We start from the raw sequence: 117573 nt of genomic DNA on the forward strand, positions 1-117573 counted from the left end.
AAAACAACTCCAAAACAGAACTCTCCCCAGGTGCATCCAGAAAGTGGAGAGCTTGCTTCCTGACGGCCTGGGAAAGGCGGAAGTTACAGGTGGAAATGCACATAGTTAAGAGGTGCTGAGGGACTGTCTTCACCAGCTGAGCTTGCCCCGCCGGCCTGCCCCGTTTCTGCTGATGTGGCACCTTGGGTAGGGATTTCCAGTCAACGCACCCTTAGGACTTTCTTTCAGTACTTTGGTTTGGCTTTGGTTGTGATTTGAAAGTAGAAGCAGTTGAGTGATTCTCTTGGGAGCCCACGGCCTCTGTGTAGTCAGGTGTTTGCTTGTTGGTGACGGACTGAGGGGCCCAGGACCCCACTGCAGAAGAGAGGGAAGACCAGTCCATGTGGGAAGCAGCCAGGACTTCATCACAGGCCTTAAATCTGGACTCGGGGGGTTGGATTTTGACTCTTCCAGCCGAAGTATGCTTCCTTTGAGAGGGGATGGAGGGCTAGAACTATTTGCTGGTGACCAGTGGAGTTTTTTTGTTTTTTGTTTTTTTGTTTTTAAAGGCAGGTAAGCCCAGCACAGTGGCGTGCACCTGAGATCCCAGCCACTTTGGAGGCTGAGGCAGGAGGATCAGCAAGTTCGAGGTCTGGGCAACTTAGCAAGACCCTGTTTCAAAATAAAAAATTAAAAGAAAAAGCTGGAATTGTGGCTTGGTGATAGAGTACCCCGGGTTCAATTCCCAGTACTGCACAAAGGCAAAGAAGGTGTTGATCAGGTGTGTGCTGTGACATGCACGTGGCTCCATCCCTGTTAGGGTGACCTCCTTTGCTGCTTGCTGTGCCCCAGTAGGGTCCTTCCACTCTTGCCTGTCCTCTGCTGGGTAGAGGGCTTTTTCCCTCCAAGTCTTGGCTTGTTTTCTAGGTTGCTCCCCTGGGTTGTCTGCTGGGCGCAGACCAGGTTTCCAAAGCCACTTGCTTCCTTTCAAGCGACTCTGGCTCTGCCCTCAGCTTGGTGGCCAGCTGGGACTTGGTGTCCTCCCACGTGCTGGCGCCCAGCGGCTGTGCCCACAGTAGCCTGGGAGCTGCGTTCTGCTGTCAGTGGACTTTGGATTCTCTCGCTTGGCAGAACCCTTTGTAAACGGTGCTTCCTGTGTGACCACATTGTTCAGTTGATGAGCATTCTAGAACCGAGGGATATTAGAGCTGGGAGTGACCCCTCTCCACTCAGACACAGAGTCTCAATTTGCAGATGAGGAGGGACGCAGCTGGGAATAGAATGCAGAATTCCCAAGAAGGGATCTTGCCTCCCTAAAGCCTGCTGGTGCGAGGCGGTGTACACGGGGTCTGGCGCATGGAAGTCCAGGGTCAGGGCGGCTTCCCTGCAGAGGCCGGAACCCCGCCCCCCTGCAGTCGGTTCTGTGGAAAATGGAGCTCCTGTTTCTCTGGTCCTCATTCTCCTGTGCGGGAGAGCTGTGCCGTAGATGTGGCCTCATGAGGTCACAACACATGTCGTTGGTTTGGTTGGCGGTGGCTAAAGCTCTGTGGTGGTGTTTTGGGGTTGTGTGAGCGGGAGGGAGCCCTCATTCCCACTGTCCCCCTGCAGATAAGAGAATGGTCTCAGGGTTCCTGCTGCAGACACCTAATGGGGGTTGAAGTCCCCCAGATGCCAAAGGGGGGCTGGGAACAGATGAGGCCAGCCTCATCTTGGAGACCGGGACTCAGGAGAGAGTGCTGGAATAGATCTTGTAAGCCTTGGTGGACACATTGGTGGAGAGCAGCAGGTCACTCGTGGCACAGTTGTGGGGAGGCAGCCAGATTCAGAGGGTGCAGGGACTGAGGTGGGCAGGGTGGCAATCCCAGGTGACAGGGCAGGGGTAGCTTGGGGAGGGACTTTGAGCCTGGCCAGGTGGGTTTCACTCTGCCTAGTGTTCCCCAAGGAGGTGGATGATGATCTGATGCGGATGGGTATTTGTATTAATATGATTTTTGAAGTGTTTTGGGGAAATTAGACTAGTCCAGTGTGTTCAGAAAGAGGTCGGAGTTGGCCTTAAGCTCAGAACCGTGAGCAAGTTGCCTTTTTACATCAAGGGAGTGTTCTGTGCAGGTGCCTGGGGGAGGGAGGGCTGGAAGCTGCAGCTGGGTCAGGAGGAGGCCGCCTGGGAGGCTGTGAAGGTCAGCGAGTTAGGGCTGTGCAGGTGGGAAGAGCCTGGGGCTGGCTGCTCACTGGGCTGTGATGGGCCCAGCCTGGGCTGGGCTGGGCTGGGGGAGCCTGGGAGTGGGGAGGAAGAGGAAGTGATTCAGGGCTCCACAGGCCTGGGCTGCGCCTGGGGTCGGGTGCCATTGCCCAGCTCTGGCGATGGGGCGGGAGGGAGCCCTCCAGCCACCCGCTCCCCCAGCAGCTGCAGGACCTCCGGAAGGCCTGACACTGTGCCGCCAGCCTGCCGACCTCCTGAGGCTGCTTAGACCCAGGTAACCTGGAGTCCAGGGCCAGCAGTGTCTTCAGATTTCTGAACAGGCCCAGGCTGGCTTGGGCTCACCCGGTGCTTCCCTCTTGCTCAACTCCTACTGTATTTAAATGTCGGGATGGTGACTTTATCCTGCCAACTCCCCAGGGCCAAGGGCATGACTGTTCTGCCCCCGGGCTGCTGGGAGGCTTCCAGAGTTGGCGACAACTCACACAGGGCAGGCCTACTAGACTGCCATCAGCTCTTTCAGAGTACCCCGCCAGGTGGCAGGGGCCATCTCATTTGGCAGATGACAACATGGGACGTGCTCTGAGTCACAGCTGGTCAGCAGAACCAGCCTCACACCTGGGCAGTCTGCGCCCACCTGGCCTCACAGACCCTGCTGCTCCATCACAGCGGACACAGTGGCCACTTTATTCCCACTGCACCTGGGGAGGGTCAGGCTGGGGTTCCATGGACACAGAGACCACAGGAAGAAAGGGGAAGGTAGGAACCCCAGGTCCATTTCAGGCAGGAGGGTCTGAGGCAGCCCCCTGCCCAGGAAGGTTTACCAATGAATTCTGGACCTCACCCCAGAGCCAGAGAGTGGCAGAGCCACCTGGTGTGGGAGGCCCTGGGGAGAAGCATGGAGCAGAGAGGTCTCAGAGCTAAAGGTGGCCGCCTTCCCGGAATATGGGGTGCAGCTGCCAATCCCTCTTCACCACCCACTGACAATCAGGAGGGACAAGCATCAGAATGAGAGACAGGAAACGTCACTTTGGTGTGCTCCACTTTGTTTTGAAAGGTCGTTACAGTACAATTTCAAAATTCAACAAGGGCAGGTGACAAGATTGCTGGTCCCGAGAGCTGCTCAGAACCTGCCTGTGTGGGACAAAGGGCAGGCCTGTCGCTGCTGCTGGCCAGGTGGTCAGCCCTGGGGTGGGGTGGAGATGGCCAGATGCTGGAAAGTGGCACAGGAACCCGTTCTCAGAGTGCTCTGGGGGCTGGGGGCGTGGAGCTCCCGCAGTCCACCGGGAAGGGTGGGTAGGAGCAGACTCCATGGGGCTCAGCTCCGGTTCTATGTGGACTTCTGAGGGACCAGGTCCCATCAGGAGGGTCCTCTTGGGGAAGTCTGATGACATCCTGGGAGCTGCCCTGGTGCAGGGGAAGGGCTGCGCCAGTCTTAGCAGGGTCTGTCCTCCCGAGAGCAGCTAGGCTGTTCAGAGTGGACACAGGCCGCCTGAGCGCTGCCTGCCCAGTGCAGACGCCATGGGTCACTGGGTACCGGGCCAGCAATCTGTCTGGCAGGCCACCGAGAGATCTGCGGCTCACAAACAGGGAGCAGGCTGGAAAACTGAGCATCCCAGCACCCCCGGGGCTCAACCTGGGAGGGGCTTCAGGAGGGAGGTGAGCCCAGCTGTGTTCCAGGGTCATGCAGAGGCTGTCGCCCTTTCTGGTGGCTACGCCAGGGTCCAAACACTAACAGCAGTTGTATTTGAGACCCGTGAAGAGGGCGAGCCTAGGCACATTTGTTCTTTCTGAATCCTGGAATGAGTTTCCAGAGCCCCATGTTAGGGTGAAAACGTGCCAATGCGAGGTAGGTCTGAGGCTGGGGATGGAATCTTTTCTTGGAGTCTCATCCCCTCCCTGGATCCTTCTGGCACTGCAAGAGCATGACCTGCTGGGGGTGGAGGCTGATCCTGCTGCCCAGTGTGGTGGTGTCTGCACCGTGCACAGCTGGACAGTGCAGACAGCTGGCCTGGGAGTGGGTGTATGTGAGGAGGGGCCATGGCTTTGGCCCAGGGACCCCCTGCCCACCCTCGTTATGAGAAGAGCTCTTCACAGATCCTGCGTGTGTCCTCGGGCGCTGTCACAGTGTAGCCCACGGTTCTCGGGTCTGTGAAGATCTCGTGGTCATTGCCGCCCTGCAGAGACACAAGGCCCAGATGTGTTAGGCTCTGCTGCCCAGGTGCGGCTGCTGCGACCCTGGCGCTGAAGGCCGACAGAAGTGAGGGACCCACACCTCACCAGGGCACGGAGACTTCCTCCAGTTATTTCTCAGTTTGCAGGGGAGGAACGCCGCGAGCATCTTGGGAAGGATTTTAACCTCCTCTTGAACCCCAACTGGGCTTGGAACATGTAATTATCCTTGTGAAGGAAATCACGATGCTCTTGTGAAGATCTAAGGCTTATTTTGCTATAAAGCAAGCGCAGGAGTGACAGCAGCCTCATAGCCATCAACTGGTCTTACCTATGCCCAAGCTTCTCCATCACAAGGATGGGACAGGGTGCACAGCCTGGGGCAGCTAGCTGTGACAATGCGCACAGCTGTCTCAATGCTGACCAGAGCCACAGGAGGTCACTGGGCACTTAAAGTGTAGGTAGGGCCACAAGGAGCTGAGTTTCATTTTGATGACATTTAGATGGCCCCATGCAGCTGGTGGCTGGCTAAGGGTATGGTCTCTGCAGTGGGTGGCCTGGGTTGGACCTTGGTTCTGACTGAATGAGGGTGTGGCTACAGAAGGCTCTTCTGCCCAGAATGGGGTAATGGTGGGACCTGCCCAAGGCCAGGTTGGGGAGACGGCAGGTGAAGCACAGCTCCGGTCTTGTTCCTCACCCGGTGTGCCTTCCTGCAAGTCTCACCCTGGCCAGGATCAGGAAACAGCCTAAAAAGGTGGCGGTCTGAGGAAGCTGGGCACACTGTGATGGGGTGTGGCCAGTGGCTGGAGTAATGCCCCCACCAGCCCTGCTGGCCCTAGGCTTCTGAGTCAGGCTACCTGCTGCTCCACAACCCCCGAGGACCCCGGCATCCAGCCATGTGCCCTGCAGCTCTGCTGGCTGCAGGGCATCTTCCTCCCAAGCACCTTCGCAGCCACCCCAGGCCTGCCTTTCTCCACCAAGGGACCCTCTTCCTTCCAAGTCAGTTTCAGGGCAGGGGGCTCCTTCCCAGGTGCCTGGAGTCTGCAGCTCAGGAGAACCCAGCCCTGGGCTCCTGAAAGAGGATCAGGCTTCAGGGAATCTCAAATGCTCCATTTGCATGTGCACCAAAGGCTGGGGCTCCATTAGGGGAGGTTCCAAGAACAAAACGCCTGTTCCCTGAGGAAAGGGGGAGGAGGGGAGAAAGAGCAGCACATTTCTGTGGCAACCTCTTACAGGCCCAGGGGAGGGGAAGTCCGCCCCGTAACACTCAAATCCCTAGAGGCCCAGGGTTCCGCGTTCAGCTGCTGAGCCCCACAGTCGGGTGGTGAACCCTGGTGACCCTGACGCCAGGGCCAGCGGGGAGCGGGAGAGGAGAGCCTGGAGTCAGGGAGGACCGTCTCCTGGGACCCAGCAGGTCCCAATCTCTGAGACCTCAGTGACGGCGAGGCTCCTGCAGCCCTAAGGGTGCTCCACCACTGAACCTCGTCCCAGACTTTTGGACACAGCTTTGCCACGTGGCTGGGATTCCAGGCCCGGCCCAGCTTTTCCAGTGTCCCCCTAAGGGAAGCACAGCTGGCTGCAGAGCAGTCCTCTGGCAGGAGGGCACACCCTGACTGCCCCTGAGCCAGCGGCTTGTTACCCCCCTCAGGATCTCACTGAGTCCAGTACAGGTGATTCACAGGGGAACTGAGCCTCAGACGGAGGCTTGTGTGCAGTTACTGCAGGGGCAGGTGGCAGGGCCACACCCATCTTTTTGGTTTACAAATCTCTTGACCCATGCTCTCCATTTTTTTTTTTTGGGGGGGTGCTGGGGATGGAACCCAGGGCCTTGTACACAGGAGGCAGGCACTCTACCAACTGAGCTGATCCCCAGCCCGCAATCCAATATTAAAGATAGGTGGTCTTGTTCACGTTTCAGGAGAGACAAGTGCTGCACATTTAGTGGGAAGGGAAGGAAGCCGCTGGCTTGCAGAGGTGGTGAGGTGAAGGGCAAGATGGGAACTGAGGGGCCCAGACACGCCTCCTCCGCGTCCTCAGTGTCCTGCTCAGGTCTGGACTGAGAGGTGCCTGAAAGCTGCAGCTTCCTCTCTCAATCTGATATTTTCAAAGTCTACTTCCAACAGATGGAACATTCTGGGATGTGGCTGTAGCTCAGTGGTAGAGCACTTGCCTAGCTTGTGTGAGACCCTGGGTTCAAGTCCAGGCAAGACGACAAAAAATCCTCAGAAAACAAACAAGATCCCCATATTCACATCGTTCAAAATGAAGAGGGGTCTCCTGGTGCTTCCGCAGGCTGCACCTCAGACTGCCCAGAAAATGGCGGCCAGGGGACACACCTGCATCCATCTGTTTCCCCCACTTTAGACAGAGATGTAGCACTTTACTTACATGGTCCTGCACTTTGCTTCAGGCACTAAGGAAACTGCAGAGATGTGTCCCCAGGACCACTGTGTAAGGGCTGGTCGCCTCAGTTCCCAGGTGCACACATGCCAGGACACCCAGAGCTCAGCTGCCCAAGGCGGAGCGTGGGGCCAGTCACCATGAAGTGTCTTCACATTTCTAAGGCCCGAAAGCCACGGTGCTGCTCGCAAGCAGCTTTCAACAAACCAGGGCTCTGGGAGAAGCCAGAGTGGCTGGGAGTGTCCCTAGGCTCTGTCCCCGCAGGCGCAGGTGGCCCAGGCCTGTCAGCTGAGCTCAGAGGCAGGTCTGAGTGCAGCTGCTGGGGAGGAAGAGGGGTTTCTTGGAAAAGCAAGCGCACGCTTTCAGTGCCTGCAGGGAAATAGCTCTTTACTGACAAGGAGCTCGGGCTCCTTCCCTGGGAGACAGCAAAACTCATGCTCAGCAGGAACACAGCAGCCTTCTAGAGGGTCACAGTACGGAAGGGTGGACACCAGGAGCTGGAAGTCACAACTGCTTTCACAGAACACTCACTAATACGGAGGAGAAAACATACACATTAGGGGACAGAAGCTAACGAGGAAGGGCCACCCTGCAGGGAGAAGGGGCTGGGGGTGGGGCTCAGCCGAGGAGCGGGATGACAGGTGACCCCCTTCTTCACTCTGCTTCTCATTCTCTTTTTCAACCCCCAGTGCTCATTTTTGGCACTGGGGGTTGAACCCAGAAATCCCGCCACTTGTGACAGCACAGATGAACTGGGGGACAATATCCAAGTGGAATAAACCAGTAACCAGTTACAGAGGACACATGTATTCCACTCGGTCGATACATTTTAAGTGGTCAGACTAACAGAAGCAGAGTGGAAGAGTGGTCCCTGGGCTGGGAGGTGGCAAAGGGCAGCAGTTGTTCAGTGGGCACACAGGGTTTGTCAGCTTGTTGAGGGAGTTCTAGAGACCAGTGACAACATGGGCCTACAGTTAACAAGCTACAGCACAACTTAACTTTTTTTTTTTTTAAATTTTGGCAGTAGTGGAGGTTGAACCAGAGGCACTCTACCACTGAACCCTTATTTTGAGACAGGGTCTAAGTTGCTGAGCATCTTGCAAAATTGCCAAGGCTAGCCTTGAACTTGAGATCCTCCTGCCTCAGCCTCCTGAGTAGCTGGGATTACAGGTCTGAGCCAACATGACTGGCTTCTATACACTTAAAATTCTTTTGAGAGGGCAGATATCACATTAAGTGTTATAAAACTACCACCACAACCACTAAACCCACCCCCAGAATCTCCCCAAACCAAAGGCACAAAGATTTCCAAACTTATCAAGCTGCGTATGTTACATGTGTGCAGATTTTCTGGTCAATTATACCCCAATGAAGTCATTTAAAACAAACAAAAAAGCAGACAGGCATGTTCTGGTGCCACTGGCTCTGTCATTAGCTGTGTGATCACGGACAAGCCAGTCACCTCTCCAATTCCCAGTTTTATCACTTAAAAAGCAAGAAGGGGGTCTGGACCCCCCTGCACTCCCCTGCATGAATTGAGGACCTGGATGGGCAGGCCCGCCACAGGGTGGGTCACGGCGGAGCAGCAAGGTTGTGGAGTGGAACAGAGATGAGAGGAATGAGTAATTCTGTACTTGCAGCATTTATGATGCACCTGCTGGGTGCACAATGTCTTAACAGACTAACGGGGACCGGGAAGTTGAGGTCATAAGACACCTGGGGCACCGTGTGGGAGGGAAGCAGAGGGGTAGGAATGAGAGGAATTTAAAGAGACACAGCCCCTGAGATATGGAGCCCCGGGACAGGAGTGGACAGATGATGCTGAGGCTCTTGGGCCCTTGATAGTGGCAAGGGGATTCTCCAGTCTGGGGCAAGCCTGGCCCCGATGCCAAAGTGGCTCTGGGGAAACTGCGGGCACTGGCCTTCACCACTGGGCTACACTTCCAGTTTCCAATTCAGATCTGGTACCAGGCTTGGGATTTCTGACACCCACCTCACTGACAGCCGGAGTGTGATACCCAGGACCCACTCCTACCTCCCAACTGTCCCTGATGCTCCGAGTCTCAGACTTAGGCAATTCCTTGTCCTTCCAAGGCTCATGATGCCTCAATGTATAACGCACACCTCAATGTACAATGTGGGGAGGATCCAGTAGAATAAGATAAAAATGATCAGGGCTTTGAAATCCAGAGCATTTCACATTAGCCCCAGAGGCCCTGTTCTGAAAGGGCAATATTCAATTCAAAAGCCAGTTGAAAAGGGCCGACTGACAGGCAGCTGGTCCTCTCCTCCACTGGGGCACTGGGTGTCTGAGCTCGGAGGCTGGAGGCTCGCTCACGTCCTCCAGGACAGAAGCCATCCCTCAAACTGACAGCCCTGTCACTGCCCTTCCCCTTCAGGCCCAAACTGAAAGTGAAGTTGCAGAAAACTCTTTCATACTTACTGGCATGGTTTTGTCTCCAAAGAAATAAATGGTTTTATAACCGTCGTTTTCCACGTGTCTCAGGCAATACCTTTTGTCCCACCCATCAGGAAAGACGTCAAAGCTGATCTGGCCTCCTGCCGGGGACACATACACACACACACACACAGATTAACAATGAGGCCGGGTGTGGTGGTGCATGCCCGTAATCCCAGCAACCCAGGAGGCTGAGGCAGGAGGGTCATTAGTTCTAGGCCAACTTCAGCAACTTAGCAAGGCCATAAACAACTTGGTGAGATCCTGTTTCAAAATACAAAATAGAAAGGGCTTGGGATGTGGCTCAGTGGTTAAGTACCCCTGGGTGTTCAAATCCCAGCGCGCGCGCACACACATTAAAGGGGAAAAGGGGCTAAGGAGGGCTGGGGTGTGGCTCAGAGGCAGAGCACTTGCCTGGCATGTGGAGGCTCTGGGCTCCAAACTTCATTCCCCCCAAAAGAAAGAGGCTAATGTCACTGAAGAACATTTATAATTCATTCTTTGTCAGCAACTAGATCGCCAAGGCTGTTTGATACCCTAATCTGCAACTTATACCACTTTAAGGACAGGTGCTAGAAATTAATCTAGGTGACGTTTTTTCCAACATTATCTCTCCTGGGTCTAAACATAAGATGCAGAACGCCAGCTCACAGAGAGGAATCTGTTAAGCACATGGGTGCAAATAAAGCCCACCTGGAGGGCCTGAGGAGAAGCCTGGCAGTGGCTCCTTCAGGTGCACTTCCCAGTGCCCCTGGTGGGAGACGCCGGGGAGCAGGCTGCATCCAGTGTGTCTTGCAGGAAGTATGAAAATCGCATAGAAGGTGACTGGTTCATAGGCAGCTTCCCCCAGGCCACAGAGACCCTTTCAAAGCTCTGTCAGAAACCTGTCCATCTCAGTGTCTAGGAACACTCAGGTCTTACACCAAATCCCTTGGCGAGTCTAAACTTCCTACAACCTGTTCATCCATTCATCATCCATCCATTGATTTACAATAAGTAATACTGGGGACTGAATCCACGGGTGCTTTACCATTGAGCTACATCCTCCATCCTTTTTACTCTGAGGAAGGATCTCACTAAATTGCCTAGGCTGGCTTTGAACCTGTGATCCTCCTGCTGCAGCCTCCCTAGTAGCTGGGATCACAGGTGCGTGCCACCATGTCCAGCTCAGGCCTTGGTTTCTTGCTCTGCAAAAACGACCCAGTTGACTGTCACAGTCCCTTGCTGGTGATACACTGAACCACGTTTCCAAGACATCTTGGTGTAATTCATCTCAGAGGATCACAGCCCCTCCCTCTCCTGTCCAAAGGCACGAGGGCAACTTCTCACTCTTCCAGCATCAAGAAGCTCCTTGTGACCATGAGAAGTGCAGGCAGGAAGAATCCCCAGTGAGGAACCAGACCTGACAGTCTGGAAGCCATTTCCTGGGTAAGTCCTGCTACAGCCAATTATGCAGGAAAGAGTGGCTGGTTTCCTTACAGCCTGGACTGCCCCTGGCTCCCACCCAGCTCAACGGCTCAGCAGCCCACACCCAACTCCTTGCAAATGGGTAGACACGTCTTGAACGTTTGAATATACAATACCTATGGAAAACGTGAGGCCTCGGCCTGCAAACTCCTTCTGCAGATCTGCTACGAAGTTTTGTCTTATATTTTCTTTCTGGCAAAAAACAACAAAAACCTGTCCATTGTACTGCTTGGTAGAGGAGCACTTTAAGTCCTGGCCACAAAGTGCATGTCCACCTTATTCCCATTCCCCACGGTCAGTTCAGGACTCACTTTATCCAGTTCGTAGAATTCAATGCGTTCTTCTTGGCTGCAGCTTCTTCCAATAGGGGACACATTCAACATCCCGTTTCGGAATTCAATGAAAGTACCCCTAGGGAGGAAAAGGGACCGAGGTCCCCCAAATGTCCATATTTATTTGGGCAACATGGGTAGGTAAATAGACTAAAAGGTTGAGTGGTTTTATGAAGTAGAGGGGATGTAATCCATACTTCATTTTGTTGGTACAATATCTTTATTTTATGTGGTGCTGAGGATTGAACCCAGTGCCTCACAGGTGCTAGGCGAGCCCTCTACCACTTGAGCCACAACCCCAGCCCCTCATTATTAATGTCTTAAAAAATTTGAGACAAGGTCTCACTAAATTGTCCAGCTGGTGTTGAACCTGTGATCCTCCTGCCTCAGTCCCTCAATAGCTGGCATTGTGGAGGTGTGCGCCTCCCCTGGCCAGCGGTCCTGTTTCCCAGAGCTGTGCTGGGCAACACAGTAGGCCAGGAACCACAGGGGGCCATTGGGCCTTGAAATGCTGCTGATCCAGAATGAGATCAGATTTGAAATTTAGTATTAAAAAGGAACATGATTACCTAAGTAATGTTTTATAAGGACTACTGTTAAAGCAGTTCTGAGACATTGGGTTGAAAAAAGTTTAAAGCTACCTTTGTGGCTCAAGTTATATTTCTACTGGACATCGTGGCTGCCTGGCAGAGAATTCAGAGTTAATGAAGAGCCGTGAAAATGCCTCAGCACCACAAGAGCCATCAGTTCCTCCCCACGGAGCTGGGAAACATTTCAGACACCTGTGTTGCTTGTGAGCTCTCAGAGATTGACTCCCCAAGCAGAGATACACAGAAGGGTTCTGAGAACTGCTCAGAGCCCCAGTAACCACCGAGGAAACTCAATTTACCCCGTGGCAGACATTCCTAAGGATTTGACTTGATCACAGAAAATAAGAACGGCCCAACAAACGCCACCTCAGTGACTTAAATGAAGATGTTTAAAAACATTTTTTTCCCCAGGAATGGGGATGTAGCTCAGTGGTTGCGTGCTTGCCTAGCATGTTTGAGGTCTTAGTCTTATCCCCAGAACCTGCCCCAACAGAACCACAACCAATAACCAACCAACCCCATGTGTGCCCACCATGTTTGCACTTTCAGTCTCAGAATAGTTTCTTAAAAGCTGAGATAATTTGGAAGATAGACATTCATCTTGACAAATTAAATTTCAATATTTTGTGACAAACATGCACTGACACGCCTTCCATCTCTCAAAGGTGGCACTTGTGAACCTATGGAACATTTTCCCCGTCTCTTTCCATTATTTAATCACACAGCTTTGATCTCCAGCCACCTGCCATGGTAGATACTGAGAGGCCAGGTGCAGAGTGTGGACGCGACTCAAGGCCAGTTGGCCTCTTACTATGCTGTCTGACTCTGGGCACCTCTCCAGGCCTGTTTGTTCACCTACAGAGAGAAGCTAAAGGCACCTGCTCTGGTCGCCTCCAAAGAGTCTAGTGAAAAGCAGACAGTTTATGTAAAGGTACTTTGTAAACTGGGAATGAACAAGTACTTATCAAGTAAAATAGAAATATCCAAGTCTCTAGCAGATGGATCTGGGCCCCCGCTATGCTCGACTCATGGAGAACACAGCAAATGATACAGGAAGTGTGAACACCTAAGAAATGTTTCTAAAAATCCCATGTTTGGAGGTCAGGAGTGTGGCTCAGCAGTGGAGTGCTTGCCTAGCACATATGAAGTCCAGGGTTCAATCCCACTGCTGGAAAAAAAAAAAAAAAAACCAAAAGACTCCATGTCCATGTTGTCCTGAAACTGACAGAGACCTAGCCCTGTCCCTGTTGATACGGGGTTGGGGGGTGGGGACTGATTCCCAGGGCTGACCCTAGGGCCATGGGGTAAGCTATCAGAAACAGAGCTCAGCTATTTCCTCTCAACTCAGACATTGTACTTATTCCCAATACACAGAGGAAGCTGACACATTTCAGAAAGTCTCTCAAAAACAGGGATTAGGCTGGGCATGGTGGCATAAACCTGTAATTCCAGTGACTCAAGGGGCTGAAGCAGGAGATCAAAAGTTTGAGGTCAGCCTAAAACTCCATCTTAAAATAAAAAATAAAAAGGGCTAGGAGTGTTGGGCTGTAGCTGTAGTTCAGTGGTAGAGTGTTAGCCTACCACATTCAAGGCCCTGGGTTCGATCATTAGCCACATATAAATAAAATAAAGGTAATGTGTCCAACTACAACTAAAAAATAAATATTGAAAAAAAAAAGGGCTGGGGGTGTAATTCAGTGGCAAAGCGCCCCTTGGTTCAATCTCTAGTATCCCCCCAAAAACAGGGATTAGGGTGGTTTATCAATACTCAATTCTCTTGTGAAGACTGGGCCGTCTAGGTCTTACGGCCTCTGCCTGAACCAGGCAGAGCACCCAGTACTGATACAAAATGTGGAAAAGCTGATCAACTGGGTCTCAGTTCTGGTTTCTTTCAGTGTTCCGGAACTATAGCTCTGTACTCCATTCTGCCTCACTAGATGATAAACTCTTTGAGGATGGGATCATGTCTCGTTTTTTTAAAAAAAAATCATGCTTAGCCCATAGTAATGAGGTGATGGACTTGGGACATGGTATCTTTTGACTTTTTACTATGGGGAACTTAAACTCAGAATAGGAGAAGGAGCCCTAGGTGTGTATCACCAGCAGCAGCAGCACCAGACCAGCCCGTTACACCCATAGCCTCTCTGGGGGAAGGGACCTGCATGGGCTGGAGGTGCGGCTGCTCTGCGGCTCCCAACAGGCTGGAGCAGCCTCTGGAGTGCAGCCCTGAGACCCAGCTGCCCCTTAAAGATGCATCTCTCCCATGACAGTGAAGGTCTACCCAGGAAGTCCTGAAAACCGGAAAGAACCAGCAACCTCACCATCAGGCCCCGTCAGCATCTGGACCCACTGCCTGCCCATCTTTGTATTGGGGGCACTGAGACTGGAGTAAGTGCTCCAGGGTGGGGTGGGGCAGGGCAGCCAGGGCCTGATTTGCCACAAAGTCAGAACCCAGATGTTTCAAAATCAGAAAACCAAACGTGAAATGATGGCAATGAGTGTGGTTTTATTTAACACTGTGGGCCAGCCACACTTGGCTCTGGGCAGGCTCCGCAGGCCTCCATTACACGTCCAGGTCTGGAGTCTCCCTTGCTCTTTGTACACGCCCTCTAACAGGTGCTCCCTCTCACGACAGCCTTGGAAGGTGTATGGTGTTCAGTGGCTGCATGAATGGCCTTCATGTGGACAGGCCATTTGCGTCACCATCCTACACTGTTGGCTTCACACACCGTTTCCAAGTGCTGGGCTTTGGATGTAAATGAGCACTCACCCCACAAGACATCGTTCCCTACTGCAATAGCGCCTCTTTGCTGAAGGCAAACCTACCTTTTCTTGGGAAGTTTAATTTTTGCAATGTAGCTCAGACAGTAGTTGATCAAGTCTTGGATCAGAGCCTCACCCAGGTGACCTTGAATATTCTAGGTGAACAAAGTAGTGGAGTTATTTGGTTTAGCAGGAAGCATATTCAAGACAGCTTTCCAGCAAGCCCCGTCTTCAGCCACTCCTGCTGGGAAGCTGCGAGGCTGAGGCAGCGGGGCAGGGCTGCGGCTGGCCCCCGCCGTTTACTTCTTTCCCTTTTCCTCTGGCTGAAGACATGGGGCAAGCCACAAAAGCACCAGCCAAACGCATTTTCTCCTCACTGCTTAGAGTTCTGTGTTCATTATCTTTCAAACACTTCCTGGAAGGTCCAGAGTTTACTGCTCTAGCTTTTATTCAATTAAGATATCTACAGTGATAGACCAAAACACACTCCTCTTCTGTCTGAACAGAATGATCCTAGACTCTTAAGAGCTATGTAGTACCTTTTTTTTTTTCCTTTTAAATTGATCTAGGGATGCTCTACCACTGAACAACAACCCCAGCCCTTTTTATTTTGAGACAGGGTCTCACTACGTTGCTGAGGCTAGCCTCGAACCTGTGGTCCTCGTGCCTCAGCCTCCCAGGTGTCTAGGATTATAGGTGTGTGCCACCACACCAGTTTATACAGTACTTTCTAAGATGCTTATTATGCTGAGGCAGCCTGCCTAGTTTTTGCTATCATAATAGAAATATTAGATATAAGTATTCTTTTTTTAACAGCTTCTTTTCTTCTTTTAATATTTTTTAATTGTTGATGGACCTTTGTTTTATTTGTTTGTATGTGGTGCTGAGAATTGAACCCATGTGTGCTAGGCAAGCGCGCTACCACTGAGCCACAACCTCAGCCCACAAGTTAAGATTTAGTTGTAGCTGGACACAATACCTTTATTTTATTTTTTCTGTTTTTATGTGCAAGGTGAGTGCCCTACCACTGAGCCCCAACCCCAGCCCTCAAGCATTCTTTTCTTTTTTTAGTTGTAGTTGGACACAACACCTTTATTTCACTTGTTTATTTTTGTATGTGGTGCTGAGGATCAAACCCAGGGTTTCGCACATGCGAGGCGAGTGCTCTACTGCTGAGCCACAACCCCAGCCCTCTTTTTTTTAAAGAAAAAATATTTTTTGTTGTCTATGGACACAATACCTTTATTTTATTTATTTATTTTTATGTGGTGCTGAGGATTGAACCTAGTGCCTCACAAATGTAGGCAAGTGCTCCGACACTGAGCTACAACCCAGGCCAGATATAAGTAGTCTTAAAAACCAATTACAAAAACTTAAATATTACTTTGGAATATTTAACAGTCATATGTTTCAACATTCAAAACTTAATGAAGAATGGAGTAAAGATTCATTTCCCCCATTAATCAGCTCCCAGTGTCCCGCCCCAGAGGCATTCAGTATCAAATGCCCTTTAGACATCATTTTAGAAGTGTTATGTAGTTGTTCACATACTCAGAACCTACCTGTTTACATAATAGTTTCCCATCTTTGTACGCTACCAAGCCATTTTCTGGAAACACATAATCATATCTTTCAACCACTACAACCAAACCGAAACAAAAGAAAATTCAGAATGAATGAATGAAAATCTGTTTCTACTTCTTGACTAACATGCACCACCAATAAAACTACTGACCTCCAGTAAGAACCACGGAAGAACCTCATCCTAACCAAGCTCCCCAAACGAGGAAAGCAAGAAAGAAAGGCTCTTTGGTTATATGTAACGACAGCAGGCCTGGAGCCGGCCACAGGTCCTGTTCTGTACTTGCCTTCATCCCCTTGGTCTGGCCCAGTGGGTGCCCAAACTTGCCATGAGCCAGCATCACTGGGGCAGCAGGTGATGTAGGTTTCTGAACTCTGACCTTGGGCTTTCTAATCATTAAGTGACAGGCTAAACATAAGATTTTTTTTAAAGAAAAAGCTGTTTAGGTAATTCTTATAACCAGTCAGATTTGAACACTACCACACAGCCTTAATGAAGGGATTCTCAAAGTTTAGGCACTTGTTCAAATGCAGACCCCAGGCCCAGCGCCCCTGGTCCACATCACCACGTGCTGAAAGAGACCCTCGCACCTGGAGTTTAACATGGTGACTGTGACAGAGGTGGGTTTAACTTTCTTCTAGTTCTATCGATTCTTGCTGCACATTCTGACTCTGCAGACCCCTCCTGCACCTCTTGTACCAGGAGCAGGAGAGAGGGCAATCCCAACCAGGCAACAGGGTTTCCAGGCTAAAAGTGACCTGTTGTGCTGTTTAAAGCATTTCTAAACAAAGCATCTACAAGGAGAATTAAAGGAATTGTGTACATTATTCTTCCAGTAATGATAACCCAATAAATATGGCCTGCACAGATTTGGAGGGTAAGATATGATATATGGAACAGGAGTTCCAAACAGGGGTGTCGCCACCAGGGGGTATTTGGCAATGTCTGGGGACATTTTGGTTGTCAAAATTCTGTGTGTGTGTGTGTGTGTGTGTGAACTCTGCTGACATCTAGTGGGAAAAGGCCAGGGAAACTGCTAAACATCTTCCAATGCACAGGAGGCCCCTATAATATAGAATTATGTGGCTCAAAATGTCAACAGTGCCAAGATTGAAAAGCCTTGCTCTATCAGAGCTGGTTCCAAGATGTGGGGACTCTGGGAAAACCGGGGTTAAAGAAACAGTTTATTCATCATTTCTCCACCCACTATTTCTCATAGGCCAGGCACCCCAGAGGCCCTGGGAGCACAGAGATAAACAATGACTGGTTCTGGTCTTCAAGGCAGATTCCCAAACTAACAGAGCACTACACTGGCAGGGCTTTGCTGCATCATACCACAAAACTACTGAGTCAGAATCTCCAGGAAAGGAGTCAGTATGGTTCTCCGGCTTCCAGGGTTCTGTGCTGGAGACTCTGGATGGGGGGCAGGGAGAGCCGTGACTCTCCTGAGTAGGGAACACGGATGAAGGCATGGGGAGGAGGCACCAGCCCATGGGGCACTTCCACACCTGGGCGAGGAGTCAGAGCTGGGGCCTGGGCTAAGGCTGGAGGGCAGTGAGCCAGAACAGGCAGAAAGGTTTCTAAGTGCAGAGATGTGGACACTCACCTTTTTATGACAATCTACCTACACATCTGAGTCAAGTATTTTTGTCAGTCAACTCTAGAACTTTATGGACAGGATTAAAAGCACAGGAAAAATAAAGGAAGAGAAAATGTTTCCTCAAAGAAGGAAACAGAAAGCTGACAGCAGATGGCTATAGTTTCCAATGCACCATGAGAAGCTCGTCTTTGACCAAGCATAATTGGCAATGCGTTAGTTACCATCATTTCCCAGTTGCTCCTGCACTTTTTCAAAGTCTGACCCGCCTACCACTCCAATTTTGATCTTCTGCCTCAATTTCTGTAGAAAGTCATCCATTTCTTTGGTAATTTTCTGCATTTCAAGAAGAAAAACACATGTCAGGAGCCACAAAATAATCAGCAGACTAAAATTGTAAGAAAAAGTAATTCTTATTTTTACACATGCTTACTCAGTTACTAGTCTGTAGATAAGTTCAAATGTTTTAGTTGTAATTTTTTTTTTTAAAGAGAGAGTGAGAGAGGAGAGAGAGTGAGAGCGAGAGAGAGAGAATTTTTAATATAACATCTACAGTTCAATGCTTTGTTCTTCCTCCTGCCCTGCCCCACACCCACACTGGGACTGAACACAGTGGCACCTTACCACTGAGCTTCATCCCCATTCCTTCTTTATTCTGAGACAGGGTCTTACCAAATTGCTCTCGCTGGCCAAGAACTTGGGAATCTCCTGACTTAACCTCCAGAGTTCCTGGGATTATAGGTATTGGCACAACCTTTTTTTCTTTAAAACATGTTTTTTAGATAAATACATTCATACTATTAATAAGACTTCACAGAGGGGCTTATAAAGAGTGAGATCTTCTCTACCTCTTACAGCAGAATCTTGACATATTGGGCAAAATCCAGAACTGCACGAGTGGCCTTTGAGTCAGTGAGAATGTGAAAACCTGTCCCCAGAGTCCCCAAATGGTTTGCTTAGACCTGGCATCAGCATGGGAGGAAGTGGGAAGACTGATGCAAAATATTAGAAGAACAATACTGACCAACAATGGCAGCAATACTTCCAGCTTCAAAGCCTAAGGAAGCGTAAGGGTACAACTTATTCCACTAGGCCCTGTGCACACTGATGAGCTAAGTGGTACCTCGATCAGCCACTGTGACATGTCTTGCAACGTGAATGGGCTATAAAAGATAGCTCTTTGCTTCCAGGTGGCAGCAAATACTTTCGGAGAGGAAACAGGACCCACATGCTGTAACCACAGCTGAGCATTTATACTACACTCCGATGCAGAAGAAATCTTCAGAGTGAAGCAAGTGCACAGCAGAATTATTTCAGTGTTCCTAAATAAACCTGTGCTCATTATTATACATTGCCCCACACAGAATGAAATAGAGGAAGATTCAAAAACTTAAAATTAAGATGGAAAAAGTTTAAAAACTCTGAAAAAGTTTAAAAACTTAAAAAAAAAAGTTTAGAAACTCTGAAAAAAATTTATAGAAGATTTCTGGGGGAGATGTTTAAGGAAATTTTACTACAGATATGAGGTGGAGCCAGCAAATGAGAGCCTGTGGGCCTGAATCAGGTCCACTGCCTGTTTATGTAATTACTGGAACACAGCCCCATCCGTTTGTGTGCAAGCTGCTTCTGTGCCACAAACACAGTTGAGTAGTTGGAACAGAGACCTCATGGCCTGCAAAGCCTCAAATATTTCCAATCTGTCCATCTACAGATTGAACCCAAGGGTACTTTACCACTGAACTACACCCTCAACGCTTTTTAATTTTTGAGACAGAGTCTCACTAAGTTGCCTATGCCGCCCTCAAATCTGTGGTCTTCCTGCCTGGGGCTGAGATTACAGGCATGCGCCCACACAGTCAGATACAAGCCTGATCCTAAATGAAACTTATCTGTGCCCAGAGCAGCAAAAATCTGGTAGTGGGGAGCAAGTTTCTAGGACCCATGTAACTCTCAGCAGCAGCCTAAAGTGACCCAGGGTTCTTGGGTCACCAAGGTCCATGGCAGGGGCAGGGGGAAGTGTTTAATGTTTTGATATCCTCTGTACGCAAGACACTTTAATAATTCTATCAGATCCTCACAAATACCATTTGGAACAGGTAATGTCCCTATTTAAGCTGTAGACGTTGAGACTCAGAGAAGTTAACTGACTGGCCCCAGGTCACACAGCTGTCAAGAGACGGAGCAGAGACTCCACTCAGTGTCTGACTTGGAAGCCTGTCTTTACTATCATGCACACAGCACAGCCCTTGGGCCACAGGACTGAGACGGTCACATGGCTGCAAGGGGTCCTGAGCTGGGGTTGAAACCCGGGTCAATCAGTGCCCAGGGCGCGCGGGCAAGTCCACAACGGTACTTCCCCGCCCAAAGCACGTTTCCTGCTCTTAAGGTTCGGCGCCACCTCTGAGCACCGAGGTTCTGGAGAGCTGGTCAGTGCCTGGTCTCATTCCTCCACGGCGCCCAGGTCAAAGCTCAGCCCCCGGGAGGAAGAAAGGTCCTAAGTCGCCCTTCGGCGCCCACCCTGGGTGGTCGTGAGCCAGGTGTGCGAGCGGCGGGGTCCCCGCACCGGCAGCCACTAGCCTGCCGGGCGCCGCCTACCTGCCGCGGGGCCGTCAGGGTCCCATCCACATCGAAGAGGCACAGCACTGGGCCAGACGCCGCCATGGCTGCAGTTTCCGAGCGCACCCGATAGGACGCGCAGGCACCTGAGTTGGCACCAGGTACTCGACCCGGAACTTCCGGGTCCGGCACCCGCGCCGCAGGGCACGCCGGGAAGAGAACCATCCGGGGCTCCCTTGTTGCCCGGGACGCGCGTCGGCCCCGTCCCGAGACTACGACTCCCGAGATGCAACGCGCGCCTCGTGAGTCTGAGCATGCGCTCTCAGAGTTTCCGGGGCCTGTGGCATTTACTTCCGGCAGCAAGGGATCTGCTCATGGTGAGGAGGAGGAGGGTGGTGAGGAGGGTGGTTGAGGACGCGGTGCGTGCCGCACTTGGGGCCGAGGTAGGCACGCCTGGGTTTCTGACTTGGGGCGTCCGCGTGAGGAGGCTCCGGCTCCCCCGGGTCACGTGGGCCCGCCGGGTAGGAGCCAACCTCGGAGCGCCGGCGGGGCGCAGGTGCTCGGTGGAGGCTCGTGTCGTGTAGTCATTGTCTGTTCCGCATCCTGAGTCTCCCTTTCAAAAGGTGAAGGGCCGGCTGGGTGCGGTGTCCCACGCCTGCCGTCCCAGCTGCCTGGGAGGCTGGGGCAGGAGGATCGTAGGTTCGAGGCCAGCCCCGGCAACTTAGTGAGCCCCTGCCTTAAAGTTAAAAAAGGGGCTCGGGATGTGGCTGAGTTTTAGAGCGCCTCCTGTTGGAAGGACGAAGAGGCAAGGCTCCAAGAGAGCTGCAGCCAGGTTGGGGGGAACAGCTTTTGCTGTAATCCGTCAATCCCCTGAACCCCGAGTTCAGGGAGTTTCAGAGCTCTGTACCCATCATGTCAGGGGAGGGGCTCAGAAGTCCCCAGCCTGCAGAAGTTCACACAAAAGCAGCCTTTTCTCTCACTGTTCTGGGCACGTTAACCCTTCAAGGACAGCGACTGAGAAGGGGAGAGCTGCTTCTCCCCTCTCTCTCCTCCCCCACCAGCTGTCACCATGGAGCCCAGTTGGCAACTTCGGTTTTCCTAGAAATGTAGACACCTCTGTGAAGCCCAGCTCAAGGCCAGAGGCCTGGTTAAACTTCTTTTTCTTTTTTTTTTTTAAATCACATTTTGCATTTGCAACACACTTCTACAACTACTATGCTGAATAAATGTTTGTGAAAAACAAGTAAAGGGGCGTCCAGCACCTGGAATGCTGATTTCTTCCAGGCCAGTGACCGAGTAATAGAGCAACAGGAAAGTAGGGTGTTTACCTACATTGAACTCTTTTGTAGATACTCTTTTGCTGATTGTCCTAAAATCAATAACGGTGAAGATTTCTGGAGAAACGTAGTTAAGATTTTCTGTTGAGGAAGGGGTGCCACTACACTCTGGGTTCAGTCCCCAGTACCACAAAGTAAACCAATCAATAAACCAGTTAATGAAAATAATAAATAAAAGTGAAGAAACTGAGGCGCCTAGAGGAGGAGTAACCTGCCTGGGAACTCACAGCTAGTGACGAGTCAGGATTGGAACCCACATGTGCTCCAGAGCTTTTTGACTGCACTACTTACCCACTAATGATCCCGTGTTGGGGCCTCACTGCATCACTCTGCTACAAAGCTAGCCTAGTAGAAAATGGCAGTTTCCTCTGCCACCAAGATAACGCAGAGACCAGGTGGAAAACTGGACGATTACTGTTGTAATTTTGGATTTGTTACCCGAGTTTCCTCCTAGGACATGATTCGTTTACTCCTTGGTAATCACACATTAGTCACATGGCCTTATGGATCCAGTGTCTAGTGGTGGCTCTCCCTAGCTGTTTGTTGAATGAAAGAAGCCTTCTTTTCTATTTTTACTTGGAACTTTCTGGGGGAAAGAGGACCAGTTTGAGAATCAGACACCTCCCCATCCCTGTATTCATTCCACTGTGTGTCCTTGGGTAAATTTCTCAACCTCTCTGGGGTTAGTTTCCTTACTGGTAAAAAAAGAAGCAGTAGTACTCGTCCCGACTAGCATTTGTGCAGTTCCCATGAAGTAAAGCATCTGGCTTTGCCATTCTCTCTCCTTTGGCAGTACTGGTGACATTGCAGGATTGCTGGGAGCCTCCTTGTGTGATGTTTGACAGATGTACATTGTGTGATTGGCATTGTTGAATTCCATGAGAAAATATCTCCTGTTTCCCTTTCAGGCTGCCCTCCTCCGAGCTGCGCCAAGGTTGCGGGGGCCAGCTGCTTGGGGAAGGCCTCTCCATGAGCTATGGTTTTGCAGTGGGAAGGAGGATCCCAAGAGGTGGGTGGGGAACAGGTCACCCACCTTGAAGGAGAAACCACCAAGTGAAGAGAATGAGAAATTCCAGATGGTCTACCGCTTCAATGCCATCAGAGCCTTTGGGTATGTGTCTCGGCTGAAGGTGGCACAGACGGCTCTGACAGTGGTGGCCCTGCCACCAGGCTTCTACTGGTACTCCCAGGGCCTCATGACTTTCAACTCACTGTGCCTCCTAAGTGGGATAGCTGGCTTTGCCCTGGTCATGCTGTGCTGGATGAGCTATTTCTTCCGGAGGCTGGTGGGCATCCTGTATGTGAATGAGTCAGGTACCGTACTTCGGGTGGCCCACCTCACCTTCTGGGGCTGGCGGCAGGACACATACTGTCCTGTGGCCGATGTGATGCCCCTGACAGAAACCAAGGACCGGCCCCAAGATCTGTTCGTACGGATCCAGCAGTACAGTGGAAAGCAGACCTTCTATCTCACCCTGCGCCATGGACGTGTTGTGGACAGAGAGCGTTTTACGCAGGTGTTCGGGACACTGGACAGACTCAAGTGAACAGCTTGGAGCTGATCTGGGTGGCCCGTGGCCACCTGGATCTCTGACAAGAAAGCTGAGGGTGTGGGAGCAGCTGAAGCAGGGATCTCCAGGACTCTGGGAACTTGTTTTTTTGGATGAAGAAATTTATGAAGTGGAAGTAGTAACCAGGTTTACGAAAAAGGCCTTCAGAGCAGAATCTTCCTATACCTGTAGACATTCATTCAGATAATGGCTAGAATTTCTGTTAGGAGGCAGCTGTTGGAGAAAGCTGGGCGGGGTCACTTAGCCTCAGCTATGAAACTGGAAGACCAAGAGGCATGGCAAGGGGCACAGGATCTGGAGTTAAAAGGCTTGGGTGCTACCAGTTCTCAGCTCTCAGCCTGGGCAGAGTAGTGTGTCTAAGTTCACATCTGTAAAATGGATGGGACTCTTTGTCTCATGGTAAATGTGAGAATAACTAAATGCAGGCTGGGGTCAAGCTCAGAGGTAGAGCATTTGTTCAGCATGTGTGAAGCCCTGGCTTCAGTCTGTAAAACAAATATACAAAGAAACCAATAATTGGCAAGTACTTTGCAAACTCAGTAGCCCAGAGCAAATATGAAGCCTTTGGTCAGAGATACACAGTGGCATCCCATGGAGCTTCAAAGCTTTTAAAAAACAAGTTATACTATACTTGAAGTTGGTCTTTGCTTCATGTTATGAGAGTATCTCAGTTATGTATATTTATTTTAAAATATTCAGGAATTGCAAAGTATTACACTGAGTGGACGTAGCAGGTCCTTTTAACCTTTACTATTATGTTTGTCAGGTTTTCATTGCTGTGACCAAAATACCTGGCAAGAACAATTAGAGGAGGAAAAATTCACTGTGGCTCACAGTTTCAGAGTTTCAGTCCTTGCCCAGCAAACTCCATTATTCTGGACCCAAGGTGAGGTGGAAGGGTGTGGTGGAGGAGAGCCTCAGTCCCTGGTGGCTGGGAAGCAGGGAGCCAGGGGTAACAGAAACCCCCAAGGTGTGCCCCCCACCTACAGGTGCCACATGGTCAGTCCTTTCAATTACTGACCCATCAGATGGACTAATCAATTGATTAGGTTACAGCTCTCATAATTTAATCACCTACATTGTTAACAGGAGCTTTTAGCGGGTGGCACCTCATATCTAAACCATAACTAGATCATTCCCAATTTTTTTTTTTTTTTGTGTGTGTGTGTGTGTGTGTGTGGTGCTGGGGATTGAACCCATTGTCTTGTGCATGCAAGGCAAGTGCTCTACCAACTGAACTATATCCCCAGCCCCCCAATTTTTGAGTTAATAAGAATGTAATATTTGTCCTCTGTAGGCTGAAAATGGTGTTTTGAGAAAAATGAATTTTTTTTCCATATATTGCAGTGCTGTGGATTGAACCCTAGGCCTTGAATGGGCCGGGCAGGCATCCTGCTACTGAGCTGCATTGCTAGCTCAAAATGACCTTTTCTTTTTTTATACATTACTAGGGATTGAACCCAGGGGTACTCTCCCCCTGAGCTACAACCTCAACCCTTATTTTTTATTTTGAGGTGGTCTCACTAAGTTGCCTAGGTTGGCCTCGAACTTGTGATCTTCCTGCTTCAGCCTCCCAAGTCACTGGGATTATAGGTGTATGCTACCACATTGGACCCCAAAATGACTTAAAACAAAAATCAGTTAACAAAAGAAGTTAGGTGTTTTTGTTGTTAATTTTTTCATTTCAGAGAAAAGCAAATAAAACAATTCAAAAGAGTTTGCTCCTGCAGGCTTTCAAATGTCATTCATTCCACCTAAACTTTTACCAGTGTCTGTCTTGTGCCAGTTACTGGCTAATTCAAGATTTTCACCTTGTGGAGCTTGCAGTAGGGTGTCTGGTACATGTGGCTGTTAAACAAATGGATGTATGTCATTACAGTTGGTGACAAATGTGAAGAAAGGGTCAGATGGTCTGAGGCAGGACTGCAGGAGAGGCGTGGTGGGAGGGCCTTAGCCCTGGACTTGAAGCGGAAGCAGGCACAGAGGGAGCAGCAGGCCTGTGCTTCTGCACTGGACAGGTTGAGAGCAGTTGCCAAAGGGAGGAGCCTGACTTTCCTGCTGATAACCGTGGAAGTGGGTCCATCTGGTTTTCCTAGACAGGGCTGTGGGTGCCGGGCATGTTCTTGGTGAGCAGATTCTGTAGGTGTGACCCAGATCCTGGTAGTGGGTCTTGTTGGGCCTGGAGGCCCTCAAACCCATTTGGAAGTGCCAGCTCTTCAGGGGAAATGGCATGTGATTCCATTGACTTAGTTGTATGATGGCCCTAGTTTCAAAGCATCACCCAGGCCCCTGACCTGGCATCACTATCTGTAAGTGATCCTAACGTCAGGAATCGTGCCAACCCTGAAGGATCTTGTACTGTTAAGCCTGCTAGGGACTTGGCCTGGAAGGTGAGAGCCAGTTCCCGTCAGCTTGGTGCTGCATGCGTGGCCGGCCCAGGCAGCACCAGCAGAGGGCACACGGAGCAAATGCACTCTGAGCTAAGACCTCAGTTCCTGATGTGGGAGTGCAGAGTGAGTCGTCTTCCGGAACACCCAATGGGAGTGTGCCTGGGAGCTGTTAAAACCCCAAATGAACAAGAACAGATAACACCATGTTCAACCTTGTAGAGTTTGCTAGACCGTTTCTGTGCTTCCCACTTAATTCCAGTGCACCCCAATTTTGGGGAATTACCCAAAATGGGTGGGAATGCAGTTCTCCAAACACAGAAATGGTCTTCTATGCAGGTGGGGCATGTATCCCCCTTAAAAAACCAAAAATAATAATTGCCTTAGTTTCTTTGGGCTGCTGTGACAAACTACCACAGCCTGGGTGGCTCAAAATGATACTTATTCCTCAGAGTTCTGGGGCCCAGGAGGTCCAATCAGGCTGACCCTGTGTCTGGTGGGGGTCCATTTCCTGGTTCATGGCTGCCATCCCTTGGCTGTGTTCTCATGTGGGGGAAGGGGTGAGGGAGCCTTCCCGATGTCCTTTATCAAGGCACCAATACCTTTCACGACCTAATCAGCTTCCAAAGTCCCCACCTCCAAATACCGTTGCACTGGAGATGAAGTTCCAACATGATTTTCTGGGGACAGGGAGGGCAGAGGTTCACTGTAGAGCAGTAATTCACTGTAGAGTAGTAATCTTCACAAGAATGTGAAGATGTTCACTGAAATATTTCTAACAGCAAAAAAAAAAAAGTCTCAAGTTTCCCTTAGTAGGGAACATAGTTAAACAATTGTTGGGTCCATACTGTGGCATTCATGTGGCCCTTAAAAAAAGGGTGAGGTTGACCTACGTCTTTAGGTAAGATGACTGTGGGGTGGCATGAAGTGAAGAAAGCAAAGCACAGAACAGCATGGTTGGCGGTGGTCCCCTGGGGAGGGTGTTGGTGGATGAGACCGGAAGTCTTAGTTTTCAACTGGATACCCCTGCTGAGGTTTGAGTTTTCATCATGAGCCTGTCGCTGCCCTTAAAACATGAAGAAGGATGCCGTGGTGTACACAGTCCCTGCCCAACTTTCTAAACTGGAGAAGTTTCCCAGCTATGAATTCCGATTCTGAACTCAGTGGCTGAGTGGGCACAGGAAACCCACAGTCAGTGGAAAGCATTTGTGACGTGACTGTGTTGGTCCCTTGTAGAGCGGCTTTCCTTCCTGTCTGGACGTGGCAACCCCTTCCACTCTGCACGTGCTGTGGCCGTGTATCATTTAGATATGGAGGACAGGGTGGTCTGTGCCTTGTTGGTTTCCACATGGTCGTCACTTGAACTGGGGATGATACTTCTGGTTTGCACATCAGGTAGGTAGCACATGGAACTTGAAACCTGGTCACAGCTGTTGATCTTCCTACTGTTAACAAACCTGAGACTCACCTTGTCCCAGGGCCAGGTGTCTGCCCACCTCCCAGCGTCTCATTCAGTCTCCATGTTGAATGTGCTTCCAGGTGGATCCAGTGGGCACTGCTCCTCGCAGGGGACAGCCTGGGTGACTGCCCAACCATTCCAGTTGGCACTTGCCTCCAGCTGCTGTTTCATGACTTCCTTAATGGAAAGCAACAGGGTCCAATCAAGCCCCAGGCGGAGTCCAGCTTTTATGGCCTTGTTTTGATCCTGTGGCTTTCAACCATAGAATCTTGCCTGATTAGAACTAATCAGGCAGGGCTGATACCATCTGGCCATGTTGGTACCAACTGGAGGGACAAAATATTCTTTTTACTGATCTACAGTGGAGTATTCCAGCATCAGGTCTGTACCTGTGTTGGGAAATAGATGTAATATTTATGAGTAGAAATGCTGCTCTATGAGGTTGGTAGTGTCCTATGTGAGATACACTCAGCTATTCATGAAGCAGCAGCATCAAAAGGAATATTAAGCACCTACTGTGTGCTGACGATTTTTCCATGATTTTATTTAATTTTGCCAGTAGCCGTTTGAATTGGAGAACCCCAGGGAGGCGAAAGAATGCAGGGCAAAGCACAAAGCTTCTGAAGCTGAGTTTCTTCTCTGTGTGAATCTCAGCCCTGCTGGGACCTCAGGCCAGTTGTATAACCTCTCTTTTTTCTTCATTTGTGAAGTGAAGATAATAACAGTATATCACTGGGAGAACTAAATGACCTACTATAGGAAAAGCACTGAAAATAGTGGTGCTTAGGCCAGGGAAGTGACCAGGAAATATTTACTATAGTCACCCACATTTGGCAGGTGAGGCTCAGAGGTAAAGTGCCTTGCTCAGTGTCACCCAGCTAGAAAGTAGCAGAGCTGGGTCATTCTATCGACCTGTCCTGCCTCACCAAAGGGGAGGGAGGGAGGGACAGAATATAGAAAACATTGACTTTTAAAAGTGTATTTGATCTTGAAGTTCTGGTATCTTTAATCCAGCTGCCTTAGAAATGTGCATTTTGGAGCTCACACTAATGCTGACCAGTTCTTGTTGACTTTCAAGGACTGCCTGTTCTGCTGGCGCACACCTATAATCCCAGCGACTCAGGAAGCTGAGGCAGGAGGTTCACAAGTTTGAGGCCAGCCTCAGCAACATAGGGAGGCCCCAAGAAACTTAGTGAGACCCCATCTCAAAATAAAAAAACAGAGGGCTGGGGATGTGGCTTAGTGGTAAGCGCCCCCGGAATCAATCCCTGGTAACAAAGCCAGGCTGGCTGAAGGCAAGCGCCCTGAGTGCTCGACAGTCCCACCCTCAGCCAGTCCTTCATCAGCTGCATGCGGGGGTCCACAGTGACCTTTCTTTCACAGGTTGTGTAGATCACATCCTGGCCTCCAAGTGGCAAGGTTTTGGGCAGGCGCGCCTAAGCTTCGGTTTCCTTGTCTTAAACGTAGGTCTACAAAATAAACACCTCATAGTTTCATTGTGAGAATTTTAAAGCACCATCAGAAAAGGAGGCTTGCCGTGAATGTTCAAAATGACAATCAGCACTATTTACACGGGATTATTGTTTAAAAGTACGTTTTATGGTGAATACTGCCTTCCAGGCTAAATGGTTCATGGACTTGTTGGATGTCCAATTTGGAAGGACCCTGGAAAGGTGTGTTCCAAACAGTACATTTTACAGTTAGGAAAATAAGGACCTTGAGAACCACAGCTGCTGCTGGGATAGAGGTGGCTCCAGCTCAGGACACCAGAGGGGTCAGAGAGCTGACCATTTCCACAGTGTGTCAAAGCGTCCCTGTGCCTTCCCCCTCTTGCTTCTGCTCCTAGTTTATTCCGTTGTCAACCACCAGGGAATCTAATTTGGTTTGGAGTGATTTTAGGATTTTTCAAAAACTCCTTAGGGTGAATCCTAATACATCTGGTGTTGAGAATGACTGTCCTGTTTGGCCTTTGCTTTTCTTTCTTCTCCAACCTGTCTCGCTGTCTCCTCTCCAGGCCACAGGCCAGCTTCCTAACTGCTCTCGGGACTCCCTGTTCCTTGTGGAGAACCCTCAGGAGTCTTTCTAAAACGTGCCCTGGATGACTCCCTGCTCCAGACCTTTGGCCATGCGTCCCACATGGAAGGCTCATATTGCTCAGCATGGCAGAGAAGGTCCCAGGGGACTGAGCCCTGCCTTCTTGCTTGACCTGGTCACAGCCTCATCATGTCTCCCTGTTTGTGATCTAGCGATAAGGATCTCAGAGCTGCCTGTCCGGCCCTGCCTTCCTGCCTCTGTCTGGCTGTAATCTTCCTCTGAAATGTCTCCCATTGCTGGAGCATCCCTTCACCTTGGAGGTAGCCTTGTGCATCTGCAGCATGCAATGTCTGTCTTATCCCTACACTAGGTGGTCGTGACCTTTCCCGCCAAACATGGGCTGAGAGAAGGATGGTGCCTCATCCACCCTGACATCTCTGTCACATGATATGAATGTAGTGAGGATGGCCTTACAGCACTTCTGAGCCCAGGGCGGCTTATGCAGGTAGGGCTTCCCCACGACGTCTCTACCAGGTGTACAATAGGTGCTTCCTAAGTGATTATCAAATAATCATGTAACAAAACCATTTCTAACTCAGAAAGTCCACGTTCACGCTGTTGTTTCCATTATAAATTTTTTTTTTTAATTTAAGAATACTGATCAACACAGGAAACATTTAATTCATGGAATTGTGCATGTGGTCATCAGTTACATTGTGGCATGTTAATTTCCTTATCATTTATTGGCACTGTCAACAGAATACTGTAAACAAGATCACTTTGTATGCATAAGTCTGCGATGCTCCCTAGCTATGGTTTCTACCATGAGCTGATATATAGAGATAGGATATATAGATATGTTAATGTGGAGCACAATTTTGCATGGTTACTGAGAGTCAGTAAAAATTATAAAAAACACCCATTTATAATAAAAGGGAGGATGTGCTAAGACTTGCTAGTACTGGACTTGGTTTTCTGTAAAAGTGACAAGACACGCTAGAGACATTCACCAGACTCGATGGTACTAATGGGTGATGGGTTCATCTCCAGACCCCCCAGAAGCACTTCCTCCTGGGCTCTGCCCTGGACAGAAGCTGTCCATTGGCTTACAGTGTCTTCTCCAGACCCTTCTCAGTTTCTGCCATCTTGAGCTCTGCCAAAAATTCTTTTCCTTGGATTTCCTCCAGTTCACCCCCCACCCCACAAAAGAGGACATCTCAGGAGCTCATCATGCCCCAAGTTGACAAGGGCTTGGTAAATGGCTTAAATATTTTACAAGTAACTTCCCTTGGTAAGGAGCGAATGATAAGTTCAGAAATGACTTTCCAGATAAAATGATCTCATTCCTCCATCAATGCCCCGTGGGGAGAGAACAGAATACTGAGCCGTGGCCTCCACTGAAGAGAGCCAAGTTTCCCAGTGTTCCCAGGCTTAGAATCCTCAGGACTCCAAGAATCTTATTGAATATTGGCACCCGGTGCTAAAGTTCTCAGGAGAAAGCATACATAATCCCGTATATGCATCATGGTTGGGTTTGCATTTTTCTTGTTTGTTAAGTAAGGCTTGAACCTTGGGATATTGCCTGTGGAATCTGGCTCCTCAGTTAAAGGAATGAGACTGTGAACTTCTGTATGCTGTTCCCTTTCTGGAACATTCTTCCGTGCCCTGTCTGCTTGGTGAACTTGCTCATTCTGCAAAGTCCTGCTCCTTGAAAGTCCCTCTACACTTCAGGCAGATTGGGGTCCTCCCTCTGACTTACTGTGTTCCTCACCCGCCTCTGTCATTGCACTTGCCATTCTGATATGTTTGGTTTTAGAGTCAGTTGTTCCCCATGGATAGTGAGTCTTTTGAGAGCAGGGACCACATTTTATTTCCCATGTGTCTTCCAGGTGCTTAGCACAGGGCCTGGGGTGGCACAGGTATTTTGTGATAGTTTGATGAGTGAGTAAAGATTGATGTATTAAAAAAAGCATACAAATGGGTGAGAGGGAGGCATGCCTCCCCACGTAGTTGGCAGGGCAAACATGACCCCAGACGTGGTAAAACTCCTTAGGAAAAGCGGCAGATTTGCCGCAGACTGCAGGAATGCAAAGTGACTCAGGACTTGTGGATCCGTCCAGCTCTGTTAACATTTCATCTCAACAAAAAAGGCTGATGATCAAGCATGAGGAAGAGTGGGAGCTGAATCTTTGGATGATTAGTTATTAAAAGGACAAAATGCTGAATTGGGAACCTTGACACGTCCATCTTCCAAAACAGTCCACCAAGGCACCAGAGGCGCAGAGGTTTCCCTCTGGTCACAGGATACAAGCCAGACTCTCCGTCTACCCACTAGACCAGGCCTTGAGGCTGCAGGATTCTCGAGGGCTCTTTTTAGGGGCATCTGAGGTCAGATAAGTTCCAAGAAGGTCTTGCCTCTGGGAGATGCTGGGCCTTGTCCACAACCTGCTCAGCCACATAAGAGTCATCTACCTGTGATCTCCAGCCCCGGCAGCTCAGGCAAAGCGGAATTCAGGGGCAAGTATAAGGAAGCAACCAACAGGTTGCTTTTCATGTGCAGGGCTCTGGTGTCTAATTCACAACACTTCCCTCAAGAAGAAAGCTAGTCCAGCAGTGGCTCCCGCTGACGAGTCAGCTCTGCTCAGAAGCAGAGTGAAGGCAGATGAATGAAAGCTGAGAAGGAGCCTCCCAGGAGGGGGGTCAAGGGTCAGACCTCAAGGGGCCCCGGGAGATGGGATAAAGTGGCTCTGGGCTTGTGCTCCTGGGCGGACAGACTCCTGCTTCTGACCTTCCAGCTCTTGTGTGTCCCCTGCATGCTCAGGTCACACTTTAGGCTGCACATACAACAGGGAGGATGGTGTGGGGATAGAGGGTGTCAGTAAGAACCATCCTCGATCCGCCTAGAGATCCTCCAAGGACAGAGGCCCATCATGGGTGGAACTGAGAGTTTAGAGGACCCCAGGAGCACTGAGAGGAGAGGTCCTAGTCTCAGGGGCCAGAGGTCCCCTTTCCCCAAGTTCAGTCCTCCTGTGCCTGCTTTGTTGGTTCCTGGGAACCATCCAGTCCGGCACGGAATCATGCATGGGGTGTTCAGAGCTCCAGGTGCTGGGGAAGGAAGGGAAAGCGTGTTTGTTGCATAGGGTGAGGGGAAGCCAGCCATCTTTGATTATAGGACAGGGCATTTGAGATAGCCTGGAACCCAAGAACCCTGGCCACCAGCCTCAGGAGCAGGTGGGCTCCCTTGACTGGCTTCTAAAGAAATTGTCAGGATTGGGTGGGCTGAAATATGGCCAAGACCCACATGGCCTTCTCCAAGACCATGTGCAGGACTCCACCAGAAATTCTGGGCTGAAACCAACTGGTACCATTGGCTCTGCTAGGAGGAAAATCAAAGCCAGCCCCTTCCCCTCTCCCACAACCACCAAAACATCCCCTCCCCACAAATAACCCTTCAGTTTATGCATTCGCCTCTGACGCTTTTAAGTGGAAACATGAATTAGGCAAACTAATCAATTGACAACTGTTGAGATCGGACTTCTCTGAGTGTAGTGGAAATGGCTTTTCTACTTGAAATCTGCTAAGATGTCGCTGAAAATATTGAGGAACAGGTGAGCATGGTGATCCCTGAAGACCAGTGTGGGACGGAAACGGATGGACTTGTCACCGCAGCCCCCCAACACCACACCTGGGGGAAGAGGCAGGAGGTGGTTAGGCAGAGGGCTCCGGGTGGCTGTGCCAGGAGGGCTGGGAGGACAGTGATGCTCACCCACCACATGGTCCTCCTGGCCAGGCGCCCTCCTGACCTGCCCGCCCATTCCCCCACCCACCTCAGCCCTCCTCCGCTTCTTTCCCGCCACCTGACTCTGAATGCCTGCTTTCCTTGCCCTCCAGAGGCTCCTTATGTGCTGGGGAAGAAAACTCAGGCCATGCAGGCATGAGCTGTCCTGGGGAGGGACTCTCTGCCTGGTGCTCAAGGGCAGCTTCCCATCTGCAGCGGGGCTTGCTCCCATCTCCCCTTCCCCGCTGGGGAGGGAACCAGGGGTTGCACATACTAGGCAAGGACCCGACCCTCCAGCCCCTGGTTTTCTCATTTTAAAAAGGAGGCCGATTATCCCTGCCTGCAGGGCTGCTGCAGGGATTCCACAAGAAGGCATGAGAAAAAGATCTAACTTTGTGCCTGACACATAGTAGGTGCTCTGATCACATCATAATCCCCCCTCGCCCACTTAAAACAATTCTGAGGCTTCCCTGAGCTCCTAGAGCCTGGCATCTGGAGCCTGATGTGGGCCTGCATCCCACCCCTGCTGCACTCTGCCAATCCCTGTCTGTCCCCACCTCCCTCCGCTCTTTCTGCTTCTCTACCTGTTAGCTCCACCTGCCTCAGGTGTGCCTGCATGCTTTCCTTGCCCAGGATGTTCTTCCTCTCCTTCCCCACCTGGCCAAGCCCTGTGCCTTTGTCAAGGCTGGGGTAAAATGCCATCTCCTTAAAGCTGCCTTTGCTGACTTCTGGCCCCCACCATTTCCCCACCCTTCCATCTCACCCCTTCCCCTTCCCCAGGATTTGTAATCGTAGAAGATTACAAAATTACAAATTACTGCTCCGCTCCCTGTGAGATTGCACCTCCCTGAAGGAAGGACCCTGAGGGTTTCTTCACAGTGACTCTGGACACTGATGAAACTCAAATGTCCATTCTGGGTCTCCTTACCTTTGTTTCTGGCAATTAAAATGAGTTTGTTCCTTATGGATTCATCTGGAGTGTCAAAGGAGCAAAAGGTGCCTCGTCCTCTCACCCTGCTGATGTACTGGGGGTACCGGGCCTGCAATGGGGTGACAAAGAGGGTGTCAAAGCCATCTCTTGGGCACCAGCTGGGCTCCGTGGCTGTGCTTTCTCAGATGCCTCTCCTGGTCCAGCCCTTGGGGCTCTGCTGGACTGGTATGTCCCACTGTTGGGATAAGAGCTCTGGTTCTGGAGACATCCAGGCCTGGGTTCAGAACTCAGCTGTCTCCTTCACATCGTGCAACCCTGGGTGGATCATCTAAGTGGCCCACACCTGATTCCTCTTCCGTAAACCAAAGGTGCAAATGCCACTGACCCTAATAACCTGTGCAAAGATTTTAATGGGATAGGGTTTATGTGCCACATCCTATGCCGAGGGCCTGGCACTTAGTAGGTGCTCTTTATATGTTAGCCATCTCTATTATTAGCTATTCTAGAAACTACTATTCCTTCTAGAAGGAATGCTCCTCATTGAAGGCTTTGGGGTTGGGAGAGGCACTGGGTTGAGTGGTGCCTGGTCGCACCATTTGGAACCTGTGCAAATAACCTTGTTCGGAATAGGGACTTTGCAGAGGTAGTTAGGATGAGTCCTACTGGACAGAGGTGGGTTCTGATCCAATGACAGGTGTCACAACTGATAAGATGGGCGTTTGGACACAAGCACAGTGGGGAGGAGGCCAGGGGATGGTGGAAGCAGAGACTGGAGGACACATCCACGAGCCAAGGACCAGCAGCCCCCAGAAGCTGGGCGAGGCGGAACCTCCTGGAGGAACAAACCCTCCCAGGACCGTGTGAGAGTAAATTCTTATTTTAAGCCACCCAGTTTTCAGCCATCTGGGAGGGTCCCTCCCTCCCTGCTCTACACCGTCCACATGAAGGACAGCGGGTGAGGCCTGGGGAACCCTGAATCCTCTCAGGCACTGGGAGGGGCACTGCTGGAGCAGCTCTTCTCTCCCAACAGTCCCTGGTGGAAACTGCAGACCCAGTCGTGCTCTGGTGGCGATGGAGCCCCTCCCACACCAGCGAGCAGTCTCTTGGGAGGCAGGGATCCAGGTCTGTTCCATTTGGACATGACTTAGGGCCCTTGTGACACACACACACACACACTCTTAATGGCTATCGACTGCATGAGTGCAGGGCAGCAGGAACGACCGCCCCTGCTCCAGGCCGGGCTCTGATGGCCCGTGGTCTGCACGTGTGCATCTGTGTAGGCCTCTCCCTCTTAGTCGCCCATTCCCCCCTAATTATTTTAGGGCATTCCTGTAATCTCAACTCCTTGCCTATAGCTTTCTGAGATTCCAACAGGGACCCAGAACCCCTCCCACCCCTCTAAGTCAGCCCCCATGCAGGTTCTCAAAAGCAGGGTGCCAGGGAGTTCCCCAGAACACTTTTTGGCGCGTCTTCACCTGGGCTTGCTTTCACTGGGGAGGCTGGAGGGTCAGGAGGACAATGCTTCTCTCCATGCCCCTGTGCAGCACCGAGACCTCAGGTCCGACTGCCTGTCCCGTTGTTCTCTGTCCCACTGGCCTATTTGGGGTCATGGTGGACTGTTCTGAACTTCTCTGTCTTTTCTCTCCTGGTGCCTTTTCTTTGTGTTCCCAGTCATGTCCCCACCAGGCCGTGTGCTCTGCCTGTCCCTTTTTATCTCCAGAGTCTGCAGGCTGCCCCATGAGGATGTCTCATGAGGAGGGCAACCTTGGGTCCACGTGGACCTTTCAGGACAAGGGGCAGCCCCGGGACACCAAGATCCCTGTCTGGTCTGGACCCCACAAGATGTCCCGCCATTGACTAAGATGACCCCGGGCAATAAGTGTCACCTGTCACTTCTGCCCATGCCATTTCCCAGTGTTGAGGCTCCCAGCAGGAAAGGTTCAGCCCTGTTTGGATGATTTCCCTCTTGCCCTGCCCCTCTGCCACCCTCAGTTTAAATTCTAACTCCGTTCAAGAGGAATCCATCCAGAACACACCCACTGGGGGTCTCAGCTATCTTCTGAGCGACGCTAACCCCTTCAGAGTCTTCACAGTCAGGCAGACCTGGCTTTAAAGCTTGGTTCCCTCACTGCTGCCTGGGCCTGGGCAAAGGACACATCTCCCCAAACCTCCATCTTCTCATCCAGAAAATAAGGATAGTCATATTTTCCTAATTTCAAGTCATTCTGAGTTAAGGTTTCCAAGTAAAACATAGGATGTCAAACTAAATTAGAATTTCAGATAAACAACAAACAATTTTATAAAGTATAAATGTGTCCTAACTGTTGCATGCCTGGAATATGCTTCTGCTTAAAAAAAAAGAGAAATCAGTTGCTGTTTCTCAGACTTAACTGGGCATCTTCTAATGTAATTTGCTAAATTTGGCCACCCTGCATGGGGGTGGGGCTGGAGCCCCTGACTCCTCTTGTATCCAAATCCAAGTTCTGGACCTTGGATTTCCGAGACTTAGATTTACTGTTGGTCCTGTCTTTTCCTCATTAAATATGGTAACTCTATTCTAAACATTAAATGAGATAAAGCCTTTAACACAAGGTGTGGCATACCAAGTTCTCAATAAACAGAAATTGTCATCATTAGGTCCTTAATCATGACAGAGAGGTAAACATCAGCAAAGAACACAGACCATCAGCGTCACTACCACCAGCATGAAGATCATCAGCACCACCATGGCCACCACCATCACCATCATACCACTGTCAATATACCAAACATACCATCACCATCACCTTCACTACCATTACCACACCAGTATCACCAACATCATCACCATCACCATCGCCTTCACTACCCTTACCATCACTATTATCACCAACATTATCACCGTACCATCACCACCACCACTATCATCATCATTATCCCCACCGTAGTGAGCTTCGGCTCATGTCACTGCTGGCTGGATGTTTCAGGTACCAGGGGAGGGACCCTTTGAGATCAGCCACCCAGAGAAAGGCACCTCTTCTTCCCACTCCTGGGTTCTTCTGGCTGGTCCTGGAAACACTGGTTCTCTCCCAGCCACCTCCCACCTTGGCCCTGAGTCTAGGAGAGGGCACTTGTGTCGGACAAAAAGCTCTAATGCAGAGCTGTCCTTCCCAGTGGCTGCTGAAACGTGATGAGTCCAAACTGAAATTTGCTCTAAGTTTAAAATATATACCAGATTTTAAAAGCTTAGTATGAGAAAAATAATCTGAAATAGCACATTATTTGTTTTCTATATTGATGACCTGTTGAATCGATAATCTAATGTGTGAAGCAAAATATATTCTTAAAATTAATTTTACTTCCTCATATCTACTTTTCGTGTGGCTTCTAGAACATTTATCATTACCTACAGCTGGCTGCAGATCACGGTGGACAGGCCTGCTAAGCTTGGGAATATGCAGAACAGAAGAGGGAATGAGGAGCAGCTGTGGGGCAGGAGGGGGTGTGCGCCAGCCTCTCCAAGGAGGGATGTCTGAGCTTACATCAGAGGGTGAGCCGGAGTCAGGAGCGGGGGAGGGCCGGTGTGGAGGAGTGGGGGGCGCGTTCTCTGTGGGGAGCTTGGAGCAGCATGGCCCGCTCAGGACCTCTGAACAGCAGGTGCAGTGCCACGTGAGGGTCCGGCTGCAGCCCTGGGGGTGCAGGCGCCTGGAGAGTGGGTCTGAGTGGATACCTGGAGGTCCAGCAGCCCAGTGAGCAGGGCCTTCCCCGCACGGGTTGCGTTATCCAACAGGTCCTCCCGCTTGATGACATTGATGACCTCGGCCAGCAACAAGTTCTTAGATGGGTCCCCCAGCCAGGTGTTGAAGATCCGGTAAGGCTGGAAAGAGGTGGAGTGTCAGGAGGGCTCCCGTGGTCACTCCCTGCAGGGCCCCCACCTTTGACACACCACCTTCTCCAGAGGACACCTGCCAAGGGCCAGGAGGGCCGCAGCCCTGATCCCCCAGATCCTAAGTCCACCCTCAAGCGTGCACACTGTGGGGAGGCCGAGGGGCCGGCTCCCTGGAGATGCCTCAGGCCCGGGGAGGTCAGGACGTGGGGCCCCCACTCGGGGCTTGCACTGAGAATCAAGAGATGTGTCCCCCTGGTGGCTTTGTGACCATGAGGACATCACAGAGTGGGCGTCCACAAACTAGGGCAGTGGAGACGCTGCTAGGTCATAGGTGGTGCCATCTTGGGGGCCACCACAAACATGAGGTGTGTTGTCGAGCGACACCTCAGCCTGGGGTGCATGACTGGCCTGTGACCCTCATTTCAGAGGGCAGGGAGCCGAGGTTCCGAGAGGGGAGGGTCTCACCCACGGCGAATACAGCTCATGGAGGGGGGCTGGACCGGGCTGTGGGCACTCTGCCCCTGATAGGTCCCCCACTTCACCCACCCTCGGCCGTTCGGGGAATAGGCAGGGCTGTGGCCAACGGAGGCACACCCTTCCCGCCTCTGTGTCTTGAGGACTGGCCGGTGACCTGGCCTTCTGGAGGGTGGAAGCGTCCTGGGGGTTTCTCAGGCTTCTGAAGACAGGAAGGGGCTCCTTTCCATCGCTTCTTTCCCTTCCCACGGCCTAGAACTGAGGTCTGGCTGCTGGAGCTCCAGCAGCCGTTTCAGACCACAGTAACCTCCAGGGTAGGAATGAGGGGAGGAGGATCCGGGCCCGATGTTGCACACTCATCGGTATGTACACACAGCAGTATCCTGTAGTGGTTTGGGGCATTTGAATCCTGGCTTTGTCACTTACAGGCCTTGTGACCTGGGACCACTTCCTTCTCTGTGCCTGTTTCCCCATTAGTAAAATGGGAATAACAATAACACCCTCGGGTTAGACTGCTGTGAGGACTGAAAGAACCTGTGAAGTGCTCCGCACACAGCACGGGTCCCGTCTGCCGTAGCAGATCTGACTGATCTTACTGAGAAGCTCTGAAGACGGGCAGTGGACGGCTGTGCAGATGGGCTTGCAGAGGAGCTGGAGCTGGGGTCACCATGACCATCGGCTAAAGTGACTAGCTGGGCCTGCCAACACCTCAGGGACATACCGGGTGCCCCGAGAGGCCTGGTTCTGGGGATGGCACGCCCTCGCCCACGGCCTGCTGGGCCCACTCACCGCGCTGGGCCTGAACTCCTCCTTGTGGAAGAAGCCCCCGATCATCATCTTCTTGCTGAAGGTCATCACGTCTGCAGGGTCCTCCAGGCCCCAGTGCTCGTGGGCCCAGAACTTGCCTGTGCAGCCTCCTCCCGTCTGGACCTCATCCACCAAGAAGGCACAGCCGTGCTGGCCGCAGGTGGGAGACAGGAGGCAGAGATCAACACCTGACAAGGCCAGCGGCCCCACCCCGCACAGTGACCTGCCATTGGACCCAGAACCCAGCCACAGCTCCTGCTGGCTCAGCTGCAGAGCAAACCAACGTTCTTGGGCTTTGAAAATCAAAACCAAACCCTCCAGCAGAGGAGCAGCTCCAGCCGAGCTGTGCCGTGTGCTGCGCATGTCCTGAGACCACCCAGCTGGGGTCAGCAGGGGCCTGAGAGCTGCATCCAGCCTGTTTGGCTTGGCCTTAGTCCCAGGGTGGACCCTGGCAGGAGTAAATGTGTCCACGGTGGGGAGGGGACGTCACCTCCTACACTCAGTTTCCACGTTCTGCCTATCGCCAAGCCCATTGCTAACACGGTACTGTGTCTAAACCAACTCACGACTTGTAGTGTTGATCTGCGGACTCACTGGTATGAAGTGTGAGTCATACACGCACAACCCATGAAAACAGACACGGGATCTTAACACAGTTTGTCCATTGGGGCCCCATCGAGTATGGACCACAACTGACTGAAAGATGGGGTGAGGGTCTCCAGAAAGGAAAGGGAGGAGGCTGAGGCCTTCCCAGGAGCCACTTAATTATTGAGAAAGCTCCAAATGAAGGCAGCAGATTGGTGGCTGATTTCGCAATGACATTTAAAGAAGCACCCCCCACCTCCCCACCCACCTCCTCTATCCATGACGTGACCCCTGCTGCACATCGGGATGTTCCACGGGCTCCAGAGCCCACTCTTTGCTCCCAGAACCTAACCCAGAAACCCCTGTGGCCTCGCCATGTTCTCTGACCTTCCTAGCAATGTCTCTCAGCTTCCGGAAGAAGTCATCCGAGGCGTGGTTGTCTCCACCCTCGGACTGGATGGGCTCCACGATGACCCCAGCCACCGTCTTCTTCTTCTTCCGATATTTCACGATCAGGTCCTCCACCTGGAAACCATGGAAAATGACAGCAGCTTGCAAAGGTGACAATGCCTCAGGGACGCTCCTGAGCTGTGTCCATGGAGGGGTGTCTGGGGCTCCATGAGCCCCTTGGAATGGTGCTGAGAGTGCTGTGCCACTTCGGGGACCAGCATGGGTCCTTTAGGAACAATTCGTCTGACCTGAGGTTGGCACTGGTGCTGGTGGGGCGCAAGCTGAGCCCTGGGCCAAGGACTGCACTTGGGAAGCCCCGTCCTGACCCACAAGGCAGCTGTGGCTGGCTCGGAGAAGTTGCCGGCAGGGAAGCCCCACTGCCACTGCTGCACCTCGTCACCCTGACATTCTCGTTGCTCTCATCGTAGTTGTGAGCATCTTTTGGCAGAATCTGGGATGGTTCCTCTCTAAAACACTTTGTGAAGCTCATCTGCAGACAGCGACCCCACCAGGGCAGTGTGGAGTGGGGTCGGGGGAACACTCGGCATCGTGCTTGGTCCAAATTGAATTGACCTCTAAGTATAAAATATACACAGTGTCCCAGACTCAATGTGGAAAGACAAAATGTCTCTCTGATCATTTAAAAATACTAATGACATACTGACATAGTAGGTCCAACAAAATGCTGTTAAAGTTAATGTCTTTTTAATTTTAGAAACCTCCATGTTTGGTACAATGGCGAACACCTGTAATCCCAGTGGCTCAGGAAGCTGAGGCAGGAGGATCCCAAGTTCAAAGCCAGCTTCAGCAACTTAACAAGTCCCCAAGCAACATAGTAAGACCCTGTCTCAAAATAAAAAATAAAAAGGAAAATAGGGCTGGGGATGTGATTCAGTGGTAGAGCACCCCTGGGCTCAATCCTCACCCCCCAAAAAATATGAAATTAATTTTAACAGCACTTTACTGAACTTAATCCATCCAAACTATTATGTCAATATGTAATGAATATTTAAAATTTACTAGTGATTTTTTTCATATTAAGCCCTTAAAATACTGTGTATATTTCATACATAGAGCACAAGTCAATTTGGACCATGCACACCAAGTGCTCCCCAATCCCACCTCCACAGAGCCCTGATAGGATCACTGTCACTACAGATGAGCTTCACATGTTATTAAAATGGGGAGTGACCTCAGGTTCTGTCCCCAAAGAAGCGTGAGTGATAGAGAAGCTGGTACCAGAAGTGGGGGATGAGTGTGGTGGCGAAAGAGGGTTTCACCACCCTTCCGGACACGGAACACGTGAGGAATGAGGTCTCTCTGTCCCCACCTCCTTTCCAGGGACCATGACCCTCATCCCAGATGAGACGTCTGTCCTCTGGGCCAGGCAGGCAGGGAGGAGAAGGGAGCGGGGAGGTGAAGGGAGGGGGCGGTACCTCCTCCAGGCAGCGTGCCTCCTCTTGCTCGTTCTCCTTCACAAACTCTTCCAGAGGATATTTCAGCCGCGGGAACGGTGCGATGGGCCAGTCGAAGGAAGGGATGTCGATCTTGTGAATTGCTTTGGAGTGTGTGGTTGCCAGACAACCTGAGCCCAGCGAGACAGAAGAGCACACGCTTGGCTGGGGCAGTGGCACGGACAGTCTTTGAAGGGGACATGATTTCAGCCCCAGACCTGAAATGGCCAGGGAGTCTCTGGCCTGCAGATCCCAGCTCTTGTAACATCCTGAAAAGCCCACAAATGTGTGTGTGTGTGTGTGTGTGCACGTGCACGTGTGCTTTATGATTTGCCACTCATTACACACAAGCTCTGAAGATGAGACACAAGGGTTTAAATCCAAGCCTCTGCCACTGAATGGCCTTGGCAAGTTCCTTCTCTTGCTGACCCTCAATTTCCACATCTGCAAAGTGGACATAACGGTGCCCCTCTTTGGGGAATCATCTGGAATCTACAAGAATTGCGTAAATCTCCAGCGCCAGACCAAAGGCAGTGGCACTACTGCTGATGCTGTTGCCATCACTGTAAATGCCACCCTGGGACCACATCCGTCCTCCTTACCCATGGTCCTCCCGTGGAAAGCACCCATGAAGGAGAGGATGCTGTAGTCGGGGCACCCAGGGGCCTAGAACCAAGAAAGATCAGCGTCAGTCATCCTTGTGAGGACTGGGGACCAGTGTGACCCTGCCAAATGGAGGAGGAAAGTCTATCAGAAGAACCCTGTCCTTCCAGGCCGAGAAGTTGTAAGCGGGTCCCTGAGGTCCCTACCCAGCCCCCAGATGTTCTGTTCTGTTCATGCACTTAAAGAATTAAGAAAAAAAGTTATCAAGTTTAAGACCAATTTCACATATATCTGAATTTCTGGCTTCCCATGAGTTCTGCACAGGTGGGACATTTTTCTCCCTTGCAGGTGGCCGCAGCGCTCATGCTGTGCTCCTCTCAGCTGGGACCTCTGAACTCAGCCCCTGTTCTACCATCTCTGCCAGTTCAGCCCACACCCTGCCCTCCACAGCTCTTAGGGGGTCCCATGCTGCTGGGTGTGCTGTGAACTGGTCTGTGGGGGACACCCACCTTTCCCACTCCCCCTCCCCCTCTGCAGCTACCCTTGGGTGTGAGGGTCAAGAAGCCAATGCAAGAGTTCCCAACCCCTGCCTGGCCCCAAGGAAAGGATGCAGCTGCCCCTGCTGGCATGGCTTTCTGGACCTCCATGGCTTTCTGGTCCTCCACTTGCCGCTCACTCTAGAGAACTGTTGGGCAGCCTCAGAGGCCACCTGCGCCAGTCTCTGGGAGGTCCAGGCGGCATTTTCCCTGAGACCTCTGGGTAAAACTCCAAGACCTTTTCCCACAAATTCCAAAATACCCTCTTGCCAATTTTTTTCTTTGTCTCCAGTTTACAAATGTAACACGTACACATTCTTATGTGTATCTGAACACCGCAACTAAAAATGATGGACGGGAATCTAAAAATGCCCATGGGAAGGACATGCCTGGGTGTCAGGTGAGGGAAGCTCAGTCAGGGAGGGAGGTGGGAGAAGGGCCCTTAAGAAAATGGTCTGAAAAGAAGAAAGAAAGTAAATCTGAAGTGGAAGCAGTTTCCTGTGAATACGGAGGAAGATGTGGATGCCTTCACTAGCAGGAGGTGAGATTAGGAGAAATGCATATGAGAAGGTCTAAGGAAAAGGAGCGAGCCAGCCACCGCCAACCCGCCAGCAGGACCTTCCTGCACACGAATCCACACGGTGGACAGCAGTGACCGTGTGGTTTACGTAAAGTTCCAGCACCCGTCCAGGCCCAGAGATAGCCTTCCTAATTATAATTGTTTCAGCTGAAGAATATTCTGAGTGCAGGCAGAAGCTGATCAGGAGTGGGTTCTTTGTTTGCAGTGCTGGGACGGGTTCTTTTTTTGCAGGGCCTTGCACATGCTACACCCCCAGACCCCCCCTTTTTAGAGCAGCAGGCACTTATGTTTGAACTTCACACAAAATGAAGACAAGCCTGCTGTGGCTGGAGGTGGGTGGGAATCTTGCCTTCCTGCCATCTTTGTCCCCAAGGGCTCTGGTGTTGAAGGCTGGGTCCCTTGCCTGTGGTGCTGCAGGGAGGGGTGGAAGCTTTAGGAGGTGGGGCTTAGAGGGAGGAAGTTAGGTCATGGGGGGCATGTCCTTGAAGGGGATACTGAGACCGGGGCTCTTCTCTTTCCCTTCCCAGCCACCAAGAGGTGGGAGCCTCCTCTTGGCTGTGCTCCCACCATGATGAGCAGTCACTACAGGACCTGCGCAAGAAGGACTGAGACCTCTGAAACTCTGAGCCAAAATAAACCTTTCCTCCCTCAAGTTGTTGATGCCAGGTATTTTGTGATAGTGACAGGAAGCTACTGATGCAGCCACCCATCTTATTTCCCTGGAATAATCCCCAGCCCCCGCCATCGCCCCAGCAGTGCCCACCTCGGTGTCTCTGTGAACAATGAGGGTTCGGTTTGCAACTCCTAGTTACCCAATCCTTCCTGTGTACCTAGGTGCCACCAACAGAACACTCTGTGTACACATCCATGCTGGTGCTTTGCCTTATTCTAGAGAATACACCAATGGCCTTTTAGCATCTGTCAGATTCAGTCAGTTGTTCTGGGAAACTGGCGAAGGCTGGTCAGGAAGAACTCTACTCCATCTTGATCCCCAGGGAGTGGACTCAAGAGTAAGGGCAGGCTGGGTCAGCCTGTGTCAGCCGAGGGGCTGGGGCGGCTCCCCGCAGACAGGTGACAAGGAGCCCACCGCACTCACCTGGTTAATCATGCAGGTGTCCAGCTCCTCTCTGGAGAAACTCCTTTGTCCTCTTTCCTTGCTCTGCCAAAACAGAACAGGACAAAACCTGAGACACTGAAGACGGCAGCTACCTGGCCCCTAAACTCTTTCTTAGTCCAGTCGACCAGGGGGTGCTTTCTGGGAGCTGGTCTCCTGTATTGATCGTGGTATGTCTGCACGGGCCCCAGACTGTTCATTGTACTGGAAATAGAGGACCGAGCACCGAGCACCGCGCATCGCGATACGTTACTATTCTCCACGTAACACCTGTGCCTGGGGAGGGCGTGTGTCCCCCAGTGGAAGTAGTGCCGTCACACTGGGTGGGTTTGACACCAAGACCTTTCCACCACCCACACCAGGACGCTGGGAAGCTGCGTCCAGGCCCTCCCTGGAGTTCCAGCTTGGCCACTGCAGCTAATACTCTGGCCCGTGGGGATAGCCGTCAGGCAGGGTGGGCGTGTGGTGGAATCCGAGGGTCTGTGCCCAGCCTCACCCGGTACCACATGAAGATGGTCTTGAAGGCGTTTTCGTTGGAGCAGGAGCCACAGGCCATAGTGATGAGCTGGGTCATCCCTTTGGGAGCCACCTGCAGTGAGGGAGTCAGCTGTGAGCCCAGGCCCGGGGGACCCCAGCTGCATCTGTGAGGGGGCTGTGCCCTGGCTCCATCACCCCGTCACTCAGAGGCCAAGGACGGGAGGGATGCCCAGAGGAGCCGGGTTGGGAGGGTGGACTCAGGCTTCTCCAGAGGCAGAGGAGAAGTCCAGGGGGCCCTGAGGCCAGCAGAGGGGACAGACGGCCAGGGAAGCCCAATCTGCACCTTCTGATGCAGCTGCCACCCACAGACACTGCACCCTCCAGGTGGGAAGTCAGGGTCCCCGTGACTTCAATCCTTGTAGCAACTGAAACTGAAAACCCAGGAGGACTGGAGACCTCGGGCCGGGCTCCTACCAAGGACAAATATCACACTGCCCGGTTCCCTTGGTCTTGCCCACAAAAACTCCTTCTTTCCTTCAAGAGGAAAATTGGAAAGGATCTTTATGGAAGAACAAGATTTTGGAAGCAGCTCCCCATCCTCCATTGCAATCCTTGCTGCGCCTGACTGGACCACCCCAGGACAGCAGGGCGGGAGGCGGAGGTGGGGCTGCACAGTGACAGGATCGTCCCCCCACCCCACCCCACCCCACTCACGGAGAGCAAGGACTCCTGGAGCTTCTCCACGAAGTTCTCTGGAGGCAGGATGCCCAGCGCAGGTCTGTTGACGAAGGTGCTCTGCAAAGACCAGGGGCAAATGGTTACTTCCCAGGGCCGACCTGCGTCTCTTTCCACCTTTCCACAGGTGATGGGCTCAGTGGGCTCCACAGGGCACTGTGGGCTGCTGCTGTCCTGTCCGGGCAGTGACACATTTCCCTGCACTTCAGAGTTCACCAGGCTGCTCTGGATCTGAAGAGGGCGTTCCTTGGTTGTGCTCTCAATTATCAGATGCTGCAGGTGGGAGGTCTGGGTGAAAGGTCATGGGATCTCTTTGTACTATTTTTTGCAACTTCCTGTAGCTCTATCATTTAAAAAACGCCGTCAGAATGGGAAGAAGGAGAGTGACAGGTGCCATCCAGGATGCAGAGCTGGAGGGCGAGATGGTGCAGCTGCCTGGGAAAGCAGCGCGCTGGCTTCCTGTGATGCCCCAGGGCATAGTCCTGAGGCCCAGCCACCCGCCCCAGGTGTTTTCCCAGGAGAAGAGGAAGCGCACACCCACATGGAGACAGGTGTGTGCACCTTTGTGGTGGCTTTTATTTCCATTTACCCCTAATTGGAAACTAGTCAAATGTCTCTCCGCTGGGAAGAGGGGAACAGCTGTGGCTCGTGCCCACCACGGAGGACGACCCAGCACCATCAAGAACAATGCACGGGTTCGGGCGACCACGTGGAGAAAGCTCAGAGCCGGATGCCAAGTAAGAGGTAGAAGCAAAGGGCTGTGTGGTCTGTTTCCATTCACATGACGTTCTGGAAAAGGCAGGCCACGGGGAACAGGACAGCCACTGGTGGGCTGACCCAGCTGGGAGGGGATGTCTGGGGCAGGGCACTGCTCTGTCAGGATTTTAAAAGATTGGGGTAAAGCCGGGCGCGGTGGTGCCTGCTTGTAAGCCCAGCAGCTCGGGATGCTGAGGCAGGAGGATTTCGAGTTCTACTTGGAATTTCCGAGTAGAACAGGGGCCTGATGTGAGGGTCTCAGCCTCAGCAACAGCGAGGTCCTCAGCACCTCAGTGAGACCCCGTCTCTAAATAAAATACAAAATAGGGCTGGGGATGGGGCTCAGTGGCCGAGTGCCCTGAGTTCAAGCCCCGGTAACCCTCCCACCAAAAAAAAGGGAAGAAAGTGGCCGGCACTGCTTGTGGGGCTGGGAGGACACTCCCAGTGGCTCTCTCTGCAGCAGCACCAGGCCAGGTGGGGCCGTTCTCCTTCCCAGGGAGGCAGGATGGGCCCGGACCCAGTGGACAGTGAGTCCTGGGGAGAAGCGTCACTGCACCGTGGGGCTCACACCTGGCCGTGTGGGCAGGGCCTTATGCTTGCCTAGCTGACCCTGTCACTTGTGCTGTGCCCTGGAGGAGAGCGATGCCGAAGAGCGAGGGGCAGTGTGCGCTGAGCCAGCGGACTCACAGTCCAGCTCGGCAAGCAGCAGGTGGCGGCTGCAGGGGCTACTCTAGGGGCCCAGGAGGGGCCTGAGCCAGGGACACACAGCGGGGGGGGGGGGGCCCACCAGGAGCCAAGCCCTGCATTTCCTGGGGAAGTGGAGTCGGGACAGCCTTGGGGGTCCCCAGCTCCCCTGGCAAGCGCGGGAGGAATCTGGGAGGGCTTTAGTTTAGATGGACAGACTTATTCTAAAATACGGACGTTTAAGTACAAAAGCAGGGTTGTCCTGGGATTTGGGGACTTCCTAGGTACCTCTCTCTCTCCCGACATAATCAGTGTAATAAGCTCAATGCAAATCCAAGCAGTGACATCATTGTGTGAGGGAGGCTCAAGGACAGGGAGGCTCCAGAGATCATTGTCCTGGTGGCTTTGGGACTTGGCTTGGGTCACTAGAAATTGTGGCAGATTCATACTTCTGTTGCTTTTTCTGCTCTGTGACTATCCAAGTGGGTCTCAGATAATTCCTGGGGGAAAATAAGCTTCCCCATTGTAGAGTTAGCAAAACTGAGGACCAGAGAGGTCAAGCAACTTTTCCTAAGATGCACTGACAGAAAGGGACAGAAGAACCATGACACGGACTCAGGTTTGCTCGCTTCAGGTGCCACTCCCTGTCAGACATGCCAGGCAGCCTCACCAGGCGATATTAATAGTTCTGGGTACGAGTTGGCTTGGCACAACTGGAGACCTAGGCTTGCTTAGGGTCCTTCAGGGAATGTTTCCCCCTAGTTCTTCATAGAGCTCCTAAGAAATCTGGTGCATCATGAGAGTAGGGTGGAAGCAAATTGCCCTCACCGTCACAGGCTGCAGGGGACGAGGCTCCCAGAGGGCAACAGGCAGGCTGGCAGCTTGACTGGGTACTGCCTATCTGGGCCCAGGAAAGCTGTGGGGGTGGTGTTCTTGTTCAGCAAAGCGTGGCATTACGAGCAGAAGGTATCTGGGACATCAGGTCTCAGAATCAAATGAGGGCAGGTGTCTGCAAGTCTCACTATCAGTCAGCAGTCTTAAAGTGCAGCATGGAGAGAACGGGCTTAGGTTTAAGTGGCTCTGCAACCCCAGGCAAGTCACTTAACCTCGCTGAGCTTCTGGGTCTTCATCTGCCCAAATGGGGTCAAGGTGTTTTTAAGGAGCTATGCAGTGACATGGCATTCAGAGAATGCTCAGTCTCAAACAACTGTGCAAATGGGAAGGCCTGGCAGTCACAGGTCTGTGTCCACGGTACCTGGCCAGGGACCCTTTGCTACGTTCATCCCCTGCGCAGGGAAGTCAGATTGCAGCTGTTTTTCACTGCACTGTGACTGTGCACATACAAAGCCCAACAACCCTTGCCCAGCTTGTGGGTAACACAATGAGATGGGCCTGGTGACATAAAAAATTGTAGCAGGGACCCACATTTTAGATCCAGGGAATGTGGTGTCATTTTTGCAGTCACCTGACTTCATTACGTTGGAGTCTCAGGGCGGTGCTGCTGGGGTGCAAAAGGGCTGCTGAGCTCCTTCGCACCTGAGCTCTTGAGCTCCTGGCAGGAAACTGTCGTGAAATTCTGTAACCTGAGTGCGTCTCCACTGGAGAACTGTCAGTGGGCAGCCTCCCAGCCTGACACCTGTGTGCCCCGCGGTGTGTCGCTGTTTGGAGTGGCGGTCAGCCAGTGCTGCTTTAAGACTTGCTGGGGCTCCTCGCAGTGAGCTCCACTCAGGTGCCCTGCAGAGCAACTGCTGCAGCTGGGATAGAGGCAGTTCTCGCAGGAGACCAGCGCTGGCAGGAGCAGGACTCAGGGTCACTGCGGAGGTGCACGTGTCAAGGAGCAAGGCCCAGGGAGAGAGCAGAAGCTGGTCACCAAGGGCTCTGCCCTGGAAGCAGAGGCCTCTGGTGGCATGTGAAGGTGGGGACCCTGGGGAGGGTTCGTGTGCACACCCGAAGCTCAGCTCGCAGGGTGCTTGGCGGAAGAGAGAACAGAGGCCGGAGGGGCTGCTGGGGACAGGAGGGGCAGGAGCAGCCCTGGACGGGGGAGGGTGGAGGGGGTGGGCTGGGGAGCCTCCTGGCAGGGACAGGGCAGTCCTCCGTGAACCGGCCTCCCTGGGCCTGGACCTCATGCGATGCTGGGGAAGATCCTTCCTCTGCCGGCAGCTGACACTGAAATGTGTTTGACTTGTTTGTTGATGTGCTTCTCTGAGCACCAACTGCCGGCGCAGCTGGGGTTTGCACCACACGGGAAACAGAGCCCGCTGACCGCGAACAGCACAGCCTGCCCCGCGCCCAGCAGACACTGTCCCTGGGACCCTCCTTCCTCGGCAGCAGCCCTGGCCCTGTCCGCTAACTGGAGGCCAGGTGTCCCCAGGTCCCTCCCGCTCCCCGCCAGGCAGGGCCACCATTCCTAAGGAGGGAAGGTGCTTCTTTTTGACGGTCTTCGGTTTTGTCCTTGGAAAGGGAAGAACGTGTAAGACTCAGGTCCCGTGAGGGTTAGGCTGAGGTCCTCCCGGCCTGCCTTGGATTTATTTTGGGGACTCAAGCTGTTTGTGGAAGAGGATGTCCCTCTCTGGGGCACATGAAAACCCCAATGACACTCCGTGTTGGCAAAGGAATGGGGGACAGCATCCCTCCCACGCTGCTGGTGGGAGTGGAGATGGGAGCAACCAGCTGAGAAAACGGGCAGGATTTGCTGAAGCTCCACCCAGACACCACCCAGGCCAGCGACTCCAGGCCTGCGCGGTAGCCCGAGGACCTGGGAGGTGTGCCCGCCCGCAGGCACACCGAGAGCCCAGTCTGGAGCCCACCTCGTGCCACCAACAGCAGAGTATTCACAAGTGGGATTACAGCCAGGAGGATGGACAGTCTTGGCCACACAGGACACCCCCAAGATGAGTCGCTTAGACGTGGCTTTGAGTGGCATAAGACCACACTCCTGGCCACGGAAGCTGAGACGGTCCAGGGGTGCAGCTTTAAGCCACCTAGGTCGGGGTCATTTGTCATGGTAGTGACGGAAACAGGACATTTCCCCAACCTCAGGATGGGGAAGAACTGGAAAACAACGTGGGTGGGTTGTGTTCGTAGGCGCTCGATGGCTTTCTAGCCACCCCCAGGGCAGACGAGCCCTGCACTTCATGGGCTCTCAGCCAGGTGTGCCTGCTGCGGGCCCTGGCCACGTCTGCAGACACTTTGGGTCAGGGAGGCACTGAACACCCTCCAACACACAGTTGTCCCCATAACACAGAATGTTTGCCTCCCTAGGTTGCAGGTGCAGAGTTGAGAGCCCTGCTGTAGAAGGTGCCTGAAGACCACGTGGCTTCCCTCAGGCCCTGGGTGTCACGGGGGGGGGGGGGGGGGGGGGTGGTGTTAGGTGATTGCTCACCAAGTCATTCCCGGTGCCTCAGATGAGCTCAATAATTTTTTTTTTCTTTTTTTGGTACTGGGTGGGGATCTAAGCCAGGGGAATTTAACCACTGAGCTCCACCCCCAGCTCTTTCCATTTTTTATTTTAAGACAGGGTCTTGCTTGGGGACTTGCTAAGTTGTTGAGGCTGGCCTTAAACTTGTGATCCTCCTGTCTCAGCCTCCTGAGTCTCTGGGATTACAGGCGTGCGCCACTGCACCCGGCTCAACAAATTTTTATGGAATGACAAATGAATGAAGAGACTATTTCTAAAGACACCAGTATGGCGGATGGCCACACACAGCTGGTCTTTACTCAGCGCAACAGGGAGACATACCGCGTTTTGAGGCTGCTGGATGAGCTTCATCAGGGCGGGATGGCTGTAACCTGGGGAGACAAGGGCACCGTTAGGGATGAGCACCATTAGGGATGAGACTCCCCAGGACCCTCCCTCCCCATCCCCTACCTGGCCTTCAGCCCTGTGACCTCTTCCCATGTCAAAGGAAGACGAGAAGATTCCCAGAGCCCTGACCACTGACTCTGAATCGCTTGGCTGGGAAATCTCCCACACCTGCCCCAGGCCTGGATTCCGATGCTCATGCAGGTGTGAGACCCACTGGACCAGACAAACTTCAGAGGAAGTGAATGCAAGGTCAGGGCAAATCTCAAGACTGGGCCAGGAGAGGTGCAACAGGACAGATGGCCCCGCCATTTCCCCAGGGCCCCTGGCTGGGGTGGCGCTCAAGGTGGCGCCCTGCTAGGGACCCGCGTGAAGCAAAGGCAGTCTGTCCAGAGAGGACTGAGGATATCAACAAGGCCCAGGGTGCTCTGGGATCCAGCGAATGCTCTCCTGAGAATTTATCCTCCATATCTGGATCTTAGACGGGACCCTCTCTATCTCAGGACTTGAAAGCAACCTAACATCCATCGATAGCAGACCAGGGAAATAAACCGCCACTCATTCATGGGATGAAGGGCTTCCAGTGTGCCCAGGCTATGGCAGAAAAGCGAGAGTTACCTGTGCTGAGTCAGAATAACCTGAGGTCTCCTGCCAAGGGCAAAATAGGAGGGACACAGGTGTGCTCACGCACTTCTCGCTAGAAGAAACCAGTGAGAATGGGAAAGAAATAGGGGATGGGCTCAGGCTTGGGAAAGACACTCCCTCAAGTAAAATTTTAAAATAAAAATATTTATTTATTTAAAAGAAAAAAGTTGAGACAGGTTCTCATGAAGTTGTTAGGCCCTCTCCAAGTTGCTGAGGCTGGCCTTGAATATGTGATCCTTCTGCCTCAGCCTCCTGAGTCATAAAAACACAAAAATTTTTAAAAAAATATTTATTTCTCTTTTTTTTAGTTGTAGATGGACACAATATCTTTATTTTATTTATTTATTTTTATGTGGTGGTGAGGATTGAACCCAGGGCCTCGCACGTGCTAGGTGAGCGCTCTACTGCTGAGCCACGGCCCTAGCCCCACAGGGTTTTTTAAAGTTAGTCTAGAAGGCTTATTCCTGTGTGGCCAAGTTAGACTTGAGTAAGGCTGCTTTGCTCAGGGGCCTTTAGAATGAAGACGTCTCCGAGGTGCTGCTGCGGTTTGGCCTTCCTGGGGGAGCTGAGCTGGCGAGGACCCTCTCTTCCGGCCGCCCGCCAGTCGGTACTGAGAGCACCCATCGCACTGGAGCACCGGATGGCGGCAGGGTCTCAGGAAAAAGCACTCCACGCCTGACCTCTCTTTTTTTTTTTTTGACATGTGTTTCAAAAAATCCCAGCCGTCAACCTGATGGACGCGTCCTCATGTTTGTGTGGCTTGAAGCCTGAGAAGTGGCAACAAGACCCCTGAGACCCGTGGTGACACCCCTTCTCCCTTCTGCCTCCTACAGAGCCCCCTGACTGTGGCCATCCTGTTCCACCAGCCCCAGAATGCTTTGCGGCGATACCTGGACCCCATGGGAGGGAGTCTTGGAGGAGCCCCGCGGTTATCACACCCTGTTCTGCTACCGGGGCCACCAGGTCTTGACCGCACTCTTCCGGGGCTGGACTGTGAAGGACTGTGATGCGATGGGAGGAGGGGTAGGGGCTTAGAGCAGGTTCTGGGCAGCCCTGGGGCCTTGGGCACCACCAGGCCAGGGAGGGTGAGGAGGGCCAGCCTGTGCCCTGGTGTGAGCTCTCCACTCCCAGGTGGGCAGCTGTGCCCTGAACACGCCTTCTGCACGCTTGGCTTGCGCCATCCTGTGGCCTGGGGTGGCCCCCTTTCCCTCTTGCCTGAGGCCTAGGCGGGACCCCCTCCTAGGAAGGCCAGCTGACAGTGGCTGCCTGTGCCACTCTCCTCTTCCCACCGAGTTTGACACCTCCGTGGTCAGCACTTGTCAAATGCTGCCTGAGGACAGCATCCCAGACCAACAGGATCAAGCCCCACGTCACACGGACATTTCGACAGAAGCAGAAAAGCATTTGCCAAAACCCAATGTTTTATGATAAGACCCTCGATAAACTGGGAACACAGATATGCTTGATCTCCCTGACACAGGGTCCCTCCCAGAGCCCACAGCCCCGCGGATGGTGAGAGGCTGCCTCCCCTCCCCCGCCCAGGTTCCAGGGCAAGACTCCCTCCTGCCACTGCTGTTGGACATGGCATCAGTCAGTGCACAGGCAAAGAAAGGAAACAGAGCATTCAGACTGGAGAGGAAGAAGTAAAACTGTCTCTTTGCAGATGGATGACATGATCTTGTGCAAATAAATCCTGAGGAATCCACTAGAAACCTCAGTGCCAGTGAAGGCGCTCAGCACGGCTCGGGGAGGCAGGATTAGTGCACTTGAGTCACGTGTTTTCAAACACTTGCCATGGACGATCAAGAATGAAATGAAGAAAATATGTGCTGCCTGGCATTGCAGTCCGACTTGTCTGCCCCCCCCCCCCAGTGGCGCTTCTTGAACACTGTTGGTCGAATGAATGAAAGCAGCTAAAACACAGCTTGATCTGGCCCAATAACCTTGACAAATATTCTCAGAATCTTCAGGCTTTATGTATAAACTTCTGGAATATTAAAAAGAAATCATATAACTAATAATTCCCATTTATTGAGCACCAACTGTGTGCCAGGCTCTGTGCTAGGTACTTCATATGCATGATCCTACCGAATCCCAAAGAGAGCCCGTGAGCAAATATTGTCAGCTCAGAGATGCAGATGGAAGCAGAGAGACCCAGAGAGGGCAGCAGACGCCTGGCTCCTCGTCCAGAAGCAGGCTGTGGGCCCCGCGTTCTAGCTGGGCGGCACTATCTCCTCCTCCTCCCCTCACGTCCACCATATCCACCCTCCCTCCTTTCACGACAGCTTCTGTTAATGGAGCGTCTCCTACGTGCAGGGGGCTTTGTGCAGGGGGCTTTCTGTTCGTTACTGCTAATCCTGGCAATAATCCTGGCAGGAAGGCCGGATCTGCAGGAGGAGGGAGGCACTGAGGTCTGCGGCGTGTTCGGGTCCATACATTTTAATTGAATGCATGAATCACAGAGAGGTTCAGGGACACAGGCCAGAGCTCACAACTACCTGCGTAGGAGGAAAGACTACCCAGTGCCTCTTAGAGGAGGAGTAGACTTTGGAGAAATAATCCCTGGTCTGAAAGGATCACAATTTCTATCCCACATCCTGCTAGGGTCTGAAAGTCTGCCCCCGCTACCCCCAATTCCTCTGCCGAAATCCTAACCCAAGGTGGTGTCGGGGGGGGGGGGCTCCGGGAGGGGACTGGGGGTGGGAGAGCCTTGTGAGGGGAGCAGTGTCCCTGCAAAGGAGGCTCAAGGGACCTCATTTGTGGCCTTCCACAGTGTGGACCCAATGAGAGGTGCCGTCCAGGCATCAGGAAGTGGCCCCTGTTGTGCACCAACTCTTGAGTCCCTCTATCCCAGACGTCCACCTTCCAAACCCTCAGAGATAACTTTTGGCCTTGTCCTGCCACGGGTCTATGGCATTTTATCACGGCAGCCCCAATGGGCCAACGCACAGGCCTTGTACCTATTTTCTTGAAATCAATTCACTTTTTAGCTGAAATGCATTTGCTTTGAAAGGAGGCCTCCCGTCACCCAGTTGCAGGCGGAATGCAGTGGGAACAATCTGTCCCCGCCGGGCTCTGGGTCTAGGGCCTGTGGTCCTCCCTAACAGAGATGGGCAGGTGTTGAAGACCTGGCATCACCCTGGGGACACCTTCTCCTCGACAGAATGCAGAAGGCCAGAGAGACTTGAAGAGCATCGTGGTCTCCCTCTGCTGGCCGCGGAGATGGGCTGGCACGTGAAGCAGGGACAAGGGGACAGTCAACACCCTCCAGCCTCCTCCCTTCCCCACACGGAGGCTCACGGGGTCTGAGGCTGGATAGCACACGCACTCAAGGACGGAACACTCTCTGGGTTTTTCCAAATGTTTTGGCCAGAGGTGGTTAAGCTCCGACTCCTCTCCCCGCCGTGGGGTGTTGAGGGCTTTCTGCCTCAGTGGATAAGCTTGCTCCAGGTAAACCTCATCAAGCCCAGAAGCTGCTTGTCTGATTGACTCCTGCAGGAGGAAGAGCAGCAGAGCTGGCCTTGGTTAGGGGTGTCCCACCCTGGGCCTCTAGCCACAGGGTGGCTGGGAGGTGGCTCCCAGCTGGCTAGGAGGTGGAGTTGTCAGGTCCTGTCCCGCCTCAGCCCTGGACTCTCTGTAAGGTACTGGACAGACCCTGTGTCCCCCTGAAACCTGGCAATGATGTAAGGTAGAAATGATGTTCAGAAACCCTGTTATAGGACGCTGTAGTCATTTAATGAGACAGCATGGGGTGCCTTAGCGATACACCCGGCAGACAGTGAACTCTCAATTAGTATTAGCTTGGAAAAAATCATCTCAAAGACCACAGGCCAGGGAGGGAAGATGGCTAGAGGGGACCACACAGGACCCTCGTCTTTCCAGGAAAGCTGCAGACCTGATCCTGTGCCTTGCACATACTGATGGCTAGGGTTTCAACCTGAGGGAGCGCTGGCGATGGGTCCCAGGGTCATGGTTAATAAATGAGTCAGGATTCGAACCCAGGATGAGTCCAGAGCCTGTCTCTTGCACCCCACACAAACAGGAGATGCGGTTTGGTGGGTCTTGGAATCTGAAATGTTTTCAAAGGCTGAGGCACCTTGAATGACAGATGTTCCCAAATCATGAGTCACCTGTCTACTGTCTGATCACATCTTCATGGGAAATAGACAGGTTTGAGGAAACAGGCTGGGGACGAGAAGGAGGTGGACACCCAAGGCTGGGTCTCAGGGGAGGAGGGGGAAAGGGCCGAGGAGCGCAGTACCTCCCCACCCCTCCTGCTGCAGACAAGCCAGCTTCCTCTGCAAAGGGACAGGCTTCATCAGACACAGTCCATGGGCCACTGAGCACCGCCGGGATCCATCAACCAAAGGAACATTACCCATCCAGGCTGCAGATAGCCGCCACTGCGTTGGCAAATTAGCCCTGTCTCCCCATGGCCGTGCTGTGCAGGCTGGGAGGGGAGTCTGGAGGCAGGTGTTGTGGGCATCCCACAGAGATCCTCCCCTCCCAGCTGCTGTGTGTGCTGGCTGACAATGGCTCCAGCTGCCCCCTCCCCTGGAAGACTGCCCTGGCTCCATGGCAGCCGCTTTGCAAGGAGATTGCCCTTGTCCTCCCCCGGGCAGCTGATGGGCAACCGATTGGCACAGGGTGCAGAAAGGCAGCCCTCTGGCTCCCGTCTGGGGTTCAATTGCTCAGAGTCCCCTGGAGTCAGGCTCTAGGAGAGAGCCCTCATTTTTAGCTTCCCCCTGCCCTACACTGTCCCCTTCCTCTCCTTTCCCCTGAAGGCTGTCCCTTAGCAGATGACCGGAACACCACTCCTGCGTCTGGCTATTCCGCCAGGAATCCCAGACCAAGACATGGGCCTGTGCACACCGGCCACAAACACAGACTTGGTTCACCGCCTAGCTGGGGTTCCTTTCCAAGCTGCCACCTCCAAGCTTTCTTTTCCTATCTGCAAAGTGGGGATGTTAATCCATACCTTTGGGGGTGTGGGGAGGGGTGGATGAGGAACGACGTGCCCGTAACATGCCCTCCGCCCACTACTCCCTCCTGGCTTTGAGGGATGGGCCTGCTGGGAGGAGCATCTAAAGCGGAGGGCTGAGGGCAAAGGAGGGAGGAAGGGAGGGAGAGAGGAAGGACGTCAGAGGACCGATTCTCCAGCTCTTACCTATGGGGACAGAGGAGATCTGGGAATAAAGATCCAACATGCGGTTGCCGTCCACGTCCACCAGGTAGTTACCTCGGCTCTCTTCGTAGTTGCAGAAAAAATGCACAGCCTCTGCATTCTGGGGGAAAGAAGAAACTCACTCAGGCTCACGGCGGCCCCCGAGGGCTCAGTCTTCAGGAACAAGCCCGAATCGGTAAAGTCAACTATGTTCTGCCATCCTGAGGACATGCAAGGTGCTTCTGGGTGCTTCTAAGGCTGCATTTCTTGCTCTGGGAGTAACTACATGGGTGGCTTGCTTTAATAGTCTTTTAAAGTTGTGACTTTTGTATTTTGTGAATTTTTCTATATATGTTTCAGATATCACAACGAAAAAGGCTGAAATATAAATCTAACACAGAATTCCAAGAAGTTAGGATATATGTAGTAAACCTTACAGCAGCCACTAAGAAAACTAGAAATAAATAGTGAACATTAAAGAAATAAAAAGGTTATGGAGGAAAATATTCATTTGATGCATACCCCCGCTCTAAAGCAAAACCAACCCAACAAAAACCAGTAAAATAAAGATGGAGGAACAACAACAACAACAACAAAATACACCAGACACATGGAGAACAAAAAGTGAAATGGGAAACGTAAATACAATTATGTGTGAATAGATTAAACTGTGAATAGATTAATTGTGAATAGATTAAAAACAGTCCAACCAGAGGTCAGAGATCACCAGACTGGGTGTAAAGAAGCAACTGGCATGCTATTTAGAGGGACATACTTTAGATTCCAGACTATAAATAGGTTGAAAGAGAAAGGATGGAAAAGATATATGATGCACACAGTAACCATAAGAAAGCCTGATGGGCTTATGTTGGAACCAGACAAAACAGACTAGAAAACAACAAGAAAAAAGTTACTACAGAAAGACATTTTATAATGATAAAGGAATAATCCACTAGGAAGATACAACAATTATAAACATATTTGCACCAAACAACAGAGCCCCCAAACACATGAAGAAAAAATGGACAGAGTTGAAGGGAAACAGTTCCCCTTTAAAAAGTTGTGGACTTCAATACCTAGCATCCAATAAGGCTAGGACAGCTAGGCAGAAAATGAGCAAGGAAACAGGAGACTTGAGCAACACTCTAAAAAAGCAGCTGTCCAACAAACATCAGCAGGACACTGCACCCGGCAGCCCAGCAGATGGCACCTCCCCCCCAGGCTGGCAGGGAGACTTCTCCAGGGCACACCACATGCAGGGACACTTCTCCAGGGCACACCACATGCAGGGACACTTCTCCAGGGCACACCATGGCAGCTCATCCAAGACGTTCAACACATTTAAAAGGGTTGATCTTGCACAGAATGTTTCCCAACCACAAAGGAATGGAATGAATAACAAAAAATTGGGAAATTCACAAAAATGTAGAAATTAAGCAGGATGTAAATAATCAATGGGTCAAAGAGGAAATCACAAGCGCAATTAGAAAACAGGTTTAGAACAGAGTTGAGTCCAGCACAGAGTAAGCTACGCCCCTTGGCTGAGAGGTGGTGGAGAAGAAGCAAGCCGCGTTACCTGGCCCCACTCACCTGAATGACGTTTAGCTGCTCCATCAACTTCTGCAGGGGAGAAGGACAAGGGCGTCAGGCAAACACACTCTTGCCAGAACAGCTTGGAAATCTGTCCTGCTTTCCCCTCTCTTGCCAGTACCATGGTAGTTTATTAGTCATCAATATTATAAATAATTTAAAATTACTTAATATAATTAGTTGGCAGGAAACCATTCCATTACCCAGTTAAATTACAACAGGTGAGATTTAGATACCTGGAATATAAAAGAAACTAAATATCTAACAAAAAAATTTAAGCTGAAGGAAAGTATTTATCTAGTGTCCACCAAAACATGGATTCCTTTTTTATGAAAAGAAGAAGAAGAGGGAGAAGAAGGAGGAGAAGAAGAAGGAGGAGGAGGAGGAGGAGGAGGAGGAGGAGGAGGAGGAGGAGGAGGAGGAGGAGGAGGAGGAGGAGGAGGAGAAGAAGAAGAAGAAGAAGAAGAAGAAGAAGAAGAAGAAGAAGAAGAAGAAGAAGAAGAAGCCGCCCCTGCTACTGGCGCCTTTCACACTTCATTAGGAATAGAAAATAAAATCAACTAAAATATTATTTTGCCTATCAAATAACCATTTATAATTATAATACAAACATTCCAAAAACTCTACGTAGAAACTGGGAATTAGAAATCGTTGTCATCGCTGAGATGACAAACATCTCAGTTCCAAAAGTAATTCAACATAAAACAAACTTCAGCAATTAATGTTTTAAAATTATAATTTCCATGCAAAAATATAAAATAATATTACTGACAAGAATATGAGAAATCATTCTAGTGCTTTGCTATTATGAAGTTAGGATCCATCTCCCGATAGAAATATGTATGATGAAGTCTCTCCTTTTGTTAGCAAGACTCTCTCCCAAATAACAAATCATTTGTACTCATACAGAGATTTCTGAATCCATAAAGGAGTTACAATGACAATAGGTATATAGACACTCCAAGAAAAATGACTGGAGAAAATCTGCAAAATCTACAAAGAAAAGGTAAATTTGCATCACAAAGGGTTATGCCATTGTTCTGTGCCTCCTTCCTTATCCTTCAAGTTGAAGTTGAAGTTCAAGTTCAAGGCTCTGAACATCTAGGCCCCATGTCTATATATTGCCGCATTCTTCCACTGTTGTTGATGTCCTGTCCAGCCTTTGACTCTAGACCCAGAGCACAGAGTCACAGGCTGGCGAGGACATCAGGTGGAAGTACCCGTGAGCCTGAGTGGAGCCCAGGCCTCAGCAGACTGAGCACAGGGGACCAAGCCCAGTCCAGTCTGCTGGAGGGTGGGACACATGCCGTACAGCCATGCCCCTGCAGTGACCCCAGGTGAGACTACCCTGCATCAGCCCACGACCAGCTGTCCCCTGCCTGGAGGGGAGTCAGCAGAGCCAACTGCCCAGCCCCCACACAGCCCCAAACACAGGAGCCTGCTGTGTGCTGCCTGCTGTGTGCTCCTGGGCTCCTGCAGGTCTGCGGGCAGCATTATTGTGGCAGCAGATAAGCACCGTCTCTTGGAGCCTTCCTTGCCTGCAGTGTGGATTGGCCTAGTTTATTTTCATAGGAGCTGTCAGAAGGCAGCCAGCGAAGGCCCCTGAGCTCCTCTGTGTTCTTGCCTCCTGGGTCCCCTCCCTCTACCCCCACAAACCACTCAGATGTGCTGGACTCACCCGAGACCTGGGGCCTGGGACCTCTGTCTTCATCAGGGGCCCGTCATAATCAAAGTCAACGTCCACTTTGGCTGCAGCTTGACTGATGTATCTGGATCCTGCAGCAAACAAAGAAGAGACCCCTGGTGATGAGGGTCTGCCCCAGCAGATGCCCAAGGTCCCAACCAGACCTCAGCCTCAACCTGGCCAGCTGCCCCACAACGCTCAGTCAGGACAGAGCTGGGCCCTGCAAGAGCACTCAGATGTCACAAATGGGAAAAGTCAGTGTCATTGAAATTACGCCCAAACAGGCAGCTCCTGCCCTAGTGCAGTGAGGGTCAGTGGACACCAGAGTCCTGTCCCTTAAGGACACGTCCTCTAAAAGTATTCATAGAGTATTGTCTATGGCCACAATAAAGGAGCAACAACCTAAGCGTGCACGGCTGGAGGGCAGCTAAGTACAGTCAACATAGCCAACCACAGCATGCAATATTTATGCCCCTATTGTTTGAGGTAGAAATTTTGAATACAAATGGACTCAGGAAGATGCCCAATAGTATTGGCACATGAAAGATCAATTATAAAAATTACCTAGATTTTGTAAAAGTTTAGTCACCATTTAATCCGCCTCAGCTCTATTTGGGTTGGGTAACTCTTTGCTATCCCATTTGGCACTATGGGTGCTCAGGGGCACCCTTGGCCACTGATCACTGCATGCAGGTGTCTCTGTCCCCAGCTGTGTCCCCAGCTGTGACAATCAAAACGACCCAGAAGGGAACCTGGGTGTAGTGGCTGCACCTGGAGTCCCAGCTAGTCAGGAGGCTGAGGCAGGAGGGCCACTTGAGCCTGGGAGTTCAAGACCAGCCTGGGCAACTAGTGAGACCCCCGTCTCAAAAAAGAAGAAAAGAAAAAAGGAAAGAAATCCACCAGGAGAGAATAATTAAGTTTCTAAATCAAGGTGGCCCCCAGGTAACAGATGTTTTCTGTTTTAAAAAAAGTCTTTGTCACAAGTCATTTGTCTGGAACCATTTCACATTTTTCACGGACTGTAAACTCTCAGAGGGTGTTACGTTCCCGGGTGAGTCACTGAGGTGCTTTGGCTCAGTGTGTGGCTGAAACACAGGGGGTGGCCTCAAGCCCGCCCTGCTCATCCCTGAGTGAAAGGCAACTGGGCTGGACCCGGATAAGGGTGGAAGGACTTGGAGTGGCCCTCGGATTCCGTCTCTCTCTTCACCTGCCTTCCTGGTATGTGCCTGCTAGTTGAGAAAGCCTAGTTCCTCTTCCTGGGGTGGCCTTTGTCACCATAATCATACCAGACGAGGGGATCAGCAGACACTTTAGACAAATCACCCGGGTGATGACATTTCTCCCATGAGCGTGCACATACATGTAATAGCTCTATCTCTTGGTCTCCGCTACCCAGAAGAGGAGACCAAGGTTCAGAGAGGTTATAGGAAAATGTCAGGGGCTTGGATGGAGCTCAGTGGAGCAGAGCTTGCCCAGGTTTGGTCTCCAGCACTGAAAAGGGGGGGGAAAACCGCCAGGATTTCATGCACACACACACACACACTCACACAGATGGCGTGTCAAACCACACAGCGCCGCGATTTTTAGGAAACATTTAAATTCATTCTTCATTTTCTATGATTGCTTTGGATATCAAAGTTTCTGAATTAATTCCACAATATAATGCAGCCTTTTGAACATAAAGTCTAGTTAAAAAAACAGCACTGCACTGATTTAAGCATGAAGAAAACAGCCTTTGTTTTCTTCTGTTTGATCTTAAAAAACAAAATTCCTGAAGAGTCTATTCTGCTAGAAGAGGGTTAAAGGTCGTGGGGTGCACGGATGACCTTGTTACATTAACTGTGCCTCCTCCCTGGTGGAACTCGGGGTTGCCAACGTGACCCCGTAAAGCAGAGAGGGGTATTTTGGGGAAGACAGTCCTCCACCAGCGTTGAGCTGTTTCCTTTCTAACCAAGGGGACAGGTGAAGCCTTCACAGTGAACTACTGACCCCACGAGGACACAGAGTCCTTTATGCTCCCCAGGAATTGTCTTGGTGTCAGGTTGTAGCTCAGGCTTCTTGGGGCCCAGGGTGGGAATGTGGGCCAGAGGGTGAGGCAGGGTGCACCAGAGCTGCCCTGGGTGGGTCCCGGAAGAAGGGCCGGGGTGGGAGCTGCAGACAGGGGGACCCGAGGCAGACAAGCAGGAAGCAGGGGAGCTGGGCAGAGCGGCCAGGACCAGCCAACGGGGCTCTGGGCTGCGGGAGGCTGGGGCCCGGTGGGTGCAGCACGTTATGAATCATGGCGTCAGCTTCTGCCTCGGGCCGAGTCTTTGTGCGCAGAGGAAGGAGGAGGGCAGGGGCCTGCCCTGCAGAGACCCTGAAAGTCAGAGCCTGATAATTTGTTGGCAACTGTGCAATCGGAGAAGGGGGGAAATGGACAGAGTCAGCCCTACTGTGTGCTAGGCAGGCCCCACCCAGGCTACCTCCTGGGTGGGAGAATCCACAACTCCCTTGGGATGAGGACCAGAGCGATTAAGTGACTTCTCAAAGTCACCCAGCAGAGCCAGGTGGGGACCCCCAAATTGACAACCCCGGTATTTCTGCCCTTCCTTCTGTGTTTCATTTTGGCTTTTGATATGGAAAATGACCAAATGACACTATAATGAATGTTCTATACTAATGACAAAATGCCACACCCCATAAGAGAACAGAACAAAGTTTGGAGCTCAGGGAGACCTTCCCTTGAACTCTATCGAGTCACACAGGCAGATGTCCTGTGTGTATTATCCCACGGGGCGAATGTCCCAGGAATCTTCCTAAGTGGGTGACGTGGACTATCCCACTCCACCCTGTTCTCATGTCCTAGAAGGAGACACCAAGGCTCACAGAAGCTGACTAATTTGCTAAAATTTAGCTGGCAAGTGGCTGAGCTGGAGGTGAGTCTGCTGCCCTCTTTCTTGGATACTGTGGAGGTAATGGATATTTTTTTGCCTCTTTCCTTTCTTTGACCTTTGAAGTGAAACATCTACCCAAAACAACCTACTTCTCCTAGGGGGAAATTATTTCAGAAGCACAGAGAAGCGACGAGAAGCAAATCTGCAGTGACATGGAATGCTCTGGCTTCATTCATAAGAAAGAGCACAGCGGGAAGGCAGAGGGTGCTGTTGAGACAGGAGACGGACACAGGTCAGCCCTCTGGGTCAGACAGTGAGGGTCATGGCCCTCCGTGGCCACACCAACCCAGAGTCGATTCTTGACTCCCACCCATAAAGCAGCACTGAGCATTTTCAATGTCCTCTCAATTTTATAACTGAGAGAATGTCACTTTACCGAAAGGCAAAGATCCTACAGGCGAGTCCGGCCGAACCCAAGGTCAAGTCCAGCTGGAGCTGTTGGCTCTGCTTTTCTTTTTAAAAGCATCTTCTATGCCCCTTATATGCTCACATGAGCTCGTTGAGGATACGATACTGTGAATTTTCTACCCAGACCTGACCCCTGAGGGAGGCCTAGTCTCCCCATCTCTGTACACTATTTATCAATATAAGGTCACAATTAAAAATTTTTTTTTTCCACAAAATGATGGTATTGGGGACAGTCCCTCCAGCCACTAACCACCATCCTGTTCCTGGCTTCACGGTGCCCCGTGGGTAAAGAGGCCACAGAGAAGCCTCCCACACCGTGAGGCCAGACAGCCTGTGGGTCCCACCCGGCGCCTCCCTTGCTCTGCGCAGGCGGCCGCCAGCTCTGGAGCTGCGCTAGACGTCTGGGCATCCAGGGCGGAGGGTAGCCTCCTGCCGGCAGCCCCCAGGGACTGAACCCAGGCCCTCGACTGTGAGCACGGGTCACCTCAGGCTGCTAAACATCGGCCATCGTCACGTGCACACAGGGCCTGGCACCCGACTGGCTCCCCCAAAGCCTGGCTCAGCCACTTGCTGTCCCAGGGCAAGTCACCGACTGTCCGCGTTCAGGTCCTTCTGCCGTGGGGGCTGCGACGGGGGCTGGAGGGTGGAAACTCAGCAGGAGTCCTGTGGGGTTTCCCTCAGAGCCCTCGTCCCCCTGTCGCCTGCCCGAGGTGCCCGAGGCACGCGGTCGGCCCTTTCCCAGGACTGTTTACAGAGAACACCTCTGCGCCGCCCACTAGGTAGGCCAAGTTGAAGGCCAAAAGGAAAGGCCAGTGTCTTGCTGTGTGGCTTTCTGAATCTGGCACCGTGCGCTCAGAAAGATGTGACTCCCCCAGGACACCCACCGGTAGAGCGGGGACTTGGCCATTTCCTCTCCGTGCTTGGGGCCTCGTCTCTGTGCTGCAAAGTGGGTGTTGGGCACCCCCCACCCCACGCAGACACACAGGAAGTGCTTTCCCGGGAGCCGTTTCCTCCGAGGCCAGGCACCTGTGAGACAGGCAGCATCTCTGTGCCAGGAGAAAACAGGCTGGGGCTGGACTCCAGGTCAGGCCCGCCCGGAACTGGGGCTCCTGTGAGTCTTAACCCAGGACCCTTTCCACGTGCCCCTTTGGGAGGGCTCAGATGTCCTTGAGCATGACCTTGAGAGATGGTGCCACGTTGTCCTAGGCTGGAGCCCCAGAGGAGCCCCAGAGGGGGTGCCCTCTGCAGCTGGCACGGCACGAGGCCTGCGGTCTATGCCCGCGGCTCTCCCACTGGGACACACCGTGCCTGGCCCGCCTGTTCGGGGTTGGGATTATTTTAACATACTTACGGGTCAACATTAATATGTTTCTTTTGTAAGTACATAAGACAAAACTGCCTCAGAGCCTGCTAACGACTCCTCAGAACCATCAGGCTCGAGGGAATCAGGAAAGACAGGAACATGGCAGAGCAGCGGGGCCAGACCCGGGGCTGGTGTGAACACAGGTTGTCCTCCTCGTGAAGGCACAGGTACCGGGAGCTCCGACCCAGGGATGCTATTGGGAGGCCGTGAACCTCTAAGAGTTGGGGCCGGGGGAGGTTCTAGGTCTCTGGGGTGCTTCCCAGGAGGAGTTGAGGCAGCTCTCTCGAGGGCTGTCAGAAAAGGAGCAAGCTGGCCCCGTCCAGCTCTTTCTGCTGGCTGGTGCACTCTGCCACCGTCACCCGCGGTCCTCCATTCGCCATCCCCTACAGGGCCTTTGCTAGACTAGAGTCTGCACCATGCCATTTGGACATTCAATCTCCAAAACTGTGAGCTAAAGAAACCTCTGCACTTCATAAGTAGCCCCCATCAGATTTTTCATCATAGGAACAAAAAGCTGATCCCGATACCTGACAACTAAGGCAATGTGGGAAACGAGGTTGACCCTGGGACAGAGAAAGGCATTAAAGAAACACTGGTGAAATCTGAGCAGGAGTCTGGAGTCTGGTTAGTGCTCATGTACCAGCGAAGTCAAGCCCTTGTCCTGGAGCATAGGAGCAGAGGTCCTGGCAGGAGAGGGCAGGCCCAGCAGCCAGAGCCAACGCAAGCCAGGTTGTGCACACCTGTCCCATGGGGCAGGTGCAGACTCCTGCTTCAGACCTCCCTCAGCCCCCACACCCTAAGCATCCAAGATCCACTGACTTCAACCTCTCAGGGGCAGGAAAACCGAAGTGGGGCAGACCAAAATGGAAATTAACATGAATTCTAACCAGTAACGTTGATACTTTCCAATCCTGACTAGCAGACATTCCAACCAAAACGGTCTCAGGTGACTCACTGCAGTGATGCAAAGCTGATGAATGTACTAACTACTGCCCATCAGGCCTGGCCCGGCTGGCGTTAAACACGCTCAGAACACTACCATCAGCCTGCAGGGGTGCCAAGGCCCCCCACGTGAAGCCTGTTTATAACCAAGTGTCGACTCTCCCGTGATCCACGGACTCCTGTACTGAAGGTGAGCAAGGGGGTGGCTGTCTGGGCGCTCACCCAGGATGCGCACGGCACAGAGCACACGCGACCTGGAGAACCTGCACCGGGCTGAAGTCAAGGGCCATGTGACAGGGATGCTACAGCCACAGGCCATTGATGGCTGCCACTGCCACCCAGCTTCACTAGAGCCTGTCACACTGCAGAGCACTCAACGGGGAAGAGAGCAAAGTTCAAACCCTGGTCCTTTACCCACAGTGTCTCCCCGCCCCAGGACCAGGTCTTGCCAACCTGCCCCCCACCCGGGCTTACCTGGCACTAGCAAGCGGTGCTTGTGCTGGGAGCTGCAGACCAGCCGCCGCGTGAACAGCATGAAGGCCATGACCCCTCCTTCCAGAACAGGGACCCCTCACTGGCTGCTGCCCTGAAAGAGACCACAAACCCAGATTGAGGCCCACAAAGAATTCATGCTGCGGGCTGCGGGTCCCTCCACCCCACCCCAGCTGTGGAGAAGGTTCCGACCACCAGCCCTTTGCTATTAAATATCCACCTTAGTCCAAGCCAGTGCTGTGCTGCCGAGACACTCTAACTCAGCGCCTCTTCATCTGAGCTGTGCTACACTCCGTACCCACATGTAGGGGTGACTGCCCATTTTCTGGATGGGAAAAGAAAGCAAGTGGACAGAGCTGGCTGGAGAGCCCCTGTGGGTGAGGACGGGCCTGTGCTCTGCCAGATGGCCAGACTCAGAGCAGACATCCAGGCATGACAGGGTGAGGGGCGGAGAGTTCCCACTGCCCTGTTCCCAGGTGATACTGGGCACCCAGTGAGCATCTGGTGGCCCATTTTGGAGGCCGAACAGCCCCAGCGTGACTAACTGTCCCAGTTGGCTTGGAACCGAGAGGTTCAGGATGTGAAGCTTTCCATTTGGATACCAGGACTGTCCTGGGCAAATTGGGATGGTCACCCCATCCCAGGTATCTCAAGGCCAAGGTCAAGTTGACCTTGGATGCAAGGGACAGTGTCTCTTCCACTGCAGGCCAGTAAAGCCAGCAGGGAGCTCAAGATAGTCCTCAGCAACAGTGTCCCCTCTGCAGGCGGAGGTCCGGCCCCAGAACCAGCTGCGCTGCGCCCTGGAGACGCTGGCTCCTTCCTCCAGGGTGAAAGTGGACCCAGCCTGAGGCCTGTGGGTGAGGCGCTCTGCAAGGCACTGCCCACCCTCATCTGCCCCACCCTCCGGCACAGCGGCATCTCCGGGGCAGGAAAGGAACCGTCAGAGGGCGATGGAGTGGGCCTCGGTCACAGAGCTGCCCGGGCTGCCGACCCCAAGGCCCTCGATCTTGCTCCTCTATCAGTTAAGTGACCCTAGCTGCAGCAGCTACGGGGCTGCAGGAGTAGAACTGCTGTCGTGCAGCGAGTACATTTTCTTTCTTTTCACCAGAGAAAATTTTGGCAGGGAAAAGGTAGGCTAGGAAAGTGTGGCCATGAGCTGACCGAGGAATCACTCCCCTCTTGTCGATTTAATGGATTCTTAAAAATCTCTTCTGCTACATGCAGCTCAACGCCAGCCTGGCAATTTAGCAGCGTACACAGAAGGCGCACTTGCCGTCTCTCACCTCCAGCCCTTTGTCTCAAATGCCATGACTGAGGCTCCCCACAGTTCCCTTTCTATGAAGTACATCTGGGGAGAATCTGAGCGTTAACATTTGAATATTCTGCACAAGCGAGAGCCACATCCGCACAGCACACTTGCAACTGCAGAATGTCATACTGGAAAACTTATCTTGGTGACATGTGACATTTTGGTGGCCTAAGGTTGAAACTGACCTTATAACAAAACGTGATCTCCATCAGACATTAATTCTTAACACAAAGTATTTCAAATCATAAGAAAGGAGGCTGTCGTCCACTCATTCTGTCGCCCACTAATTCACTCATCAGTTAATTAGGCCCCTGTTAGAGGCAAGGCCCTGTCATTTAGGTGCGGAGAAAGGAGGTTGGGAAACACTGCTCTCCTTCTGAAGCTCATCACTGAGTGGCCGGGGACTACAGTGGGGGCGGGGGAAGTGGGAGAATTTAATGTACTAGGCTGCTTTCTCCAGCCTGTCCTTAAATTCTTAAAATAACCTGGCAAGACACAGACATAAGAATCTTGCAGTTCTCTGTCAACGTGAGAGACAGAGAGGAATCCCCACTCTGGGCCCTGTGGACAGGGTGCTGAGGCAAGGTGGAGAGCATCCCTCTGGCCAGGGGTAGGACGCCAGGGAGGTGTCCCTGAGCTGTTCCATGGACATTCCAGGGGTCGTAGGAGCAAACGCTCAGAGGTGCGAGGGTTCGGTGCAGAGAGGCGGGGGGATGTGAAGTCATGGGGGCAGAGGGAAGCTGGGGACAGGACTGGCGGGAATCCATCCCCAGGAACAGAGCCAGTCCCACCTGTCAGGGGGCCCCAGGAGGCCCTCTCCAGGGGAGGAGGGTCCCAGATGTTCTCGTCTTATCCAGAGGGTCTGTGCTCAGCCAGCTGCTGGGTGGGGCAGGGGATATGCACTTGGCATGTCCACGAGATGCGGGGGTCACATGAGCTTAGGAGGTGGGTTGCTGGAGGGGTGGGCTGGAATGGTGGGAGCTGGTGGGAGGGAAGAAGCCTGATGATGGTGAGGAACCACACCCAGTGAGAGAATCCAGATGTTCAGGGCACACGTGGCCTGATTCCATTTACACGCAACTCCCAGAACGGTTTACAGGCCGCCAGAGGCTGGGGAGGGCAGATAGGGCAGGGCTGCTGGATCCGTGGGGAGCCGACTGGGGTGATGGAACATTCCGGAACTAGATAGAGATGATGGCTGGATGACATTGTGTCACCAAATTATCCATTTAAAGTGGTTTAATAGTTAAACTTGTTATATTTATCTCAACAAAAAATAAAAAGATGTGTGGAGCTGGCCCTCGGCTTTTGTAGGAGAGGAGAGCCAGCCGTGAGTGGGGCCTGGGGTAAGGACATTCCCTGATCACGAAGGTGGGAGCCCTTGTCTGTCCCAGAGACCACAGACCCTGCCTCTTCTGGTCTCGGTTTCCTCAGGTGTGAACGTGTGTGTTGGGCCACACTCTGACCCTGAGAACCATCTGGAAGCATGTGGAGGACTCCCAGGACATTGCTCCCGACCCTGCTCCTGTCCAGAGTGGCCTTAGCGTCTCCCCGTCCCTCCCACCAGGCCCTCTGCCATCTGATGACCTGGGATCTGCACATCTGGAAAGTGGGGAGGGGGGCCAGGAAGAGCCCAGTCTTAGGGGGTTGCTTTCAGGCCCCTGGCTCACCTCGAAGCTGTGACTACGAGGTGACCGAGAAACCCCCAGATCTGAAAGGAAAGCAGGCTGGCTGCCCACTGTCCCCACCTGTGAAACCTCCCATCTCCCCGCGTCCCCAGGCCTGTTCTTAACACAACTTGTGATCACTGAGAGTTTTTCTTAAAATCAACTTGTTTTCTAAACAGTTTTAATTGAGGTTCTTTTCTGATCCTGCTCTCCTCCCCCCCACTTTGATCTGCTGCCACAAAGGTGACGGGAAAGAACAGAAACAGCAGGGACTCCCCAGGTTCCCAGGCCCTGAGCATGCGAGGCAAGCCTCTGCCACCAGCAGGTGTGAGGTGTCACAGACAGCCTGGCGCCCAGTGGGGGCTTTTTCCTCTAAGTGATCAGATCTGAAAGAGAACCTTAAGTCCATCCACACAGTAAGCAGAATGGAATGGCCAGGGTCCAGGGCAAGCGAGGGTGGTTTTGGTTTTGGCCGTGCACTGGATCTGCAGTAAGTTCTGTTTGTTCTGTGTCTCCAGCCAGACAAGTGGAAAACCCTGCTCTGGGCAGATAGTGGACTCCTCAGTCCCACCCACTTCTCCCCATCCCCCGCCTTTAATTAAAATGCTAATGAGTTCTCCCCGCTTCCTCTTATCTGCCTAGTGCATAGGGAGCTGGGGTGGGTGGGATGGGGAGGAGGCGGAGTTCAATGTCTAAATCAAAGAGATGAGAGGCAGGCGGGTGAAAGGGGAGAGGTCCACCCATTTTGCCTGGGAGAGCGATCAGCAGTAGAAGGATGCCTGCTGCCCTTTACTCTCACCCACCACAGGGGCCGCTCCTCGCAGTCATTTCGGGCATTTGCAGAATTTGCCTGGAATGACCGCTCAGAAGTTTACTGGGCCACGCCTGACCGTCACGTGGAGCTAGGCAGGGACTCCCACAGCACCCCAGCTTGAGTCTCGCAGGCGTGAGCCCTGCCCTGGGAGGTTCTGGAGGGGAGAAGAACCGGGGACCCCTGGGCCCTCACATCCCCACAGGCCTGTGTGACCCCAAGGCCCTGGAAGGGGTGGGTCTGGCCTTGAGAAGTCAAACAACTCAGGAAGCCGGGATGGCCCCTGGGGGACACACCGGGAGGGGCACTGGACACGAAGCGGCCTCTCTTCCTCCGCTTCCACCTGTCATCTTTCAAATGTTCGCATCCTTCAGAAGAAGCACACCCCAGAGCAGCCTCTGTGGGCTCTGCATTACCAGCTGTGTGCCGTCAGGCAGGTGAAGTCACCTCTGTGCCTCAGTCTCCTCGTCTGTAAAATGGGGATAATCACCATGAGCCCACTTCCTGAGCTAGCAGAGGGTGGACGAGACCTGGGCCTTAGTCGGTGCTGTGTCCCCAGCCCCGAAGCAGTGCTGGACGCCTGACAGATGTGCTATGCCCAGGGTGTCCTGCTCCTGTGCGGCTTCCCAGGCCTGTGAAGGGAAGTTCTGCATGCATCGCTGGCTGGAAGTGAGCCCCTGGGCCTCTCTGGGGCCTCCGAGTGCTCCCTCTCACGGCCCTACGTCGGCTTGAGACCCAGCACTGGCAGGCTCTCAGGACATTCCTTTCCAACTGTCAGCTTTCCTGCAGACTCCAGGGGACACAAAGACACATTTGGCCAAGGGTGGCTCTGTTGTCCAGGCCAGGGGTTGCCATGACAACCAATAAAGCCGAGCCCTGGGCCTTTGCGGAAGGCTCACAGGGCCCCATTCATGGGCTCTGACGGATGGCCTAGGGACGGAGCTTATCGCTGCCGGCTTCCCTCCCCACCCCTCCCAGCCCGTCCAGCAGCCCGTCCTGGTTTCTGTGCAGCCTGGGAGCCAGCCCACCCTCCCTGTCCGCAGGGTTCCCTGCTCCTGCCTCTTGGGGCCAGAGACAGTCTTCAGCCCCTGGGGGTAGGAGAGAGGGGGACGGTTCCTGGAAACAGGCTGAAGGGGCGGCTGAGAGGAACAGGAGCCGGGATAGATATTATCCTGGTGACTCTGGGGCCTTGTCCTCCCCCAGGGCTTCCGTTTCCTCCTCTGCAGGATGGGAGGAAGGAAGCTGCCCACAAGCTCAGGAGGCACTCAGTTTGGGAAGGTCCAGGATGAACCCGGAGCCGCAGGAAAAGTGCCCCGTGGGATTTCTGCTCCCAGGAGCTCTCTGGCCTGGGGGAGGCATTTCCTCCATGGCCTGTCAGGAAGGGCACCCTCAGTGGCCCTGCGACCAGCCTGAAGGCCCAGGTCCATAGCGAAGCTGGTGGGCCCCGGCCTCCCACCCTCCTGCGGCCATTTGGGGGTCCTCCTGGCCCAGGCTCCGTGGGCAGGACGTGGTGAGCTCACATCAGATACTCAGGAGAGGTCGCCTATGGCAGGTAGAGACCCATCTGTGAGCAGAAAGACCAGGCGCAGTGGCAAGTGGAAGTCCTCGGCATGGGAGGGACATGGAGCCTCGGTTCCGAGTGGGAAACCCACGGGAAGGAGGTGCGTGGCCAGGTGGGGGCTGGATTTCAGGTCCCGTCTGGAAGCAGGAGAGCAGCACAGAACCTGGGCCGGCGAGGTGCCCCCCAGGTGCTGCGAGAGCCGCCCCGGCCCAAGCCCCCGAAGGTCCTGCTTCTCGAATCTGTTGGGTTCCCTAAATGTTCACCGAGCACCCACACCAAGCCCTGGTAACCCGGAGTGAGCCGGCACAAGGCCGCGCTCTGTTCTCTGGGACCGCGCGCTCCATGGGAAGGACCAGCCACCTGCAAACAGAGTCGGGGTGGCGGGAGCAGCCACAGCTCCCTTCCAGAGAAAGGAGGCCACCTGCACATGCTCTAGGAACTGCCAAGTGCGCAAATCCTGCGCCTGTCACCAGCGAGACCCTCCTCCTTAAGGACTGCAGGCTTCTCACACACCCTCTCGTCTACTCCTATTCCCATCTTTCAGGTAAGGAAACAGGCTCCGAGGGGTTCTGCTGTTTGCACGTGAACACACAGCCGGAGGGAGCAGAGCTAGCTAGGTAGCCACAAGGCTGCTTGGGTCTGAAGGCCTTCAGAGACTCACGTGGTTCTCACTGACACTGCCCCGAGGTCACTGATGTTGGGCATCTTCTCAGATACCATTGGCCACTTGTCAGTCATCTTTTAAGAAGTGTCTACTGAGGTCCGTTTTCCATTTTTTAGTTGAATTTTACTTTTCTCTTATTGAGTTATTCGAGTTCCTTATACACGGTGGGTATAAGCCCCTTGTCAGGTGCATGTCTGCGAATGTTCTCACGTGTTCTGTAAGCTGTCGCTTCACTCCACCCGTGACTTCCCTTGCTCTGCGGAAGCTTTTTAGCTTGGTGTCATCCGTTTGCCTATTTTTTGTTTTTGTTTCCGATCCTTTGGGGGAGTCTTATAAAGAAATGTCCTGCCTGTTCCAAGGTCCCGAGCGTTTCCCTACGTTTTCTTCTAGGAGTTTCCTATAGTTTCAGGTTGTGCATTGAAGTTTTCAATCCCTTTTGAGTGGGTGGGTGTGTGTTTAATGTGGTGGGGGGGGGGAATAGCTTCATTCTTCCGCACGTGGACATCCCAAGGAGTGTTCTCAGGTCTCTGCTGAAGATCAGCTGGCCGTAGGTCAGGGGTTCGCTTCTAAGCCCTGCATTTTGTTCCATTGATGTGTTTGTCTGTTTTTATGTCAGCACTGTGCTGTTTTCATTCCAGAGGTATGGTAACGCTTCATAGACACACACACACACACACACACACACACACACACACACGTGCACGCCCCTCTAGCTGGGCTTCAGACTTGTACACACAAGCTCTACCACGGAGCCTCCCCCCAGCCCTTTTGAGGTCACGTAATGTGATGCCTCCTGCTTTGTTCTTTAGTTCAAGATCGTTTTGTCTATTTGTGTGTGTGTGTGTGTGTGTGTGTGTTTCCATGTGAATTTAGGATTGCTTTATCTATTTACGTGAAAACTGTCATTGGAGTTTTGATATGAATTTCACTGAATTTGCAGATCACTTTGGGGATTTTTTAATCACTTTAACAACATTTATTTTTCCAAACATGGGGTGTCTTTCTGTTTTTCATGTGTCTTCTTTGATTTCTTTCATCAATGTTTTATGGTTTTAATTGTAGAGACATTTCAGCTCTTTGGTTAAATTTATTCCTAGGTACTTTATTTTATTTTTTGGTAGTTATTATAAATGAAATTGCTGCCTTGACTTGTTCTGTAGGTAATCTGCTATTGGAGTATAGGAAAGCTTTTGACTTCTTGTTGGTATTGTATCCTGCAACTTTGCTGAATTTGTTTTTTAGTTCTAGTTTCTGATAGTGTTTGGAATCCACTGTGTATAAGACCATGTCACCTACAAACAGTGACAATCTGACTTGCTCTTTTCTAATCTGGATATGCTTTTTCTTTCTTTCTTTTGCCTGATTGTTTGGCCAGAACTTCCAGAAGTAGGTTCGGTAAAGATGGTGAACATGCTCACCCTGGTCTTGATCCAAAACTTACAGAGGGAGCTCTCAGCTTCCCCACTCACTATGATGTCAGCGGAGAGATTGTGACTTAGAGCCTCTCCTTTCACTTTTAAAGAACTTTATTATATGGAGGTATCTTACTCCTACACCTGATTTTCTCAGAGCTTTGATTATGAAGAGATATTGAATTCCCCCTTCCTCGTCTTTTTTTTACTGCTTTTGGCTTAAAGTCCATTTACCTAGTACACATCCCTCTACCTCTACTTTCTTTTGGATCCCATTTGCATGGAATATCTTTTTCCATGGCTTCATTTTCAGTCTATGAATGTCCTTAGAGGTGAAATGAGTTTCCTGTGAGCAGCATACAGTTGGGCCTTCAGGGGGGAAAAAAAATCTATTCAGTTGCTCTGTCTTTTAATTAGAGAATTTAATCCATTTACATCAAAGTAATGATTGATAGGTAAGATCTTACTACAGATATTTTGTGATTTGTTTTCTAGTCTTGTGGTTATTACTTTCTTTATTTCTCCCTCTCTTACATCTTCCTTTGTGGCTAAGTTCTGCTTCTCTAGTAGTGGGTTTTGATTTTGGGGTTATTATTTTTGGTTTGTCTATTAGAGATTTTTGCTTTGTGGTTTCTAGGAGGCTTACAAAAAAAAATCTTCTGACAAGCTATTTTGAAGTGATAGTAACTGATGTAAAGAAAGGAAAAGAAACAACAACAACAACAACAACAAAAACCCTACTTGCACTCTATTCCTCTCCACATTTTGAATTTTTGCTATTCTATTTTACATTTTTGACATTGTCTCTTATCTATCTCTTATCATATTAATTTAGTTATTACTATTCATACTTAATTTGTTCTTTAGCACTGAAGCTAGACCAGAGACCCTACACCTAATAGAAAAAAAAGTAGGCCCAAATCTTCATGTTGGATTAGGCCCCGACTTCCCTAACAAAACGCCTATAGTGCAAGAAATAAAATCAAGAATCAATAAATGGGATGGATTCAAACTGAAAAGCTTCTTCTCAGAAAAAGAAATAATCAGTTAGGTTAGAGAGCATACAGAATGGGAGCAAATTTTTTCCCCTCACACATCAAATAGAGCACTAATCTCTAGGATATATAAAGAACTCAAAAAACTTAACACCCAAACCCCAAATAATCCAATCAATAAATGGGCCAAGGAATTGAACAGACACTTCTCAGAAGAAGGTGTACATTCGACCAACAAATATACAAAAAAAATGTTCAACATCTCTAGTAATTAGAGAAATGCAAATAAAAACTTAGACTCTAAGATTTCATCTCACTCTAGTCAGAATGGCAGTTATCAAGAATACAGACAACAATAAGTGTTGGCAAGGATGTGGGGAAAAGGCGCACTCATACACTGCTGGTGGGACTGCAAATTGATGCAACCAATCTGGAAAGCAGTAAGGAGATTCCTTAGAAAACTGGAAATGGAAACATGATTTGACCCAGCTATCTCACTCCTTGGTCTATACCAAAGGACTTAAAATCAGCATACTATAGTGATGCTGCCACATCAATGTTTATAGCAGCTCAATTCACAATAGCTAAAATGTGAAACCAACCTAGATGCCCTTCAATAGATGGATGAATAAAGAAACTGTGGCATATATACACAAAGGAATATTACTCAGCATTAAAAGAGAATAAAATCATGGCATTTGCAGGTAAATGGATGGAGTTGCATAATATCATGCTAAGCAAAGTAAGCCAATCCCCAAAAACCAAAGGCCAAATGTTCTCTCTGATAAGTGGATGCTGACCCATAATGGGGAGGGGGAGACGTTGGAAAAATGGAGGAACTTTGACTAGGCAAAGGGGAGGGAGGGGAGGGAGGGTGCATGGGGGCAGGAAAGACGGTGGAATGAGATGGACATCACTACTCCAGGTACAGGTGGGACTGCACATATGGTGTGAAGCTACATCATGTACAACCATAGAAATGTAAAGTTGTGCTGCAATTGTGTACAATGAACCAAAATGCATTCTGCTGTCATATATACCTAATTAAAATAAATAAATTTATTTTTAAAAAGACAAGGCATTTGGTTACATAATGGCCTATGTGTCCTATGACCTCTAAAGTCAAATGGAAATAATGTATTTTTCAAAAATAACCTTCAGAGTAGATATACAAATAAAAGAAAAATGCAATTGAAATCTTAGTCTCCACTGAGTTACTTTAGAAATAAATGTTGGTGAAGGAACTGGTACAATATTAGAAGCTGCTGGTCTGCACATGCAAAGCAAATAATTATTATATTAAAATTACAGTTTTAAAAACATTTATTTCTCATCTGGCATCAAATAAAGTTTAATTGCAAGTTGTTTTACGTGATTTTCTCTTGGGGATATATTTTCAAAAAGATGTACAGGAAGTTCATCTCATTATGTCTAAGTAGAATTCATGTTTGAGCTTGATTATGATATGTGGACTTCATTGAATTGAATCTGACAAGTCACCTTTGACCTTTCTGTACCTGAATATTGTAACTTTCTCTGGATTTGGGAAGCTTTCTACCCCTTTGGCATTCTTAAGTCCCTTTTGAATCCCAATACATGCTATACCAAAATTACCATAGGCTTTATTTCTCTTCAGTATTTTTACATTTTTCTCCTCCAACTAAATTTCCAAATAGCCAACTTTCAAGGTCACTGGTTCTTCTGGTCTATTCTGCCACTAATGCCTTCTATAATGATTTCCATTTCATGTAGTGTGCTTTTCAACTCAAAGGTTTTTAAAAATGACATCAATGTTTCTGTTAAATCTCTCTGATACAGTTTTGGATCATTTCTGTTTCCTTGCAGTTCACTGAGTGTTCTTACGCCAGCTATTTTACATCCTCAGAGAGGACACCCACATCAAGTGGTCTGTGGTGGATTGTGGGTGCCTTATTTTGTCCTTTAGTGAGATCATGGTTCTCGGAAAGCTCTTGATGGGTGTTGGCATGTGACGACGTGTACACACTGGAGGGTTAGGGGCAGGAAAGGTGGTGGTCCACTGACGCCTGTGCTTGCACATTCCCAGGCTCCCAGCGCCCAAGGCTGGAGCCCAGGTGTTGGCTGGACACGCAGCACCCTCCACCTTCCTGGCTGTGCCTCCTGAGGGGCGTCCTCTTGTCCGTGCGTCCTTTCTGCCTCGCCTCCTGCCGACATTCCCTGAACTGCCTGCACCTCCTCATGGTGCCTCAAGTTATGTCCTCTGAGAAGCCTTCTTGGCCCTCGATTCAGAGTCAGAGGTCACTCTTCTGACTTTCTCAAGTCACTGATCACTTTTTGTTGTTATGAAAATTTTCAGATACAGGTGAGCTGAATGAACTTGGCTACGCTCACCACCAGGTTTCAGCAGTCACCGTGGTTGGGGTTTCCGTGGTTTATACACACAACCCTTCATGGTTTACCGTGGTCACATCTCTGCTTCTCCCTTGTCCTAAGAGCCCTCTTCCTCCCTCCCTCCCTTGTTAGGCACTGGGGACAGACCCGCTCAGGACAGACCCGCCTGCATTCTCGTGGCCACGGGAAGCCGCCTGGCGGTTCTCAGCCTGCTCTTCAGGGCCGGCGCCCTGCGGGTTCTTGGTAAGGCCGCGGACGTGCTGCGTGTCTGCCTCTCTGCACGTGGTCTACGGACTCCCCACAGTCCGCCTTCGTCCTCCTCACAACATGGATCCTGTCTGGCACACAGGGATCAGGGGCACAGCCCCCACGTGCCGGGTGCTGGGCTGGCACTCCGTCTGATCAGCTGAGCCTGTCCTTGCAATGGTGTGACACGCCAGGCGCTGTCCACTCTGCCGCACGGATGGGGCTGGAGTCCAGAGAGGGCAGTGACTGTCCCACGTCCCTGAGCCTGTCAGTGCCAACGTCGGCTTCAAGCCCTGGACTGTGAGGCTCTGATGGCCGCGCCTCTGGGCACCGAGAGTGGAGCAGGGCCAAGGGTGATCTGGGATTTTAACTGGATCCCCCCGTTGGTCCTCCCGATTCCCACTTCAGAGTTCCTCCCGTCCCCCGCGGCCTGTGAACATCCTCAGGCCATCGGGGCTCTCAGGAAGGAGAGGAGGGGACAGCAGGTGCCCGGGGACGGAGCCTGCTGACTGGGGGACTCGGGTCAGGCCTGAGCGCCAGGGCTGCCGCGTGTCACCTGCTGTCTGGTTCAGGTCGGAGCCAGGACCAAGTCACAGGGACACTGGTCTGCGGCGGGGCTGCCCACCAGAAATGCAGCGCAGGCGTCCAATGCGCACCTCGGAGGAAGCTTGCCATCTTCTGGTCCCCCCGGCCTGCGCCGTTCTCATAGTGCATCTGATTTACCCTGAGGTTCCCCAAATACACCATCCAACACCATCCCCATCAGTACCAACAAGAGGGTATTTGACGTTTCTAAATACTGAGTCTTCAAAATGACACGGGCATCTCAGTTGGGATCCGCCCCACCTCAAGTGCACCATAGCCGGCCTGGACACAGGTGGCCACTGTCCTGAACCGTGTGTGCTGAGGCTCAGGCCAGGGCTGGTGTGTGGCTGATGTCACATAGTCTGACCTGTGGGCTGCAGGGACAGGTGGCGCAGCCTGACTGCTGCCATCAACGGGGCCGCATAAGGAGGTGACACGGGACTGGCTGAGTGATTGGTGGGACCCATGCAAAACAGATATTCCAGGCCCCTCGCCAAACAAGTGGCTGAGAACATCAAGCCGGTGACAGCAGAGCAATATTCCAGGCACAGGCTTCTGAGTGTGGGACCCATACTGTCCACAGGCTGCGGACCCAGGGAGCCCTAGGGACAGAGGAGGCCCCTCCAGGTTTGTCCAAGGGGGGGGGGGAATTAGGGTTCCAACGACAGCAGCCGTGGGTCAATGAGCACTTACCCATGACGTTCTGAGGGCCACACCCTGCTCTAAGTATCACACAGAATGCCCTTAAAAACTCACACCAACTCTCCAAAGTAGATGTAGCCATTATCGACTCTTGAAAGAGAGAGAGAAAGAAAGAAAGAAAGAAAGAAAGAAAGAAAGAAAGAAAGAAAGCAGGAAGAAAGGCCAGAGAAGTCAAGTGACCTGCCCAACATCACACAGCTGTTAAGTTCGCTAGTCTGGCTGGCAGCAGATCCAGCGCCCTCACCCTCTACCATGTGGCAAAGCTCTACATTCAGACCCCAGGTGCTTCTTGGACAGGTACAGGACTGCTGAGCTACCTGGAGTCACCTCCCAATAATCAGGGAAGTGTCTCTTAATAATGCGGTCTCGCCTTGGGCTGGAATCTGGCCCTGCCTCTGTTTGCCCACCTGGAACATGGGTGCGGTGGGCCCACCCCGGCTGCTCTGGGGATGGAGATGGTCTGTGGATAAAGCCGGGCAGCGTGCCCAGCACGCAGTGGCTGCGCAGCAAGTTCTGAGCCTTCAGAAAAGTCACAAGTGCACTCAACAGGAACTGGACGTCCCCAAACACCAAGGGTCCGTGCCTGGCCATGTCCACACCACTCTGGCTATCCATGGGCCATTTGAGAGCTAGTCACGGCCACTGTGATATTCACCCCTCCAGCCTTCAGCTGGTTCCCCCAAAGAGCGAGGCTACTTCCCTGTGCGACCTCAGCAGGAGCCATCTGAGACACAGAGCATTTCACTCTCAAGAAACGTGTCACTGACTCAGGCCTTGCCCAGGATCGTGGGTCTGTGGCCCTTGAATCTCTTTGAAGCCAGAACCCTTTCCAGCCATCTTGCCTTCTGGGACGTGACCGTGTCAAGAGCCCAGGGCACGGACTCAGCACGCATCAGTCTTAAGGTTTTAACTTAATTCCCCTCGAATCAACGGAAGCTCATGAGAAGATGTGGGACACAGGAGCCAGAGGTCACTGTGGAGGGCCCAGGAGGACGGTGGACAGTACTGGGGGTACTTGGTGGAGGGTAAAGCTCTCCTGGGAGCCACAGAGAGGAAGTGGAAAGGTAGTTAGGGCTGTGGCAGGTGGGCAAGAGTGGCCACGGCAGCCAGAGGCCAGGGCAGGGGAGGAAGACGGTCGTGCCTCCGTGTGGCCCCCCGGGATCGGGTCTGTCTCCACTGGGAGCAGAAACTTCCTGAGGCTGGCGCTGGGGTCTGGCTCTCTCCTCCCTCCCCGGTGCCCAGGCCACCATCAGTATTCACCCAGAGCAATGGCTTCCAAGTCTCCCGAGGGCCTGGGGACAGGCCACACACAAAGGATTCCCTTCTGGGTGACCTGGCGGCCAGCTCGCACACACCGACTGCGGGATCTTGAAGGCCAGCCTCCAGGATTCTGTTTGTAAAATTTCTTTCCTCTGCTGTCTCTTGGGACACGGACTGCTCCCGTGTAAAATTCCAAAATGAATTTTTGAATCTTGTCCGCAAGATGCGAGGGGAGCCGCAGTCCTTCCTCCCACCCCCTCTGGGCGTGAGTCCTGCAGGTTGTCAATTGAGATTCTCCCTGCAAACTCCTTCCCTCTGGTGGAGGGAAGGAGGCGAGATGCCCGCTGACAGCGCCTCCGCCTCCCGATCTGCCGGCCTCGCTCGCTCAGGAGAAAGGGATTCGAGTGCTGTTTCAGCCCCGAGAACGGGAGGGAGGGATTTATTTTGGGGCTTGAGTCAAAAGGCTTTTCAAGGCGACCCTTGTTGCATTTCCGGGGACCAGATGCACGCAGACTTTTCTGCAAGCCTCCGGGGGAAAGCAAATGGCTTACTTATCATCTTTGTATCTATCTTTATTTAGTTGCTGGTTCAAAGAGGCTCAAGAGAACATCCTTGAAAAATCTGTCATGTACGTCTGTGTGTCCTTCACACAGAAAGCCTCACATAGGTGTGTCTGCACACACACACACGCACGCGGGCACACACACACACACGGACTTGCACACCCCAGCACTGCCTTGAGACACCTCCACATACCAGCACACACACCTGCACTCACGTGCCTGGCAGTCAGGGTCCTGCAGCCTGTTCTGCTTAAAGCACTCCCTCTATGTCATGCTGCAGAGCCCCAGACACGCGGCTCACTGGGCTCATCCTCAGAGCTACTGCCTGGTACCAGCTCCCACGGTGGGAGGGTGCTCCAGGCAGTCGCCAGAACATGGGGTCAGGTTCAGGAGGGAGAAGAGGGCCCTTGGGAAGCAAGCAGTTTTGGGATCCAGCGAGTGCTCAGGGAGAGGACGAAGGTGGAGGAGGAGGAGGAGGAGGGGAAGAGCCAGGGACTGCAGAGGGTTTGGAGAGAGAGGGCTCTGGGACAGAAACGGAGGGGAAGAGTCGCAAGAGACAAGGGGAACCAGGGACAGGAAGGGAGAGATAAACAGGGAAAACGGAACACAGTTTTTTTTTTTTTTTTTAAGACGTTTTAAGCCCCGTTGGTTTAAGCCAGAAAGATGAGCGGCATCTTCTCAGACCTTCAGAAACCAGCCGTCCCCACCCCTTCCCCTCCCAGGCCTCCTCCTAGACTCCTAAATGGCTCCCCCAGGACGCCCGTGCGGGCTGCTCAGCAGAGCCAGGCTCAGCAGAAAGGGGCTGAGCCAGGAGGGGTGCCAAGCCACTTCCAAGACCCCTCGGGGAGGGGCTGTTCCGGCTTTAGTGTCCTCCGACCCCCTCCCGGGGACTTGGGGTAACCTGGGGATCAATCACTCTCCCCCACAGCCTTCGCTGGGGTCAACGCCCGTCCAAGAGGGGCCCGAGGAGGAAGTGGGGACGATCACGGGACAGGGAGGGGGAAGGAGGCTGACACAGAGCTTTCGGTCCTGTGCAGCTCATCGGTTGCCATGACAACGGCAAGGGGTGGGGGCACCCAGACTGCAGGCTGCAGGAGCCGTGTGGGTTCTAAATCACCGTGACAGCCCTTCAGTTGAGCGATTACGCCGTTGCCCCGGCAACCAATGGGATCGGATCGCAGAGGAAATCTATAATTATTACCAGCCGGATACCGGGTACTGGGAGCAGTGATCAGCACATCAGGGCCATTCCACCTGGTTTCTGGGAGGGAGAAAGGCGGACCCCTGCCCTCCAAATCGGGGGAGAATAGGCCAAAGGAGATTGTAGCAAGGCAGGTCTGTTGATGTCACCGACTGGGAACCCGGAAGGAACTCTTGGCAAATGAGAAATAAATATTGGGTGGAACTACATGAAACTGCCAATAATTACCATGGGGAAACATTTCCCAGGAATATGTCATGGAAATTTCCATTGTATGGGAGAGTTGAAAGAATCTCACCTCGAACACCCACAAGCCCAACACACCACTTCCACCATCAACATTGCCGGCCTTGCTTCACCACTTGTCTACCCTCCATCCATTCTCAATCCTATTTTTCGATGCATTTCAAAATAAACTGCAGACATCAGCACCCTTGCTCTAAAATACTTTGGCCTATATAAAACAAAGATTTGATCATTTAAAAAAATTTTTATAGTTGTAGGCGGACTACATACCTTTATTTTATTCATTTTTATGTGGTGCTGAGGATTGAACCCAGGGCCTCACACATGCTAGGTAAGCGCTCTACCACTGAGCCACAGCCCCAATCCCAAGATCTGATCATTTTTGAACAACAAAATAGCAATTTCAGGGGCTGGGGTTGTGGCTCAGCGGTAGAGCACTTGCCTAGCAAGTGCAAGGCCCTGAGTGTGACCCTCAGCACCACGTAAAAATAAATAAAGGTATGGTGTCCAACTACAGCTAAAAAATAGATATTAAAGAAAAATAGCAATTTCATATGGCTCAATCTAAACAGAGTAAAATCTAGGTTTCTGTCTACTTATACATCTATCCTTCTCTTCTCCCATCCACCTGTCCATCTTTCTGTTCATCCATCCATCCATCCATATTTTCTTCTATCCATCCATCCCCTCTTGGATTCATCTTCTCATCTATGCTCCCATCCATCTACCCATCTTCTCTTCCATCCATCCATCATCTATCTTCTCTTCCACCCTCCCGTCCATCCATCCATCCTTCCATCCTTTCACCTTCTCTTCCACCCATCCACCCCTCTTCTATCATCCATCCATCTCTCCAACAACTCACCCATCTCTGCAAGACCTCAGGCACACTCCTGGTTTTCACAGTGGTTCACCATGCCCCAACAGGAGACCCTGCCCACCAAGCTCAGCACAGCCTCAGCCACAGCATGGCCTTTCCCTTACGACACTCGGTCCCTTGCTGTGTGCGGCATCTCAGTGAACAACCACTGTGTGCAAGCCAGACCCTTGAGGGACCCTTGGTTCCTCGCCCCTCCACTCACCCCCCACGCCCCGGGCATGGACTTCCACAGGAACCCTGGGCTCCGACTCCGCTGCTCTTTCTCTTGTCCCTGCTCTCAGCTGCCCACCTCCTGACTGGCCTCCCAGCTGCCCTCTGGCTCCCTCTCTGCGTTCTCCACTCTGCCTTATGATCCTGAAGTATCGGGCCACGCGGATCGTGTGGGGCTTTTCACACGCTGCTGGTGGGAAGGCAGTTTCTGCAAATATTTCAGGGAGCAATCTATCTAAATCTATAACATTTTAAAAACACAGACCATTTTCTCCAGCGTCAATCGACTTGCAGGAATTTGTCTCATTGACATAAACTGAAAAGACCCTAAGTGTCCATCTGTGGAAACTGTCTTAATAAATTTTGGCACACCCGTGACATAGAACAGCATGCGTCCAGTAAAAAGAGTGAGGGGGTGCTCTGTGTGCCGCTGTGGGAAAGTGCTTCATATACTAAGTTAAAACGAATTGTAAATGAGCAGGTGTGGGGTGCCCCCCCAGGCCAGGCAGCTCCTTATCCTTGGCCACTACATTGGTTTGAGGTAGAAGTGGGTACTGATTTGTCCAGGAAACATGTCGCAGGTGTTGAGACGGCTTTCCACGCGGTTGGAAAACCAGAGTGGACCACAGGAGTGGCATCTCTGCCCGCAGGCCACCCTAGGTAACAACAGCACGGCACCAGCAGGAGAGTCAGCCTCGCCAGCTGCTGGGCTGTACCGCAGCCTGGTTTTCTCTCCTGTTCTGGGGACCGCTACAGGAGCTATTTAATTGGAGGGCGAAGGAAACACAGAAATGCACCTTGGAGGCTTGGAAAGTTCTGAAAGAGTCCGGGGAGGTTGGCAGAAGGAGGCCTGGGCTAGTTCCTGTTCAGACCTGGAAGTGCTCCTGAGCCTCAGCTTCCTCATCTCCACGAGGAGCTGCCCCGCCTCCCGAGTTGCTCTGAGGACCGCTGTAGGGAGGTGAAGAGGGCAGGCCGCAGCCCAGCGAGAGTCACTGCATTCACCCCGGAACGTGCTCAGCCCATTCTGCACACAGCAATCCCAGCACACGCACAGCAGGCCCCGGCCTCTGTCTGTGCTGCAGCACCCACTGTGCGCCCGGGGCTGCGCTAAGCACGATCGAGGTCCCAATCGATGCCTTTGTGTGGCCTCGCTCCCACTGCGCAGATGTTGGCAGAGGCCCGCCCAGGTGAGGGGACGCCCTGCCAGCTCCCGAGAGTGCTGCGCCCAGGGCAGGCCGGGCGTTCTGACTGCCAAGTTCATGCCCTTCCACTGCCTCCTCCTCCTCCTCACTTCCTCCTCCTCCTCCTTTTGGCACTGGGGATTGAACCCCGGGGCGCTCTACCACTGAGCCACACCCCCAGCCCATTTTTATTTTTCATTTTGAGACAGAGTCTCACTAAATTGCTTAGGACCTTGCTAAACTGCTGAAGCTGACCTCCAACTCGCAATCCTCCTGCCTCAGCCTCCTGGGTCACTGGGGTTACAGGCAATGTGACACTGTGCCCACCTCATCCCTGCTTCTTAAATCATGCCTTTGGACCAATGCTCTTGAAAAGACGGATATATGTGAGTCATATGTGCTAGTTTAGGTTTTCTAGGTCATATTGAAAAGAAACAGATGGAATTAATGTTGTACAATCTAAGTAACCTACATATCATGTATACCCTATGTATAATGTATCATCTATTTAACTGATGTGTGTGATACATAAAAAACATTATATGTAATGTAGAATATATAATATGTATAACACCCCATTTAACCTGTGCAGTGTTATATATTCCATTTAATGTATATTTTGTGTGTGATGTATATAATTTTATGTATAATGTGTCACATATAACGTAAAATATATATATATATATAATGCATAACACAGACTATACATGATAACTGATGTAAATGTTGTAGATCCTTTTTAATCTAGGTCCAACGTATCATTTCAACATGTAATCAATATAAAAACCACTTGATGAAATTTTTTATGTGATTTTTGGCAAATTAAGTCTCCAAAACCAGGTGTGTATTTTATGCTTCTAGCACATCTCGGATACCACGGCCACGTGCGGCTCACTGGAGAATGTAGCCCAGGTGGGAGGGCTGGGACATATCTGGAAGGAGGTGAACCCTTAGCTAGTGACCAGCACTGGCTGATCCCCTGGCACCTCTTCTCCTGCCCTGTGGCACAGGGGCTCTCACAAGCTACGGAGGAGAAAAATGAGCTCACGCAGTGGAGGAGTACATCCACCATCTTGGAGCCCATCTGAGGAGCTGGAGTTCAAACCAAGGTTGATTGAAAGCCCTGGTCTCCTGTCGCTGCCGACTAATAATAAATGTTCTAGAATGCTCTGTACATCTTGCCAGCCACAGGCCTGGAAACATGAAACTCAGAGACAAGCACTTGCCCTGTAGCACTTAATTTTAAACCATCTGATGAATCAATAGGTCAGATCACTTAAAAGTTCGAAGGCACGTGACCGACCTGAACTTCTCACCCGCGAGACCCAGGGAACCCGCCAGGTGATCCGTGCCACCCACGCTCTTCTTCTGCCTCCAGGGGACTGAGATCAGGTCCCCTGGGACCACAGAGCTGCTGGGTTCTTTCTGACCTGGACTGGAGGGTTGCGGGAGGCTCTCTCCCCCAGCCAAGCCCCACCCTCATTTTCACTAAGACACGGGAGTCAGGCCATGTCCCTGTGGGGACGGGCATGGCGGTAGTGACTTTATGACGGGTCCTGGTTCTGGGGTGACTCTGGGCTAGTCCAGAGCCTGGGCGAAATGTGAACCTGGGGTGGGCATCATCCTGGAGTGCTGGTGAGGTCACGCCGGGTTGGGTCCCGCCAGCTCCCCTGGTCTCACAGTGTGGCCACGTTTAGAAACGCCCTCGTGAAACGCCGTGGCGGTCAGGACCACTAGAAGTGGAACTCAAATTTGCCTCTGAGGTGTCTCCAGTCCATCTGCTGGTCTCCTCAGTCCCATCCCTCCTCCTGGCCACCGTGGTCATTGGTGGCGGCTCAGCAGAGCCATGCAGGGACACGAGGTCCCCGAGGGCACGTGGCAGGACATGCAGTATCTGTGGAATGAATTCGTTCATTCCCATTTTACAGGTGGGGGCGATGAGGGCTCAGAAAAAAAGTTACTAATATATGAAACGTCTATCCTAAGAGCCTACTGTGCGCCATGATACTCCAGGGCACACAGGCGGGACCGAGACGTGGGCAAGTGGCTGGCATACTGAGTCACACTCACTCCACGGTGTCACTCACTGCGAAGGGACCATGAAATGTGCCCTCTCACTTAATCGCTTTGTAAAACCCAGGGTGCGTCAGGGGTGGCGCCCACAAACCAACCAACCAGCCAACCCCCTGAGAGTGGAGCGTCTGTACCTCTGGCCTCAGGGCTGCGGGTCAGAGCGTCACCCCCAGCTCCCTGTCCAGATAGACACTCCTGGGGGGTACCCGAGTCTGACCCTTACAGAAAACCATGGGGCCACAGGGAGAATGAGATATTAAAACTTTTAATGTCAAAGAATCCCAACTGTAGGAATTGAGCCAATGCAGATAAACCTGAACGAGGGAACAGTTCTGTAGAGAGATGTCGAGCGTGGGGTCAATTAGAAGAGCGCACGACCAAAACCAACGTGAACACCACCAGCAGAGGTAGAACAAAGACTGGATCATACTGGAATTTACTGGAAACTAAGTAAAAGACAGGCAAATGATTTCTGAATCCATGTAATGAGAGAAGGAAAAAAAAACCCCATAAAATTTCCTACGCAGCCTGGCTGTGATTTTGCAGAGGTGCAAAAACAAGATCATAAACCAATACCTGATGAAGGGAGTCTGGAAAGAAGTGGGCTTTCTGTTTGACAGTGTTTTGTCTTGGACACGAGGCTGTTTGTTCCCCTAGGTTCTTGCAGTTTCGGCTTCTTTGTGAATGATCTGTATGATTGATTTTACCCCACGTTTGGGGGAGAGGGAGCCTCCTGCCCATTCTCAAACAATCCAGAGAGAAACCTTAACAGGGCATCAGGGGAACGTCAGGGGACGGCAGCGAATGTGTCTAGACATTTAATTATGGGACAACAGCTACCGAATAACTCGACGTGGCTTTGACAGAGAGCCCCAGAGGTACCTGAAAATTGATCTGTGTTCCGTTTGGATCCTGAAGGTGTGGAAAGCGGAGACGAACCTCCAAATGCACTATAAAAAGGACGTGAGTTTTCTGGCATTGAACCAGGTCAAACTGTCTTCCAATCCCCAGGTGGAAATGCTTAGAGCGGGAAGTAGGTCGCCAAATCCGGGAGTTCAGCGCATTTGTTTCACGGGGAAACCAATCCCAGGAGAGTGGAAGCCAGGGAAGCTCAGAATTCAGCTTGGAATTCCTTGAAGGCCAGGAACAAGGATATCTGGGGGCTAGGCTGCCCTGGGATCCGACTCTAGACCGGGGTCTGCAAACCAGGGCTATGGGCCCGGTTTGGTTAATAAAGTTTTATTGTAACCCGGCTACACCCAGAGTGCTCTTGTAGCTGGGAGAGAAACTGTGTGACCCCGCCACCCCAGGCCGAACAGATCCTTTACAGGAAAAGTCTGCCCGCCTCTGCTCCAGGCATCCCGAGCCTTCAAGCCACAGGTCTGTCCTACTTCCTGACAACCAAGTTCAAGTTCAGAGAAATCTCCAGACCCACTTTGGCAGGGTCCCTTTCTGCCCTTCTCCCCCCTGACACATCAGCATACAAAGAGCATTTATCCAGAGCCCATGCTAATTTTTTTCCCCACGTTTACCACCATTTATAAAACTTTTCCTTGAAACGATCTTGCTTTCTAGGGCAGGGGAGGTGGCCTGCAGTGTGAAGCCCTGAGTTCCATCCCCAGCACCCCAAAAGAAAAAAAAGTTCTCTTGTGTTTTTAACAGCAATGCAGCAGGCGGGAGCTTTCCCATCATGTCTGGAAAGCCAGCATTGTTCTCTATAAATAGCAGGTGCCCGTCAGAGGTGACACCGTGACCCCAGAGTTGCTCTCCAACTCCACCTGAACGCTGCTCCACCCTCCAGAGCCCTCTCTGCATCACGCCTAATCCCCAGGTGCACCCGACAGACAGACCCAGATCGCTCCCCTTCTCCACCCCACCAGCACCCCTCCACCACGCCCCTCGCCAGCAACCTGCTCAGTCTGCGTCCCACCCACACAGAGCCTGAGGAGTTTTTTGCAAAGGTTCGGTCAGATCTCCTCAGTCCTGCCTCTGGTCAAAGTCCTCCAATGGTCCCCATTCCACAGGAGAGGCCACACGGCCTCCAGGAGGCCCTGCAGGCCTGCTTATCCTCCACCCCGCCCTCCTCTTCTCCCCCCGGCACCCCCCGGCTGTCTCTCCAATCCCAAAGCCCGAGACCCAGGTGGCTCCCCCCCTGTCCTCCTCTGGTCTGTGCTGTCCAGTTCCCGGCACCCTGCCCTCCCTGGCCCTTCCTGCTTCCCACCTTAACATGGGTCTTGTTTGACTCATGTCTCCCCCATCCCCAGAGACCTGCGGGCTCAGGGCGGCATCGACCCGCCTGCCGCAGTCCCCGCGAAGCCGCAGCTTCTCTTTCCACCATTTCAGTTACCTGAGGTCGACCAGGGTCTGAAACGGTTGGTGCCAAGTTCCGGAAATCACCAGGTCACAGTGTGTGGAGAGTCAGGGTGGAGCCGCGCAGGGTCCCGCTCTGTCCTGCCCAGATGCGAATCATCCCTGGGAGCAGCTGCGCACGTCAACCACCCATCGGTCAGCCTCTCTGTATCGGCCTCAGCCACCAGAGGGACTGTCACAGTGTCACAGTGTCACAGTGTCACCTTGTGCTCAAGGAACCCCTACTTTTACTTAATAATGGCCCCATGTGCAAGAGTATCGGAGCCAAGGAGTCGCCAGGCATAAACCACGGAGGACAGATGGACCCCAGGACTGTGGGCAGGCTGCCAGGCATCAGGAGAATTTCAGTACCTCCAGGGTCTGATACCACCTGCTGTCTCAGGCACCCCTGGGGGTGTTGGGATGTATCCCCTGCAGAAAAGCAGGGACGACTGTATTTTGATCACTGAGAGATGTGGCATGATACACTATTATATTTTAATTTCACAAAAGGGTAAACCGAGGCACAGAGCAGCCAAGACACCTGTCCAGAGTCACACTGGAATTCCATCTTTGCCAACCTTTGAAACTGTGAGCCAAAATGAATCTTTCCTCCTTTGAGTTGTTTATCTCAGGTATTTCGTCATAGCAGCAGAAAGTGGACAAACATGGGGAGAGGGAAAGGGAGTGATTTTTCAATGGTTGCAGAGTTTCTTTTTAGAAGTTGTGAAAACAGTGGTGATCGTTGCACAACAGTGTGACGGCAGCCGAAGCCACTGAATTGTACACTTAAAGTGGCCGAGACAACAACAATTAAATCACTGAGTGTGCACTTTAAGTAGGCAAACTGTGTAGCAGGTGAATCATATCAAAACAGCTGTTGTAAAAAACCAATGTGGATCAACAGATATATGAAAACACGTTCAATGTCTCTAGCAATTAGAGAAATGCAAATCAGAACTACACTGAAATTCCATCTCACTGCAGTCAGAATGGCAATCATCAAGAATACAAGCAACAATAAATGTTGGCGAGGATGTGGGAAAAAGGCACACTCATACATTGCTGCAAATTGGTGCAACCACTGTGGAAAGCAGTATGGAGATTTCTCAGAAAACTGGGAATGGAACCACCATTTGACCCAGATATCCCACTCCTCAGTTTATACCCAAAGCATATTACAGTGACATAGTCACATCCATGTTTCTAGCAGCTCAATTCACAATAGTAAACTACAGAACCAACCTAGGTACCTTTCACAGATGAATGGATAAAGAAAATGTGCTACATATACACAATGGACTATTACTCAGCCTGAAAGAAGAATGAAATCATGGCATTTGCCGGTAAACGGAGGAGCTGGAAAACATCATGCCAAGTGAAGTAAGCCAGTCCCCAAGAGCAGGCTGACTGCTTTCTCTGATCTGAGGAGGCTAATCCCCAATCAGGGAGTGGAGGTTAGGGAAGAAGAAGGCACTTTGGATCAGACAGAGGGGCGTGAAGGGAGGGGAGGGTGTCTGGGGGTGGAAGGACAGTGGAATGGATTGGACGTGACTACGGGCGCGGTGTGATTCTGCATCATGTGCAACCAGAAGGACGAGAAGTTATACTCCACTTTCGTGTGAGGCGCTGAAGTGCATTTACTGTCATGTGTGACTAGTCAGGACGCCACCACCACGTGGCAGAGCAATGCTGGGCCAGCTCCTGGCACTGCTCCTACCAGGGTCAGCACTGCCCTTCCTGCCCTTGGAGGCTAGCCTCCATGAGAAGGGAACTGCTCTGAGACTGCTGAGCCAGGAGAAGTCCGAGCCACACGGAGAGCCGGGAGCACGAGACCGTGCACAGAGAGAAGCCACCGTGGACGTTCCGCCCACTCGAGCCACAGGTGGAGTGGCCCTAACTGCATGACAAACCCCACGGATAAAGGAGGTGTGACCCCCCCATCCAGGCCGCCCCTTGAGCCCCTGGGGTGAGAGAGGGTGAGAGAGGGCGCCGAGTTCATGCCAGGGGCGGGGGGAGCCCTCGCCAGGAGCCTCGCATGGGAGGGCTCTGCACCGAGGGCGGTGCCGCCGCTGAAACACAGGCGCTTCCCCCACCTCCTGTGCCTCTGGCAGGTGGCCTGACCTCTCTGAACCTCAGCGTCCTTGAAATGGGGTCACACCTCCTTTATCCGTGGGTCTAAGGGGATGGCACCTGTAGGGACACTGCCCCCCTTCTGCCCACCTGTCTGTCAGCCCTCACTGGTCTCTGGTCCATCTCCTCCTGTCTGCAGGGAGCTTGACGGGTGGCCTCCAGGAGCCATGGGACAGGGGTGAGAAAGCAGTTGCTGGAGAGGAACCGTGAGCTCAGGGGCTCTCGATTCTTCCTCTGGTAGCCGCCGAGCCCAGAATCCTCCGGCCCTCAGAGAGCTCGGGGCCCTGTGGACACCCTGACCTCGAATCTCTGGTCTCCATAAGTATCAGACAATGAATTCCTGTTGTTTTGAGGAACCCAGCTTGTGGCGATTTGTTACAGCAACCCCAGGGGATGACTGCACAGCTGTCCCATGGATGCTCAGCCCCTTAGATGAAATGGCACAGTATTTGCATATAACCTATATGCATCATCCTATTTATGCTTTGGTACTGTGGATGGAACCCAGTACCACTACCTCTACCACTGAGCTACACCCCCAGTCCTTTTTATCCTATTTTGAGACAGAACCTCACTGATTTTCCCAGGCTCACCTTGAACTGTACTCCTCCTGCCTTGGCCTCCCCCAGAGCTGGGATCCCCGGCGTGGCCCCCTGTGTCCAGTTCTCCCGTGTACTTTTTTCCGACCTGTGGTTGGCCACCAGGCCAGAGAGGTGCTTATCGCCCTCTCCAATCTACCAACCTTCATCTTCTGCAACTGACAATTCACACACCAGGAAAGGAATGCAGGTTCCCACACCCAGCGCTGGCACGGGACCCGGGAAGCACCAGGCCCTGACCGCACTCTCCTGGACTCTGTCCAGCAGCGTCCGGGTTCTCTCTGTCCAGAGAGAGTTTTCAAGTCACTTTCTCTTCCTGTCTCCACCTGGACCCAAGCCTTCCCCTGGGTGGCTGCAGGAGACTCCCGGGTTCTCTGCCCTCAATGCAGTTCGCGTGGAGCAGCTCACGGGGTTATCGTAAAGCGAAGCCCACCACGGAAGCCACCGAAGCCCTCTGACCACCAGGAGAATAGAACCAGCCTTCCAACGAAGACCTCAGGTCCCGGGGCCGGGGCTGGCTCAGCGGTAGAGCGCTTGCCTCGCAGGTGTGAGGCACTGGGTTTGATCCTCAGCACCGCATATAAATAAATGAATAAGACAGAGGTCCATCAACAACTAAAAAAATAGTTAAAAAACATTTCGAGTGCCCTGTGACATGAGGACAGGGCCCTGCGGCGGCCCCGCCTGGAATGAGCTTCTCTGGGGCCTGACAGCTTTTCTTCCTGCCCCCAGCTGGCACTAGTGCCGTGACTTCAGGCCACCAGATTTTATTTCTGTTGGAGTTTTTTACTCCTCATTTTCTCGTTCCTGATTGACAGCTTGATTGACACCACACCAACTCCCCGCTCCCCTCTCTCCTCTCACAGCGGATGTGAGATGGAGTGTCAAGGTGAATGTCCACAAGTTCCTGGGTTGCACTCGCCCCTGGGGACGGGAGCCGCAGGCCGACTACAGGCATCGGCTCCACCGAGGCGCGTCCCCCGCAGGGATGTGAACAGCGACTCTCGGCGTGGACAGGCTTGTCCACATGGGCCTGCCGAGGTCTGCCCCTTACAGTGCCTGGCTGCTGGAACCCTCCCTGTTCACCTGTCCACATCTACAGGAGTCAAGGACCAGCCAGACAGCCCAGACCCTCACCTTCCAGAGGGCTCCTGGCCAGGCAGCCGCCTTCCCTGTGAGCGCCCCGCGGCCATGGGCTCTTCCTGACCCCTGCCTGTGCCCCACCTGGTGGGTCCTGGGCAGAGGGCGGGGGGCAAAAGGAACCTGGATGACAAGGAAATGGGGCCCAGGGGTCACGGGGGTGAGCCGCGCAGCCAGACCTGGTTCTGCTCTGGCCGCCATCTTCCATGAGCTGTAAAATGGGAAAGAAGTAACCAGAAGGCAGATTTTGGCTCAAAAACTCAGAAAGCTCTCTTGCTGGACGGGGGATCACCTCCAGAGGCACACGGGACGGGCTTTCAGCGGCTGGTGAAGGGACTTGGTTTGGAGTTGATGGCTCAGAGATTCCCGGTGTCCAGGCCTGAGGTTCTGTGCACTGTCTGTCTGCCCAGGCCCCGGGGTTAGGGCGCAGTCCTGAGGGACGGCAGGTATCGGGGCAAACCCGTCTCTACAGTTACCACCAATAACTGGTCTCTCTACAGATGCTAGATGCTCTTCATTTGAAGACTTAGCCTCTCCCCATCACAGGACAAATTTCTCCCACATGGCAGATGAGGAAACGGAGGCAAAGAAAGCCACAGGGCCCTTTGGTGGGCCAGGTTTCATCTACACTCGCCCTGTGCAGATGGATTTCCAAACACCACCACCGACGGATGCTCTTAAACACCTTGCAAAGCCATGGTGGTCCGGGCTGGGGTTGTGGCTCAGTGGTAGAGCGCTCACCTAGCACGCACGAGGCCGTGGGTTCGATCCTCAACAGCACATAAAAATAAATAAACAAAATAAAGGTATTGTGTACAATTTAAAAATAAATATTTTTTAAAAAAGCCGTGGTGGTCTGATTTTTTTGCCCGTGAGTTCGCTGAGGCTCAGAGACGGTTAAACAAAACGTGCCCCTGTTCTTGCACCAAGAGGGTGGCAGTCAGGACTGGAACCCAGGTCTGTCTGGCTGCCTGGTTTTTCTGCAGAAACCGAGCATGATGCCTAGGGTGATGATTCTGCAGAGGCAGAGAAATGCAATCTTTACCATCATTTGCTTCCTGCAGCAAATTAAAACCACAGCAAGGTGCCCGCCTCTTATCACAACCACCAGGAGCCATCTGCTTCTCACTCCAGTCTTTTAACAGAAATCTCTGAGGACTTCTCCTCTCTCTCCGCAAAGCCAACTCATGTGGCGCGATGTCTTGGAGACTCAGCAACTTTTCCCTGAAGCCATGTGGCATCAGTGTGATGCTCTTACTCCCAAAGGACGTCCCCAGACAAACCTGGGCTCTTCCTCTCAGGCTTGAGGAGCCCAGAACAAAGAACGGAGCTCACAGAGATGCAGGTCAGTGTCCCCAGGTAACGACCCTCTGGGCCCCAAGTTGGAGCCAAAGTGTCAGGAAGCAGGGATCTACCGGGTTTCCCTGTTTTGCTCTCTGCCCATGAACTAGCCCAGCACAGACAGCTGAGGTACTCCAGGGGCACCTCAGCCTCAAGAATGCGCCTGTCACAGCCAAGCCATCACTCCACCGGCATGCAAGCCCCTCTTTTAGCAAAGTGGTTGTGACAACTGGAATTTTCAAATCAAGAACTCTTTCATAATTGCTTACAAACCTCATGGAGATCTTGCCCAACTCTCCCACTTAACAGGGGGAAAAAAAAACAAGGCTCAGAGAAGACAAGCAATCTGTCTGATGCCACAGAGCAGGCTCATGCCAGGGAAGGGTTTCTGGAGGGCTCACTACGTGCCACGATACTTCTGTCGGAGGTTGCTTTACCACGCCCATCCTCCCAACAGGGAGGCAAAGGCTCAGAGTCACGGGAGTTGCCCGACACACAAGAAGGCACCCCCAAGTTGCCCTGGATTCCTGGTGATGGGATGCATTTCCCAAGAGAAAGTAACAGATGACACATGTATCTCAATGGCAATGTTTTCCTTTTAATTGCATTAACATTAAAATAAGAGAGAGAGAGAGAGACCTGGCCTGCACAGATCTAGCTGCTTAAGGTGAAGCTCAGTGAACACAGCCGACCGATTTGATTTAAAGAAACAGCGAGGGAGCACCAAGAAGAATGCTGATGTTCACTGAGCAACTTCCAAGCGCCAGGCCTGTCCTGCAGGCTTCCCCTGGGCTCCTCCTTCAGCCCCACAGTGAACACGAGGTCCGCGAGCTGTCACACCCACTTAGGGACTCGGCACCCAGCGCAGACCGAGCTGCCTAGGTTTTCACTACTGGGAGCAGCCCGGCTGGGATTCGAACCCAGAAGCAAGGGTTCAGGCCGTGCTCGGCTAAGACGAAACCCTGGAACCAGGGATGAGAAGGACTGAGCCTCAGAAACCACTGAGCTGTAAGCAGGGCGCCCGCTGGATGGCACCCTAAGTCCTCTCACAGCCCGTGGTCTGCGCCCCGCTCCGTCTCCCTGCGGCCTTTTGAGGGTCTGTCCTCCCGCGCCCTCCCCTTCCTCACCCCTCAGGCTTCAGATGGTTCTTCCGGAGCCCGCTCTCCAGGGCCCCACTCCCAGGCACCGGGGCCCTGCAGGGCTGCCCTCCCCGCCACCCGCGGCCTCCACCTCCCAGCGCCACCTCCAAGCCTGTTGGAGTCAGGCTCTGAGTCACCCAAGACGGAGGCTGCTGCTTCAGGGGTCAGCCGGCCCCTGTGAGACCGGCAGTTGTTCCAAAGTGTGCAGGTGGGGGCGGGGGCAGCTCAGCAGAAGGGCACGTGCCGAATGCGCACCAGGCCCTGGTCTCATCCCCAGCCAAACCAAACAGCCCCCACCCCCCACAAGTGCAAAGGAAGGTACGTAAAACTGACGAAATCCCAATAAGACAGGTGGATGGTGGCCATGCCGGTGGGTCCAGGCCAGCAAGATGGTGTCACTGGGATACGCCACAGAAAGGGTGCCCGGGATCTCTCGGTATCACTTCTTACCACTGGGTGAGAATCCACAGGGATCCCGAAGCAAAGGGCTCATTGACGAGAAAGGCCAAGGTAGAGCAAAACAAATCCTTCCAAGCAAACTCAGGACCTAAATAGGCACCAAACCTGCTCAGGAACTTCTCGGAGAGTTGATCTCACGACACAGTCGCAGTCGCTCAGCAACTGCTGACCTCACGTTCCCTGGGTACCAGGTCCCAGGACAAGGCCTGGGCCCCAGGAAGGACACAGTTGAGTTCCAGGGACTCACCAGAGTTCTGGAGACCGTGAATGTGCTGAGAATTTCAACAGCGTGATAAACTCCCGCAAGAAGGTGGCCAGGGGAGAGTGGCTTCCCCAGGAGAGGTGGGGGACCCGGCTTGGGCACCGGGAAGGCTTGAATGACAGGGGACTGTCCTAGGCCAGAGGGGGCTGCCTCTCTGGACCGATGCCCTTGACCGATTCTCTCTCTCTCCCTTACTTTTTTTTGCGGTGCTGGGGATGGAACCCAGGGCCTTGCACATTCCAGGCCCTGCTGCAGCCCTGGCCCCAGGCCATCCAAATACAGCAAGGTGTATAACCTTGGAGGTCAGCTCCTTCACTTCTCTGTGCCTCTATTTCCTTGTTTATAAAATGTTGCCGAGCTCAGAACTACCTTGAGGCTCTCGAGGGTTAAATGATAATGCAGGCGAGGTGCTCTTAACAGAAGGCAGGGCCAGGGCCCTTTGGTCCCCTATTAAAAGCCGAGCCCCACACAACCTTTGATTCATTAGCTTGTTCATGGCTCTCAGGGTGGCCAGCTTCACCTGTGGACCTCCCCGCGCCTGCAGCCAGGCGACAAGTTGCAGAGGGGCTGCCCGCTGCCCTCCACTAAGCCTTTGCAGGAACAGAGCCTGCAGCCCTGGAAGAAGAGCAGGCTCGGATTTACAACCTCCTAGGTTAAAGATCATCTTGGTGAAATTCAGTTGCAACCTATTATCACCTAGGAAATACCTCTGGACCCTTCAAAGGCCTGAGCTCAGCAAATCTCCCGTGAAATGTGCTGGGGAAGTGCTCAACCCCCAGGTAGCAAAGGGCAAGGACCTCTACGTTGGCCTGTCCTTGGAGATGGACGTGCATAGTCCACCCGGGCAAATGCAGTGACCTCTGACATGCCGCACGCAGCTGCCGTGGGCTGATGACAGGAACGTGCTCCGTTCCCATAAGAAGGGACAGAGAGTAATGCAGCACCGCGAGAGTTTCAGGCCCTTCTGGGGGGCGGGGGGACCTCCCTCTCAACCCTGCCCCAACACAGATGTGAATCTGCAGTACTGGAGACGTCTGGGGATACCGCTTCCAAGAGCCAAATGTCACCAGGTCCACTCCTCTGCCTTGCTGATGCTACCTCGGGCCTCTCGGAGGTCTGCAGAGAGGAGCCGCTGGCCCTGGGCTCTCGGGGAGCGGGCAGCACTGCTGGTTTCCAACAGAGCCCTTCTTCCTTGGCCTACAGGGCCACGGCAGGCCTCCGTGTCCACATGGGGACAGATGGGTTGATGGCAGGCTGCTGTGGGGAGGGTGCACTCAGCCCAGACATCGGCCACTGCCCAGCTTCAGAAAAGGCCAGAACAGGGGGACGAAGACCAGAGCTCCTGCCCCGCGGGTGGGTGGATGGATGGCTGACCACTCTGGGCAAACTTTGCCTCCAACTGCCTATCCCCACCTCGGGGTCCCTTTTTCCCTCTCTCCTGGGACCCACTACCTGATCGTCTTAAGAGAGAAACCAAAGTGACCAAAATGGCTCCCAAAAAACCAGAGCATGGCTTCCTACCCATCCTTCAACAGCCACCGTTCAATGCCAAACCCTGGACAGGAAGCAAGTGTCCCTGTCTCTGAAAGGCCCTTGCAGCCCACTCCCTGTCTCCGGGGCTTTGGAGCACGTCCACTGCTTTCTCCACAATCGCTGCGTCTGTTCGGCATTTTGGACTCTCCCTTTGAATTTGCTGTGGCAGCGGCCCCCACCCCCCAGCCCTGCTGTGACCAAAGCAGAAGACATTGCTGCTCCACAGAGGCGGGGGGCAAGCGCGCGGGGGCCACAGACAGCACCAGCACACCAGAGGCCTCCCTGGGCTCCGAGTCTTCAAGCCTGGCTACCCTCGCTGCACGCGGCCGGTCATCCTCGCCAGTCACCTCGAGCTGCTTTTCCCATCTCTGACATCTGACCGTCTCGCCTCATCAGGTCACTGTGAGCAGCCAGACGCGCCTGCACCTGCCGGGCTCTGAGCACGCCCTCCCTGCCCGCTCAGCGGCCAGTGTGGGCGGGTCACTGTCATCTCGATGGAACTCAGTCCAGTCCTCTGAACGTTCCTCGACTGAGCGTGACCCGGCCTGGAACCTGTCCCTAGGTCAGAACGTCCATGCTCTGCTCTGTGCGGCTCTTCCCCGGGCCCTGCCTTGGGCGCCCTGGAGGACAGCGGCACCGAGGCAGGGCTGGGTGCCAGGCATGCGAATCGGCAGCGGGCAGTGATTTGCACGAATGTTCCTGGGTGTGCTCATTTCCAGCCTGTCCCCGGACACTCTCAGCCTGCAAAGCCGGCAGGGAGCTATTTGCAGCTCTGGACAGGGAGAGGGGGCCAGGCTGGTTCCCCGGGGGACGGCCCTGCGAGGCGGCGCTTTGCTCATTTGGTTGCTGTTCAGGAGCCTTGCCCCGAAGGAGCTGTAAGGCCTTAAAAGCTTTTGCTGAATGGCCAGCAGCCTGCCTCTGGGATTGGCTGGCTTCCCTCATGGAACCTGGGCCCAACGGGGGGAGAAGGTGTTTGTCCTCTGTCTGCCCAGCTTCCAGAAGGATCTCTCTCAAGTGCTAATAAAATAGCATCATCACCTTGCTTAAAACTCCGCCACGGCTCCCCGTGGGTCTCTGAGCCAAGTCCAAACCACGGCGGTGGGGCACCGGGCTGGTCACGACTGGGCCCTTCCTGCAGCCTCCCCTCCATCCTGTGTCCTGCTGAAGGCCTCCCTGTCCTCTGGACACTGGTTTCATAGGGAGAAAAAAGCCATGTGCCAACAGAAAATTATGCACGGTCTACGTGCCGCACGAGCCCTTTGGTTCTCTGATTTTTAGCTCTGCTCATGATATGGAGACCGTGTTCCTTTGAAACCCCTTGTAAGTTGTAGGAAAATGTTAGACCAAGCAGATTTTTCCTTGTCTGACCAGTCGGCCTCCATTTGCAATGCATGTCCACCTTTTTTTTTTTTTTTAAACTCTGTACACATCTGAGCTTTATTTGGCTTTCCCTCTGAACTGGTTGTAACATCTGCTTAGAATCAATACCCAGGGTTCGTTTCCTGTGTGTGAGAGAGTCATGACTCTACCCTGAAGGTTTCCTTATCGCACTTCATGAATGTGCTGCTGTCTGCCCAGGAGGACTCTCCATCTTTTCTGACCTTTTCTCCTGCAGTTTCTTCCCCAGCATCCCAGGGACAGGTACCGCTCATTTTTCCTGACCCTCAGGACAAGGCAGGTCCACTGTCTGAGGGCCTCTGTACCCCAGAGAGCCCAGGATGCTCTGGGCATTCTCTCTCCCCAGAACACACACACACACACACACACGCACTCACAAGCACACTTGCTCCTTGTGCTGACTGTACACAGCACACAGAAACCACGCAATAAACGAACACAGTCGTTAAGGACTAAAGTTCAGTTGTACTTCAGCCCCACTGATAAGGCACTGAGAAGGAGCCTTGTTCTCCTGTTCAATACTCCACTCCAGATAGCCGCATCTGGGCTCTAAGAACCCAATGCACACTTGCCAAATAAATGAGAGGAGCCACACTAGGTCCTGGTCTTTTGTACACTTGGAGGTCACCTCCCGTCTCCCCACTTTTGGAGAACAAAGCTAATGGCTTCGCAGTCCCCCTCCACATTTCCCCACATCACTGCTGTGGACGGCAACCCCTTCTCTCTCACTCCCCCTGAGGGAATGGATGGCAGTCTCTCCTCTACCTCATGGTCATCGTGTGACCTTGAGCCAGACACTGCCCCTGGGATGTTCTCCATGGAGAAAGCAAGGCCAGCTCAGGCATTCCACGAGGCAGAGCATGTCGGGTAAAGACACGGTGGCCAGTATGCCTTAGGCACGCTCCAGCCCACACTGGGAGAGACGCTGTCCACGGGGCTCGTCAGCAAGGCTGGTCGGTCCCAGCCCTGAGCGTGAGAGTTGTGGGAACGTCCAAGGGCAGGTTTCAAACTCCAGGGTGCCCCGGAAACATGCCAAGAACAGTTTTTAAATGCTGATTCAGCTCTGCAGGCCTGGGTGGGGCCCGAGCTTCTGCCTTTTCCTCCAGCTCCCGGATGACACAATGTTGCTGGTCACGGTTAACAAGGCACAGTGCCTCCAGCCTTGAGGATGTCAGCACAGCTGAGGGGCAGATCTGCAGCATGTGCCCACAGTCAAGGCAACAGACGTTAGCACCTGCATGGATTAGGACCTCCGAGAGCCGACAGGTTGGCAGGGTGGAGGCTGGTGGTTCTCAAAGAACAAGGATACTGGGCTGAGAGCCTTTGCCAGGTGGGTGATTCTACTGAACCATGGATTCTGGCTCGGATCATCAATCTGAGTTTTAGTGAGCCCTCCAGGGGTTCTGATGCAAGTTAAGGACCACCATGCTGAACAGAGAAAGGGTAGAATATTGCAGTTGGAAAAACAGGAGAGTTGTAGGCACATTCCAGAACTTACAAGTTGCATTGATTTGTTCATGTATCCATTCACACACTCATATATCATCCATCCAACTGATGATGGGGTTGTCTGTCCCTCTGTCCACCCATCTACTCATCCATCCATCCACCCAGCCACCCACCCACCCATCCATCCATCCCACCACTGATCCATCTACCCACCAATCCATCCATCCATCCATCTACCCATCTATCCAACGTTCAATATGTCCTGAATACCCAGTGCGTACCTGTGAGGCACAAGAGATCTCTCTGAAGTTGTAAATATTCACGCCTGTTTCAGTCCCTAACAGTGATTCTCATCACAGATGATTTTGCCCCGCGAGGGACGTTTGGCCATGTCTGAGGACATTTTGGCTGTCTCAACCTGGGGGGAGGTTACTAGTGACATCTGGTGAGCAGAGGCCACGGATGCTTCCAAACACCCCATGAAGCACAGGACGCCCCCCACCCCCCTCCGTGAAGTCAACAGCATTGGGGCTGAGAAACTGCTTCAGACACGGGCACCAACAGTGCTGGGGTCACCTGGGTATCCCACGGTCACAAACAGACCTTGACCCACAGGAGCTGAGTAGAGTTTAGATGGACAGGGAACTGGAGCTCCCGAAGCACACTTGGGTGTACACAGCACTGTTACACCTCCACCAGAAAGGGCAGCCCATGAAGCACGAGGGGCGCGAGCGGATGCTTCCCCAAAGGTGGCTCCAGAAGGCAGCAAAGTCCCTAGAGGGTGATCGACATCACTGGCTGTTTGGGAAATGCAAGTCAAAACCACTTCGCACTCGCCGGAAAGGCTACCATAATAACGAAGCAGAAAATAACAAACGTTGGTGAGAACGTAGAGGAGCCGGGAGCTCCCCACATTGCTGGAGAGGGCGAGTGTGCTGAGGATCTCGGTCAGGGAGTCCCTCAAAAGGTCAAACAGAAGGAGTTACCCCGTGACTCATCAGTTCTACTCCTGGGCATGTTCTCCACAGAACCTCAGACAGGTCTTCCCATCAAAACTCGTGCCTGCAGGTTCGCAGTCTCAAAGACGTGAAACCAACCCAAGTGGGCATCAACTGACAGATGGATAGACCAGCTGTGCTCTCTCCATACAACAGAATATTACCCAGCCGTCAAAAGGAACCAAGAACGGATACATGCAAAATCATGGAGAAATGACACAAAAGGGCATTTATTGCACGATTCTATTTATGTGAAATATGCAGGCTAGGCACATCCACAGAGGTAGGAGGCCACTGTGGCTGTCGAGGACTAGGGAAGGGGGACCGCACATGCAGTTTTGAGGTGATAAAGTATTTTGTGAAGGTACTCCATGTCCTTGGGCTGGGCACGTTACAATGGTTATAGTGGCCTATTAGTGGGCACGGCGGTGCGCACCTGCATGTCCAGCTACCCAGGAGGCCGAGGCACTGGATGGCAAATTCAAGGCCAACCTGGGCATCTTAGTGAGACTGTCTCAAAACAAAACAAAAAGGCTGGGGGGTGGGTAGCTGAGTGGCAGAGCACCTGCCTAGCATGTGCGAGGCCCAGGGTTTAATCCCCAGTACCACAAAAACAAAAGAGGTCAATTTTATGTTCTGCAAGTTTTCCCACCAAAAAAAAAAAAAAAAGAAAGAAAGAAAGAAAGAAAGCATTCACTAAGTGCTCCCTGACTATTTGTCACACGGCAGAAACTGTGCCGTGCATCTGGGACAAGGGACGGCCGCAGCAGGTGTGATCTCTGCTTGCCCGGTATACAGAAGGAAGGAAACCCGGTACCACTGATGGGCCACGGAAGGCTGGGTGTGGGCAGAGGTCAGAGGCTGGGGCAGGGAGGGCCAGGGACATGCTCCTATGAAGGACTGGACTCTGGTAGCTTCTGAAGGGGAATTTGCTGTTGGAAAGTCGTCTTACGGAGGGAACGTGTGATTAGAGGTCACACCCTGTCACCCACCGGTTCCTGCAATGCATGAGCATCTGGAGAAGGCACGGAGAGCTAGACAGGAGGGAGGGGGAACCCGCCCCAGCCCTACTGCCCCCAACTGCTCCCTCCTGGAGGCGCAGGGGACAAGAGGGAGGGGGGGAACTTGATTCAACCCAGTGAGCTTCCTCAGAGGCCCCGGGCTCCCCAACTGTCACTTACGAAGCTTTTGTTCTCTGCCTCCTGACAGGGGTCAGGCAAGGGGCAGGGGGGGACTGGACAGATGCCAAGAGATCAGGGCTCACGTTCATTAAGTGCCGACTGTGTACCAGGGGCCTGAACACAAGGTTCCATTTGATCCTCACAGTCACCCAGGGAGACGGGTCCGGAGAGTGGCTGGGCCGAGGCTGTCCCTCCTGGGGAGCAATCGGGCCAGTCTCACAGCAGCAGCACCTCCACAGGGCGGGAAGGGGGTCCCCACTGCAAGGGGCTCCTCCTCCTGGGGCCTCAGGTCCTGTCTCTCCAGCCCCAGCCTCTCAGGAGGCTCAGAGGCCCCAGTTTCTGAGAACCGCTGACAACTTCTGGTGCCAGCAAGTCCCTGAGACCCCTTTGGGCTGTACTTTGCTGGCCCGGGCAGGGACAGCTGGCCAGGGCAGGGACAGCTGGCCAGGGCCTTCCTTTCTTTATTCTTCCCTCAAAAACGCATTCACATAAATATATGTGTCTCTTCTTTCCCCCCACTTCCCTACGGATCCATTTTCATGTGTACTTACAAATTACCTTTTCTTTTCCAATCTACACGGATCATCCTGTAGGTATCGATCCCGTGACTTTATTGTTTTCACTAAATTGTGTCAGCAACATCGATCTACCTCATTCTTCTAGAAACACTGTCCATTTCCCATGTGGATGCTCAAATATGAACCCTTCCCAGAGGGGTGTGACAAGCGCGGCACTGGACACTCCCAGGTCATCTGTGTGAGCATCCCACAGCAGATTCCTCGAAGCAGGGCTGCTGGGCCAAGGACCTGCAGGAGGTTCAGGTGGCGGGAGAGTCTGCCAATGATCTCCCCAGGAAGGCACCCAGCGCTCACGTTTCTGAAGCTCCTTTGGCCTGGGCAGTTTCTCACCCTCTAGCAGAGAGGCCAGACACCCTCAGGCAAGTCTTTAAACCTCAGTTAAAAGCCTGGGTTTCCTGGTCTGTAAAATCGCAAACCTAGTGTCACAGACCTAAAGGCGTCTGGAAACCAGTAAGTGCTATTTCAATGTGATGGACTAAAACTGTCATCAAACTGGGAGGCGCAGCAGCTGGACAACTGCCCACCCCCCCCAACCCCCAGTCAAGCAGAAACCAGAGCCAGGAGCTTCTGCAAAGAAGGGAAGCGGTCTTCCAGGCTGTGTTCCACCCACCCATCAGACCAGTGGTTCTCCCCGGTGAGGAGGGGACATCCAATCACACGTGGAGACATTTTCTATCAACAGAGGTGGTGTTGTGGACACCTCGCCTGTAGAGGGCCAGGAGGACGACCAGCATCCCACCATGCACAGGAAGGAAGAGCTCACCCCAAATGTCAGCCTGGGAGGAGGAGACTCCTGATCTAGACCCCTCTCTTATCAGATGACCACCGACAACAGACCTCTTTCAGAGCTGCCGAGCTGGGGCTCAGAGAGGGGAAGGGCTGGCTCCAGGCGCCCCAGGCAGCAGCTGCGGGGTTCCTCTCAGCTTTATCTGACTTTGGAGTCCAGGTCAAGCCCACACCCTGCACTGCCTCTCAGGGAAGAGATTGCTGTGTCCACTGGCAAGATTATCTACAGCAAAGTCCTGAATTCTGGAAGTGGAAGTGCCCCCACCCACTGGCTTTAAAGGTTTATGGCTTTGCACTTGAAATCGTCATCATGGCTTCTCCCCATTAGCTGTGAGCTATTAACTCATTTAACCCTGAGGATGATAGCAGAGAGGTGAAAGATTTTCCCAGGACCACACACCACGGGGCAGACTGGAGATCCAAGGACCGATATCCTCATCTCTGAACTTTCACCTTGAACTTGGTTCTCAGCTCTTAGTTGAAGCATGACGGCAACCCTTTCCCTTGGGAGCTGGGCAGAGGTAGGGATGAGGAGAGCTGCTACCCCTGACCCTCCCATCGGTAGGAACCAGGCTGCTGCTACCTGGCTGGGTGGTCCTAGAGACCTGCAGACAGTTTCCCCCTTGGTGCTGCAGGAAAGGACGCAGGGATCTGAGCAGGAATGAGACTCCTGCAGGGAACAGGGAACCAGAGGGACTGGGCGGTTATCTAGAGGGAAGGGATGTGACTTCCTCCGGACCCTCTGGAGTTCCCGGGGTAGCGGTGTCCCTGCAGTGGCGCCCTCCCCAGCACAGTGCCACCGATGCGCTCTGCTCTTCTGGGCCAGTTTGGAGCCTGGCCAGCCTGGCTTCCACAGAGGGCTCAATGAGACCTCCAGACGGGTGAGCACTGGATGCAGACACCCACGAGGGCTCCTCCAGGTGCTGGCTGCCCCGGGGTGGCTCTGAGTTCCAGTTCTGCCCGTTCCTAGCTGCATGACTTTTACAGATCCTGGGTGCTTCCTCTGACAAGTGGGGACACAGTCCCACCTGAAAAGGTGAGAACTGCAGCTAGCATGGGGACCCTGTGGCCCTGTAGGAGCGGTGGCTGGCTCTGTCACTTACTGGCTGGGTGACCTTGAACGAGTCTCTTCCTCTCTTTGTGCCTCAGTTTGTCCAACTGTCAGGGAAAGGGTCGGAGTCCTTAATCGGAATCTCTTTTAGGTCTGAGGATGCTAGACTGGCTGTTTGCCTCTCCCTGGGGCCGACCTTTGGCCTCCAGGAAGCACATTCTCAATACTTCATGTTGTGGTGCCAGCTCCAAAGAACAAGGCAAAACTCATTTGCTTTCCCTCCCTTGCCCAACCAACCTGGTCTACCCGAGAGCTGTCCCCAAGCTCTCCTTAGGTCACAGAATCCTGCCTTAGTTCAGCCTCACCAAAATAGCAAAGCCAATTTTGTCCCTAGCCAAATGTATGGGCCCAGCAGCATCCATCTCTCTTGGCCGAGTGCCCAGGGAATTCCGCTAGGCAATGCCCACAGGAGATCTGAGGGGCAGACCCAGGGAGCAAGTGGGGGTTTCTTGGAAGAGGGCCAGCAGCCCCTCTCTGCCCTGGCACCCCTTCTCTGGGAGGGGGAAGGACAGCCTCAAGGAGGTGTGTATGTGTTGGTAGAGGTGGGGGGAGGGGGTCCTCACTGGCCCAGATGCCTGAGGCCATCTCCATTGTTAGAGGGTCTCCAGGCCTAGGGTCACAGTGCCCAGGGCTTCAGGTCTGCTCCGGCCCCATGAGTGCGGGAACTGGGGTGGGATTATCAGTGGGGCAGTGAGGTCCGGAAGGACGAGCTTGAGAGAGGTGGGAGGGTGGGTGTGGGGTCTTAGGGTGGGATTTGGGTGAAAGGGTTAGGAAGAGGTGGAGAATTCAGGGATTGTGGCCAGACCTCGGCCTTGTTCCTGGGTGTGAAAGGCTCTCCTCAAACATCCCCATTCCAGGGGGAAGGGGGACAGCCCCAGGTGCCTTAGTGGAGCGGAGGGGGCAGCTTCCCCTCTCTTAGGGGTGGGGAAGGGCAGGGAATCATCCATTTCCAGGGTCTGGTTCCCAGAGTCTGGTTTCTGAGGTGGGGATGCAGGGAGATGTGTCTGGGGTTGGAAGGTGACTTGCAGAGTCTCTGTCCCAGGATGTCCTTGTCCTATTGAGGGGCTTATCTCCCAGGACCTCCATGTTTTCCACGGGTGGGGGAGGGAGAGGACACTGTTATCTACCAGCTAAGAAGCCGCTCATCCTTGTGAAGGGGATGAGAGGAGAAGGAAGAGAGTCAAACTTAGTTTATTTGGGATAGGGAAGGGGCGTCATCTCCAAAGAGGGCTCTGATACCCAGGAGGTTCCTGGATCCCACTTTGTAGGGGTAACCTTCTGTTCCAAAGGGTAAATCAGGGAGGGCAATCCTACTTCAGAGCTGGGCCCTGAGGAGGGAAAACGGAGCTATTTTGAAAGGAAAGGAAAACGGAGCTATTTTGCTCAGTGGAGGGTGAGAGACCCTTTCTTTCTCCGCGTCCTGGGAGGATGGAGGGCCCTTTTCTGGGAGAAGATGCTCCGTTTTTGCAGTCTGGGGGCAGAGCAGAAGTACCCCATCTCGGCTCTCCTCGCAAGAGCCCGCCCCCCGCGACCAGGCGCCTGGTCCTTACCTCCAGGCCCGGGCTCGAATCCGCTGGGCTCCGACTTGCGGGGTCCACGATCTGCGCTCCGGCTGCGCCTGGTGTCTGCTCGGCTTCCCCCAGCGACTCGCCGGGCTCCCAGGCTCCGCCGAGCCGCCGCGGCCAATCAGCGCTGCCGGCCCTGGCCCTCGCTCGCGCCGCAGCCAATGGGCGCGCCCGCCACGGGCCACCGCCCCCGGGGGGAGGAGGAAGGCGGGGCGGGGGCAGAGTCCGGCCTCTGCGGGTGGAGGAGGCTGGGGCTCCGGCGGGAGGCACCAGGGGTCCCGGAGGAGGGAGCGCGAGGGCCGGGAGTGGGACTGGGACTGGAGAAGAGACGGCCGAGGACCCCCATCAAGTTGGATGGGGAGGGGATCTGAGGTGGGTTTAAGGGAGGGGGCGGCTCTGGAGGTTGATTTAACTGGATCTTAATTACCACCCCTCGCCCTCCTGCTGGAGACCTTCCCGCGGTGGCCGCGTTTAGCTGCCCCAGCCCCACTTCGTGCCTCCAATCTGGTGTGTCCTGGAGTCCCAGTCAGAAGGTGCCATAGGAAATGGGGTGGGGGGAGCTTCGGGCCTCCCCAGGATCACGGCTGCGGCGCTCTCCCTGGGCCTCCCAGATGCGCTGTCCACCGTCTGGCCATCGGATCAGGAAGACCAGTGGTTTGTGCCAGGCAGGGCAACGCGAGAGCCCTGGACTAGGAGTCAGACCACCGTTCCTCCTGCAAGATCCAGGGCAGGTCACTTCGCTGCCCTGGTCCTCAATGGACGGTATGATTGCACCTCCTTTATGGGTGTAAACGAGACCCAGGTGTCTTGAAGATGCTTTCATACCATTAAAATTGCGGCGTGAGAACTAGTTAATACTACCGCGGGGATGACCGGTAACCCCTAACGTTCTAAAGGTCACAGTCATTCAGTGGTAAAATCAAAGACACAAAAATTGCCCATCAGCACAACCTACAGTCAAGTGCTCATAAGGAATGGCTGAATGGAGATGCCAGACCTTCAAGGGCCAAGGAAGAATACAGCTCGGCTCTTGCCACTCCACCTTACGGCAAGTGACTGTTTCTCTGGTTGGCTGGGGTCTGGCAGATCCTTCTCGCTGTCCAGGAATCTAGGTGGCTTTATATCTGATTAGACAAGGAGGGTTGTATCCCAGGAATAAAGGAGTTAAGATGAATTCAAGTTAAGTCAACTTCTAGATAAATTCACAAACCACCAAACAACCACCTCCTAGGGTGACCCATGATGGTAGGAACCCCAAAGAGATCATAAATAAGGATAATTCAAAAGGACAGAAGACTTAATGGACCCTGGGTCTGTTGAAAGAGAGAGGGCTTTGCTCATCTCTCTGGCATGTTAATCCTGTCACCTTGCTTGAAGAACTTAAAGGACTTGAAGAAGGGGCAGATGTTGAAATCTAGCAAGTTTTCCTTAAAACCTAAGCCACACAGAGGCCTCCCTTTACTGGCCAAAGACCTGCCCAAAGAAATCAAATGGTCGGCAAACAATGGAGAAAACGCTTTGTCAAGGAGAGTCAAGTTAAAACAAAGAGATGGAACTTTTTCATCTACAAAAATTGCCTCGTTACTATAATTGCTATTGTTTGTGGAGGTTTCAAGAAATTGCAGTTTCATAGATTATTGATGGCTGTATGTATGATCACTGTCTTTCTGGAGAGAAACTGGGCGTTCCTATTTTTAAAAAACTCCTAAACATGGGCTTACCCTTTGACCTGGCTGTCAAACCTTGTTAATTTACCTCAAAACAATGAAGGGTGCAAAGGTTTGAGGATAAAGTGCTTTGCTGCCCTTGTGTCTATTAGAATCTCAAACTGGAAACAAATGTGCAGCGGGAACCCAGAGGGGAAATCCATTGCATGAAATCGAACACTACACACAGGTGCTGAAACATGAGTAGTCCAGAATGTCACTCTAACATAGCAGGTGAACACAGGTACTCAGAAAAGCAGTGCATTTGGTATTGTCCTATTTTTTATTAAATCTACCTAAGTTGATATAAACAGATCAGCGCTGTCTAGTAGAACTTTCTAGGATGGTAGAAATGTTCTGTTCTGGGATATCCAACCTGGGAGCCACTGTCACACGTAGGCACTGAGTGCTTGAAATGAATAGTGGACCTAGAAACTAAATCCTTAATTGTATCTGATTTTAATGGTCACATATGAAGTGGCTAGGTAAGGAACAGGTAAGGAACAGGGTTAGACTAGTGAGAACCTACGTACCCATTGGAAGTAGTGATCTCTGTGTTCAAATTAGGAATGATTCTAATTTTATTTTAATTAACTAATTTGCAATTTGCAGATTTCTTTTGTGTGATTTTTGTTTTCAGTGCTGGGGATTGAACCCAGGGCCCCATATATGTCGGCCATTGTTCTTCCACTGAACCACATCCCTCGCCTACAATTTATAAATGATCTCTAATTGTTCTGTAATGAATATCTATTATTCCTGTACTAAGAAAAAAAATTTAAGCCTAAGTTTGGCAAACTATTAACTCATACAAACAATAGCAAAGGCAGCCTGACGCATTTGTTTCTGTGTGAACCATGAGCTAAGAATGTTTTTTTACATTTAAAATGGTTGGAAAAAAAATCAAAGACCTAAATTCTTTGAAATGAATGAAATTTATTGGAAATACCATAAGTGTGAGTATAAATAAAGTTTTATTAGAACACAGCGGTCGGATTCATTTTGCATCAGCCATGGCACAGCAATGGCAGGGCAGAGTAGCTGCCCTAGGCCCCTTTAGAAGTCTGCCTCCTCCTGAGCTACGGCCATCAAAGGAGTACGCAGCTGTCTCCTCTGGTCATTCTTCCACCCAACTGTGTCCTGAGCGCCACTGTGGGTCAGGCCTGGTTCAGGACTTCCAGTGGGGGCCGGGAGGGAGCTGCTGTTTCTGGGTAAAGAGGCCCGCGAGAGGGATATTTACAGCAGGTGCTTTGCAAGCTGAGTCTCTAATAGCTTCCCTGTAACACTTGTGAAGAAAACTGTCAGCAGGCGGGGAAGCCCTTGCACACCAGCCAGCTTGCATTTCTCCAGAACTGTGGCTTTAACTTCCAGGGGGGCTGGGAGTGTTTTCCAGAGGAGGCCAAGGGGGGCGGTGAGACCTCACTCACAGTCAAAGGCGGTGGGCGGTGAGGCTCAAGGGATGACCCTTAGAGACCAGCAGCTCCCGTACAGGAAAGAAAACTAGGATCAGAGAGGAGGAAGAAGTTGTCCAGAGCCACATTGGCATGTCCATCTGATTCCCTGGGCCTGGGGGGGGATGGAAAGGGGACCAGCTTGGGAGTCAAATCTGATATTGAATTCCAGTCCCACCTCTCAGCTCTCGTGGCCATTGGACAAGACGCGTGCTGCCTCTCAGGCTTGTGTTCTTACCTCTAACTGGCTAACCCATGGACCCACCACGATGTCCACGTGTAGAGGAATGAAGTCAGACCCTTACCTCACACCATACCCAGAAATAGGCCTAAATATAAGACCTGAAATGATAAAATTCTTAGAAGAAAACATTAGAGTGAGTCTTCGTGACTTTGGATTTGGTTTCTTAAATACGACACCAAGAACACAAGCAACAGAAGAAAGTATGGATGAATCAGAATTCATCAAGATTAATGTGTGCATCCAGGGGCGCTACCAAGAGAGGGAAAAGGTGACACACAGAAAGGGAGAAAGTTCTCGCAAACCAGCTTACAGCTTCAGAGCAAGAAGATAATCCCATTCTCAAGTGGGGAAAGGATCCGAACAGACATTTCTCCAGAGATCCACAAAGGGCCATGAACACGTGAAAACATCACTAATCACCAGAGAAATGCAAATCAAGACCGCAATGAGTTGCCCCTTCATAGTCACTAGGTTGGCCAGAGTCAAAAAGTAGAAAATCCCAGGTGCATTTGACCCGTCTATCCCACTCCTCGGTTTATACCCAGAGGACTTAAAAACAGCATAGTACAGTGACGCAGCCACATCAATGTTTATAGCAGGTCATTCACAACAGCTAAACTGTGGAACCAACCTAGGTGCCCTTCAGCAGATGAATGGATACAGAAAGTGTGGTGTATATATACACAATGGAATATTACTCAGCCAGAAGGAAGAATGAAATCATGGCATTTCCCAGTAGATGGGGGGAGCTGGAGAATACCATGCTAAGTGAAATAAGCCAATCCCCCAAACGAAGGCCAAATGTTCTGATGTACGGATGCTGACTCGTAATGGGGGGTAGGGGTAGGGGAGGCTTGTTGAGAGCCACAGCCGAGATGGGTTGGTGCCTAGCATTTTGCCAGTACTTTTGAGTTCTCGAGGAGTTCCCGTTGAGTTCCGGTTGAGCTCTCGTGGGGATCCCTGGAGAGTTCGCGTTGGTTGGTGAAGTTTCGGTGGAGGGAGTTCCGGTTGGTGTGTGGGGTTCCTGGAGGAGCCGTGTGGGTGGCGGGCGTTGGGGAGAGTTCCAGGGGAGTGTGCGTGGAGTGCTGTGGGAGTTCGGAAATAAAGTTTGTTCCTGCTTGAGTGGCTGGTGATTTGTGCCCAGCCAGACTGCGGCAGAGGCTCACCAGACTGAACATGGGGGAGTGGGGGAAAGGGAGGGAGATGGGAATGGGAAAACAGTGGAATGAGTGGGACGTCACTTTCCTGTGTTCACCTGTGAATACACGACCATTGTGACCCCACACCATGGACAATCAAAAGAACAGGAATTTCCTCCATGAATGTATGATATGTGCAAATACATTCTGCTGTCATATATGACTAAAAAGAACAAATAAAAAGTTTTTAAAAAATGGTGAGGATGTGGAGATGCTGGAATTTCCACACATTGCTGAGAGTGGAGTGGAGGGATACAAATAGTGCCACTATTGTCAAACACAGTGTGACAGTTCCTCAGTAAGTTAAACGTAGGATTACTCCATCATCCACAATCCCATTCCTAGGCACTTACCCCAAAGGAGTGAAAACAGGTGTTCCAATGAAAACTTGTACTCGATGTTCACAGCAGCACTCTACGTAACTGTCTCAGGTGGAGATGACCCCATGTCCAGCTGATGAGTAGATACGTAGATCATGGTCTACCCCTACCCCAGAATATTATGCAGCAGTGAAAAGGAATGCAACATGGAAGAATCTTGAAAACAAAGTCTCCGTTTATATGAAACACCCCAAACAGGAAAATCCACAGAAACAGAAAGCAGATTAGCGGTTGCCAGAGGATAGGGTCGGTGGGTAATGGGAATGCCTGCTTAAGGCTTATGGGTCTGTTGGGGTGGTGAAAAAGTCCTGGACTTAGGTGGTGGCAAAGGTTGTACAACATTGTGTGAATGCACCAATGACACTCAATCGTACACTTTTAAGTGCATAAAATGTTAAATTTGTGTTTTGCTTTAATACCATAAAAAACAAACAAACAAACAAAACCAGAAAAGAAAAACCTGTTCCAGTGGTCACTAGGCAAAGGAGAGCTGTCCACTCCTGGCCCCTGGTGGACACCCCTGCACTGGCAGCTGATGCTTCTGCTGGTCCCGCCCGCTTCCCCCGCTTGGTGGAGGGGGAGGACTACAGCGCTCGAACTCACCCGCGTAGTCATCTCCCATTCATTCATCTCGTCAGCCAAGGTGCACCCAGCACCGACTGGGTGCCGGGGGGGCTGAGCTGCTGTGGGCATCAGGGACTCGGGGTCCTGCCAGGGGGTCCCATTCAGAGGCTGAAGACTGTCTAGGAAGAGAGGAGCGGGAAGCTCAGAGGCTGGTTTCTGACGCTCTTGGAAGGAAAGGAAGGGGTCGCGCCCGGGCTGGGAGGGCCATCCGTCGTGATGTCGTGATGTCGTGATGGTCGGGATGGTCGGGGCTCCTCGTTTTCTCCGGGGCCTGAAGGAGGCTAAGAGGAGGCTCCTCGAGCCCTGGGCTGTCTGGACCCCATCACAAGGAACAGCCTGGGGACTGAGCCATGCCCTGCGGAAGCTGCGTGGCTTCTGACCGGACTGTGACAGCTTTCCTCCACGGTCACCGCGAGGCCCGCGACCTTTGGAGCTGCCAGCTGGACAGAGACACAACCGCACAGTCCCTTCCCCTCGCCCCAGCTCAGGGCACATGGAATGACAGGGCCACCGGGTCATCCCCTCTTCCTAACTTGTCACCAGCAGCAGAAAACGGAAGGACAGCCCCTGAATGGGATCCCACTCTAACTGCCGGTGGCGCTGAGGCTGAGGCTGCCGTGACACTGAGTTCAGAGTTCTAAGACCTGGGAGGAGGTCACAGCCTGGACCCCATCCTCCTGTGGCCACAGGTGCCCTGATTCTTGTTGACACAGATGTCCCCAAATCACGATGACTCAACTTACAGACTCTCATTTGATGACGGAGTCCAAGCCCGGAGGCATTCAGCAGGCACCATGCTTTTGAATTCTGACCTTTGTGGGGTGGGGCTCGCATGGTACAATACCCTTGAGGTGCCGGGCAGCAGCAGAGAGCCACAGCACCCAGCCGGGAACTGATGACCGGTCGCGGGGCAGCCCTGTCATGCGGCCAATTCACCTGAGTTCCATGCCACGTTCTCCAGGCCTGGTGTGCCCTTGGCTGTGGGCGTCAGTGGTGAGCACCCAAGTCACCATCTGCTGTTCACCTGCAGCCGAGTGTCCGACACTTGACTATAAAACAGGCTCGTGTTGGATGACCTTGCCCACCGGCAGGCTGATGTCCACGTGTGAGCACGGCGGGGCGAATTACTGTCACTCGAGCTACGTTCACCTCACCATGGGCTCATCGTGGCCAAGCACTTCCACTGGGATTGGAGGGACATCTGTTGGCCTGGAGCACCACAGGGGTCAGCTGGAGTGTGGCTGAGGCCGGGGTCGGCTCAGCTGCACGGTGCTTGCTTAGCATGCGCGAGGCCCTGGGCTCCATCCCCAGAGGGGAAAGTGAAAAGAGAAAAAATCCACCATCTTTACTGCTCCAGAAAACAGCTGACCTGCATGTCCCTCCTGAGGCCCTCCTGACAGTGTCCAGCATGCAGATACTTAACGAGTTCCCTGCCTGCCTCCTCTCGCCCCTCCTGGGGCGATCTTGGTCCCCAGGGAGCTCTCCAGTCACTCCCTCTGAACTCTCAGAGGAGAAAACCCAGACAGAGGGGACCCTGCCCCCCAGGCCCAGGAAACCCAATGTCCTTCCTCTCCTTGTCCTCTCTACAGACGACTGCAGACAAAAACCGAGGGACAGTGGTTATGTCCTCAGCTCCGGAGTTAGAGCTGCAGACAGCTCATACCTGGGCTGTGACAATTAAGATCATCTGTGACCGAGTCCTGGTTCCTCACCTGCAGAACGGGGTGACAATATCATGCCTGTGTGGCAGGCTCTCACCAGGGCTCCAGGGCGCAGTGGTCCGAGTTCATGCTCGCAGTATGAGTGGTGGACCCCGTGAATGTGCTAGTGGTACGCACCCCGTCGTGACCCTCAGTCTCGCCGTTTGGGCTCCTCAGGAAACAGATGACCAGAGAGGAGGATCTGAGTGCTTTTTCTGGGAGGTGACACCAGGAGACACTTGTGAGTAGATGATAAACTTCGGGCTTCCTAGCACAGGACGGTGGCGGGCAGCTGCAGCTCCGTCCCCTTCCACCCCGGGGAAGCCGGGAATGGCACAGAAGGCTCCCTTCAGGGTCATCCCCCCGAGGAGCGGTGAGCCGGGGTGTTTAGACACCAGCGTCGGCCAGCCATTGGTCCCCAGCTGCTGGCCCAGGTGCCCACTCTCCAGCAAGTCTGACCTGTTCCTCTCAGGTTGAGTGGCTCAGGTGACAGGGGCTCTGGCTGCGTCTGAGAGCGAGTGTGGGAAGGCGGGTGAGCGTGCAGGGAATCAGGAGCCTGGGCAGGCCGGGTCTCTTTCTCCTCCTCTGTCATGGTGACTGTTGTCCACCACCGTCATCATCACGGTCGTCCTTGCCCCTGGTGGCTGCGAGGGTTCTAGATGCCTCTCTACGGGGCCTGCGCAGTCCGTGTCCCCTCGGTCACACCACTTACCAATTTGCTGATTCAGCCTTTCCGCCACGAGTTCTCCAGTGGATCCAGGTCCTCAGGTATTCATCCACTTTCTGGCTCGCTCCTTCTACGGGGGCGGAATTCTGGCAGGGCTCCCCTGTGTGCAGGACAGGCTCTTCAGTCACCAGGGGTGACTCCACCTGGCCAGGCAGCTCCTTGGGGACAGGCCGCAGCTGCAACTCACCACCCCAGGCCTGGTATTTCGCGTGGCCTCAGGCACACAGCAGGGCTCAGGACGCGCTTGGCTCAGCTGGAGAAAATGACAAGAGGAGGATTTTTGTTGGCTTTTTCTTTTCTGAACCGAGCACAAGGACCAGGGGCTGTGGACCATGGGTGCTGACGCAGCTGGCGTTTCCAGGGCCTTCCCTTGGGAAAGCCTCGGCGGACGGGAATCTCAGAGGTCGGGCACGTCAGGTGTGGAGGGTGTGCCATGCGCGCTCTCCTCCCGCACCCAGAGGGTCCCAGGCTTTGGGCCGCTCCCAGGGGCAGGTCCCGTGTGGCTTCACCAGGGCTGCAGGCCAGGGCTGCTGTGGCCTCCCCTCTGTCTGACTCTCCCTGAGCCTCGGCTTCTGAACAGGGTGATGGTTTCTCCGGCTGGTGCTGAGCGGAGGAAGCCATCAAAGCTGCTTCAGATGTACCCAGAGGGAGGAGCAGACACCCTGCTCCATGCCTCTGTCCCATGTCCTTGAGGGACTCGGGAGCCTGACCTCTGCCATCGTGGGTGCCCGTGACTGTAGGCTGGGCCTTGGCCCCACTCGAGTCTGTGATGGAGCACAGAGAGCTGAGTGGGCATGCTGTGTGGACCAGCAGGGAAGGGGACCCTCGGGGACCACAGTGGAGGCAGGTTGGTCTGTGCTCCCGTTCCCTCCTCTGGGACCCTCGGTTTCCTTGACCTTAAAGAAGCTGCTGCCCTGAGGTGGGTCGACCAGCAAGCAGGTACGGCGGGCGAGCTGGGGGTCTCCTGAGCACCTGGCTGCACCCTGGCTCCTGACCAGGACCTCGGTATGAGAGCCTTGTCATGTGACCACACGCTGGAGCACTGTATGAGAGGAGAGGGCTGCTGTCCACCGGGGACCTCTAGCCTGGTGGGTTTTGGTCGTCACCCTGTGGTGTGGCAGGAAGGTGCTCCACGCCTGTGGGTGGAGTTACGACTTACCCTCCAGGGCCTGGAGGAATCGTGCAGCCCTACACCTAACAGCACAGAGGTGGAGAAAGCCTGCCCTGGTGGGATCCTCTAGTTGGACCAATAAAACCCCAAGAGGCCCCAATTCACCCAGTGTGTGTTCAGCAGGTTGGGACCTCTCTGAGCCTCAGTTTCTTCGTCGGGAGAAGCGGGGTAAGAATAATAGTACCCAGCCTGTGGGTCATGGGGGTTGGAGACGCCGCCAGACGCCGGCCAGCTGCAACGGTCAGTCTATAAGCATAGCCGGAAACACAGAGGGGGAGGACACCCCCTCCCCCCATTTCTTGATTTCAGTTCTGAACTCGTCCCCACGGGCTCCCCTCCCACCAGGACCTCCAGGTGTGTGTTGTCATGGAAACCTTTCAGGCCTGGTGCACTTAAGAGCTCGGCTGATTTTTTTTTTACTCCCCAAAATAACCCACCTGTCAGTCAAGCAGCGCTCAGGTGACGTGGTTAGACAAGTGACATTGTCTCACCATCCTTAACTGCGGAGGGAGGAACCTACTTGGGGAATTTCCATCCCTCCTGAGGCCGGCAGTTAGGAGCAGCGTGACAGATAATAGTAATAATGGCAGTGACGATGGCTGCCATTTCTTGAACTTCCCCGGCCGGGCCATGTGCCAGGCGTTTCACACGCACCGCCAAGTGCCACCTGGAGAAGTGAGCACTAGTCCCATGCCGTGGCACAGGCTGGGCGTCGAGGCTAGGGAGGCCCAGGGTCAGGCTGGTGTGGGTTCACAGGCCAGGTGCCGTCGTCACCTCCAAATCTCTTGCCTCCAGGGGAGCGCCAGAGGAAGGGGCGTGGGGCCAAGCTGCCTTTGGTCCTGGTCCCCTAGCACCCTAACTCAACTCCTCCCCTTCTCTTGGGCAGCTCTGAAGCTGGAAGGCCACTCCCTGCTCACGGAGGCCATTTTGAAGCTGCTCCTTCCTGGTCCACGTGCCCACCCCAGGAGTGGCTCCTGGGTGGGCTGCAGAGCCCGAGGCTGTGGGCGCGGCTCAGCCTGGTGGTGGAGCTTTGTGTCCACCCCAGGACAGCGGCCCAGGGGTGTCCTGACTCCTGCTGACCAACACCACCCTCCTGGCAGGCGGAACAGACACCGCGTTCTCCTGCCAGGGCTCCACGGGGCAAACACACCCTGCCACCTCTGTGCCTTGAGAGTCCACACACACCAGCTCGCAGCCTCGGCTCCTCTCTCTCTAACATGGGGACGGCGTTGTTGGCAGAGAGGCCAGATCCTTGGTAAGGGCTTGAGAACTGCGGTTTGCTCTCAATCAGGGCATGAGGTCAGCTGGGTACAGGTGGATCTCAGAACGAACACTGGGTCACTCTATGATGTCCAGAGCTTAGCGAGGGTCCCCCGTGGGCGCTGGGGACCGTCACTGTGGAGTGGCAGCCGGTGGCCTTGGAGGCTGTGACTTCCATGAGGCCTTTCACCTGGCCCTGCTGATTCATGAGGCTGGGGTGCCACCGCGTGGTGGAAGTCAGCCAGGAGCCGGTGGGGACGCCTGGCGGAGAAGGTGGCCTTTGGCTCCTCGGGAGGCAGAAGCTGGCGGGTGTGTGTGTGTGTGTGTGTGTGCGCATCTCCAGTCTTCCATTCCTCTGCCCCCACTCTGCCCCGCTCAGCTCCCTGACACCCCCCCCCCCCCCGCACGCAGGCACGTGGCTCTCTGGCCCCACCAGAGGGCTTATCTCTCCCTGGCCTTTGTCAACAGGGCCAGCATCGTGATCCTCAAACCATGAAACAGCCCTCTTAAAATCGATGGCAGGCAGGTGTCAAAGTCTTCTTTACTTTGCTAATGAGATCTGTGCAGGAGGACAAAAGAACACAGAGACCCGGACTTCCTGGCAGGGAAAGCAATCAGATCCAACTGCCTGAGACACAGATTTGGCCAACGTCCTCCCAGGCAAAAGCCCTGACCCTTGGTGTCTCACAGGTGGACCGAAAAGCCAAGGCCCACACGGCTTTGGTGTTCAGGAGCTGTGACATGCTGTGCCCTGACTGGTGGTGGACGCGGTTCTCCACAAACGCTTCAGTCTGTGGTCACCTTTTCGCCTGACTTCCAGTTTGGGGCCACTGTGCCTTCCCCCACGTCACAGGCACCTGATCCACTGAGCTTTGCAGCTTAGCAACAGTGCACTATGGCGCACATCGTGGCCCAGAGGAGGGTCAGAGCTGGAGGGTCACTCCCTCCCTGGTGCCTCCTGGCCACCTAGTGACTACCCGGCACCTGGCAGGGGCTTGGAAAATGTTTACAGGAGGCCTGCGACCAGCTGCCAGTCCTGCGTCATGGAACTCAGCCCAGTAGGGGACCGACAGCCACCACGGCAGGTTTGAAAAGACCTGTGATGTGGGAAAGCTCTGTGGATGGTTCTGGGGTGGGTGCGTCCAGGCACACAGTGGCAGCAGGGGCCACTCCGTTACGGTGGGCAGGCGGGTGAGAAGGGCGGCACAGTGCAGACCCTGGAGGGCCTGGGAGGGCCGGGGGTCACACCATGGCTCCTCTCGGCCATGTCCACAGTGCAGCCTTGACACCCCCCCTGACACACTGGCCTCGAAAACCAAGCCCCCGTCAGAAAGGTGGGGTCAGTCCGCGGCAGGGGGCTCTCCTGTCACAGTCACGGGCTGTAGAGTAAGTGAAGGCCTCACGCGTCCTCCTGGGCG

At 52.8% G+C, this 117573-nt stretch overlaps 3 protein-coding genes across 4 annotated transcripts; 1 reads left to right on the forward strand and 2 right to left on the reverse strand.

Moving 5' to 3' along the window:
- Positions 1-3220: 3220 nt before the first annotated feature.
- Pmm2 (phosphomannomutase 2) lies at positions 3221-20288 on the reverse strand. The gene is made up of 8 exons (XM_026385637.2): positions 20133-20288; positions 17762-17873; positions 15921-15997; positions 14422-14513; positions 10985-11084; positions 10790-10865; positions 9192-9307; positions 3221-4353 (listed from the first exon to the last, which is right to left on the reverse strand). The coding sequence occupies exons 1-8, from the start codon at positions 20196-20198 to the stop codon at positions 4252-4254; spliced, it is 741 nt and encodes a 246-aa protein (XP_026241422.2). The 5' UTR covers positions 20199-20288; the 3' UTR covers positions 3221-4251.
- Positions 20289-20439: 151 nt separating this feature from the next.
- On the forward strand, positions 20440-23482 carry Tmem186 (transmembrane protein 186). The gene is made up of 2 exons (XM_026385381.2): positions 20440-20470; positions 22339-23482. Exons 1-2 carry the CDS (start codon positions 20468-20470, stop codon positions 22975-22977), a joined length of 642 nt encoding a protein of 213 aa, XP_026241166.1. The 5' UTR covers positions 20440-20467; the 3' UTR covers positions 22978-23482.
- Positions 23483-29345: 5863 nt separating this feature from the next.
- Positions 29346-105760, reverse strand: Abat (4-aminobutyrate aminotransferase). 2 transcript variants are annotated; one of them, XM_077802363.1, is made up of 16 exons: positions 105679-105760; positions 65719-65830; positions 59593-59690; positions 57915-57944; positions 56328-56445; positions 50453-50502; positions 45253-45333; positions 44558-44650; positions 44044-44106; positions 41831-41894; positions 41211-41359; positions 39712-39849; positions 38722-38889; positions 37300-37446; positions 33588-33699; positions 29346-32566 (listed from the first exon to the last, which is right to left on the reverse strand). In XM_077802363.1, the coding sequence occupies exons 2-16, from the start codon at positions 65786-65788 to the stop codon at positions 32445-32447; spliced, it is 1503 nt and encodes a 500-aa protein (XP_077658489.1). In that variant the 5' UTR covers positions 65789-65830; positions 105679-105760; the 3' UTR covers positions 29346-32444. The 2 variants fall into 2 exon arrangements, with proteins under 2 accessions (XP_077658489.1, XP_077658490.1); XM_077802364.1 differs by lacking the exon at positions 105679-105760 and adding an exon at positions 80087-80161.
- Between the last annotated feature and the right edge of the window lie 11813 nt (positions 105761-117573).

The sequence above is a fragment of the Urocitellus parryii genome, chromosome 9, assembly GCF_045843805.1.
Source record: "Urocitellus parryii isolate mUroPar1 chromosome 9, mUroPar1.hap1, whole genome shotgun sequence".
NCBI lineage: Eukaryota > Metazoa > Chordata > Mammalia > Rodentia > Sciuridae > Urocitellus > Urocitellus parryii.

What these genes read in the sequence shown, in the direction of transcription:
- Pmm2 (XM_026385637.2), bottom strand. Translation starts at nt 20,198, where the DNA reads ATGGCGGCGTCTGGCCCAGTGCTGTGCCTCTTCGATGTGGATGGGACC. An exon ending in GGAGCAACTGGGAAATGATG is followed by an intron (nt 15,998 to 17,761) that starts GTAACTAACGCA and finishes GTTTGGTTGTAG; the next exon opens with TGGTTGAAAGATATGATTAT. An exon ending in AGGCCTCACGTTTTCCATAG is followed by an intron (nt 9,308 to 10,789) that starts GTATTGTATATT and finishes TGTCCCCGGCAG; the next exon opens with GAGGCCAGATCAGCTTTGAC.
- Abat (XM_077802363.1), bottom strand. Translation starts at nt 65,788, where the DNA reads ATGGCCTTCATGCTGTTCACGCGGCGGCTGGTCTGCAGCTCCCAGCAC. An exon ending in TCCAGCAGCCTCAAAACGCG is followed by an intron (nt 45,334 to 50,452) that starts GTATGTCTCCCT and finishes TGGTCTTTGCAG; the next exon opens with AGCACCTTCGTCAACAGACC. An exon ending in TTTAATTGCCAGAAACAAAG is followed by an intron (nt 32,567 to 33,587) that starts GTAAGGAGACCC and finishes CTCTTCCCCCAG; the next exon opens with GTGTGGTGTTGGGGGGCTGC.